The sequence below is a fragment of the Nomascus leucogenys genome, chromosome 9 (genome assembly GCF_006542625.1).
Source record: "Nomascus leucogenys isolate Asia chromosome 9, Asia_NLE_v1, whole genome shotgun sequence".
In the NCBI taxonomy this organism is placed as follows: domain Eukaryota; kingdom Metazoa; phylum Chordata; class Mammalia; order Primates; family Hylobatidae; genus Nomascus; species Nomascus leucogenys.
In genome coordinates, this window is record NC_044389.1 from 90,113,402 (window position 1) to 90,250,018 (window position 136,617).

The 136,617-nt window shown below is 38.4% G+C and overlaps 2 protein-coding genes, 1 long non-coding RNA gene and 1 other non-coding gene across 8 annotated transcripts; 2 read left to right on the forward strand and 2 right to left on the reverse strand.

Moving 5' to 3' along the window:
- Positions 1-30,197: 30,197 nt before the first annotated feature.
- Positions 30,198-83,196, forward strand: SGMS2 (sphingomyelin synthase 2). 2 transcript variants are annotated; one of them, XM_030819194.1, is made up of 6 exons: positions 30,198-30,279; positions 67,703-68,401; positions 71,814-71,931; positions 75,471-75,624; positions 80,815-80,981; positions 82,593-83,196. In XM_030819194.1, the coding sequence occupies exons 2-6, from the start codon at positions 67,947-67,949 to the stop codon at positions 82,794-82,796; spliced, it is 1,098 nt and encodes a 365-aa protein (XP_030675054.1). In that variant the 5' UTR covers positions 30,198-30,279; positions 67,703-67,946; the 3' UTR covers positions 82,797-83,196. The 2 variants fall into 2 exon arrangements, with proteins under 2 accessions (XP_030675054.1, XP_030675055.1); XM_030819195.1 differs by lacking the exon at positions 30,198-30,279 and having other exon boundaries at positions 67,688-68,401.
- LOC115836721 lies at positions 35,201-100,278 on the reverse strand. Its single transcript, XR_004031746.1, has 7 exons — positions 100,130-100,278; positions 65,451-66,023; positions 59,073-59,232; positions 46,455-46,563; positions 45,811-45,923; positions 38,646-39,376; positions 35,201-36,154 (listed from the first exon to the last, which is right to left on the reverse strand). It is a non-coding gene; the product is annotated as an uncharacterized LOC115836721 (long non-coding RNA).
- On the reverse strand, positions 39,532-39,635 carry LOC115836773. The gene has a single exon (XR_004031794.1). It is a non-coding gene; the product is annotated as a U6 spliceosomal RNA (small nuclear RNA).
- Positions 99,533-121,631, forward strand: LOC100592267 (cytochrome P450 2U1). 4 transcript variants are annotated; one of them, XR_004031745.1, is made up of 6 exons: positions 99,533-100,292; positions 112,802-113,440; positions 115,530-115,691; positions 117,503-117,670; positions 118,403-120,043; positions 120,159-121,631. XR_004031745.1 is itself a non-coding variant. In XM_030819191.1 (5 exons), exons 1-5 carry the CDS (start codon positions 99,803-99,805, stop codon positions 118,579-118,581), a joined length of 1,638 nt encoding a protein of 545 aa, XP_030675051.1. In that variant the 5' UTR covers positions 99,533-99,802; the 3' UTR covers positions 118,582-121,627. The 4 variants fall into 4 exon arrangements, 3 of the variants coding, with proteins under 3 accessions (XP_030675051.1, XP_030675052.1, XP_030675053.1); XM_030819191.1 differs by having other exon boundaries at positions 118,403-121,627; XM_030819192.1 differs by lacking the exon at positions 120,159-121,631 and having other exon boundaries at positions 118,094-118,481.
- Positions 121,632-136,617: the final 14,986 nt, after the last annotated feature.

Sequence of the window (136,617 nt, forward strand, 5' to 3'; positions counted from 1 at the left end):
GGGAGGTGGAGGTTGCAGTGAGCTGAGATTGCGTCACTGCACTCCAGCCTGGGTGAGAGAGCTGGACTCTGTCTCAAAACAAAACAAAACAAAAGATTTATTTGCTGTGAACAAAACACTATGGTAGACTTTTAAGAGGATTATCCTTGTATGAGTATTCCAATTTATTAGTTTTCCCATATTATAAGTAATCTGTTACTTATGGAAATTTATAGGTATAGGCAAAACAAATCAGCCATAATCTCACCACCCAGAAAATCATTTAACATTTATATCCGCCCCCTCTTTATATTTTGCCCCTATGCACAGATAACACAAACAGCTAACAAGTATTGATCTTACTATGGGCCAGGCAACGTGACAGTTGCTTTATACATAAAATCTCTTGTAATCCCCACTCCAACCTGGTGAGGTAGGTACTCTTATTACCTTCTTTTACTGAGGATAAAACTGTTTTAGGGAAATTAAGTAACTTTCCTGAAGTCGCACAGCTAAAATTTATCTCTACAAAAATGGGTTCATTCTCTATGTTCCAACTTACGTTTTCTCTGCTCATCCAAACGTGGACAACTGTATGTCACTGACATACTCTTACACAACATCATTTTTAGTTTTCTGTTTTGTGGCTGTCTCAACCAGTCCCCTATTGCTAAACACTTAGTTTGTTTCCAGTGTTCACTATTTGAAGCAGCTCTGCATTAAATCTTTCTAGCTATATCTGTGTACACATTCTTGATTATTTCAGTTATTTTGCATTTTAAAAAGTGAAACATAATGTTTAATTTAGCTGCCCTTTTTTCTAAACTGTATTCAGAATTAGAGAACTTTTCCCTGTCTCTTTAATTTAAAATTTCAGAGTCTTAATTTCTGAGTTCCTTTAGCCTATCTCATAAGATTTCAGCAATAGGATCAACCTTCTCTGTGGAGCTGCACAGTGGAGCAGTAGCTCATTATGCAAGGAATTTATCTGTTGAAAAGGGAACATACAAACTTTCTTCAAGTACTGTTTGTGTTTGTTATTTTATTAGCCATGAAGGTAAATGTCTTTTGTGGGGAAGTATAGCAGAATGGAGAGGTGGTAATTTTGCCGAGGAGCTCTCTGAAGGACATTCTACTTCCACAGTTTGATGAAGCATTAGAACCCAGTGAGACAGATGAATTAAATACTTTCAGGTGTTGCATTTAGCAGACTTATCACTAGCTTTAGAATAAGTTCCATCAATTTTAAATAGGTCACCTGTTTTTTAAAACATTACACATTTGTCGTTTGACATTTTGGGGCTGATTTAATGAAAGTGCAAGAAATTTCCATTAGTTTATTTTTATTATAAATATAAAGCATTTCTTGAAACATTCTCAAGTTTTATAATAATATCACATCTTTGCTACTCTGAGTCAAAATTTTAGTTTTTCATTCACTTTTCTATTTTTATTTCCAGCGTTAGTTAATTTATCTTTAAGGTTTTGATAAAGGATGTTAGAATATGGGTAGTGTTCATTTCAGCCACTTCATGCAGATACCCAGATCAGTTCACTTTATTAATTTCTAACAATGACTTGTAATTCAAAGCAAAGTTTAAAGAAACAGCTAATAGAATTAAAGTCAAATCAGATAATGAGTTATTTTATAATTGGCTTTCCCTCTATTGACAAACCCCTATACAATTTGAAATTCAGCCTTATAATTTTGTGTTTATGTTTATTTCAATTGACATTTCGCTTAAAGCTTTCATACTAAACTTGTGCACATTTTTTAAAGAAGAAACTTTAACTGAATTATTTCTTTTATATGTATAGTCTTTTCTTTCACTATACCCCATTACTATTTATATCATTATTCTTTTATTTTTTTTAATTGAGGCAGAGTCTTGCTATGTTGCCCAGGCTGGTCTTGAACACCTGGACTCAAGCGATCCTCCCACCTCAGCCTTCCAAAGTGCTTGAATAACAGGCATGAGCCACCCTGCTCAGCCATGCAATTCCTTTATTTTTCCTTCCAGCTTTTATTTTGGGTGTGCGGGTTTGTTACATGGGTAAATTATGTGTCACAGGGGTTTGATGTACGTATTATTTTGTCACTCAGATAGCATAGTACCTGATAGGTAGTTTTTCAGTCTTCACCCTCCTCCCACCTGCTACCCTCAAGTAGGCCCCGTTTCTGTTGTTCCCTTCTTAGGGTCCATGTGTACTCAGTGTTTAGCTCCCTCTTATAAGTGAGAACATGCAGTATTTGGTTTTCCGTTCCTGTGTTAATTCATTAGGATAATGGCCTCCAGCTACATCCATGTTGCCGCAAAGGACATGATTTCATTTTTATGACTGCATAGTATTCCATGGTATATATGTACCACATTTTCTTTATCCAGTCCCCTGTTGATGGGCATCTAGGTTGATTCCATGTGTTTGCTATTGTGAATAGTGCTGTGATGAACATACATGTGCATATATCTTTATGGTAGAATGATTTTTATTCTTTTGGTTCTATATCTAGTAATGGGATTCCTGGGTCAAATGGTAGTTCTGTTCTAAATTCTTTGAGAAACCTCTAAACTGCTTTCCACAGTAATTAGCTGAGCCAATTTACATTCCCACCAGCAGTATATAAGTGTTCTCTTTTCTCTGCAACCTTGCCAGCATGTTTTATGACTTTTTAATAATAGCCATTCTGACTAGTGTGAGATGGTATCTATTGTGGTTTTGATTTGCATTTCTCTAGTAATTAATGATGAGCATTTTTTCATATGCTTGTTGGCTGTGTGTATGTTGTCTTTTTGAGAAGTGTCAGTTTTTCGCTTTGCCCATTTTTTAATGGGGTTGTTTGGGTTTTTCTGCTTGTAAATTTGTTTAAGTTCCGCATAGATTCTAGATATTAGACCTTAGATAGCATCCTGTTTCCAAAGAGAAGTGGAGACCGTTCGGGAAGACTTGCAGCATTAGTTGAATGTGAAGTTCAGTCTTTGAAACAGAGAGAGGTCAGTTGTGTGGGTTCTCCAAGCTTCCCCAAACACAGAAGATGGAGTTAGTGTTGATAAATAGTAGTGGTTAAATAATGATACTATAAGTACTAGTGAAGATTAAATGAACTGCTATCTTCATCTTCAGACAGCTCTGCAAAATGGAAATTATATCCACTCTGGAGGTGTGGAAACAATTTGGAAATTGTTTAAAGGTGAAACAAGGCAAAAGTAACCTTTAAGTAGCCAAGGGTACAGAGCTGGTGGGAAGTGGAGCGGGGATTTGAGGCCAGGCCCAGCTGATTCTAATGCCATGCAGTTCCCAGTACCCTGCATGGCTTTCTGTCTTGTCTCCACTAGCTTCAGCGATATGTTGGGTTTTGAGAGACATAGTTTGATATAGGACTGTATGTGTACGCTCTCCTGGAACATTTCTGTGGTCTGTGCTGCCTTAAGATCATGAAATTATGCCAGAGGTGAACCCTGACAGGCTTAGGCCGGCTTGGACCTGAGTCACAGCACTGCTGCTCATCACTAGATGCCCTGGAGCAGCTTCCACAGGTGAACCTCTATTTCCTGGCTGCGTAATGGGAGTAAAATAATATTTACCCCATAAGGTGACTATACGAATTACATGGCTCCCTGTGTATAAAACATTGAGAGTAATGCCTGCCTCATGGTAAATATTCAAGGGCTCAGCAATCATTATTTTCTGCATATAAGCTGCACTTCTAACTTTTAAAACAAAGAGTTCAGTCCTGTTGTGTCGAATGGAACCATTCTTTCTCGTTAAGGTAGCGTGTTTCTTTTGGAATGATATATCCACATTCATGTGTTACTTCTTGGCTGTGCTTATAGGAGCTGGAGCCTGTCCCGTATTTTTCCCTCCTCGTTTCCTTTGGGGTTAAAATAAAATGATTGAAGTTGGTTGTACACTGCCATTGAATTCAAGAACTTTCATAAGAAGTGTATAACATCATCTGTGAATGCTGAAAAGCTTTTGAAGCCACAGTCACAATATGCCTGCCCTCTTAGCAGATGCTGGTAGCGGTAGTCTAGCACAACTGGTACTGTCCCTCACAGAGCTTAGGCTTCTGGGCAGTATTGTACCATGAACACCACTGTCCCAGAAAGTGCCTGGGCCACTAAGAATCACAAACCCTACTGTCCTCGCCAATGCTGTGCGTTTTTCTTTAGGAGGCCCTGAGACAGTTTATTTAACACAGCTGCTACTGTCTTCTGATATTTGCATTTGTTCAGCGAGTTGTTGAACCATCCAGTTATTACTACCCCAGTAGTTGCTATCAAACTTTAATAGCAACAAAGAGTATTGTTTTGATTAGTGTAATATACCAGTTCTTCTGCATGAATGTCATTGAATATATTTACATATATATAAAATATATGCCATATGGTAAATTAGCTAGGGCTGGGAAGTTTGCTCCCTTGAAATATAGTTTGATTGGCAAGTTATAAGCAGCAAGCAGAAGCATTTAAAAGTTTATTTAACAAATACTTATATTCACTATGTGTCAGGGTTTGTTCTAAGTACTTAAAACTGTTACTCATTTACTCCTAAAATTCACTTTAAGGATCCCTACTTGAGACACAGAGAGGTTAAGTCACTTACTTAAGGCCACACAGGTGGTAAATAGTTGAATTATTTTGAAAGCAGGCAGCCTGACTGCAGAGTCTAATCACTGCACTGTTGCTTGTGGAATCTAGCGTGTTTCTCACAGTTTGGGCCCTATTTGTGTCCTTGTGTATGCAATTTTGCCAAAGAAAAAAATTGCACCTGTTCAAACATATGATCAACTCCTTGATTTACCATGTGGAGGATTACAACTAGATTATATATTTCAATATTGCTATTGAAAGACATTGATAGACTGGGTACTGTAGCTCACGCCTGTAGTCCCAGCACTTTGGGAGGCCAAGGCAGGTGGATGGCTTGAGTCCAGGAGTTTGAGAGCAGCCCAGGCAACATGATGCAACCCCTCCTCTACAAAAAACACAAAAATTAGCCAGGCGTGGTGGTGCACACCTGAAGTCCCAGCTATTTGGGAGGCAGAGGTGGGAGGTTTGCTTTATCCTGGGAGGCTGAGGCTGAAGTGAGCCGAGATTGCACCACAGCACTCCAGCCTGGGCGACAGAGCGAGATCCTTTCTCAAAAAAAGAAAAAAGACTTTGATACTAATTTTCACTATGGTGTTAACAAGCATTTCTCTGTAAAAGCTTCTGAGTGCATGGTGGACCCTGGTGATGGTCCGGGAAGGAAGCATGCATTCTCCCATTCCCTACTCAGCACACTCAGCTGAGCAACACTAGCAGCAATCTCAGGCCTCTTGTCCTAACAGCATTCTTTTTATTTTTTTAGCTTTAGGGTTTTCATTTGTTGTAAATTAAAATAGTTAAAAATCTTTATTGGAGGAGAGTAGCTTGTACACTTGAGGTTTCTTTGTTTTCTAATTACTGTTGGAGATGGTAGTAAGCAGAATAATGGCTCCCCAAAGATGTTCACATCCTAATTCCCAGAAGCTATGAATCTGTTATGTTATACAGCTTGAACATTCCTAATCCGAAAATCCAAAATGCTCCAAAATCTGAAACTTTTTGAGTGCCAATATGACACCATAAATGAAAAATTCCACACCTAATGTCATATGATGGGTCGTAGTTAAAACAGTCAAAACTTTGTTTCATGCACAAAATTATTTAAAACATACAAAATTACCTTCAATCTGCATATAAGATGTATATGAAAAGTAATGAAAATATTCCAAAATTAAAAAAAAATTCCAAAACACTTCTGGTCCCAAGCATTTCAGATAAGGGATTCTCACTCATCCTGTACGGAAGGGGGAATTCAGGTTGCAGATGGAGTTAAGGGTGCTGACCAGCTGATGTTGATATTAAGATTATCCTGGGTCATCTGGGTGAGCCCAGTGTAATCACCCACTCAGGGACCTTCTGAGTGGAAAAGGGAAGCAGAAGAGTCACAGCAGGAGAGTTGACATTATCGGAAAAACTCCAACATCCATTGCTGGCTTTGAAAACGGAAGGAGGCCACAAGCCAAGGAAATGCACACAGTCTCCAGAAGCTGGAGGAGGCAAGGGAATGAGCTCTCCCATGGAGCCTCCAGAAAGGAGCACAGTCCTCCTGACACTGTGATGTTTAGCTCAGAGGGATCCATTTTGGACTTCTGACCTCCAGAACTGTAGGAGAAAAAATCTGTGTTCTTTTAAGCCACTAACTTTGTGGTAGAGCAGCAGTAGAAACAAATACAGAGCAATCTGTGTTTTGATTTGTTTCTTATGCCAGTCCTAGCAGAGGGCTGCCTGATCTCATGATGTATTACAGACACATTAAGTATAGCAAGGTTTACATTTTGAGGGCTGTTTTATTTTACATGTAAAATTAACCACTTTGTGGGAGGGAGAATTAACTTTTGATAATTCTATGTATTTCTATACCTACCAATTATTTAAAATGACAGTACCAAGGTTTCCAGGAAAAGTGTCTTAGTGATTCTGGAGCAGATAGAGCCACTTGAGTCTTCTTTTGTCAGAGTTTCCTAACAGGAATGTGGCTCTGCATCCTATGTAGTTGTGTCATACCTTTGCATTTGTTTAGGGTGAAATGATAGTCCCAGCATGGTGATACTGGGATGGTGGAGATTATCACTTAATTTTTACTCCAGGTTCCTTTTAATTTTTAAAGGTCTGGTATTTTCTCATTTGCCTAGCAATGTTATTATGAAATCCCAGAGAACAACAGCTGTAAACAAAAGGTGGCATCATTCATTGAGTCATCTATCGTAAGTACGTAAAGGGCTATAGACTCTTAGATTAGACAGTATCTCAGAATCACAGTGTCAACTTCTGAAAGTAAAAAGAACAAGCAGGTGGGCCCAGTTGCTCATGCCTGTAATCCCAGTGCTTTGGGAGGCCAAGGTGGGAGGATTGCTTAAGGCCAGGAGTTTGAGACCAGTCTGGGCAACATAGCCAGGCCTCCATCCCTATCCCCTGCAAAATTAGCCAGGTGTGGTGGCATGCACCTGTAGTCCCAGCTACTCAGGCAGCTGAGGCAGGTGAATCTCTTGAGCCCAGGATTTAGAGGTTGCAGTGAGCTATGATGATGCCACTGCATTCCAGCCTGGGCAACAGATCCCATCTCTAAAAATAAAATGAATGAGAATTATAACAATAGATGGGGTTATTTTTTTTAAGGAACCCTTCAATGACAATCCTACATTCAGTTAAAGGTCTTCTCTTTGTACAATGTAGCAATAGCACTAGTGTAAGAAATAAAATCTTGGGAATTTTCTTGTGTCTTAAAAAATGGAATCAGAAATAGTGTAGAATTTTGGTAATTTTTATGAAATACAGGTGGAAAATTAGCTGCAGTTTCTAGGGGGAAGAGATTGTCTTGTGTAGAAGTATTAAAAAAATTGGAAACTCAAACCATAGAGATAGAATATTTTCATATTTGTAATTCTTTTCAATGCATTCTTTTTAGATTTGGAGTAACTTTGCGACTTTAAGAGGAAAATATCTATACATATAAGCTGGATTGAATTCCTCTTATAAATGTGCGTGTTTGAATAAAAACTTGATGTGGGAAGTTTTGGTCTGTATTCTAAAATGCTTTTAGAGATTTTTCTAGGCCCTTGCTTCTCTAATTTAGAAACTTCTTGAGCCCTGGCTCTGTGGGTGCAGTGTCCCATCAGACTCTGACTCATTTGCTTACATTTTATCCTTGTCAAGCAATTCTTAGTTAATAGTTTGCTTTGTCCTGCCAGTATCTCCATGACAGAATGGGGATGTCTTGGCTATATAAGTAGCCAAGTAAGAAATCTTCACTAGTACCAGAAGGGTATCTATTCCATCTCCCAGCAATTGTTGATACGTTAAGAGATTGATGTTCTCTGTTGCATCTTTTGTTAATATGAACTAAAACTTATTTCTCTTTGATGAACTAGTTTCTGAGCTTACAAAGAGCAGACTCCGGACCAATGTGCCCAGCATCCCTAAAGAGTTAACCATCTCCCAAGAACCCAGTACTGTCAATGGAAATATAACGTGAGCCATACGTGATAGCCATTTATGTAACTTGAGTTTTCCAACAGCCACATTACAAAAAGTAAAAAGAAACAGATGTAATTATTTTTATAACATTTTATTTAGCCTAGTATACCAAAATATTATCATATGTAATGTTACCAGTTATAATCAATATCAAAATCTTGAAATTTTTACATTCTTTTCCAAGCCTTTGAAATCTGATGTATATTCTACACTTACAGATATCTCAGTTCAGACCGGCCACATGTCAAGCACTCAGTTGCCACATGTGGCTGGCAGCTCCTGTACTGGGCACTGCAGCTCTAACCAGTCTTATCTTTAAGGAAAAATATCCCACATAAATCTGAAGACAATTCATTAGGCGTTGCCATCCGATGACTTTGGCATATTGTATTTTAAAAACTGAATTATATCATGGAGTTACTCAGTGAGTGCCACAGCACACTGGTTCCAGTGTCTTTTGCAAGTATGAGTTAACAAATCTTACAGTGAAACTTCTCTCTGAGGTTGTCTGTACCTTTGATTTGTGAATATCAATGCCAGGAAATGTGCCTGGGCCTGTAAATGAAATGTTTAGATTATTTGATTCATGAGTATGGGAAAGATGGCCACTCATACACTTTTGCATCTGGTCTAGTCTCTTAGCTCCAGTGCATCAATATGTTTAACTCCTCATCTATCTCCTCTTGTTCACCATCATCTTTACCCTATCCTTGCCTTGTTTTTGTGGGCAATGTTGTTTACTAATTTGTGCTCTTCCTCAGTTGCTTATTGTGACAATTTGGGAAGCAAGGCCACTGTAAAACCCAGATCAGAGAAAACATTACTTGATATCAAATATTTGGCGGCCGGAACAGATATGATTAGAATATAAGAAGACCCAGGCATAGTAGAGAGACCGGGAGAGAGGATGGGCAGGGGAGGGAGGGGAGAGGAGAGTGCAGTTCTCTGGGGGAAAAATAACTCAGTGCAGAAGAAAGATTTCATAGCAGAAAACTCACCTGACCACTGGGGAAGCCACTGCATTCATCAAGCTCCCAGGATAAGTTGCCTTGGATTTCAGAAATATATTGACTTAATCAAATACCTACATGACACAGATTGCTGAGACACAGTCCCAAGCCCTCCTCCATTCCTTTGGAAATTGATTAATGTATTTAACACTTTTTTTTTGCACTTGCTAGGCGCTAGACCTCATTTTTGATTCTGGGGATTCAGCAGTAAACAGGAGTCTAGGTTTCTCCTCCAGTGGAAATTTGTTGTATATGTTGAGAGAGGAAAAGGTGTTGAAAAGCAGGATTGATAGGATGATAGGCAAGTAAAACCAATGAATCAGTTGAGATTTGGGCTAGTTCTTGGAAGGAAGTAGAGAGTGACCGGGGCAGCCTACCCTAGGACAGTCAGGAAAGGTTCGTCAGAAGAGGTCAGATTTACACTGAGATGTGAAGGATGAGAAAGACTCAGCAGAGTGAATAGCATGTACAACCTGTGGAGGGAAAGAACGTGATTACACAGGAATGGGAAGAAGGCCAATCTGCTGCAGCCTGTGAGCAGCAGAAGTAGGTGAGAGATGGGTGTGGCAAGGCAGGTGAGACCGAGTTGCGTAGGGCTTGCAGGCTTTGTAAGGAGTATGAGTCTTGTTCCAAATGCCACGAGAAGGCATTGTGATGTGACATAAGAAGGAGAATGAGGTCTGATTTACATCTGTAATAGATCCCTCTGGCTGCTGGGCAGAGAGTGGAGTAGGAGGGGGTTGGAGCAGAAGCAAGGAGATGGTTATGAGGCTATTGGGAGCGTTCTGTATGAGAATTGATGCAGCTTGGAGAAGGGCGGGGGGGTTGGAGATCGAGAATGTTGGATGGGTTTGAAAGTATTGGAGACTTACAGGTACGATATGTGGCATAATGGTAGAAAAAATTAAGCATGACTCCTGGTTTTTTTTTGTGGGTAAAGAGTTGTAGTGAATGGAGTTGTAGTTTAGCCATTGATTAGAGTTGCCCATTAGTCATCCTAATGGTGACAGATGTCAAATAGCCAGTTGTGATGCAGAGACCTGCATTCAGGGGAGAGATCAGGGCCAGAGTTGTGTCAGTGTAGAAGTGATATATAAAGTTATGGGAAGTCTAGAATCACCAGGGAATATTTTGTAGGCAGAGAGGCCTTGAGGAGTAACAGTTAATAGGTCAAGTAGGAGACCATGGGGTAACCAATGATGAGGACCGAAAGAACAGTGTCCCAGATGCTACAGGAACCAAATGTTTAAGACAGGGTGGAGTAATCAGTTCTCTTGTAAGTTCTTAAAGAGTTGAGTAAGATGAGAACACAATGTTCGCTGGGTTTAGCAATGGGGAGGATACTTGATATCTTGTTGAGCATTTTTAGAGAAGTGATTCAAAGCACAAATGAATTACCTCCAGCATCCCCTGCAGGAAACTTCCCTGCTCTCTGTCTTTTCCACTTTACCCTGTGGGCTAGAGGACTACTTCTTCTTCTTCTTTTTTTTTTTTTTTGAAGTTACATATTAAATTTTTTTTGAAATAATTGTGTATTTACAGGAAGTTACAAAGATGATTCAGAGGGTTTTGTTAGCCTTCACTTGTTACTCCTGATGGTTGCATCTTGTGTAATTCTAGTACAATATCAAAACCAGTCTTCTTTTTGTTCCAAAGTTCACAGGCCCTTCTTTGTCACTCCACTACCATATTATAATCTGGTTTTCTGTTTATATTGTATTTCTTCTAGACAGAGCACCTTGAGCAGAGTTTATCCTTTATTTTTTTATTTTATTTTATTTTTTTTAGTATTTCCTAGCATGGTGCCACTTCATACATGTTTGCTGAATTAATGAGTTGAATATTCTTGAATGCTGTTTTTTTGCTTATATCATCTGCTACTGTGTTCTCTTAGGCAGAAGCAAATGAAGAGCCCAGGTTTCCTGTTTTCCAATCAATCTGCTAACCTCTTCCTGCACCATCTGCCTTCTGTAGCCACTGCCTTGCCTGGACTGAGGATATCTTTGCCCAGAATTACATCATTCCCTCTCCTCTCTGACTCTTCCTCCACCACAACCAAGCCAATTGCCAGTGATTGATTCTGAAGGCTTGCTTAGCTCCATTCCTTTCTTCTTGGACGTTTCATTTGTACCCTGTACTTTTTTGGGAGTCATACATGAAAACCTGTGGAAATCCACTTCTTACCTATTTCAGAAACCCCATCTTTCCCCCACCTCTGAGTTCTTTGGGTGAAGACATCTCTGAATTTACTTCATACAATTTACCATTTTTGAAACTTTCATTTGCCCCATTGCACACTTAAGTATCTTAGAGACCTAGAAAGTTTGGGTTCTATTTGCCTGGTAGCAATTGACTATGGCAACTTCAAAAGGGTTCTTTTTAACAACTTCCCCCCACTCCACCCCAACGATAGTTATTTTGCTACCAGGGCTGTGTGGAAGTGGTTTTTTTTTTTTTTCCTTCTCTCCTACTTCTATCGGTTTGTTTTCCACTTCATTATCCTCCTGTTGCAACACCCCAATTATGCTAGTTGCTGTGGAGATATTAAGTGTATTGCTAATGGAGGATTATTCCTTTAGGTGGAGGGGTAGAAGCAAGAGGAGGTTATAAATCTTGTTTTTGTGCAAATGTTTCCTAGTAACAAAAATAATTAATGTTACTAGAGACTGTGGTATGTAAATGGCTATATAGGATTTGCTTGTGTGTTTAGAAGGGATTGAATTTCTTAATTAAAGAAAATATTAAGATTCTGATCTTATTTGAGATTAATACCCTATTTTAATACTTCGCTTTTCATTCTTTAAGTCCCTTGAACATAAATTCCCCATATAGACAGAATATTTTCTTGAAGTGATCTTTTAAAATTTATTTTTAAAAGCTTTTTAAAACTTTACTAGAGGGAGACACATTTTTGAATATTGTTCCATCTGATTTCTATTTCATGAACTCTTGCAGCTTCCCATGGCCTTTATTCTATAATAATTAAAGTGATTGTGTGTCCTAGTTCACGCTAGTCACGGTGTATACCTATTGTCCTAGTGTACTTATTAGTAAGGCTGTCTTTCACTCTCACAACTAGCCAGGTTTGGATGTTAAATTATATGGTCACTCTACTTAAAGACTACATTTAATAGAAAACTGAAGGAATGAAGTATTTCATGTGTCTTCTTTTAATCCACATAACTTTTATACACATATGCACATACATATGTAATTTTTCACTTTTTTCAACTAAACTTACAGAATCTTTTCCCAATGTCTTGAAACTGCAGAAAGATATATATTTTCTTGCTACTGCTGTAAGCGAGTCAAAAGAACTTTTCTTGATAGAACTCTGATTTCCTCATGTTATGTTTTCACTAAGATTCACTGCCCTGTAATAGTGCCTGACTTGGCTCCTCCTAACTGGGCGAGGGCTGTTTTCGGGTGGTCAGTGTTGTACAAATATTAGCTGTTGTGATTTGAAAAGATCGTATCTCAAGTTTGGTTCCCTCCTCCATATACATTTTCACCTCATGTTCACGATAGATTTCTTCTCCTAGACTGTTCATAGCCTCATCTCTCTATTAGCAGCTCAGTTATTGATATACCCAAGGGTAGACTAAGAGCCACTGGAGTGAATAGGAAAGGAAAGATCTTTTAAAACTTGGACACAGTGAGGGGTAAAAAGTTCCATGTTGATATGCAATTGTGCATTTAAAAATCTTCACATTCTTTCCCTAACACCTTCCTCTTAATATCAAGTATATTATTATAAAAACTCTGAAAATCATACTAAAGTTTTTATAATTTAATGAAAGATCCTGCAGAAATTTTTGGGCAGGTTATGCTCTAGGGCCAACGGGATCTTGAAGTGATTGTAAAAGTGAGTAAGAGTTAGTGAATCACTAGTATTAGAGGCCATCTTTCAGGGTTAATCTCTAGAAAAGAGTCCTGTTGCACTTTTCAACATGTCAGCAGAATCAAGGTTGGTGAAGGGAAGAGCTTGGTGACAACCAAGCAAGCACGTATTTTGTGCCAGGCTGAGTGTACTGTTGTAGACAAAACAGATGTGGTCCCTACCATCATGGAGCCTACCACCTAGTGTGGGAGACACCCAATTAAAACAAGGAAATAGGCATATAATTACAAGTTATGGAAGAGGACCAATGGTGCTGGGAAAATAAGAAGAGAGACCCACTTTAGAGAGTGATTAGCAAATGACCCCTTTTAGGAAGGAATATTAAAGTCGAGAAGGTGCTGGCCATGTGTAGTTATTAACCCAAACCAAAACTCTATGAAGTTGGTGGTATATCAAGGTGAGGCTCATTAAGTAATTTGTTCAGGGTAATTGAACCAACTATTAGCAAACATGAGGCTCTTCTGAGTTCCTCTTGCAGAGTTTCCCCATCTTTTTTTCATTATTAACCCCTGAAGGCACCTTTTAAGGCAAGTTTTTTCTAGCCACTCTTTTTCCCCTGTGAAACTTTAATGCCTTTGGAAGACTACAAACCTTTTTTTTTAAATATACCTTTCAAGCACCAATCTTTGCCCTTGTTGAGAATGCATGGTCTAGTAGTAGGGCTCATTTTGAGGCGGTCAGAAATTGTCCTTGGATCTTCAGTTGGACTTTAAGTCCCTTGAGGTTGAGACCAACACTAGTTGGGAAAGCTGTAATAATAGATGCTACTTATCATAGTACTTTTTAAAATTTTTTTATTTTTTATGGGTACATTATAGGTGTATATACTTATGGCCTTTTTTTAAGAGACAGGGTCTCACTATGTTGCCTAGGCTGGAGTACTGTGGTGCAATCACAGCTCACTGCAGCTCAAATGATCCTCCCACCTCAGCCTCCCAAGTAACTGGGACTACCGTGCATGCCGCCATGTCCAGCTAAGCTTTTCAATTTTTTTTTTTGTAGAGACAGGGTCTTGCATTGTTGCCCAGGTTGGTCTCGAACTCCTGGGCTCAAGCAATCCTTCTGCCTTGGCCTCTCAAAATGCTGGAACTTACAGGCATGAGCCACTACGCCTGACCTTTAAAAAAAATTTTTTTAATATCCCATGAGGTTGGGAGAGGCGGAATAAAGGTGTTGGAAGTAGAGCTTTAAAGTTCTTAGATGACTTATAAAGGGTAATCATGTAATACATATTAGGTTGCGAAGAAAGTAGGGAATATATTTGAAATTAGGTAAGAAAGCTGTAGTCTGTATCTTCTCTGTATCTGTGTCTGTGTGTTAAGGTGTGTAGCAGGCTGTTCTTGCATTGCTATAAAGAAATACCTGAGGCTGGCTAAATTATTTCAAAAAGAGGCTTTAATTGGCTCACTGTTCTGCAGACAGTACAAGAAGTGTAATGCCAACATCTGCTTCTGGTGAGGGCCTCAGGAAGCTTACAATCATGGCAGAAGGTGAAGGGGAGCAGGCGTCTCACATGGCTAGAGCGGAAGCAAGAGAGAGAGGGGCGAGGTGCCACACCCTTTTAAACAACCAGATCTCATGTGAACTCAGAGTGAGAACTTATCACCAAGGGGATGGTGCCAAACCAATTCATGAGGGATCCACCAGGTTCTACCTCCAACACGGGATTACATTTCAACATGAGATTTGGAGGGGACGAACATCTAAATTACATCAAGATGTGCTTGAGACATTAGATCAAACTAGTTCTAGTTGTCTGGTAGACAGTCATAGAAACTAGAGTAAGGTGTACACGACTTAATGACCTGTCTCGTAATTCCCATGTGTGCCTCGAGGAATTTTTGAGGTAGGCTCATTCTGTCAGACTTCAACATTTTAAAGGTATTACATCCTTTTGTTTGATCAGCCGCTAGTGCCAGATAGATCTTACTTTTTTTTTCAACTCTTTAAATCCTGTGGTGTAATCTGAGCTGATTTTCCCCCTTTTAATCTTTTTGTTTTGTTTTCCTTCTTAACAAGCAAATTCCCTTTAGTAGGGGCAGGAAAATTATGAAACTACATTCAGAAAGGATGTGATTTATAAAAGTTCCTTCTAAATGGTTTAGTAGGAAAGGCAAAAGAAAGGCAGTATATGGTATTAGTCGCTACATTTCATTTCTGTTCTTTTTTGCCCCATTTGCACAAGCAGTTGAGCCCCTACTTTGAGATGGCCCTACCTTGCCATCATCACTAAAGAAAACAAGGCCTTCAGTTTGTTTTTAAATGGTGTATTTGAACCTTCTACTAAAATGTTATTTGTGAAACAATCTTAGGGTTGGGTATAGACTCACTTTTTTTTTTTTATGAAAACTTCCTCTTTTTTATACAAGTAATTAGCTATTCTGGCATTCTGAGAATCCTTTGATCCCTTCAACTTACATATTGACAAAATGCTTAATTTGAATCGTTTGTCCTCAAAAATGTTTTTACTTATTTATATGAGAATTGATTATATTCTAAAGAGAATGTAGATTGTGACTTTAACTTATCCTGAATTTAACAAATTATTAAATGTTTATAAAGCACAAATGTTCCTAATAGTTTCTTAATATGGAATTTGGAAGCAGAAGTAGTGGAAGATGGGTGGTGTCAGCTGTGAATTGCCATGGATGTGCTTGTCAACAAAGAGAAGCCAAATAAGCTGAGTGTCATGGCAACAGAGATTGGAGGAGGAGCTCTGAGGCCTGGAGTGCTCAGGTCAACCTCCATCCTCTGGGTGCTTTCACCTGAAAAGGCTCAAAGATCTCACATCCCTTGGGTTAGGACTGAAGAGTAAATTTATTGTTCAACAGAGTGCTGTGTTATGAAGGGCATTCAGTGTGACCAACCAGGTTCCAAGAAGGCTTGGATGTCTTCTTTCCTGTCCCCTCAAGTCAGGAGCAAAGCAGAGCCCATTGAATTCTAGATGTAATTCACAGAAAACACCAAAAGTTTGTTTGAAATTGAGATGTTTTCATTTAAAATCACAGTATAAAACTTACATGGAATTTTGAAAATGGCAGAAAATTATTTCTGGGAACCTGACTGTTATTTCTGCAGTCAGTTTTCTGTCTTATGGTAGAATCTTATTTGTAGATATCCTTCACGTTAACTGTATATTCTTAATTGATGAGTAGTTTCAATAGGTGATTAAAATACCTCTTTTTGCCGGGCACGGTGGCTCACGCCTGTAATCCCAGCACTTTGGGAGGCCGAGACAGGTGGATCACGAGGTCAGGAGCTCGAGACTAGCCTGGCCAACATAGTGAAACCCAGTCTCTACTAAAAATACAAAAAAAGTTAGCTGGACATGGAGGCAGGCACCTATAGTCCCAGCTACTTGGGAGGCTGAGACAGGAGAATCACTTGAACCCGGGAGGTGGAGGTTGCAGTGAGCTGAGATTGGGCCACTGCACTCCAGCCTGGGTGACAGAGTGAGACTCTATCTCAAAAAAAAAAAAAAAAAAAAAAAAAAAAAAAAAAAAAAATCCTCTTTTTAAAATCATCTTGCATTTGGCCAGGTTGGGTGGGCATGTAACTAAAGTGGCTAGGAATATTTTTTTAAAAAGTGTCAGATGGACATGGTGGCTCACATCTGTAACCCCAGCACTTTGGGAGGCAGAGGCTGAAGGATCACATGAGCCCAGGAATTCGAGACCAGCCTGGGCAATGTAAGGAAAGATAGTCTGTACAAAAAATAAAAATAAAATTAGTCAGGTGTGGAGGTGCACACCTGTGGTCCCAGCTACTCTACTGGAGAGTCTGAGGTGGGAGGATCACCTGAGCTCAGGAGGTGATTGCACCACCGATCTCCAGCCTGAGCGACAGAACGAGATCCTGTCTCCAAAAAAATTGTGTCTATTCTCATTAAGACTTAATTTTAGATTCTAAAATGAACCAATGAAGTGACAGTCTATCTCTTCAAAGAGCTCAGGTGTAAATGGGATTTAACCAGGTAGTCAAATACAGATTAATTTTCTTTCAGGTGCTAATTGGTGTGGCCTTTGATCTGTCTTAGTTCCTAATGGAGACTGGACCATTTGTTCTCTCTTCAACTGGGGAGAGAGTTAATACAAGCTGTGGCAGATGACTGTAGCTCTCCTAGAAAAGAGGCTTGGAAGTCTTCTTCCCTGTCCCCTCAAGTCAGGGGCAAGCCAGAGCCCATACATGCAAGTGCAGTTTTGCTGAGCCAGGAAGGGAAACTAATCAGGAAAAATGAGACAAGAGGCTAGGCTGAATGCCCCAGGCTAGGGAGCAGCCCGTTATAGAACTCCCTAGAGATGGAGTCTTTTGGGCCACAGGATGTTGTAGCATCCTGCAAGAGGCATCTGAGGCCTGGATTAGCAGATCCTTCCTTCTCCAAGGCTCTGAGAACAGTCTGGATTTGGTACTGGAAGCAGGAAACAAGAAAGAGTGATCATCATATGTTGCAGGAGTAGTAAAGGAGCCCATGATCTGAAAGGGAGGAAGAGGAGCGTGTGGCCATTTAGTGAAAACAGGGTTACTGAGAAGCATTGTGAGGTGTGCTCTGCACCTTCCTCTGTTGTGTGTGGTTTGTACCCCAACTTTCTCAACCTAATCAGCTGGTCCTCAAGGGTGCTTCACTATTGTGAACCTAATGGGACTCACAAGCCAAATAAAGTATAGGATAGCTGTCTTCCCTTGAGAAAAGGTTTTCAACAAGAGAAACCTGGCTTGTAGTATGGTTCCTTGAGACAAGCAGCTACTAAACCCTTTAATTAGGGGCACTATTAAAGTGAATCTTGGGCTGCAAGTATGTTCTTAAGGGATGTCCGAAAGATGTCATTTTGGAAGTAAAGCAAGTCTTCTCTTAGGCATTGTTTCGTCAGGGTACAATTTTGCAGATGCACATTAAGGATTTGTGCTAAGCTTCCCTACATGTGCTTGTGTTGCACACTGAATGAGGGATAAGGCGTGTCCTGCCATTTGTTATATAAAGCTTTCCTTTCATGAATATGTATGTTGAATAGGAAAGCTATAGGAGGCAGCAATGGAGTTACAGATCTAAATGTTATGCCACCAAATGGAATGCTGCCCTGACCACAAATGTTGTTTCATCAACGTTAAGCTGCATTTAGAATGCTCTTTACTTTTAGAAGGCTCAAGTGCTTTCGAATTATAAGGTAAATTTAGATCAGTGATTGTATTTGAGCAAATTGTCATTATTCTTAAAGGATCTAACTAGGGGTGGAGAAAGCTGTTTTTGACTAATGTTTGGGTGTTGCTTTGCATCTTAAACCACGTAATTGGAGTATTGTTTTACTTTTGTTGTCTTAGATATTACTAAGAGTTTATAGCTAATTCTGAGAAAGTCTTTTTTGGTAAATTAATAGGCATTTTTTAAAAAGCAGTTTCAGATTTACAGAAACAATGAGCAGAAAGTACAGAGTTCTCATCAGCTATACCCCTACCCCTCAGTTTCCCACATTAGTGTAGTACACTTTGTACAGTTAATGAGACAATATGATATATTATTAACCAAAGTCCATAGTTTAGAGTTCACTTTTTATATCATACATCCTATGGGTTTTGAAAAATGTGTAATGACATGTAGCTCTCATTGTAGTACTAGACAGAGTAGTTTCACTGCCCTAAAAGTCTGTGTTCTGCGTATTCACTCCTCCCCAGTCCTCAACCTCTGGCAACCACTCATCTCTTTACTGTCTCCATAGTTTTACATTTTCTAGAATTTCATGTAGTTGGAATCATACAGTATATAGCCTTTTCAGATTGGCTTCTTTCATTTAGCAGTTTGCATTTAATGTTTCTTCATGTCTTTGTAGTTTGAAATAGCTCATTTCTTTTTAGCACTGAATAATAATACTGCATTATGTGATGTACCATAGTTTATTTACTCATTCACCTATTGAAGGACCTCTAGGTTGTCTCCAGTTTTAGGCAATTATGAATAAAGTTGCTTAAACATTTGTGTGCAGGTTTTTGTGGGGACAAAAGTTTTCAATTCATTTGAGTAAATACAAAGAGTACTATTGCCTTGTCACATGATAAGACTCTGTTTAGTCTTATAAGAAACTGCCTTACTGTCTACCAAAGTGGGTGGTTTATTTTGCATTCCCACCAGCAATGAATGAGAGTTCCTGTTGCTCCACATCCTCACCAGCATTTGGTGGTGTTAGTATGGATTTTAGCTGTTGTGTATGGTTGTAGCTCATTGTTGTTTTAAATTGCAAATCCCCAATTGCATATGATATTGAGCATCTTTTCCTATAATTTTTTGTCATCTATATGTCTTGTTTGATGAGGCATCTGTTCAGATATTTTGCCCATCTTTTAATTAGGTTATTTTTCTTGTTGAGTTTTAGGAGCTCTATTTATATTTAGAATATGTCTTTTATCAGATGTGTGTCTTGCAAATACTTTCTCCTAGTCTATGACTTGTCTTTTTCTTAACAGTGTTTCTTAGAGTAGAAGTTTTTAATTTTAATAGAGTCCAACTTATCAATTTTTTCTTTCTTTCATGCTTTTGGTGTTACATCTAACAACCTATTACCAAACCTAAGGTCACTTAGATTTTCTCCTATGTTATCTTAGTTAGTGTCTAGATTCATTTTTTTTTACATGTGGAAGTCGAGTTGTTCAGCACAATTTGTTGAGAAGACTATCCTGAGAAGCAGTACTTTCAACATGCAGAGAAACAGACTGGTTCTCTAAGGGAATGCTTAATTTCTGCTTGAGTTCCTTGTGTTCCCTCTGTAAACCTTCCATGAAGTTTCATAGAATAGAGAGCCATGTCTACAGGAGGGTACAATGCGTTGCCTTTCTCCTCAGTTATGTCTGAGAGCACTCCTGTCCAGCAAAACTGACTGCAATGATGAAATGTTCCATAATTTTGTACTGTCCAGTACAGTAGCCACAAGTTACATGTGGCTGTTGAGTACTTGAAATGTAGCTAGCGTGACTGAGGAACTGAATTTTAAATTTTATTTTTTTTATTTATTTTATTTTTTATTTTTTATTTTTTTTTGAGATGGAGTCTTGCTCTGTCGCCCAGGCTGGAGTGCAGTGGCACGATCTCGGCTCACTGCAAGCTCCACCTCCCAGGTTCATGCCATTCTCCTGCCTCAGCCTCTCCAAGTAGCTGGGACTACAGGCGCCCGCCACCACGCCTGGCTAATTTTTTTGTATTTTTTAGCAGAGACGGGGTTTCACCGTGGTCTCGATCTCCTGACCTTGTGATCCACCCGTCTCGGCCTCCCAAAGTGCTGGGATTACAAGCGTGAGCCACCGCGCCTGGCCGTGAATTTTAAATTTTAATGAATTTAAATTAAAACTTAAGTAGCCCCATGTACCTTGTAGCTGTTGTATTGGACAGTCCAGCAATAGAAAGTCAGAACAGATTTGAGAGACTATTAAATCAGTGTCTTTATTTTTCTCCTTCAACAAATACTTGATAATACTTACCATGTACTAGGAGATGTCTGGGTCCTGAGGGCACAGATGAACTGCAAATTGTGGTTGAGTTCACTGTGGTCCACAGAATTAAAGTGACTTTTTAAAGATCACAATTGACTTTTTAAAGATCACAATGTCAGAGTCCAGATTAAAACCAGATCTCCTAATTGTAATAAATAGTTTTTGCCCATGGTCTTTTCCCCAGAAAGCTCCTTGGCTTGTTTTCATCATATTTCCCTCTGCTGTCAATTAGAGGGTAACTCACAAACTACATTATTCCATTATTACATTATTACAATTTAGCCAAAGTACCATGAAAAACAAAGTGAAAAATGAGTGTGTGTATCCCCACTGGAAAGAATACACGTGTGATATAGTTTGGATGTGTGTCCCCACCCAAATATCATGTTGAATTATAATCCCCAGTATTCGATGTGGGGCCTGCAAGGAGGTGATTAGATCATGGTGGTGGATTTCTCATGAATGATTTAGTACCATCTTCTTGGTACTGTTCTCACAATAGTGAGTTCTCAGAAGATCTGGTCATTTAAAAGTGTATGGCATCTCTCCTCTCACTGTCTCTTGCTCCTGCTCTGGCCATATGATGTGCTTGCTCTTCCTTTACCTTCCACCATGATTATAAGTTTCCTGAGGCTTCCTGAGAAGCCAAGCAGATGCCAGCATCATGCTTCCTATAAAGCCTGCAGAACTGCAATTAAACCTCTTTTCTTTATAAATTACCCAGTCTCAGGTATTTCTTTATAGCAGTGCAAGAATGGACTAAGACAATGTGGTTACATTCCCCTTATGCTTTTTTGTTTGTTTAGAAATGTGATGGAAAACTGGTATTGTTTACTATCTCTAAGCCTTTTTGGAAAGATAAGAATTATTCTTTACTTTTTCTTATAGCAAGCTTTAGACTCTTTATGGAGGTAAGGGAAAACCTCAGAGGTTCTCTTTCTGTGTGCTAAACCCCATCCTTCTCTTGAAGGTGCCATATTCCAAGATCAAGGGGCATCCAGGGTACCTAGCCCAAGAAGAGTGGCGTGATCACTGAAAATGACATTAGTAACATTTACTCCTTTCACTTTCCCTTCCTGTAGTACCTGAGGTGTAGCCTCTGACCTTGCATGACTTAGAAGTCTGAGGTAAAAGCATGTGGCTGACCTATTTATGTGGTCAGCATCACCATCCCATTTTGTGAAGCCCATTAGAGCTTGGGTGGTTTCTGAGGTTCCACTGGCAGGTCCTCTGATTTCCATCTTGATGCTCATCTAAATGCATTCATCTTCCCAGCTTCTAGGGGCTTTGCTTTATTTTCCTTTATGTTGCTCAAGATTCAGTTGCAAAACCTTCTACGAGTGTACCCCTGATTTCACTTTCTTCTTCTCTTGCTCCAGTGATTCCTGGTACTTTAATACTCTCTTTTATATGGACACCACCAAATAACTCCTTGGCATCCTGAATATTTAATTTCTTAACTCCCGTTTTGTTCTCTCTACATGTCATCCTGCCTCTAAGAGTTAAGACTTGAAAAAACTTTGCTTTGCAAAATAGGGGTTTATGTAAATATGCTAATATGCAACTTGCTTTCTGATTGCTTGGAAGGAATGTTGGAAGTCTGCAGGGTGTGGAAGTCTACAATGCATGCCATGCTCATGGTACACCTGGTGGAAGTCTTTGTAAGAGTTATGACAAGTACAAATCATTCATCTTTCAAACAAGTTTCTCACAAGAGAAGCAAACTGCTGGTAACTACAGAGAAGGCTAGAGTAAGCAACCTCTTAGAAATCTTAAGAACAAGGACAACAAAAGATTAGGAGAGAGGCAAATAAAAACTAGAGGACCTGGACTGCCAACCAGGTAATCCAAGTAATTACCATCCAGTCAACGAGAGAGTTGGATGGCTAGAAAGCTGAAGGGCACTGCCTAACCTGGATAGTTAACACAAACTTAGCTCTGGCTAAATTACTCAGGTATAGCCATTCTGCTCTTTCTGTTAACCTACTCAGATGTATATTCTACAGGATCCTTACGGTTTTGATAATAACCCTTCTGTATATCCTGATGAGTTTTTCTGCCTCCCAGCAAATATCCTTTCCCTGAGCAGAGGGCAGCTTCTCTATCATAACCCCCTCCCAAATTTGCTTTTATTTTAATTCACATTTATGAATTAAGTTTCTTGTTTTATTTTTACTTTTGGTTTCATTTTTATTTCAACGACAGGATTTTATTTGAGCATGAGTAGTAATTATAGTAAATATGTACATTTTCCTTTATTTTTATCAACTATGTAATTAGGCTATATTTAACTGGAGAGGCTGACCTCTTTGCTACTTGGTGGTACATCACCACAAATGGCATCTTGCTAAAAGGAAAACTTTTAAGATTCCAGACTGAATGTCTTTATTTGCTTGCCCCACACACAGACTGATCAAAATGAAAAATGAAGTGTACCGTTTTTATCCTCAGAGCATAATGATATGAAACAATGCGCTTGTCATAATAAATTTTTTTTTTTTTTTTTTTTTTTTTTTGAGAGAGTCTCACTTTGTCCCCCAGGCTGGAGTGCAGTGGTGCGATCTCGGCTCGCTGCAAGCTCCGCCTCCCGAGTTCACTGCATTCTCCTGCCTCAGCCTCCTGAGTAGCTGGGACTATAGGTGCCTGCCATCACACTCAGCTAATTTTTTTTTTTTGTATTTTTAGTAGAGACGGGGTTTTACCGTGTTAGCCAGGATGGTCTCGATCTCCTGACCTCATAATCCTCCTGCCTCAGCCTCCCAAGTCATAATATTTTTTTAAAAGAGAATGTGACTATGGTAGCTATTTGGCAATGTGTTTCGGGAGTTTTCGTGTCATCTTTTCTCTTTCACTTTCTAATTATAATAGCAACTCATGTTTATTTTAGGAAATGTTATGCCTGGATAAGCAAAAGAAAAATTTAAGTCATCTATAAATCTATTATCCGTTAGCATTTTGCATTGTCTTTCTAGTCACGTTTATATTTACACATGCAACTTGTAGAAACAGGAGAAATAGGATCATACACATATCACTGTTTTGTACCCATGAACATATAATGCACCTCTTGTCATTCCCCACTAACTGTGATAGGAGCATTTCATTATTCCATTGTATCTACCCACCATGTTGTTTTTAACAGTCCCTTATTATTGGACACTTGTTTCTCATTTTTTTTTTTTTTTTTTTTTTTTTTTACTGTTATTGGCAATGTCATGGTTAATAGGCTCGGAGCTAATCTTTGTTCACATTCTTAGGAGGTTTATGGAATATATAAAATATACTTTACAATAGCCCTGGAAAGCAGTGTAATAATTTTATGTTGGTATTTTAAAGAGCCAATTTAATATGTAGAAAAATGGTATCTCACTTCTTTGAGTTTCTTTTCTCACTAGTAAGGTTAAACACTTTCTCACTTTAAATGTTAAAGTATAAAAGTTTATTTTCTTTTATTGCAGAAGGTTTGAAGGCATTTGTTTAAAATTATTTAATTTTCACTGTTATGGTACTATATGACCGTCTTGTCATTGCTTATGACTTTAACCTTAGGAGGTTAATCATTTGGATATATCAACTTTGTGTCATGAAAGAAAGAACAAGATTGCCAATTGTCTGGGCCATGGAAGACCTAACAGAAACTGTAGAAAGCAGAGCTTATGAGACAGAACTTTTTAATAGGTGTGTCAGCCTTTCTGGGCTTAAAAAAAAGTCCTGTTTCTTGGATATTTTAATTCAGTCTGCATTGGGCAGACAGAAGTACAGAGTGGCCTTTCAATATATTTTAAATTTAACAGTCTATAATTAGAAAACACTATTTGAGCTCTTATAATAAACTTTCACTCTGAAAGCACCCATCTAAATTAGTGGGTCATTCCTCCCCACTCCTTTTCTCCCTCCCCCTCAGTCACATCTGCCATAGCCATATCCATGGACTCTGCTTCTGTAAGTTCAAACTTGTGGGTCTCTGTTTCATAATATTAAATGAAATTAGTGGGGCTTACTCCCTCCCCTTATAAGATTACTTCAGTGACTTCCTTATCTTGAGAGGAACTGACATGTGATTCTTTAGGAACACAGCTTATCTTATAAAGTGGGAGTTAGTCAGTGAACAAATATTTATAACCCTCAATTCTGTGCCAGAAAGACAGCAGAGAATCTGACACATGTGATCCCTTCCCTCACAGAGCTTGCAATCTCACTGGAAAGAGACAAGTAAATCTCTACAAATAATTGACCAAAGTTACAGTTAGCAAACTGTTAAGTCAGAGAAAAAGTAGAAAGTAATGTGGAGCAAGGGAAAGGAAACCGAATGCAGTATGGAGGGGTCAAAAAAGGCTTCTCCAAGAATGCACAGGAGTTAGTTATAAATGCCATCTCTTGCTCTCCTTCCTTGCAGAATGCTACATTTAGTGTATGTGAAACGCAAGGGAATTAATCTGTTTTCTACTCTCTTTAGCAATACTCCACAGGTATGCAAATAAAAATACATTGCTATAGTTGATTAATAAGATTATTACCATTTTATCTGAAGAAAACATTATTAAATAATTAGCCTTAAGAACAACATACTTTGCCAGATGGAATGAAAACAGCTGATAAATCACTGGGACATCAGCTTAGTCACAGGACTGTGTAATAGCTGTGGAAATTCAACTTTATCATGTCTTCCATGTACAATATGGGACTATCCGAAGGAACACGGGTCGTTTTCTAGCTAAGGTTTGCACCGTATAACTAGTCTTTTAAAGAAAAGTTATCTACTGTCCAATTTACAATAAAACATGGCTTAAGCATAATAGCTTTTGTAATTCGTAAAAGTTCTGTGTTTAACTGTTAGGTGGAGCCTGAGATGACCATGACTAATATGAATATTCTTCCAAGTTGTTTAATCCCGTGAGATGATTATGGCTGTTCTTTAGCCAGATAATGACTCTGAAGTCCATTAAACTTAAAAACAGATGCTTCTAGGGGGAGTTGCTTTTCAATGCATCAGGTTACTTAGTGTTTTTATGTGCCTATATTTTGGCCATCTCCTAATGTTGGAGAATTTGTTTCAGAGATCTGGAACTGTCTCCTCCTTGGCTCTGGTTATCAGAAGCATGGCAGAGGGAAATGGAAGTAAAAGATGGATTGGAGATTTCTGGTGCAGTTGTGAGGCAATCATCAGAGCTGTGTATTTGTATCACATTGCCTTGTCCTCCTGCTACAGAAATTCTAGAGAGTTATGCCTTGGGATTTATTGAGAAACACAGTGAAAAACTATCAAGTGACATCATATGGCGGTCTTCCCTGGTCTGCAGTATTGCTCATTGCCTCTTGTGTACAGACCATATTAAAGCTAAGTGTCAAATGCTTTCCTTTTCCTCCTGAGGAATAAAATATGGTTCCCACTCGCCTTCCTCCTAACACATATGGAGATACATGCATTTTCTCTCTTTCTCTGAGTTTGGAAAATTTTTTCCCCTCTAGCTACAAAGGAGTTGAGAGCCAAATATACAGCATAGTTTTAGTCATTTTGCAAAACTTAACTAGTAAACTCTATTTTAATCATTTAACAAATACATATAATGCTTACTATATACGAGGTGCTGTTTCTGATGTCTTTATTAGTATTAACTCCTTCGGTTCTTTTTTTTTCTCCATTTATTTCTGCTTTGATCTTTATTATTTCCTTCTACTAATTTTGGATTTGTTCTTTTCTGGTTCCTTGAGGTACACCATTAGGTTATTTATTTGGAGTCTTTCTATGTTTTCGATGTAGGCATATGGTGCTATAAAATTCCCTCAGTACTGCTTTTGCTGTATCTGATAGGTTCTGGTATGTTGTGTTTCCATTTTCATTTATTTCGAGAAATGTTTAAATTTCCTTCTTAATTTCTTTGTTGATTGTTCAGGAGCATGTTGCTTAATTTCCATACATTTGCACAGTTTCTAAAGTTCTTCTTGTTATTTTTAGTTTTATTCCATTGGATTCAGAAAAGACACTTGGATATGATAGTGACTGTTTTGAATTTGTGGAGACTTGTTTTGTGGTCTAAGATATGGTCTATTCTGGAGAATGTTCCATGTGCTGCTGAGAAGAATATGTATTGTATAGCCGTTGGATGAAATGTTGTGCAAATGTCTGTTAGTAGGTCCATTTGGTCTAGAGTATAGTTTAATTCCAATATTTTTTACTGATTTTCTGCGTGGATGATCCGTCCATTGCCAAAAGTGGGATGTTGAAGTCCTCTACTATTATTGTTTTGCAATCTGTCTCTCCCTTTAGATCTATTTTTGTTTTTATATAGCCTTTGGTTCTTTTAAGGACCTTGTTAATTTAGTACTATTTATAGATTAGGGAACTAAGGCTCAGGGAAATTAAGTATCGTGCCTAGAGCCATAATACTTAATCGTGGAGTCATGCTAAGTGTGGAGTCGGCCTTCAGAATCCTTGTTCATAAACATCAAGCTTTGCTGTCTCTGCAGTGATTTGCTACCAGGAGCAGGTGAAACAATATTCAGTCCCAGGAGATAGTGTTCCCTCTTCCACTACACCTTGTGATCAAGAACCCCTCTCTATAGTTACCTGCCTCTGTGATTCTACATTAATTGTCTCACAGTAGTATTTTGCTGTTGTTATTATATAATTTACTTTATTCCTTTGTGAAATTATACATTCTACATATACTTTAAAATAAATCATGAACTTGTAAGATACTATTTAAAATGAATGTAGTCTTAATGTAACACCATGTTAAGATGTATACAGAAAGGGATTTTGGAGTAGTAAGCTTGAATTTGTTTTGCATTCCAGTATCTACCCTTTTGCCCATTCTCCTTTTTGACAAGGGCACACATTTTCAGCTTGACTAGATGAAAAGTGCTAGGTTTGGCTATGTAACTGAATAAAATCTATAAGCTGACCATATTAGAAATATCATTAATACCATGCTCTAAACAATTGTAATTGTCCACAGACTTGAGTTAGAGCGCAAAAGCAACTATCTGCTTTAATTTTATTTGGGTGGAGTGAGTGGGGATGGTAAGTGGAGTCGAGAGAGGGTAATAACCAGAGAAGGGTTCCAAGTGAAACGAGAAAAACATCCTCCAAGGATAAGGTGATCTTTCCAGAGGGGTAAACATGTCCCACGGGGAGTGTACTGTACAGTATCTGAAGTGTAAAACTAAACTGCTTATCCCTTTTAATGGGGTCTAGTAATGCTTACTGGAATATAGCATTTTGGGCCAGTTGAAGTTTATTTCTTCTGTTCACAGCATTTCAGATACTCTTTTGTTCTTTTATTTTTACAACAGTTTCACTGAGATATAATTCACATACCATAAAACTGGCCTTTTTAAAGTGTACAAATCAGTAGTTTTTGGTATATTCAGAGTTGTGCCACCAACCCCACTATTTAATTCTAGAATATTTACAGCACTCCAAAAAGAAACCCTATACCCATTAGCATTCACTTTCCATTCTCTTCTTCCCCTAGCCCTTGGCAACCACACATCTTTCTGTCTTTATGGATTTGCCTATTCTGCACATTTCATATAAATGGGATCATATAACATGTGGTCTTTGTGACTGGCTTCTTTCACTTAGAATAATGTTGTCAGGATTCATTCGTGCTACAGTGTGTATCACTGCTTTATTCCTTTCCATTGCCCAATAATATTATATGGATTTGCCACATTTTGTTTATCCATTTAATAGTTGATGGACATTTGGATTTTTTCCACTTTGGGGCCATTATGAATAATGCTGTTATGAATATTTGTGTACAGTTTTTGCTTGGACTTGTGTTTTCATTTTTTTTGGGTATATACCTAAGAGTGACACATTTGTTCTTGAGTTTCTTCCAAGAGTTGAGTATTTTTGATTAAGATGGGATCTCAACTAAAAATCAATTTCTGGTTGCAAATGAGTGTACATCCTGCAGTTGTTAAACAGATTTTAATGAAATTTGTTAGGTAGTTAAAAGATATATATATATGCTACCAAATCATATACATATATGCACTGTTGGGTAGTCTCAGGTTGTATTCTTTGGATATTCATATTGTGGTTCTATGAACTGCAGACCTCTGGCCAGTAGCCTATATTTTGCTTCCATCCACAAGGCAAATTTCAACTAAAAAATCCATTGAAAAGACTGCAGCAACTCTGTGTATTTCAAAGGAAATCTTCCACTGTTTAGTAGAAGGTGACAGATTATGCACAGCACATCAACCTGTTTCTGTGACACTTAGTTTGCCCTTTATGTGCATAGTCCTTCTACTGTCCTAAAAGCCCTCTGCACTCCTCTTCCCTTCTCTATGCCTAGTTCACAATACTCTCGCCGTGCTTTCCATTTTTTTTTTTTTACATTTTTTTTTCTTTTTTTTTATTATTATTATACTTTAAGTTTTAGGGTACATGTGCACAATGTGCAGGTTTGTTACATACATATCCATGTGCCATGTTGGTGTGCTGCACCCATTAACTCGTCATTTAGCATTAGGTATATCTCCTAATGCTGTCCCTCCCCCCTCCCCCCTCCCCCGACCCCACAACAGTCCCTGGAGTGTGATGTTCCCCTTCCTGTGTCCATGTGTTCTCATTGTTCAATTCCCACCTATGAGTGAGAACATGTGGTGTTTGGTTTTTTGTCCTTGTGATAGTTTACTGAGAATGATGGTTTCCAGTTTCATCCATGTCCCTACAAAGGACATGAACTCATCATTTTTTATGGCTGCATAGTATTCCATGGTGTATATGTGCCACATTTTCTTAATCCAGTCCATCGTTGTTGGGCATTTGGGTTGGTTCCAAGTCTTTGCTATTGTGAATAGTGCCACAATAAACATACATGTGCATGTGTCTTTATAGCAGCATGATTTATAGTCCTTTGGGTATATACCCAGTAATGGGATGGCTGGGTCAAATGGTATTTCTAGTTCTAGATCCCTGAGGAATCGCCACACTGACTTCCATAATGGTTGAACTAGTTTACCGTCCCACCAACAGTGTAAAAGTGTTCCTATTTCTCCACATCCTCTCCAGTACCTATTGTTTCCTGACTTTTTAATGATGGCCATTCTAACTGTTGTGAGATGGTATCTCACTGTGGTTTTGATTTGCATTTCTCTGATGGCCAGTGATGATGAGCATTTTTTCATGTGTTTTTTGGCTGCATAAATGTCTTCTTTTGAGAAGTGTCTGTTCATGTCCTTCGCCCACTTTTTGATGGGGTTGTTTGTTTTTAAACCTTCCTGGCTCATACTTGCCTCAGGGCCTTTGGGCCAGCTGTTCCCTCTGCCTGGCTTACTCTTCTTTTGTAGCTGCCCCACCCCCCACCCCCAACCCTTATTAAGTCTTAAATATCCCCTCAGAAAGGCTTCCCTGACCCCTTGCTCTACATCAACCACATCAGCCTTGCCCTGACTCTGACTGATTTTTTTGAGTGGTATTGACTGGTCTTCTTGTTTATCTGTATGTTCCTGTGTTAGAACGTGAACATCAGGGGACAAGGGAATCTGCCTGCCTGCCCTGCTGCAAATTTAAATAGGGGCTGGCAGGTGTTAAATATTAGTGGAATGAATGGCTGAGTTGCTCTTCTTGTCCTGAAATGTCAGTACCTGTTGGAGCCAGTGTTTTCCTGGCAACTCTCCTAGAGAGCCAGTATCGGAGAGCTCTAGGAGGGTAGCATCAGAGGGCTCTTCATTTCACCTCCACCCCCAGAAAACTAGCAAAACATAACAACAGAGCCTCATTCTTATTTAATCTCTGACTTTTTCTTCCCCTAGAGCTGCATCCTGTGGCCCTATAACACTCTTCTCCGAAAGGACCTGCCAGAGACTGGAAGTGTTGACTGCTGCAAGGACCAAGGTGGGAATTGCTGTGCTACCATCTGGAAACAGTAGGTTTGGTGCTTCCTGCTGCTATAGCATGAGTCTAACTTGCATCAGCTGAAGGTTGGCTGTCTATCAGTTATACTGCAGCATTGCTGCTATCTTCCCTTCTCTGGTAAGACATTCATAAATGTCTTAACTCTGAGAATTCTTATTTCATCCTCAGGAGAGTCTTAAATTTCAAGCTCTTTCAAGTGAATGGATGTTTTCTCAGTCTTGGATTGCCATTTTAAATGACAGTGAGAGAGATAGAGGTAACCCCAAAACTTCCTAACCTGTTTGCATTACTGCCAAAAGACAGCACTCAATTAACTGTCTCAACCATGCCTTAAGAAAACAGAAAATCTTCAAAGAAATATCAGTCAGCCATGCACCTTTTAGCAACAGTACGGAAATTACTAGCAAAGTTATTCTGTTTTTATAGTTATCTACACCAAATTTAAAGAGCTGTGGCAGTTATACCCATTCTATGCCCACTGAGGAAGAAGAGGTTTTGCTTGTGTGGTTGAAGCAGTACAACTCAATTCACTGCCTAGAGTACTTGGAATTTTATTTCAAGTATAATTTTATTCTTGAAAATAAAAACAGTTGCATTTTTTAGTGCAAAAGATTTTCCCTTTTCTTGCTATATCTCTGGGCACCTTAAGACTAGGGTTCATTTGACCCTGATGATAGCCGTTTCGTTTTTTTTTACTTTTTGTCATTACTGTTTATTGTGGTGTTTGCCTAAAAAGATTTCTAACCTAAGATGGACACCAGGACCATGTAATCCCAAATTATTTAAAATAAATATTTGTGGGTAATATTATTCAGCACAGTATTCTGTAACATTATTTGTCTTCTGTGAAATTCATAATAATTCTAGGAATGTTGCTAAGGTTAGAATGCCTACTTTGAGCTGGTACTAAGAATGGCAGCTATTTCTAAATATTTGACACCATTTTGATATCTTTCCCTTTGTCTGGTGGTGTCTGTCTCATTGAAGCTGAGTGAAGAAAAGAATTCATTTACTCAACAAATACTTACTGAACGCTTTCTATGTGCCAGGCATTCTTGTCAGTGTTGCGAATGAGGCAGTGAACAAAACAAAATCCTTTCATGAGCTTTAAAAAAAGCTCTTGAATATTCCTCAGCCAACAAACCAGAGCAGGGAGGCACAGAGGACTCGCCTCACTCTCAGGTATTCTGGGGAAACCACCTTCAGGATGGCAGATGGACACAAGCAGGAAAGGAGAGAGTGGAACCCTGATTTGGAAAATAAAGTAGTCTTATGTTCTAATTTAATCACTGCAGAATTTTAGAAGCGTGTTAAAATAATAAACCAAAAAACGGTGCTAGGTTGATATAACTTGGGCTTGAAAAATAAAGAATTACTGTTTTGTTTTTTCCTTTGCAAGGTCCCACACACTTGATGTAAGGATTACTTTTTAAGTATACCATTTTCATACATTTTGCATTCACAGAGTCTGCCCAAATTCTGCCTCCACCATCCTCTCAGCCTCTGTCAATGTCTAATGCATCCTTCCAGAATTTCTTTATGCATAAATAAGCAAATAGGAATATTCCTATTTGCCCCCTTCATAATGTAAAAGATAGCATACTATATTTCTCTGCAATGTATGTTTTTTTTTCCTTACAATATATGTAGGAGGACTTAATAAGCGAGTACTAAGACACTTTCCTCATTCTTTTTTTAAAGCGGTTACAGAATAACAGAGTCCATTTATGGATGTTCCACAGTTAAAATAGTGATCTATTGATGGACAACCTTTGGGTTGTGGCCAATTGTTTGCTCTTAAACAATACTGCAGTAAATAACTGTATGTAGGTTATTTTGCATGTAGACAATATATCTATATAAACTTGTAAAGTAGAATTGCAGTTCATAAAGTATATGTGTAATTTTAATAGATATCATTAAATTGCCTCTCTGAGAGGAAGGTTTTCTTTTTCTTTTCTTTTTTTTTTTTTTTTTTTTTTTGAGATGGAGCCTCTCTCTGTTGCCCAGGCTGGAGTGCAATGGTGCAATCTCAGCTCACTGCAATGTCCGCCTCCTGGGTTCAAGCAATTCTTCTGCCTCAGCCTCCCAAGTAGCTGGGATTATAGGCACCCACCACTGCGCCCAGCTAATTTTTGTATTTTTAGTAGAGACGGGGTTTCGCCATGTTGGCCAGTCTGGTTTCGAACTCCTGACCTCAGGTGATCCGCCTGCCTCGGCCTCCCAAAGTGGTGGGATTACAGGAATAAGCCACTGCGCCTGGCCAAGGTTTTCTTATTACATGTCTACTAGAAACTTGTGAGAGTGCCTGCTGTCATTAGCGTCTGGATATTTTGCTAATTCTCATAGCTTAAATGTCAGACTGGGTTGCATGCCTTGGCAATGTGTTCTTATAGCATCCTGAACTTTCAATTATCTAAACATTTATCTCCCTGTGTGATAATGATTTGTTTGTTTCTCCAACCAGACTGCAAGCTTTGTGAGGCCAGGAACTAGGTCGGTCTCTTTCACCATAACAGACATTCACATATCTAATGAAGTTTAAATACATTTTCAAAAGATGAGACAATTAGTGGTAATTTCGCTCTCAGGGTATACAAATGCAGTAAACTGACTTGCTGTCATAGATGGGGCTCTACTGCTATTATTAGAAATCTTCAGTTTCAGCATGGGAACAAACATTCTTCTTTTATGTTACTGAAATTTATATTAAGCAGGTAGTCAGCAACACATTCATGAGGTTAAATCCTCAGTTATCTGCTGGCAGTTTGATGTCCCAAGACCTAAATTCGATATTGAGAATCTGAAGAAATAAGCTTTCTACTTCCAGTTATGTGTGTGAGCCAAAACATTTTACAGGGCTTCAGGAGGTCCACCTACTAACCCCAAATTAGAAAACTTGCTTGAGAGATGTGGTTAAGGACTTTGAAATATTTTGGAGAGTGATTCAACCCTCTTATTTCTTGCCACTAGTAATTGCAGCCTACAGTTAGCCAGTTCTAGATAATGAGGGTACTCTTTTCTTAAATCTGTTATGGACTTTGGTGGAATGCAAGAATTTTTTAATATTGAAAGATTTTTGTCCTTAAATATGCCTTTCAAAAAGAAAAATATTTTGGAGGAGATAAAGGATTAACATATGTTTAAGTTGAAAATCTTTGCTAAGTAAACTCATATACCCATTTTATAGTTGTTAAAAAAGTGAAGTAATTCGTATCTATTTGATTTTTAATAGTTCTTACGAATATCAGGCATACCGAAACCCCAAGGTTAGGATGAATGTTATTGGATGAAAGGAAGAAAAAATAATAATTTTCTAAACAATTTTTGTATCCTCCTGTCCATAAACATTTAATAAATCTAGAACTCAGGACTGTCCCACTAAGATTAGGAGTAACATTTATGCACACCCTTACATCTTATTTTATTTTTTCTATAGCAGGCATGTCCTCTGACAAGAAGAGCAAAAACGAAAGAAACAACAACAGAAACCCCGGTATTGGGGCAGTGGTGGGGCGGCTTTTCTAAAACCATTTTTCTTTTTCTGAATATTTAACACGCAGAAATGACTGGGAAAGTAGCGGAGACATAAAATAATAGAGGAAAAGCCATAACTGTTGGAGAATGTATATGGAGTGCAAGCCCAGAGTGTTTTGTTCTAGATTTTTGGCTCCTAGAGTAACCCAGGCACACATGCTAACTTAAATTTGAAGATGAAGGTTAGTAAGGTGACTTTAGGCCAGCTTTGCTATATATTTGTGTTCATGACGGTATTGGAGGGTGAACCTCCTTGATTCCGAAGCTACTTATATTGTGGTAATCAATTCTCATTATCAAGAAAAAGGGACAGATATGCAAATATGTGAGGGAACTAATTCTTTTAGGGATGACAAGTAATTTCCATGATACTGTATAACCTTTCCCTTTTATATGTGAGAACCCTGTAATTAGCTTTGTCTTAAAAGGTTTTTTTCAAAACTCTATAGGAAGAATAGTAGCCTGTATTTCAGCTACAAAGGATCTGTTTATTCTGCGTACAGCATAGTGCCTTTTGAATGCTCCTGACTTAAAGAGAATGACTGAAGGAGCCTCTACCAACAGTGAGAAAGTGGGAAAGAACACTGTCAAGTTTAAGCACTAAATCAGCAGTCTAGTGTTGGGAGGACGTCGTGCTGAATAGACATCTGCCTTGTATCTGACTGTACCTGTGCCTGAGTTGTCTTCATCCTGCCAAACACAAACAAGTTACTAGGCAACAGGAGTGATTCAGATGCTCTGAACACCTCACTGAATGAAATGTCTAACCACAATGTTTCCAGGAAATGCCTCCTCTACAAGTCACTGGGCAGCCTGATAAACATTTGCATGTGCCCTGAGGTCAAGTGACCTAGAGCTTCTAGCTTGTGTGTTATAAGGTGGGGCCTGCTAATGTTTGGAAGAATGCCACCTTACTGGGCAAACATGGATAGTTTGCATGCTCCTACATGGTAACTGTGAGGAGGAAGAGTTGGGGACAGGACTGGGAGAGGTGCAGTCTCTCCCCAGAACTCACCAGGATGGAAATCCATTGCCCTTAGGTCACATCTCTAATTGTAAAAATAGCCCAAGATCCCAGAAAATCACAACATAGCATGGTACCAGGAGCCTGGACTCAGATGCATTCAAATTCTACCTCTGTCACTTGTTAGATTTCTAACTTCATACCTCAGATAGGGGTGGTAATGGTGACCACCCTATACAGTAGTTGTGAGTATTAATGTTAGTATTCGGGGAACACTAGAACTAGCATCTGTCATAAACTCTGGGAAAGCATTAGCTTGCTCGCCATGCTGTAGACAGCTCCTTGAGAGGTGGGGGCTGAATTGTGAAGGAATGAAGAAAAAGAGAAGTGAGGTCTTTTCCAAGGATGTATTTATTCTTTTATGATTTGGAGGACTGCAATCATGGAAATTTTAACCATAAAATCATTTAAGAAAGCTCTTCAAGGTCTTTCAGCACTGCATACTTTGAGAATTATGTATCAAAAAATGACTTTAGGGTTATGCAGCGATCATGGAGCATTGCTTTAGGGCTTCCAGTGGATATGTAATGCTCTGAAGCTAGATATGGGTTTTTGCTTTACTGTTTTTTTCCTTCTGTTGTATCCCCTTTTTATATAAGATATAATAAAAATGCAATCACAAAAAGTAAACCACAGTAAGTCGGATGAAATGTTTGGGCTCTGTGACACATATGGAAACCATAATTATACAGACACATTAGTGACTTATTTAGGAAAAGAAAGGTACCTGAAGCTCTCTGGGAAAGGGTAAGATAATTCTGGTGTCTTTGAGTGTGTGGGCTGCCACATTCATTCAACTGCTATTCTAGGGCTGGGCTGCAGGTTTTTGGCTAGTGGCCAGGAACACCAACACAAACAGGACATGGACTCTGTCCTTGCAGCTCATAACCAGCAGAGGAGATGGCCCTGGGTTAAGCAGTGAGCTTTAAAACCCTGTGCTGGGCTGAAGAGATGTGTAGGAGCATAGCTATGGGGAGAAAGCCAATGGCATTCAATCTCGATCTGATCTTTAAGAGTTCTAATTTCTCTTGAATTTATTTTTGGAAGGGAAATCAGAATGTTAGAGAATTGTGTTGGGAATGTGTCACCACATGCCAGGCTGGTGGCTCTGCAGTTCCTGAGCAGTGTTTTGTAGTAGTGACTAAACCCTGCTCTGAGAAAGTGGCGACATTAAGAGATGCAACGGAGGGTAAAAGTAGTTGGAACCTTTCTTCCTGAACTTGCAGAGTCTCTCTCTCTGGTTCTGTCTTTGCTGACTGAGAGATGGTGGTGTTTCCCAAGGAAGTAGTTGGCCTGAAAGTCAAAAGGATGAAAAGGAATGGGGAGTGACTCTCAGAGTTGCCTCAAAAGCCAGTCATAATAGTTAATTTTGAATTAGGTAAAAACTCTGGTCAGTTGTACAACATAAGTACATGACGTTTTATTCAATAGCTATAAAGATTTCTTTTAAAATGTGTTTTTAATTGACAAAAATTATATATATTAAGGTGTATAACATGATATAATGATTTATTTATTGCCAAAATAATGGCCTAGTGACTTAAGGTTAACTTTTCAATCTCTATAAAAAGTAAAGGAGAAAGCCCGTTGAACTGCAAAATTTTCCAGCTTTCTTTGAAGTCACAATATATAAAGTGCTTCAATGAATTTAATGTTGAAGGTAGAATCCCTGTTTTATATGCAGTCTTATGCCTTGAATAACTTTCTATAAGTGTATGTTGGTGTGGGGAAAATGCATTTAAGTTTGGTTTATTTTATAAAGAGCCCAGAGGTTTTTCTATTTTATTACCATTTACATGAATTTAGATTCTCCATCTTTCATCAGGTATCTTTATGTTACTTGGTGGAAAACTATATTAACATTATTCATAAAATATTACTGAACAAACATAACATTTTCAAAAACAGCCATAAATAATGCCTCAAGTGATTCAAATAAGCTTTGATAGAATTCACGTTGTTTATATTTGTTTGTTCCAAAAAGCATTTGAGATAGGAACTTATAGTTTTAATTAACAAAGTTCTAAGACATAATCAGCTGCTTTCTCAAAGCTATCTGGCTTAGGAGTGTATGTCATGTATGATGTTAAAACTGGAATAGTCTGCAACCCAGAAAAAAATATACAATCTGGGATTGCTAATCTATTACGAGAGAGGTCTCATCTAGCTTAATACTGTAAATTGTCTACCTTTAAACATTAATGCTAATGGAATTTATAGTTTAACTTTAAATCAAAATATGCAATTTCAGATTACTTGGGATATTATTATATTTCAATTTTAGGTATTTTGGAAAAGGCCTTTTAAAGCACCAACTATTTATAAATACTAACCAGTTTATACTAATTGGTATTATATTATTTCCTAATTTTGAATCTGCATCTGTATAATGGTCAGTTAGCATTATAAAGCATAATACTTTTTTATATTCTTTCATGTTGGCCTCTGAGCTCACCCAATAACTTTTCCATTGTTTACCTTCTAATTAACCATCTCTTGTTCTAGGGAATATGACCTTTCAGCTACAACTTTATAAAATTATTTTCATTAGCTTTAATGCCTTATTTCTTCTCTAATAAACCTGAATCAGGGGCTCTTCATTAAGATCTTATTTAATTGGTTTCAGTCCTGATGGAAATCCCCCCCACCCCCATAGTCTCCTCTTGTTCCATTCAGATGCCTTAAGTAGTGACTAGAACCTAATGGGTGATTCTTCCATGAATTTATTTTCCTTTTCATGTGGCTTACTCTGACTGTGTGATTGCCACAAGAAATAAAAGTGTAAGATCAACTATAATATGCCAATGGCCAATCATTTAGCATAGCCCCTTATTTGAGAATGTGATAGGGGTAGGACAGAAGAAACTAAGGACCAAGGAGATTGCATTAATTCTCATCAAGTGGCAGAGTCAGGGTTGGAACCTGGATTTTAGGATTCTAAGATGTTACAATGTACATTTGACCTGTGTTTAATTTGCTTCTGAGATTAGCAAGGGCATGTTGTAGGGGCAATGGTTATTGAATAAACTTTTGTTATTTATTAATAGTATTCACATGGATGTGTTATCCACAAATTATCTACATCAAGCTAAATAAAAATACCAAGTTAAAAAAAAAAACTCTTGGCTGGGCATTGTGGCTCACACCTGTAATCCCAGCACTTTGGGAGGCCGAGGTAGGTGGATCACCTGAAGTCAGGAGTTGGAGACCAGCCTGGCTAACATGGCAAAACCCTGTCTCTACTAAAAACAGAAAAATTAGCCAGGCGTGGTGGTGTGCACCTGTAATCCTAGCTACTCAGGAGGCTGAGGCAGGAGAATCGCCTCTGACTAGGCGAGAGAATCACCTCTGACTGACTCTCCACCTGAGAGGCGGAGGTTGCAGTGAGCTGAGATTGCACCATTGCACTCCAGCCTGGGCGACAAGAGCGAAGCTCTGTCTCAAAAAAAAAAAAAAAAAAAAACCAAAAAAGTGTTTGGGAAATATTGATTTCTCATATGATGGGACCAATCTCATGGTGGTGTTCTGAGCACTAACTCATATGATGGTTAGTACATTCTTTATCAATCTTTATCAATAAATTACCTTACCCTACTTCTTTTCTTTCTGTGAGACATGAGATTTTTATTTACCTTTTTAAACTTTCTTTGGTGAGGTCACTAACATATCTTTTATTTCGTTTTATATAATGATATATTTTTAATATGGCCAAGAGTCTTAGAAATCTGTAAAGTAATGGTGTTACACTGAGAAAACTACAACCCAAGATTGCAAAATTACTGACCCAGGATTAATCATGACTTGTTTGTGGCCAAATTGAGAGAGAGATTCTGGTTTCTTGACTTCTGATCCAGGGCTTTGTCATGGCACTATCAGTTTTTAAACTTCTTTAGCCATAGAACCCAGATTTCAGATGAGATTTTGGGTAACCCCTCTAAAATAGAAGGAAAAGCAGAGCTCCTCAAGTTGAAAGGAGATGGAGGCCTGAAGACACATGCACATGGCCTCCCCAAGACTCTGTACTGTAACATACTGCTCTCCTCGACATAGTTCACAACACAGATGAAGGGTGTGCTCCTTCTCTCCTCCTCCAAATATGGTCTAGTTCTTTTCTGGAGCATTTCTGTCCCCTATATCTGAAATGAACGTAATTGGAAAGGTTGGAGGAGATACCGACCCAGCCTGGGAATTACATTTAATAAATGCAATGCCAGTCTTCCCAGTTGATTCTGGAACATTTTTCCTGTGTGTCAAGAGGAAGCAGCGGGGGAGATGTTGCTATGAGAATCCACTGATGTCTGATGTTGGTTCTTCTGACATAGCAGGGCTGTGCTATCCCATTTCTTTTTCTTTGCTGTAAGAATTCACCCTGAAGCTGTGTGCTCATTTGCGATGCTTTTTCCCAAAGAGGGGTAGAACAGCCTGCCGAGTCAGAACTACCAAAGTACCAAATGCTGGCTTCACTGCTTACTAGTTGGTGACCTTGGGCAATTCACTTAATATCTCTGTGCTTATCTGTAAAACATGGGTAATATTTAACCTCATAGAGTTGTGGGGATGATTAAATAAGATAACGAAGGCATTTAGAACTATGGCATTTGGGCAATAGTAAGTACTATATGAGTGTTAGCTATAGCTCTTATTCTTAAGTCTAGGCTATATAAATTTTTTTTTATATGGAACACTTCGCGAATTTGTGTATTACCCTTGTGCGGGGGCCATGCTAATCTCTGTATCATTCCAATTTTAGTATATGTGTTGCCGAATCGAGCACAGGCTGTATAAATTTAAATCATTAATAGGATACATAGTCAAAATTTTTAAACACTTGGAAAATATTCCAATCTAGTGTTGTTAAACTGAAATAAAAATATATTTTTGGCAGAGGAAATATAGCATAATAGTGATAAAGTCCAATTAGCTCTGCATGATCACAATGTTGATGAAATTGTTTAAAGTGTATATTTGTAAATACTTTTCCAAATAAAAGCTTAAAATAACAACAAAGCCACAATATAATAATCATTTGGGTTTGCAATATAAATTAGATTGTTAAAGGCTTGGAGAAATTTTCACTTTTGCTTAGTTTTGCATGATTTTATCGTAGGTAAGGAAAGCTACACAAAGTGGTCAACCAACATTTCCTAGAAAACTCTTTTTGACAGTTGATCTTCAAATTAAGGTTTCTGATTGCACTTCAGTAAAAACCTCTGCAAAGAAAGTGTGTATTTAGGCCGTTATCTGTTGAAGAGCAATAATGCCCTTGATGAGTGCATTCTTATTCTTAAAGTTGCTGCCCGCCGGGTGCGGTGGCTCTCGCCTGTAATCCCAGCAGTTTGGGAGGCCTAGGCAGGTGGATCACCTGAGGTCAGGAGTTTGAGACCAGCCTGGCCAATATGGTGAAACCTTGTCTCTACCAAAAATACAAAAATTAGCTTGGCGTTGTGGTGGGCGCCTGTAATCCTAGCTACTCGGTAGGCTGAGGCACAAGAATTGCTTGAACCCAGGAGGAGGAGTTTGCAGTGAGCCGAGATTGTGCCGCTGCACTCCAGCCTGGGCGACAGAGTGAGACTTTGTCTCAAAAAAAAAAAAAAAAGTTGCTGCCATTTTCAGAATAAAATGAAGCCTTTTTCTGCTCCTGTAACCATAGGATTCTGGAGCCCTATTTGAGAGTTAGGATTTTCTTTTTCCACTATCTCTTTTGTACCTGCCTTTAGCACATCTGGATGTTTTTCACATTTGAAAGCTTTATGATTATTGAATATTATGTTCAAGTAATTTTGTGCATTTTCTTACTATTGACAGCCTTTGAACAAGTCTGATTTGTACTTACAAAACACCATTTTTAAGAGATTTGTGTAATTGTGCATGAATATGGGTCAAAAGGTAGAAGTAAAGAATAGTAGCCATACCATGAACATGTTGGGCACAAAGCACCCAAGAGAGGAAGGTTGGTTTCTTAAGAAGCAGAAAGTTATACATTAGTGTTTCTTTTTAAAGGGGAATTTAGGGGAGAGGGGACACTGGGTTTTGTAACCCAACTGGGTAGTGAGTGCTGTATTTGAAAGCTCATTTCTAGGTCCAGTAGCACATACCAGGGAGTTGTAGCAGGAAAGGTTTGTTGGAGGATGTGACATCTGCTGAGACCTGAAGCACGAGAGCCAAGTGTGTAAGCAAGTGGATGGGATTGGGAAGTTTAGGCTGCTAAAAAAATTTTACATAAAGCTTGATAAGAGGGGATATTGCATGTGAAATGAACAGAAATTCAGTAAATATGGTGGAAGCACAGGATTTAGGGGATGGAAAAAAAAACTAGTTTCAAAAATTGAGGCTAGAAGTGAAGGTAGGGGCTAGATTATGAAAAGCCTTGTAAGCAATGCTAAGAAACAATAGATGTCAGAAGGACATGCCACCATCTAAAAAGCAGTCTTGAGAATAAGTAATTGGATAAAGGTGACCTGACTAGGTATTTGTTTTTTTAAGTAAATTGTGTTAACTTTGTTAGGTGTAAAAATGGCATTAGGGTCATGTTGGGGAAAAAAGAATCTCTATCTTACGGATGAAATTACATGGTCTTTGAGACTGCTTCCAAAATACAGAGTAGAGGACAGATTTAAAAAAAAAAAAAGATTTCCTGTGGTAATTGTTATAGCTAATGGGGTTCACTGTAGTATTTTCTACTTTCATTATGTTTGAGATTTTCTATTATAAATTTTTTCTTAAGTCAAAATAAGCAATGGACTTTTGGGTCATAGGGAGCCATTTAAAATCTTTAACGAGGTCAGTAAAGCAGGAAATAGATTAGGAACAAAACCAGAGAGGAAGGGAGTGCTGCATTAAATACCATGATTGTGGAGCTGTCAGTTTTTCCTTGTGTAGGAATGTCCATGATTTTTTATCTTCTTGGTGAGCTGCTCTCTATTATCTATTTTCTCTTAATACTTTTACCTTGTACTCTAGTTGTAAAAGTACTAGTGATGCCTGCTATTCCTAATACTATATCAGCCTTTTATTTACAAAATAATCTTGTATGTGTCTTTTTGGTGGATGGATTGGATCCATTTAAAAATTGTTGTGGCTGTTGATTTGTTTGGACTTATGTCTGTCATCTGTAAGTAAGAGATGTCTGTGAAAAGAGAGCAGAGGTAAATAGATGGGAGATTAAAATGGACAGGATTTGTAGTGATTTTCAGGTGAGCAGGGGAGGGAGTTTGAAGTTGGGTAAAGGCTAACATTTATTTACTCCGAGTAGCTGATTGGATGGTGGTACCGTTTACTTATGCAGCCAGAAAACACATGAAGAAATGCTCATCATCACTGGCCATCAGAGAAATGCAAATCAAAACCACAGTGAGATACCATCTCACACCAGTTAGAATGGCCATCATTAAAAAATCAGGAAACAACAGGTGCTGGAGAGGATGTGGAGAAATAGGAACACTTTTACACTGTTGGTGGGACTGTAAACTAGTTCAACCATTGTGGAAGTCAGTGTGGCGATTCCTCAGGGATCTAGAACTAGAAATACCATTTGACCCAGCCATCCCATTACTGGGTATATACCCAAAGGACTATAAATCATGCTGCTATAAAGACACATGCACACGTATGTTTATTGCGGCACTATTCACAATAGCAAAGAGTTGGAACCAACCCAAATGTCCAACAACGATAGACTGGATTAAGAAAATGTGGCACATATACACCATGGAATACTATGCAGCCATAAAAAATGATGAGTTCGTGTCCTTTGTAGGGACATGGATGAAACTGGAAAACATCATTCTCAGTAAACTATCGCAAGGACAAAAAACCAAACACCGCATGTTCTCACTCATAGGTGGGAATTGAACAATGAGAACTCATGGACACAGGAAGGGGAACATCACACTCCGGGGACTGTTGTGGGGTGGGGGGAGGGGGGAGGGACAGCATTAGGAGATACACCTAATGCTAAATGACGAGTTAATGGGTGCAGGAAATCAACATGGCACATGGATACATATGTAACAAACCTGCACATTGTGCACATGTACCCTAAAACCCTAAAGTATAATAAAAAAAAAAAAAAAAAAAAAAAAAAAAGAAATGGAAGAGGAGGTGTGTGAGTGGAAGGAAATGGCAAGTGTGTTTTGGTACATGAGTTGTAAGCATCTGCTTTTTCTTTGTTCTTAGAGCTATGAACTCTCAGCTGGAATTCATTCTTTTCCTTTAAAGATACCCGCCATTAACCCATGATCACTTTTGCCAATTTTAAGATTGCCTCTAAAGTATAAATGCACATTAACCAGAATGTCATTTTTGGTTACGTTTGGTTTGGTATAAGCTTTGGAAATGGGCTCCCAATGTCCTATGCTTATTGATGCAGATTATGCTGTAAGAGATAATTTTAGAAACAATAAAAACAAAAACTCATTTTCTAGGCTGCTTCTTTGTTTCATGGGAAGCAAAGAAGTGTAATTCTTTGATATTTTTAAATATAAATTTTTAATAGCATGTTTATATTTTAAAAAGCAATTTAAAGTGATTATTTATAGGCAAGCACTTTTATTTATATAGTCATCAATGGCAATTAGATTTAATGGAAATAAGATTAAGTATAAAATTACATCTTTTAGCTTCCTAATGCTAATTGAACATTGAGTTTGTAATGTTTCCTGACTACCTCTTGGCATTATGTTCAGGTTTAGAGACAGCGATTTTAATCATCCTGTGTTTTTCTAAGCCCATTTCACCCTTTAGAAAACAGTTTTGATCATAGTTCACTCCCATGGATAGACCAGTGCCAAACCAAATAGGATAACTACTTGGCTGATTTTCTATTCACTGCTGATAGGCGGAGCTTGGCATTTTAAAAGGCCGTTAACAGAGAGAGAGAGACTATTTTACTTATTTCTGATTTTATTTTCAGTTTTTATCTATATACCCTAGATGTTTTAAAAATTCCTGTTATGTATAACCAGTCTTTTTCACATTTTATTTCTGTCATTTGAATTTACTTTTTACTTTTACATCTACCTGGCATATGGTTTCACTAAACTTCAAATGTTATTTCAGGCTGTTTTCTAATTTGTAAAAGTTTTTATCTCTCATTGTTCTTTTTAAGTGACTTCTGCTTGGGAAGAGGGGAAAAAGCAGTTACTGAATCAAAAATGCCTTGAGGACGGGAGCCAGCTTTCTCTTCTGCCACCTTCCTTAGCACTTAAGACCCAATTCTGCACAGAACAGGAGGACATAAATAATTCTGTCTTTGTTGGCTCTCTGTTTACTTTACCTTCTGGGCTATCAGCAATAGTATTAACAATTGCTACATATTTAACCGGCAAGTACTGGTATCTTGAGTTTGGTCACTGTTTTTCATTCTACCCAGGGTACAGTTTTAAAAGTTTTCTATACGTATAGTTTCTATCCCATTTACTCAAGATAAAATTTAAAAATGTCTGCATTGAAGGTCAAATTCTGAATTCTTGTTTGATAGCTTTAACTTTTATGTCTCCACATAATGCTTTTGTTTTTATTCTTCCTCTGCTTATAATATTGCATCTTTAGCCTTTTTTAAAAAGCCTAATATGCGTTAAACACTTATTTTAAAAAACAGCACTGGGATGATCAATTAAATAAAAGTCCATCGTGACCAGTGTAATTAGAGTACTATACACATGCTATTTTGATCTATTATAGATAGAAAAGAACTCAAAGGCAAAAATCCATAATTGAGTAAGTATGGGAGCATCTTCAGAGGAATCTTATTTTTTTTAAAAAAAAAGTTATATTAGTACAGGTTTCTAGAGGGCATTTACTGTAATTGGATCTCAGTAGGTTGGAACATAGATGTTCCTGATGTTCTTTTGACTTGATGGTGCACTGATTTTTCTTTCTGACAATGGTTGTTCATTTAAAATTTTAAATCGAGTGTTATCTCATAAGCCTGGTGAGCCTAATTTGAATAGCCACCCTGTTACTTTAACGTCCCATCCTGCTTTGTCTTCGTAGCACTTTTAATCTTTCATTATTATTGTCTTACATTAGCAGAATTCAAGCTCCATGAGGGAAGTGACTTTTTAAAAAAATTGTTATATCCCTAGAACAGTGACTAGTACATAGTTGGCACTCACTAAATATTATTGAGTGAATAATTATCTTAGCCAAGCATAGTATTGTGCACCTGTAGTACCACCTACTCAGGAGGCTAAGGCAGGAGGATTGCTTGAGCCCAGGAGTTAGAGGCTGCAGTAAGCTATGATTGTGCCACTGCACTCCAGCCTTGGTGACAGAGTGAGACTCCTTCTCTTAAAAAAACAATACGAAGAACAACCTTTGTCTTTTTAGGCAGTAAAATTAAAACATGCTGCTTATTTATTTTTTCAATGCAAAAAAAGATAAAAAGTGAAATAAACGTTCCATGTAGTATCACCCTTCCAGTAACCATGTAATTTATATAACACAATTTTCTTTATATAATATACATTTATTTATAATGTAACTAGTCCCATTTTGATGGACAGTGTGGTTCTGGTTTTTCAGTCTTACAGATCCAGAATCACTTATCCACAATTTCAAAATCTGAACAGTAGTAGAATTACTATGTCAAAAGATAAAACCATTTCTAAAGCTCATCATATATTTACAAAGAGATTCTCAAAAGAATGGTACCAATTTATGATTCTACCAGCAGTTCACTGCAGTTTTTATGCTCCTTTCTGATTACAGCTTAAATTACATTTTAATGGGATTTGTTTCAAAATAACTTTCCAGTGTTCCTTATCCATGAATTAGAATAGGGTAGAAGCTTGTGTGCTAATTTGTCAATGAGACATTCTGTAGGAAGTTCTTATTATTGGTAATTGGGAAATATTTAGTCACGGGAACTCTTTCGCCTACGATTTGTCAGAGAAGGTATAGGGGAAATCAGCTTCAAATAGGAAGTAAAGAAATGAGTTCTGGCTCACCTCAGATTTATCTTCTACTTCTGTTTCTCTACTCACTGCGTAAGTAGATATCAGCAAAAGTTCTTCTCTGTTACCCATGTTTTCTCGGGGTTTAGATTTCTGAAATCACTTGCCTTCATATACGTACGAGGGATATGAAAAGAATGTGAAAATGAAAAACTGACTTAATGTGCAAAGAAAGATGAGCATCAAGGCCCCAAATGAAAGCCTTGATTATATAAATAAAATTATATTTTATATATTATTAATCTAAAATTTATTATATACTTATGCTGTGTTTATTTACATACAATAATGAACTGTTCCTGTTAGAGTATCTGACTTTTTCACGTGGTAAATTAGTTTTAATTGTGGTTCTGTATATGATTTACTATTGCCACAGTAGAAATATTTCAGTTCAGTCTGTAGAATTTTAGTATCATGTTGCTGTGTAAGAGCACCTGCCCACAGTTCCCACCACAATTTGGATTTTCATCCAAATACTCAGGATTTTAATGGCAAGGATTGATCCCCCTGTAAGTTTTACTTTTACAGAACATGTCTTACTTTGGGCTCCTAAGAACTATTCGAGTGCAGCTCCAGTGTCTACCTTCACTTTTCCACATTTTTATTTTCTTTTAAGGCTTTATTGCAGAAACTCTTACTCTTGTTCAGCTATTCCTTTTCCTTTCCAAACTCATTTCTCTCTTCTGATCACCTTCTGAAGGGACAGCTTGGATACGTTGGAACTAAATTTCTTGTTTTATAATATATCTAAAAGAAATACAAAATAAGAGCTGTATACCGTGTTCTAGGTTTTTGCAAAAGAAAAACAGGCAGTTCACTAGGGATCACAGCATAATTAATGGTGTACAAATAGACACTCCACAATCATTATTGTGCCAACAGCCACCAAAGCTTTGTGATGGAATGTTCAAGCTATGTACAGGGGGCATTACTTTAGTAGAGTAGGCAACAAAAGACACATTTGTTTATTAGAAACTTTGCTTTGCAACTTTGTGAACCAGCACAGTTGATCGCAAATGGAAATAAAAGTCTTGAGTGAGCTGTTCTGCCTGTTTTAAGAGAGAAATGCATCATTCCCTGAAGGTTACTGGATTAGTTTACTTGCTCTAGAGCTAGCAACATAGGGATTTAGTTCTAAAGAACCTTATTTTTCCCCAGGAGACTATGTCTGTTCGTAGCCATTCTGAATATCCATATACTAAGCCATTAATATTATCTCAAACAGTACTTAAGTGCTATGATAAATAAACCAAATTTATTTCCAAGTGATTTTTTTAAGTATACAAACTTTCTAGGGAACATTTTGGAAATTTACATTTTATGGCAGTTTCTTCATTTCCTTGATTTATTAGAATAAATGAAAATTCAATAGATATTGTATATTTTAAGTATCAATATCATTGTCACTTACATTCCTTAAAATTGTTTAAATGGTATTCTGTTAGATTCATGATTTTAATCTTTTAGGTAAATTTCATGTCTTAGGTTATTCTCTTTGTGTCTCTACCTCACGTCTTCAGTGAAGGGTTGGGTTTAGATATCTGGGTCCCTCTTCCTAGAGCCAAATTTGAAGAACATAAATCATCATTATTAGGTTATTTGCAGAAACCAATCTCTGAAGCCTATGATTGGCAGCACTGGTCAAATAAGTGCTTTTGAGAGACAATTATTTATTTAAAAGCAACATAACAGTTTAAGTTCTAGGAGAACCGACAGCCTATTACAACAACCTTAATAGCTTTAGAGAAGGTATACCTTTTTATAGTTTCATACCACTTGAAAGCAGTGGCTTATTTAGTCACTCACGCAAAAGCAACTCTGGAAAAACAGTCCTGCATAAATCGTTCTGTTGTAAAGACACATGCACATGTCTGTTCATTGCAGCCCTATTCACAATAGCAAAGACACAGGATAACCTAAATGGCCATTGATGATAGACTGGATAAAGAAAATGTGGTACATATATACCATGGAATACTATGCAGCCATAAAAAAGAATGAGATAATATTCTGTGCAGGGACATGGATGGAGTTGGAGGCCATTATCCTTAGCAAACTAATGCAGGAACAGAAAAACAAATACCATGTGTTCTTACTTATAAGTGGAAGCTAAATATTGAGAACACATGGACACATAGAGGGAAACAAAATACACTGCTGCCCACCTACCGAAGGGTGGAGGGTGGGAGGAGGGAGAGCATCAGGAAGAATAGCTGATGGATGCTGGGCTTAATACCTGGGTAATGAAATAATCTGTACAACAAAACCCCATGACACATATTTACCTGTGTAACAAGCCTGCATCTGTACCCCTGAACTTAAAAGTTAACAAAGAAAAGAAAAACAGCCTTGTATTTTTAAATGGAAGCGGAAAATAGTATAGACTGTATATGAATGGTCTACATTGTTTATTACTTTATTTGTGGAACATTTTTGTGGTTGGCATAAGAAAATGAAAAATGGAGGATTTACAGTCCTTTCTGGGTCTTCTGTGTTGTCTCCCTTTCTCTATTTTTTCCTTTCCTTTTAATGAAGACCCTGCTCTACCTTGAAGAACCCAGGTGGTCTGAAGCATAGGACTTCAGGACACTAGGAGCTTTCTAGCCCTCATGCTCCCCACTCCACAATGCCCTATACTAAGGCCTGGTAAATTGCAGCAAGTGATGGAACTAAACTGTTCAAAGTACAGATTCTAGAACCAACCTTCTCCTTAATAATTTTTCAGTGCCCAATTCCTGCTTCTAGGAAACGTGCCCCTAAACCTCTCAGGCTGTATTAAGCTATTTCTTGAACTCATTTTGTTAGCACAGAGCACAAAGCACAAATGTAATAACCAGTAACCCATTATATTTTAAATAAATATCAATGTCTAATTCTAGACGTTAGACTCCTACAAGGAAATGATACTGAAGTGTATCTAGGTGCCATTTCTGCAGCAGCACAGGGAGTGAGTAAACTTCCTGGTCTTAGGCATGTGCCATCCGCTATACCCACCAAATATTCTAGCCACAGCACCTGGTTAATGTTTCTCCTCAAGTCTCTGCCTTTACCTCCATGCAGAGCAAGATTATCTAACTCATTTCTATAGGTTTTTGCTTGAAGGTAACTTTGCTTAAATCTCAAAACAGAGTGGTAGTCTCTCTTCCATTGCACTAGTAAAGACCAAGCAATGTTTCAAGAAGTCATTTTTAAATACCCGTTTCAGTGGCCTATTTTTATTATGCTTTGCAACATTTTTTTGAAACAGTATGAAATATATACACTGGTCTCCATGTTGTAGAGGGAGCAATCAATATGTGGGTTTCTAAAATAATCTGAAGGTCACAGAATACAAGAGCTGTATTAAAATAGAGGGTTATAAAGTTATTTTAAGAGAACTATTCTTTTTTTTCATTTCACTTTTTATCCTGATTTTTCTGCAACAAGATTATGTTTCCAAATCTAGGAAATTTTTCGTGGTTGACAAGGAAATATACTGTTGACTTTGATTATGATCTATTTACTTAGAAGGAGATCTCTAGTTTCATTTAGAGAGTGTTATGTGGTTTGGGGAATATAATGTTAAACTACTAGACTCAGGTTTTGCTTTTCTTTCTTCCCTGGACTAGCCATTATTCTTAGGAGAAAATATTAACTCCAATATAAGTCATAAATATCTTATTTTAAAACTATTAAATGGGACTGGGTGTGGTGGCTCACAGCCGTAATCCCAGCATTTTAGGAGGCTGAGGTGGAAGAATCACTTGAGGCTAGGAGTATGAGACCAGCCTGGGGAAGATAGCAAGACCCATATTTCTACAAAAAAAATTATTTAAAAAATTAGCTGGCATGGTGGTGTGCACCTGCAGTCCTAGCTACTCAGGATGCTGTGGCAGGAAGATTCCTTGAGCCTAGGAGTTTACTGCAGCCTGGATGTCAGAAAGATATCCTGTCTAAACAAAACAAAACAAAAATGACTAAATGGGATGGTTTTTAAGGTTTTCAACACCTCTCACTTCAATAGGTAATCTATGCAGCCTCCTATTACAGAGTAAATTAAACCCTGAGGTATTAAAACCTAAGAGAATCAGTTTCTAGGTATATAAATCTTCGGGATATATAAGGAAAGCTAGGAATGTAGAAGCAGATAATTATCACTGTTGTTCAGTTAGGCAGTTATATTTAACCTTACTGATAAAGCCCCCAGGGTGTTTGGCCTAAACAAGTGCTGGCTGCTTTTGTTTGACCATTAAACATGGAACAGGTAATGCAAGTTGTATGAAATGTTTCTAGTGACCACGTGTCTATCTTGTACGAGATGATTCTAGTGACCACATATCTATCCTGTAAAGTTTTTTTGTGAATTAGTAAAATGATAGTTTAGGTTATTGAAAGTGCGAATGTCTGTTTATATTATACGGACTTCCTTTGTTCATCTGCTAAAGTAGATAAGCATTTTAACACAAAGCTAAGCCTTCAACCCAACTTATTCTCTGAGGCCATGGGTATGTCATACTTCACTAGCAATAAGTCCAAAAACGGATGGAAAGTAGAAAATTTCCACCTCACTCTTTCTTTCTTTCTTTTTCTTCTTTTCTTTTTTTTTTTTTTTTTTTTGAGATGGAGTCTCACTCTGTCACCCAGGCTGGAGTGCAGTGTTGCAATCCCGGCTCACTGCAACCTCCACCTCCCAGGTTTAAGTGATTCTCCCGCCTCAGCCTCCCGAGTAGCTGGGACTACAGGTGCGCACCACCATGCCTGGCTAACTTTTGTATTTTTAATAGAGATGGGGTTTCACCATGTTGGCCAGGATGATCTCGATATCCTGACCTCATGATCCACCCACCTTGGCTTCCCAAAGTGCTGGGATTACAGGCGTGAGCCACTGTGCCCGGCCTCAGCCTTGCTCTTTCTACTAAACACCGAAAACATCTAGGTCAAGAAGGAAGACACTATTTGGGGAGTTCCGTCTTCCTTACCCTACAGAAACTCTAGATGTGTCAGAAATGGAGCTGGGGAAAGGGGGTTGGGAGCAAGCATAAACCATCATTTGGGAAAAGCTCAAATGCATGATATGCTCCCCACTCTCACACCTTAACTTTGAGAACCTCTCATCTAGGGTATATTTGAATGGAAATGTGAAGAATTATTTTAAATATCCCCTAGTCTTTGACCTTGTTTTACAGTCTTCTTCTATCTTCAGGGTTTGGGTAGCCCTATCTATCTTTCCATTAACATACCTACCTATCTAGTTAATCTACCTACCTACCTATTTATCTATTCTCTCCTTTATTTTTTCATTTGTCCATTCATTCACCTTACTGCATTTTCCATATTGTACCATGGATTATTAAAGCGACTTCCCATGTGACTCCATCTTCTTTTAAGATTCTCCTTCTGGAGAGCTTTAGCTTCACAATCTCAGGGCTGCAATTTCTCTTTCCAAAATATGCTCAGAATCAGATTTAATCATCAAAATTTCCAGTCACCAACAGAAAGCCTCACAACTAGGAAATGTCTTAAAAAAGAAGCCAAACTTTAAAATATCCTGTGGAACTTCCAATTGTATTGAAGGTACTTTATTATATCAACGTCATTAAGGCAGAAACAGTTGATACAGGTGAGCAGTCTTCCACTATCTTTGTGTGCTACCCTGTGGACTGCAGATCATCCCTGCTTGTGAGATGCTCTCAGTTCTACAGTTTATTGTTTTCAAATTTGTACAGCTAATATTTGCTGTGAGTAAGTACTGTATTCATTTCAACAAGTATTAAATGGTCTACCTGGCCATTTTTTTTAATGAGAAATAGACCGATTTTCCCCCTTTTAATCTAACAGTAAATTTTGATGAATTTTGATAGAAAATCCATCTTCTTTGTCATTTCATGTTGTTTAGTTACAAGTTTATTTTTGGAGCACAGTTTACACAAATTTCGTTAAACAGTTTGCTTTTCATTAGATAGTTCTTAATCTTGTCTGTAGAAAATTTAGAAATGTGTGTTATTTCAGAGTCACTGCAAAAGTAGTGCTCAGCTGGTAAGTACAACACCTTAAAGGGATAAGTGAGTCCAGAAGTTAATAAGAGAGTGTGGGATGTTCCTTGGTTTTCTAGTACTTTAGAAATAATTTATCTTGATGGGCTATTTTTTTTTTTTCGAGACCGAGTCTCACTCTGTTGCCCAGGCTGGAGTGCAGTGGCACCATCTCATCTCACTGCAACCTCTGCCTCCCAGGTTCAAGTGATTCTCGTGCCTCAGCCTCCTGAGTACCTGGGATTACAGGCACACCCCACCATGCCTGACTAATTTTTATATTTTTAGGAGAGACAGGGTTTTGTCATGTTGCCCAGGCTGGTCTCGAACTCCTGGGCTCAAGTGATCCACCTGCCTCAGCTTCCCAAAGTGCTGGGATTATAGGCATGACCCACTGCACCTGGGGGGCTACACCTTTTTTAACAGCTTAATTGAGCAATAACTCAATATATAAAATTAAATTGTTTTAAGGGTAAAATGAAATGATTTTTAATAAACTTACAGAATGATGCAACCATCATTACTAATTTTAGAACATTTCTGTAACCCAAAAAGAAACTTCCAGCCCACTTGCAGTCACTGCCATTCACACCTGCATTCTCAGATAACCACTAATTACTTTCTATCTCTGTTTGTTAGACCTTTCTCTTCTTATAAAAACTGGATATAGAACCAAAGTAGTCCAATCTGCCTTAATGTGGGATGGAAAATAAGTACCAGAAATCAAAATATCTGCCCTCTACCCAAGCATATCTCCCCTGAAGTTCAGAAGTACAGCTACTAGTAGCTAATTTTTCAATTATATCTTTTACCTGAATTTTTTTTTTTTTTACCAAGCCATTCTCAGAAGAAAGTGTCATCAAGATACCATCAAGCTTTCCCATTTCCCAAATTAAAAATCCTATTGTACTAAAAAAGATGTAGGACTTAGTGGCAATATAAAAACTTGTAATGATCTGACAAGGACTCTTTTCAATGTTACTTTTGTTGGGAAAGTATTTCAGAAATACATGATAACTTTTTGGTAAGCAGTGGATCTTCTGTCAGTTTTCAAGAACTTGTTAGTAAAAATACTTAACAAATTTTGTGGGTGCTTCTGAAATAGAATCCCATCACTCACAAAGCACCCTCACATCCATAAGCATATTGGTACCTCCCCATTTTGGTTGGAAAGAATTTTACAAACAAGTTAGTCTCGAACACTGTTAATAAAAAAAAAGCTGGCCGGGTGCAATGGCTCACACCTGTAATCGCAGCACTTTAGGAGGCTGAGATGGGTGGATTACTTGAGGCCAGAGGTTCGAGACCAACCTGGCCAAGAAGGCAAAACCCCATCTCTACTAAAAATACAAAAATTAGCTGGGCATGATGGCATGCCTGTAATCCCAGCTACACGAGAGGCTGAGGCATGAAGATCGCTTGAACCTGGGAGGCTGAGATTACAGTGAGCCAAGATCGTGCCACTGCACTCCAGCCCAGGTGACACAGCGAGACTGTCTCAAAAAAAAAAAAAAAAAAAAAAAAAGGAAAAAAGAAAAAGGTAAGATGTCTTGGTATTTAGGAAAAACTTTATGGGCATGAGATTTCTTAGCTAAACTGGATGCTGTTAACATAAAATTATATACCCACCTGTATTACAGATTTAATATGGTAGCTTATTAGTAACGTTAATTAAATGGCAGATATGGGTGATAGGGAAATTTTTAACAGGCTCCTTTTCTTTCTTCCCCACAATAGCAGTGAATTATAAGTTAAATTTTTTTCTAAGTTTATATTGATTTTTACAAAATTATAAAGACTGAAGAATTGCCCGTATTGCAATCTAGAAAACCTCAGCACCATGCAATATACCAGATAACAAACCTGTACCCCCAATCTAAAATAAATGTTGAAATTTAAGAAATGAAAAGTTCATAATTGATTGTCTCTTAATCTTTTTCACTGATGCTATTGTTGACCTATTCATATGGAATGGTACTAGAGGCAGTGGTATATCATTTAGGAACAGAGGCTCCTGAGGTCAGATTCCTGGTTAAATCTAGGCTCTGCTACTTCCTCTCTGACCTTGGGCAATGTACATCACCTCAATTTCTTTTTTTTTTATTTTTATGGGTACAAAGTAGGTATACATATTTATGGGGTACATGAGAAATTCTGATACAGGCATACAGTGTGTAATAATCAAATCAGGGTAAATGGGGTATCCATCACCTCAAGCATTCATCACTTATTTCTGTTATAAACATTTCAGTTATAATTTTAATTATTTTTAAATGTACAATAAATTATTGTTGACTGTAGTCACCCTGTTCTATCAAATACCAGAACTTACTCATTCTATCTAACTATATTTTTTTACCCATTAACCATCTCCACTTCACCTGCTGTGCCACCCACCACTACTCTTCCCAGCATCTGGTAACCATCTTTCTACCTCTATCACCATAAGTTCAATTGTTTTAATTTTTAGCTCGCACAAATGAGTGGGAACACATGAAGTTTGTCTTTCTGTGCCTGGCTTATTTCAATTAACGTAATGTCTTCCAGTTCCATCCATGTTGTTGCAAATGATGAGATCTTATTCTTTTTTATGGCTGAATAGTTCTCCATTGTGTATATGTACTATATTTTCTTCATCCATCAGTAGACACTTATGTCACTTCCAAATCTTGCCTATTGTGAATAATGTTGCAATAAACATGGGAGTGCAGATATCTCTTTGATATGCTCATTTTCTTTCTTTTGGATATATTCCCAGCAGTGGGATAGCTGGATCATATGGTAGTTCTATCTTTAGTTTTCTGAGGAACCTCCATACTGTTCTCCATAGTGGCTTTACTAACTAACATTCCCACCAACAGTGTACAAGGATTCCCCTATCCACATCCTCACCAGCATTCATTATTGCCTATCTTTTGGATAGAAGCCATTTCAACTGGGGTGAGATGATGTAGTTTTGATTTGTATTTCTGTGATGATCATTGATGTTAAGCACTTTTCATATAGCTGTTTGCCATTTGTCTTTTGAGAAATGTCTATTTGGAACTTTTGCTTATTTTTTTACTCAGACTGTTAGATTTTTTCCTGTGGTTTGAACTCCTTATATATTCTGGTTATTAATCACTTGTCAGGTGGATAGTTTGTAAATATTTTCTCCCATTCTGTGGGTTGTCCCTTCACTTTGATTGTTTCAATTTAAAAAAAAATCTGGCTAACAATATTTCCTAGGGTTGTTATAGTGATTAATTAGATAATACAGAAGCATAGTACCTGCCATGTAAGATTTGCTGAGAACTATTATGTTGTGAATATTTTATTCTACAAGTTGATTTTTTTAATGGCTTTATAGTGACAACAGTTTTCTTTTTTAAGGTCTAAGAAAGCTTGTGTCAAGAAATTCAGCAGATTGTTTCAACTGATACTCAATTCAATAAAATTCTGTTTCAAGACCTAGTTTTTCTTAAACCTTTAAGTTCAATGTATAAACATCTGTTATTCATTATTGCAGTTTATAAATGCAGGAACATGCTTTTTTTGATCAATGTTTTGCATCTATCTTGAACAGATTAAATTCTTTTAAATATTAAAACTATAATAAACTAGATAAAAATCTCTTAATTTTTAAATTATATTTACACATTTAATATATCTTAAACACTTCATATGCACCACAAGGCACACTTACAAATCTGGAACACGAAGCATTTCTACGCCCTTCTACTGGAACCCATGTCTATGCTCATAGCCTCTGCAGCTGCCGTCAATGAGCTTCAGATCTGAACTGCTATCCCTGCACCTTTTTCTGTAGCCATGAGTAGTGATCACATGGCCTTTTCCCATTTTTTTAAACTATAACCTTTGATATGAATTATTGAGATTCTACAGTTTCTATTAAGTTTGAAGTTTCTTCTTAATTTGATACTTCTTTTTTTATTTTTGAAATAGAGTCTTGCTCTGTAACCCAGGCTGGAGTGCAGTGGTGCAATCTCAGCTCACTGCAACCTCTGCCTCCCAGGTTGGAGGGATTCTTGTGCCTCAGCCTCCCAAGTAGCTGGGACTACAGGCGTGTGCCACCATGCCCAGCTAATTTTTTGTATTTTTAGTAGAGATAGGGTTTTGCCATGTTGGCCAGGCTGGTCTCAAACTACTGACCTCAGGTGATCTGCCTACCTCAGCACTGTTTTCTTCTTATATAGTATTTATATATCTGTCTTGCAGTTTTATAGTTCTATGGTATCACACATTATGTGTAATACTAAGGTAACCATAATTCATTTAGCTAACCCCATGTTCTTGGATATTAGATTATTTCCAATTTTCCCTTATATGTAACTATTGAAAATATGCTTGTAAAAATATGTTTTGTACATCTAATTCCCTTAAGATAAAGTCATAAAATAGGATAACTGAATAAAAATGCCATTCAAAGCCAATTTAAAAGCCTGTGTAAAAAATCATTATTCTTGCTGCACTGTCTACATATAATTAGGCCAAGTATATTAAAGCAAACCAGTCCTACCATGATTTGTCTTTAGTAAAAACTGGAAACTGGGAGAGAAGAATTATGTTTCAAAAACTATAGTACACTTGTTAGATTCTAGTCTTGCCTAATGTTTTTCAATTTTTAATATTTTCTACAGTTTGGACTGAATTCTGATTTTTCTTAGCTAGAAGTCTTCAAAATAATGTTTTCCATTTTTTTCTTTTTTCCCCATTTTTCCTAATTTGAAGTCACTGAAAACTAAGCTGTGCTTTCATGAAACCCTGTGAACTGAAGCTAGACAACTTAAACTTCAGAAGAAAATAACAACCTATTTACATTCATAAGCCACTTTCATACCTGTCTACTAATATATGGACTTCAGAGTAATGTGATCTATATTGATTTTCCAGGATTATTTTGTTTGTTGTTGTTTTTCTCCCTTCCTTCCCCTATATTCTCTTCATAGGACATGAGACTTCACAACCTTCTAAAAATGAGCTTTCCTAATAACTCAGGGCCTACCTATCTAGGAACAAACCATCCTAGCCATGAGAGATAAGATGAAACCTGAGTCCAGAGACTTTTTCTTCTAAAATGCTTTCTCCAAAAGATTTAAACAAAGGGGGGGAAATGTGAAAGGAAAATATCTCTGGGCCCCAAAATCACTAAGCTAAAGGGAAAAGTCAAGCTGGGAACTGCTTAGGGCAAACCTGCCTCCCATTCTCACACATCTGCTCATGGAGATAAATGCATAACTCATTGCCTCCTTTGGAGAGGCTAATCAGAAACCCAAAAGAATGCAACCATTTATCTCTTATCTACCTATGACCTGGAAGCCCCCTCCCCGCTTTGAGTTGTCCCACCTTTCCAGACCGAACCAATGTTCATCTTACATATGTTGATTGATGTCTCATGTCCCCCTAAAATGTATGAAACCAAACTGTGCTATGACCACCTTGAGCTCATGTCATCAAGACCTCCTGAGGCTGTGTCATGGGTGTGCATCCTCAACCTTGGCAAAATAAATTTTCTAAATCAACTAAGACCTATCTCAGGTTTTCAGGGTTCACACTATAGTTATCCTTTCCTACCAGTGTCTGGGAAAGCGAAAAAAGCCACAATAGTTCCTCTGTCAGTGGATGGCAATTTCATTAGTTCATTTGTTTAGGGTACTATGCCAGAGTGCAAAGCAGATGCCAAGCCTTCTGAGTCCTCTTACATTGCAAAATACTGGAAGTTAACCTAGATAATACTGAAAAAATTAAAGATCTCTATAGATTCATCTCCCTTTAGAAGGCAAATGGCAAACTCTGAACCTTCCAGTACGCTGCTAGGGTTTTGTTACATTTTTTTTGAACTAAGCATGATTTATTCCAGAAATGTAAGGAAGATTTAAAATTAGAATATGATTGTAATAAAATACATCACAAACATGTTTAAAAGGAAAAGACATTATTATCTGGAGTGAAGCCAAAATGGCATTTGGTAAAACTCAGTATCCAATTGATGTTGCAAGGGAAAAATATTCAGTATTTTATTTTAATAGAAGTATGTATAGTTAGGCTCTTTTAATGTCAATATCACACAATTTTAGCTGTGTAATATATATTCTAATACATAGTGGGAAAAGTCTTCTGCTGCTTTCATTTTCACTCCTAAATGAGATTTAGAATCTTTTTGTCAAATTACAAGAAAACACATCCATAGACACCATTGTGCTTCTGTGTTTTACTTCTACATCTCTACTTTTTAACATTGTTCTAGCCAATTAAGCCAAGAAAATAAAAATAAAACAGGCAGGTAATGACTAAAAGGCAGAAAAGAATATATATGTGAAAATAACTAAAACATACAATATTCAACCGGAAGGTTAGATTTTGTTTACAAATTAAAAACACAGTATCCTTATAGAATCAGTAATAACCAGTTAGAAAACCTAATAAAAATATGATCACTTACTTGACTATTGGTTACTGATGTAGCCACTACAACAAAGACAAAAATGGCCTCAAATTTTAATAATTAAAATGTTCAGAACTTATTTGAAGAAAGCTATAAAAATTTGCTGATGTGGATAAAAGCAAGGATAAAGCTATACTATATTCATACGTGGGAAGCTGAGGTTATTATACCAGTAAAGATTTGATGTTGCCATACCACATAATGTGAATCATTTCCTTTTAATAATGCCAATAGAATTTTTCCTGTAGTCCGATAAAATGATTCTAAATTTCATCAGAGAGTAAAAATGGTAGCAGCAGCAGGTTTACACCCTAGGTTATATTACATAACTAATACAGCACCTTTTTTTTATTTTTTTTTCTTGGAGTCAAGGTCTCACTCCATCACCCAGGCTGGAATGCAGTGGTGTGATCACTGCTCACTGCAGCCTCAACCTCTTGGGCTCAAGTAATCCTCTAACCTTAGCCTCCCAAGTAGCTGGGACTACAGGTGCACCACCACACCCAGCTAATTTTTTTTTTTTTTTTTTTTGTAAATGCAGGGTTTTGCCATGTTGCCCAGACGGGTCTTGAACTCCTGGGCTCAAATGACCTCCTGCCTTGGCCTCCCAAAGTACTGAAATTACAGGTATGAGCCACCACATCAATAGAAGGAATCTCAGATAAGACTTTTTTAAAACCAAGCCCAGCCATGGATTTGTATCATCAAAAACCTGTGAATTGGGTGATTCTCTCCTCTTGAGATTCTGAGATAAAACTTGGAGCTCCTAGGCCTATCAGAAAGTGACATTCTTTACTTACCACAGGTCAGGAACCCTGTACAGGGACTGTGTAGACAAGTATGAGGCCAGTTTTCCCAAGAGGCTTTTATTGGCTCCATAAGTCAAGTTTGATTCTTTAAAGGAAAGTACACCATTCCAGCCTAAGCCTTGGTAAAATAACCAGTTTCTCCAGTTGTGTCCTGTTATAAACGAAAACAGATTCTTATTGCACTTATGCAAATAACTGTATTGCCGTAAGTTAAGAATACAAATAGTTGCCAATAGTTTCCAAATTCTTGAGAAATCAGGTAGGGAGAAAAAAAAATATGCTCCACATTTTGTTCATAGGAGTATACTTTACTCAGTTGTTAAAAGCTGTAAATAGCTTAAAAGTTTTCCTGCTCTGAAAAACAAAGGATGAGCAGGTTTTAAACAAAAAAAGTTAAAAAGATTACTTTAGACTTCTGTTAGTTTAGTCCATGCAGTTAATTCCTGTTCTGCTTAATATTCATGAACATTTCAGCCCTCCATGAGTCCTGAAAGTTTTTCCTCTATTCTGATGTCACAGTCTCCAAAGTTATCAGAAACCTGCATTCAGGAGCACCTGTGAGGGTTTTATAGCTAATTATAAAACCACCTTCTAAAGAGGACCAAAATAAGACAATTTTCTGTGGAGGACAAAACATTTTAGGGCAGCCATAGTCAAAGACACAATTGGCAAGGAAATTTGTTACCTCTGTGGCACACAATAATTTAACATAACAATTATAATTATTACTGATAATGTACATTAAGTCATATAAGAATTATGGAAGTTTCCCATAATTTTACAACACATACCAATAGCATATTTATACAAATACAGCCCAAAGAAAACCAAACATCATTTTATATTTGACTGTGCTTTCTGCATAATTTTTATACCAAAGCCAAATATGTCATTTTTGGACTTTAGGGAACCTAATATCTTAAAGGATTAATTAGGTAAGAAAAAGACATACTGTATAATTTGATTTGGAAAGTTTGTCAAATATCAAAAGTTTAAAACACTTGATATCACAAAATAGGATCACAGGTCATTGTAAAACAAGTCATTTCATTTAACCAAAGTGATAACACAAATATAAAAAGGCAAAACTTTCATTTTTTGGGAAAGGAGACTTAATTTTCCAAACAATAAGCTTCAATAAAAACAGCATGAAGCCAATTGAATTTGTTTTTCAAAATTTTATAAACCATAAAATTTTAATTTTTACCATAAGATAAAACTTCCATAAGCCTTTTATAACCTTTATAATCTTTATTAAGGAGTCAGTTAATGCTTCAAGAAAAACTTGTTAATCAGACACAGGGACCCATATGCTTGTCTTGCATCAGTGTGTCTTTGACATTGATGATGAATTTGTAGAGAAACTGAACTTATCTCTCAAAATCAGTTCCTACAGTCTCATATGCACCTCTTCCACGATATTTCCTGGGCCTTGAGGAGTTGAATAGCTTTAATTTCTCACCCAGTGTCTTAGGAATGCAGTTTATTTTGATTGGCATCTTCTACCTGGCCTGAAGATGGGGTTTAAGTGCTGTCAGTGTTTAAAATTTAACAGGACTTGGTGTCCTTTTCAGACACAAGAGTCAAAGGCCTGTAACTCAATGTCACAAGTACTTTAAAAGTGCATGCAAAGAGATACATGGATGCAATAACCTTAATTCAAAAAAAAACTTTTAATCTCAGTTTTTTCCTAAGCAAACCAAAACTTAATAATATGACAACTTGATAATATAAAAGTTTATTTCTAAATCCTCTCATTGTGACTTACACAGACCGTTCCTGACATGCTTGGACTTTCTGGTTTGTCCTTAACATCCCTCTTTCTTAAACAACCATTCTACACTAGGACTAAATTCTTTCTCATATGAAGAATCTCATACACAATTATTTTTCATTTGAAATTATTTATCTTTAAGCTTTCTTACCAAAAAAAAACTTTATTTTTATAACTTTCTCTACATCTCTCATATTTCCTGGTTCATTTTACCTTGTTTTATACATAACCTTTAAATAAGCTTTGAATTAGACAAAAATTGTTCACCCTTTTTTAAAAGGACACACTTTTTTTAAGAAAATGTTTTCCTACAAACATATTTTTATTGGAAAATACCCAAATAATGAAATATCTATTATTTAATTTAATATAACTTTAGATTCCAAATTATGACCTGTTTGTCTACAATTATTTATCCCATTACATTTGCCTAATTATTTTAATTGTTTATGTAGATTATTTATGAAAACTGTGATAGTCATCATTTAAAGTTTTGGAACCACCATTGCAAAATTGTAACTGAAACAGTGAAAAAGATTTAAACTAACTGACTCCATCTTGCTTTTAACCTCCAAGCTGTCCTTGTACATTCCTGGGTGTAGGCCAAACTAATTGGGACCTTAGCTTATAGTTTAGCTTTGAAACAAAGACAGTAACAGTCCTTTCTCAAAACAAACCTCAGTTCCTGTGGACTAAACTGCCCAAAGCACAAGATCAGAAGTTATGGTAATCTTACTAAATTCAAAATGTGGCTATTTTTTATTAAACCAATATCAATGTCTTGTTTATTAAAGATTACACAAGGAAAGTTCATTCAGCTTTGGGCTAGGTTCATAGTTTTATAACCCCCATGTCAAATTTTGACACCTTATAGTATTTGGCAGGGATAAGTATGAAATTGCTTGATTAATAAATGCAAAAAAGAATGTATGCTGGCAATTCTTAAGACATTTCTAATATTACTGTACCAATAATTTTAAAGCTAGCTTATTTATTAAAGATTTCACTTAAGTTCTGTAAACTTGAAAAAGCATTTGATTAGTCTCTTATTTTTTCCTGATAAACTATTTGATTCAAGTGCTTTTTTCATTAAGCCAATTAATTAGAGCTTTTTAATATATTTTTAGTAGTGAAACATTGTGTACACAACATATAAATGCATAGACATATCAGGCACGCCAATAGAAACACATCTTAGATTCATAAAAAACGTTTTTTTCCTATCCTAGATTTTCAGGATTTTGATAACCTGTTTCACAACCTTAGGTAGTTGTCAGCTAAATAGCCTTAAATTTGCATATTAAAGGAAACAACTCAGGTGAAAATCAAATAGCAAAATTTGCCTCATAAGATACAGAGAGAAAAAGTCTAGAGGGAGATTAAAGATGGATGCCAAATTGAACATAAAATTATAAAAATCTATCATAGGATTTCATAAGGAGACCAATTTTATTTAGAGACTACCTATCTTTTAACCAGATCTCTGAGCCCTGGGCAGAGTCCACACTCAATCCTGGGTTTACAAAAAGGGAGAATTTTTATGAGGCTAGACCATGTGATGTTTTTATGGTTCACTTAAAAAAAATTCTTTTTTAAACAAAGACATTTCTAAGTGTCTAAACTACACTTTTCTTTAAAAACCTAAGAGTAGCCTCTGTTGCAATAACTATTTTAGTCAAAAATCAGGTAACAATACAAAAGCAAGCAGTTTAAAAGCTGAGATGAACTTCAAGTTCCATAGGAGAAACAGGTTTCTCCCCGAAAGGGAGTCTGGTGTCTTCTCCATTTTCTTTAAGAAACCCCAGGCTGTTATAAACTATTTTAGGTCCCTCATGCAGCAGTGGGTGAAAGAGAAAGGAGAGACAGCAGAAGTAAATGAAGAAAACAGAATCCAGTCAACTGAGAAGAAAAAATTTAAAAAGGCGCTAGGCATGGTGGTTCACACCTATAATCCCAGCACTTTGGGATGCCAAGGCAGGCGGATCAGCTGAGGTCAGGAGTTCAAGACCAGCCTGGCCAACATGGTGAAACGTCATCTGTACTAAAAATACAAAAATTAGCTGGGTGTGGTGGTGCGTGCTTGTAATCCCGGCTACTTGGGAGACTGGGGCAGGAGAATCCCTTGAATCCAGGAGGTGGAGGTTGCAGTGAGCCAAGATCACACGACTGCACTCCAGCCTGGACAACAGAGCAAGACTCCACCTCAAAAAAAAAAAAAAAGACAAGGTCCTAGGGGAGAAAAAAGGAATAAAAACATGAAGACCTTTTAAATACAAACACGTAAACGTACAGGCACACATCTTTGATGGTAGTTTTCAATTAAGCTGACTTTAACCATTGAGTCCCTTTAAAAAACCAACTCTTTAAATCTCATTTCCATATTTCATGAACTAGGACAAATTGCTGCTATTTCAGAAGTACCAAGTATCAAACCAGAAAGGGCTTGATTTAGGAAACAAAACTCAGGCTGTCATGGTGGGAAAAAAAAGGCAGAACCTTAGCTATTGAAATGCAGCGTGGGGTGACTGCCTTTGCTTTCAGTTTGACCTGGCTAGCAAAAAGGTGGCTTTGTTATGTAAATAAAGCCCCTTAAGTAGTCAAAATAAAAAATCTTTCCTTTTTTTCTTTTTTTTTCCTTTTTCTGGCTGTTTTTCTCCCCCCATTATACCACCTTACCATATGACCTTTTTTGTGTGTGTCTATGAGAATTTAGCCACTTCAGTGGCCTTGTTCCCCATAATTTGGAACTTTCTTTCGGATTTGATCAAGTTGGATGAAGTTGGTCAAACCCAATGGGAAAAAGACTGAAACAACATCAAAAAGAGAAACAAACAATAAAAAAAAACAAGCAAAACAAATGATTGCACAACTTGTATGATTACTGAGCACTCTAATGGTAAAGACATTAAGACCAGCTGGTTGTTAAAATTTTAACTTTAGCCAAGACAAACCCCAATTTAGTTAGCTCTCTAGGGGTTGTTGGGTCTCAGGCTGAAGACTGCTCTCTATCCTAGTGAAGCAGCCTTGTCTGGGGTAATACCTGAGGTTCATTGTCTCATGCAGAGGAAATCAAGGACATGGACACACAAGGAGTGAGGTTAAAAGCAGAGGATTAATAGGCAAAAGGAAAAGAAGAACTTTCTCCTGCAGAGAGAGGGGTCCCAAATGGGTTTCTGCTTCCTCAGTGAAATGCAGGTTTTACAGATGAGCTTGAGGAGGTGGTGTTTGATTTACACAGGGCATGAAACATTGGTTGGACCAGGTGTGCCATTTGCATAAGGGTGCAAAAAGCTGGCCACCCCCGCCCTAATCTTTTATTTTGCAAATAGATTATCTTCCTGTCTCACACCATGTTGCCTGTTTCTTTACACATGGTGACAAAAGGGAAGATGGAGCCTCCACGTTGAACATACCTGGCCCCCAGGTAGCCATTTTGTATTGGCACAGCTGCCAACAGTAACCTGTGCAAGCTTCCAGCTTGCATATCTATGTTTGCAGCTCAATTTTTCAGGCTGCTCTTCATTAGACAAAAAAATGTTTCTTGGGCTGCTTTCTGTTAGAAGGGAAGCCTTGCTGAGAACCCTTTTACCTTCACTATCTGCCAAAAAAACTTCTATCTCCTGTGTCACTAGGAGCAGGAAAAAAAAAAAATACCTCATCTTCCCTGTTGGAAGGGAAACTCCGTAAAGGAGTTACCTGCCTTCCATCATCATGGAAGCAGGAAAAACTTGCCTTCCTTGTGTTGGAAGCAACTAAAACTCCAAAAAAAAAAAAAAAAAAAAAAAAAGTTGTACAGCAAAATAAACTTTAGATCTCAACCAGAATTGGGGAGATCAGGGATTCTCTGGAATGGGTGCTTCCAGGCCTCAGCAAATTGTCCTATTGTTTTAAGCCACAAAGATAGCCCAAGGTTGAACCAAGCACTGATAGGAGATTTGTTAAAGGTCTGGGGCACCTCCACTCAGAATCCCTCTGTGGTTACCAAAATGCGAACCCTGAAAATCTGAGATAGGTCTCAGTTAATTTAGAAAGTTTATTTTGCCAAGGTTGAGGTTGCACGCCCATGACACAGCCTCGGGAGGTCTTGAAGACATGTGCCCAAGGTGGTCAGAGCACAGTTTGGTTTCATACATTTTAGGGGGATATGAGACATCAATCAACATATGTAAGATGAACATTGGTTCGGTCTGGAAAGGTGGGACAACTCAAAGTGGGGAGGGGCCTTCCAGGTCATAGGTAGATAAGAGATAAATGGTTGCATTCTTTTGGGTTTCTGATTAGCCTCTCCAAAGAAGGCAATCAGATATGCATTTATCTCCATGAGCAAATGTGTGACTTTGAATAGAATGGGAGGCAGGTTTGCCCTAAGCAGTTCCCAGCTTGACTTTTCCCTTTAGCTGAGTGATTTTGGGACCCCCAGTTATTTTCCTTCCAAAATAGGAATGAATATGTTGTGATCATTATCTTGATGACAAACGTTTCGTCTCAAGATTTGTTGACACATGATGAACGTGCTGTGTATATTTAATCTTAATGAAATCCCAAGGAAAATATTAATTTTAACACTAATGATGATAAATGGGCATTGTACTCACATAGTGTTCTTATTCCCAGGGGCACAAAGCTCTTCACAATTAATTATTTCAGTCATTCTTATAGCAGTCCCATGAGGTGGGTGGCTGAGTGTTTCCTCTTGGGAAAAAAAAAAAAAAAAAAGGTTACTAATTGGATTTTCTTCTGTTCCACATTCTGTGTTCTGGAACCAAGTAGCTACCTTATAAAGACCATCTGTACATCCACTGTGAAATGGAGTCTCAAAATCACAAGCTTCTTTCACACATGAACATAAGACTAGGAGCACATATGGAAGAGTAGAGTTGAAGGGAATTTGGATGATGATTTGGCAAGATGCTGTAAGTGGATTAGGCAAGGCTGCTAAAGAGAGACAGGAAATGGCTGTGTTAGTGCTTCGGACCTCCGTTAGAAGTAGTAGTTCATAGTGTTGAAGGTTTGTTGTTGAAAATACCTTCCTGAGGCACCTCTTCTTTGTACTTATTCTTCCCACAACATTGCGCCAAGACACTGTCAAGCCTGGGCCTGTCAAAGCCTGGGATGTCAAAGGCCTGGGCCTTTCTCATCCTGCTGTAATGTATTGATAGCTGGGGGCTCTACAGAAGGACAAGAGAAAGGCTCTGCAGAAGGACAAGAGATGTTTATAATTCTCAGAAGTATCTTTTAGCTAGTCTCATGCTGCCTTATCCCCCATTTCTCTACCAGGCCAGCTTTCCACATGCTTTTGCTTTCTCAGAAACAGAGCCTGTGTGTGGACACATCTTGTCCCTGGAGCAGGGAAACAGTACAGCTAAACCTCTCACTTTAGTAATCAGCTCATCCCTCTCCTTCCTTTCACAATATGCCATTCAGTCTTCTCCAGTAGTCTTTCATCATTTTAGTCCTGTCTCTTTGGTTAGACTGCAAGCACTTTGGCTGAATGTTCAGGTCAGGTGTTTTTCACTCCTTTTAATTTCCCCTACATAGCCTTCAGCACTGGGGCATTTAGGCACACAGTAAACACTTGTGGTTTATCTATTTGCCACCCATAATTGTAAACAGACATTGCCTGTACATATTGACTGCCATTTTCGCTGTTTTTTTTTCTTTCATTAAATAAAGGCTTAGCTGTCATCACTTTGAGTTTGTCCTCCTCAGTTTTCCCTGAAGTTACCCTGAAACGGGGGAGGTGGGGGAGGGGGGAGGTCCTTTAAAATGCAGTGGATTGTGCTTAAGTTGAGCAGTGTATCCAGGGAGAGGACTAATTATGAGGTTTGAAAACCTCATCAGGTGGCTGGTTTCTGTAGCAGGACTAAAAGACTGCTCTCCTAAATTGAGAACAGCTGGGGCTGTGTGCTAGCAAGTATAAAAGAGGTGGCAGTGGTGCCCTGTGTCCTAAAGAAATGTGTGCTCTCTGGATCCTGTGGAGCTGAAGCCAAAGGTAGTTATCCTCAGCGGTGTCGTGGTGGGTGAGTCCCCTGAGCTGGTCCTCTGGAGGCCTGTTTCTATTGCTTGGTAGAAATTGTGGTAGCTGAATCAAAATATTGTTAGTTACTAATTTATCATGCCAATTGTAGTGAGGTATTTTTATCCTTCAAATAAATTCTACTTGTTGCCTGCGCGAGAGACATAGCTAAGGCTTGGTGTATCTTTTCAGAGTTATTTTGAAGGCTGCCAGCTTTTCTTGTATATGGTGTGCATCTCTGAATATAAAAGGATAAACTGAGGCTGTGCCATTTTAAAAATCTTGAATGTGTTCTTGAATCTGTTCTTAAAAGCAGTCACTTAAAAAGACTTCTGTTTTTTAATTAGAAAATAGAAAATCGACTATTTTGACAAATGAAGAGAGTAACAATTATTCAATGCATATAAGCCACTTACCAGTTTATTCTTTCTTTATGGCTCATAGAAAATACAGTCTTAGGAAGGATTGGTGTGATCTCTGGGTAGTTTCTAGCTTATTATGACTTCATGGTTAGCAACAAGTGATAGTGTCTGATGAAGTGTTTACGATGTTGGGTCCTGATTTTTCTTTAAGGAAATTTAAAGGGAACTGATTGTTAAAATATTCCTATTTCTACCAATACTAGCTCAAAAAGAGACAAGAATTCCAAGATAAAACTGTTCAGTATTTTGTAAATAAACTTGATCTTAGCAGCTTTAACTAGGTTCTGACGTTATATTTATAAAGCAAATGGCTTTGGTATTTGTTTCCTTATTTTAAGAAAGTTTTTGTTTTGGATGGTTGACAGTTGGACAAGCATAGTTTCTGAACATAATTTTGTTTTGCTTTTAGGTGGGATAGTAACATCTTTTTGAGGGAAGAATTGGCTTCCTTTCTTGAAAGTGGTGAAGGTACAGCATATAGCTGCATGGAAGGAACAGTAATTGGATGGCTACCTTCTACATTTTGTATTAGGAAACAAAGTCCATTGTAAGAGTCCATGTTGATCTTGGAAATACAAGGATTGAGAAAAGCTAAATTTCCACAAAGAACAAGAACTTGACCATCTCCTTTTTGATCTGAAGACTAGGGGACAATGGATATCATAGAGACAGCGAAACTTGAAGAACATTTGGAAAATCAACCCAGTGATCCTACGAACACTTACGCAAGACCCGCTGAACCTGTTGAAGAAGAAAACAAAAATGGCAATGGCAAACCCAAGAGCTTATCCAGTGGGCTGCGAAAAGGCACCAAAAAGTACCCGGACTATATCCAAATTGCTATGCCCACTGAATCAAGGAACAAATTTCCACTAGAGTGGTGGAAAACGGGCATTGCCTTCATATATGCAGTTTTCAACCTCGTCTTGACAACTGTCATGATCACAGTTGTACATGAGAGGGTCCCTCCCAAGGAGCTTAGCCCTCCACTCCCAGACAAGTTTTTTGATTACATTGATAGGGTGAAATGGGCATTTTCTGTATCAGAAATAAATGGGATTATATTAGTTGGATTATGGATCACCCAGTGGCTGTTTCTGAGATACAAGTAAGTAAATCTAATGTTTTGAGGATTTGCCATGGGTTTGTTTTTGAGTAAATAGATGGGTTATTGAGATTATTTTTCCTTTTTTCTGAATAAATTCAGTCTTACCCAAACATTTGATGAAAGAAAACAGTAGAAAGCTCTACCACATTGAATAAATTCAGTCATTATTCAGCAAGTGTTTGATGAGCAACTGTGTATGAAAATGGCAGTGTACAGCAGTACTGTGGTGGGTGACTCAGAGTTGATGAATTTAAGGTGCAGTTCCTGACTTCCAGCAACTTGGTGCTATGGTATTTCTATGATAAATCAAGAGGCTTGGAAAGGAATAACATTCACTTCCATCTCATGTTTGTTATGTCAGGCTCTTGACAAGTGGGAAAAGGAACAGGTTGAGAAACTTTTTTCTCCATTACTCATAATGTGATGTCTGTATTGGTCTAGAGTCAATAGCCTGCTTTAAGGTTTGCCTAGATTCAGTTCTCAAATTTTACATTTCTGTGGGGCTGGGTGTGTGGGTGTGGTTTCAGTTTTTTGTTTGCTTGCTATCTAGTTATGAGAGTTTAAGAGACTGAGTTTAGAACCGGATCCATGCGGTTTTGATTTTTAGATTTCTAAAGTAAACTTGCCCTCTGATTTTCCTGGGACACCACAAAGGAGCTCATGCTTCACTGGGTTCAGCCTCCTCATTTCTGGAATAGTAGGAAATCAAGAAGAAATAAGTCAGGTACTTTTGCTTTGAAGACACTTAAGAATTGGACATAGCCCTGAAGTGGTTATTTCTGCTTCTCTATGTGAATTCTGACTCCTAGTCCATAAAAACGAAGACTCCTTAATTCCGCCTTTCCTCTCATTCATCATTTAGACATTTGTTTTCTACTGGGATGGTAGTGATTAAATCACTAAAATATGATTTTGATCAAAACACTGACCATAATACGGAGTTTAAAAATGTAATGTATGCGAACTTGGATACAATCTGAAGATTCCAAGTCAAATAGGATTTCAGTATTAATGCCACAAGATCATTCTTAGAGAAATTTGGCTGTATTGTTTTTCAGTTGGTAACACTTTTCATTACTTGATCAATTATAGAACTCTCAATGTGTTATATCCACTCAGACCCTAACACTGTTTCTGTTTTGTGATTAGAGGAATTCAGTCTATCTTTGTTAAAGAGTTCCCCGAATGCAACTTTGCAGTCTTAAAACCTTATTCCACAAACTGCAGTCATTCCTAAGCATTTTCCTTAATATAACTCTTCATGTGTTTCCTTAATATGCTTAAGTAATAGACTTAGCTATGAGTTGTCTTTTACTTAAAAAAGTAACCTGCTCCTGAAATTGTTAAAGGATGCTTTATGCTAAAAGCAAAAAATGTATTTATGAACTTCAGTGTTTTTCTCTTTAGTGTCTGGAAATTAACACAATGTAATAGCCTGCTAAGGCCGCAGATAATTTGCTTTCTCCTTTATTTAGAGCAAGGTTTTATTGATATATGTGTGAAAAGAGAAATTGTCCAGAATCTGGTATGTGGACTTCACCCTGAAGTACAGTCTTTCCCTCAGTTTAGCTATATTTTCATCTAGATCCTTTTTGAATTTTCATTAGATAGTTATTGTTAACTGCCTCTACCTACCACCTTAGATTTTCAACATGTCCAAACTCATGGTCACATAGCCGGACCATACATTTTAATGATATCCTCTGTTTCAGTCGCAATTCACACAAGTTTGCCTTTTTGCATTTGAAGTAGAATTGGATCTTACATTTTAGTAACTAGTAGAATAATTTTTATAACCTGTTTTGAACATCCCAGCTGAATGAGGAATGTTGCTTGCTCTCTTTTAAAAGCACCTTTCAAAGCTGTGGGAAAAAGTCATTAGCACTAGTTCTTTTTCTAAATAAGGCTGTAGAGTACATCTTTCACCTTCTAAGTTGGTTTTCTGTTCTGAGTACAGCTGAACTCAGAATGCTGGAATGAATGTAATTGACTCATAATAATTTCTGCTTATTACTTCCCCTTGTCTAACAGCATGGAGCACAATTCAAAACGGCACTCTGTTGGAGCACAATTCAAAACAGCACTGAGGTTGGATCAAAGGCTAAATTGGTTTTCCCTTAACCAAGGGAAGAAATTCAGCACTGTTTATTACCTGCTCCTTTTTAGTACCAGGAAAGGCAGACTAGAATAGCAAGCCTTTAAAGAAATTCCTTGGGGATAAATAAATACTCTCATCTACCAGTCTAGGTGGTGTTCCCTTCTATTTTTTTTTTTTGACCCCAGAAACCTTGGAATATTCTTCAAATAGCTGTTGGAAACAGACAGCTGAAATATATATTTATACGTAATTCTTGAAATTAGAAGTTCCAAATGTTATCTGAATTAGACCTTGATTCATGTCAGAACCACAGTCTTAGGGAAAACTTAAAATATGTCACATTACCTGAAACTGCCTGTTTTTTCAGAAGTCTTTGATCACTACCAGTCTTGAAAGCTTGAGACCTCTGAAAATGAGAGACCTAGAGTGATATGTTTTATGTACTAATGAAGTTACACCTAGCAAGTCTAGGTCTTTGAAGACAGGATCCTCCGTCATCCACTGGGAAGCCTGCCTTAGGCTAAGGACTCAGGTCATGAAGCACAGGGGCTAATGTTAAGACAACCTTCTTCCCACAAAAATATAAAGTGAAAAATGACTTCTGGGATTTTTTTAATCCTTTTTTTGATCAAGATTGAATAAAATAATCAGCTTACACATTCACTATTAAATGTAATTAACTGTATGAGAACACTTTGGACATTTTCAAGTTAGAGTTTTTTGAAAATCTATTTAGTCATAGAGAAAATAGTTCATGCCTGTATTGTCAAAATACCTTCAGATGGTCCTCAAATAAACCCTGCTTATATACCGTGGGTTAAATGTGCTGTCACATTTCCCTATGTGTCTAATTATGTAATGTCACCTTGGCTCATTAGTTAATTTGTCTGTTACTGTGGCTTGCTTATTCCTTTCATATGTTCTCAAGAGAGGGTTTTAATGCAGTGAGTTGACTGAAAATACGGACAGGTTCTTTTTCTGGCAAAGAGTGCCTTTGAGGAGAAGTGATTAATGTAGACTCTTCGTCTGCTTTAGTTCCCCCACTCCACACACACACATCCTTTGGAAGCCAAACCACCTAGATTTATTGCAATATGTGAATCTTCGTTTCTGAAAACTGTGGTGCAAATCTCTCCATGGAACTGTAGGGATGGGCAACTCACAAGTAAGCCTTTAAACTCTGTGAAACTGGTTTGTTTGTTAATGCCATTCTGTACCGATTATTCTTTATCCTGTTAAACATTGTTTTATTTTTCGTTAGGAATAAAAACAACCAGTAAACTTGTTTTTCCCCATCCCTATTTTTTCCTTTAGGTCAATAGTGGGACGCAGATTCTGTTTTATTATTGGAACTTTATACCTGTATCGCTGCATTACAATGTATGTTACTACTCTACCTGTGCCTGGAATGCATTTCCAGTGTGCTCCAAAGGTCAGTACCTCCAAACTACCACTTAGAAGAAATCAGGCAAACAGTTATTGATCACTTACCCTTTATTATACATTCTTCTAGACACTTCCCTATGTGTTAACTGAAATCTAGCATCTTTTCTATTTTCTATTTAGATTTGAGGGGAAGAAATTAAAATGTATTTATAAAATATATATCTTTTGTGCTAAAAAATGTATTTTCTGCTAAATGAAAATTACCATTGGAGATTTGACTCTGCTTTTTTACCTTCTCATTTACTTATTCATTAATGCATTCATTCTACAGGCATTAAGCTTATGTACCAGGGATGGTAGTAACCCAAACAATGTCCCTCTTCTGGAGCTTATAGTCTATTGAGGGATGACAAAGTATAAACAAATTCATAATTTGTCACATGCTGATAAGTCAGGTGATTGTCAGGTGATTGTCACAAGCAGAACAGCAAAAGTGAGTAAGGTGAAAGGGTGCTTGAGGGTTCTATTTTATATAGAAGTCAGGAAAGGCTTCTTTAATAACGGAGCGTTTGGGCAGGAACCAAGACAAGGAAGAGAGCCATGTGGACGGCATGAGAGCTGCAGGCTAAAACATTGCTTATTCACAGTGGGTTAAAGGAAGAGTAGGGAGGCCGGTGTCTCAGAGTAGAGTTGTGAAGGGTCGGGGTGTGCAGACCACAGATCACATAGGGTCTCACAGCCCAGTATAGGAACTTCAGCCTTAGTGGTAGCAGTGGAAATAATGAGAAGTTGTTCAGTTCGGGATATAGGATATGCTAATAAGTTGGATATGGGTTTGACAGAAAGAAGTCAAGGATGACCCCAAGGTTCTTAGCAGCTGGAAAGAGAGAGTGGCCTTTGACTGAGATAGTGTGTGAGGATGTCTTCTGAAACCGTCCTAAGAAGGAATTACAGTTTATCCAGGAAGAGCGAGTTCTTGAGAGAGCTGTTAATCATCTCGGACTTCAGTGCACCCTGGTTTACAAAATGGAAAATTACAAATCATGTGCTTTCTGGACAAAGGAATGAAGTCTAACATCATATTTTACTGAACACTAAGCAGATGTCTGAGGTGAAAGAAAAATCAAGCTTCTCTGAAGACGTCCACAGTCTCCCTCACCAAATATAGGTGTGGTTTGGAGAAGCTATACTTTTCCAAAGCCATCAAAGCAGAAAATATCTGTAATTAAAACAGTGTACATATTGAATTTAAACACTGGCTGATTTTAGTGAAGCTAATTTAAGGCGTGGGAGAAGTTCAGAAGTGTAATAAACACTTCTAAGGGGCTATTGCAATGTGTTAAATGGAGAAATGGCCACAGAAAAGAAGGCAAACCCATCTTAGTAATGGATGAGGTTTGCAGGATGAATTGCTATGATTACAGAAAGAAAGTAAATTAAAGATTGTCCTCCGTGGAAGAGTTGCAATCTTCGGAAGCCACATCAGTGCCGTTGGATAGCCAAGCTACAAATAGTCATAGTGGAACCTCTAGTAACATCCTTACTAATCATCTCCTAGGTTCACTTGTCGGGACCCCTTCCTGAAGCATAAGCAAGCCATACATGCCTGAATCATGGTTCAGTAAAACAAACACAAATCACTTAGTTTGACTAGAGGTGAGGTGATGTTACAGAACAGGCATCAGAGTTGTGTTCTAAATTTGGTTCATCTGCTGGCTTTAGGTGCTGCTTAGATTTTTATGGTTACAAAGCTATTAGATAATCTTGTCTCCTGTGTTGCTGACTCTATAGAATGTCCTTCATGACTATAAGCAATGGCAGAACTTTGTATATGGAAGCCACTCACTATGGAAAAGTGTCATATCTGTTATAGTAATTGATGCCTGTACAACTAACTTGTAACTCACCAGACATGCTTACAAGAGCCATCACAGTGAAAGCTTTGCTTTCCTAGTTTTCCAGTTGCCTTCTCCCTTATGTATCCTATGGTTCACTTTTAATTTTTTGCTTAGAATTTGCTTCAACCTCCAACCCAAGTTTTGATTTACAGTCAGACAATCTGTGTTCTTCAAAGTGTGTTTACATAAGTGTTGGCCCCGTTATTATAAAAGGATTACGTAAAATGATTTAGCTTTGCAAACCTATTTTTCCACATACAAGAATGTTTGGCTGGGAGAGCAACATTCTCCTTCCCTGAGAAAGCTTTCTAGGGCGAGCTATCCCTCATCTTGGCCATAGGTGGCCAAACACTTATCTTCTTCTTTTTTTTTTTTTTTTTTCCTGAGGTGAGTTTTGCTCTTATTGCCCAGGCTGGAGTGCAATGGCGCAATCTTGGCTCACCGCAACCTCCACCTCCCAGGTTCAAGTGATTCTCCTGCCTCAGCCTCCCAAGTAGCTGGGATTACAGGCATGTACCACCACACCTGGCTAATTTTGTTTTTTGTTTTTTTTTTTAGTAGAGACAGGGTTTCTCCATGTTGGTCAGATTGATCTCGAACTCCCGACCTCAGATACTTACCTTCTTAATGGAAGAAACAGTGTAGATGATAAGCTTTCCTGTTTGGCAGCAGCCGAGTTGGTCTCTCCTGTACCTAATGTGCCACCCATTGCACTCCAGCCTGGGTGAAAGAGCAAGACCCTGTCTCAAAAAAAAAAAAGAAAAGAAAAAGGTCTTTCTGTATTTCTCTTCCATGTATTCTATTACATGATTTTTTTTCTGAGCATTGTTCTTTGATTTTCTCAGTTTGCTTTATACTTATCTGATCTGAATCCCCCACCCTATCTAGCCCCTCAATAATTCAGTATTCCAATTTTCTATGCCTACAGTTTGGACCAACTCCTTCCTGTATGATTAAATTGTAATGGGGTACAAACCTCTCTGGCCCCTGGCCTAGCCCATGTCATCACAATGGCTTTGCGGGGCTGCTGCATCTTGTCCAAAGGAGCTCTCCCAGCCTCCTGCCGTAGCACACAGACTATTTCTTTAGGGGATGCTTTTCCTAATCAAAGCTACTCATTTTTAAAGCTGCCAGTACATCCCTAATCCATCATTTTCAAACCTATTTAAATTATTTAATGAGTTGCAACTCCTCTTCTTAATTGTAAATGTTTTGATCAGACATTAATGCAGCTATATATCTGTCCACTTTAGGCTGCCCACCTAATACAAGATACCAATACACTGTAGAGAATATTGGTAATGTGGTATGCAGCTGAATCAAATATTAACCATTCAAACCCTCACTTCCCCCTGCAAAAAGAAAGTCGCTTTGATCTGCTTTTTAGCACATAGCTGTGGTGAAGTCATTGGTTATTAATATATTTAAAAGCTTTGCCCAAGGACACACCACCACCAAGACATATTATTAGTAACATATTGAATAATGTAAAACATGTCAGGAAAACTTGCCAATAAATGAATAAAACCCAGTTTGAGGAGCTTTTCCTTGGATTCTGTTTGACTTTCTAGGTTAAAAAGAGAAAAAAAATCACAACCTGGTGGCCTTTCTAAGAGTCACACAATTAGACTGAAACATGATTTTAGCCACTTGTAAATTCCCTTCTTAATCTTCTTGTGTCATTCAGCTCAATGGAGACTCTCAGGCAAAAGTTCAACGGATTCTACGATTGATTTCTGGTGGTGGATTGTCCATCACTGGATCACATATCTTATGTGGAGACTTCCTCTTCAGTGGTCACACGGTTACGCTGACACTGACTTATTTGTTCATCAAAGAATGTAAGTAATAGCCCATTCCCACTGAACTGATAGCTATAGTGAGAGGGATCCCTGGGTCCTGAAATTGATAGGAGCCCTTATTCTCTTGGGATTGATAAGCTGTGAAAGAGACAGATGTGTGTGTATATATGTATGTCAGTGTGTGTGTGTGTGTGTGTGTGTATATATACATATATATATATATATAAATAATATATAAAATTTCAACTACTCATATGTGATTTGAACCCTGAAGGCTTAAAACCTGGCCCTGGCTTCTCTCTAGCATTTAACATGCCTCTAAAACATCTCCCTTCTTGGTTAGTACTTCTTAAGGTATGAAAAGCTATCTTAATATTGGAATTAATTGTTAATTTTATTGCAAAAAAAGGATTGGTACATTCTAAAGACAGATGTAATGACCTTTGAATTATTTGTAGGACACTTCCATTCTAGCATTCCAAATAATTCGGTTAATGTGTTCCCCTTTTTAAAACATTTCCAAGTCCTACTTTATTCTAATTTCATCATCTTCTAGCACTTTCTATGCTTTCATAGGAGTCTTCATGGACCATTTTGCCAATACGGATTATTGTCTTCTCAAGAAGAAATGTGGTGGCAAGAAATAAAAATATCTTTCTATATTTATATGCTTAGTTCACATTATACAAAATCCTTGGGTTTTCTAGTAGGTTTTATGGCCAAAATCATATCTTGTTCTTTGTAGGGTTGTACTGTTTTAGCTGCCCAGTAGGTCCCATTTTTATATATTTCAGAGGATTTGTATATTTAGGCCTATTACCTCAAAATCTTTTTGAAGTAATAATGCTTCTTCCTTCATGTTTGCAAAGCTGGTCAGTATTACCCTTCATATTTAGTTCCAAGTTACCTCATGCCAATATTTTTCAGAGGTTTATCTTAATCCTTTTCACTGGGCATATTTAAAAGGGGGTCTTTCAGCAGAGAGCAGCAGAAGGCAGCTTCCCCTCCCCTGTCCTCCTTGTTCTTCACTCCTCTCTTGGCCCTTTGTTCATCCAAATAGGTTTATCTTAATTGAATGGTGGTGTGGAAGTCAAGAGTTATCTTCAGTGGTGCAGAAGTGAATTATTGCCCCTTTGATTATCTGGGGTATTTAAGTTCTGCTTTGAGGGTAAGATGACAAAAGAGTTGAGGTTCTCTGTAGTAGATGAAGTCAAGTCTTTTTTGTGAGAATTGTAGCATCTTTTTGTTGCTTCCTTTGTAAATTCTACATACAGACCTGCAGTAGGGAGAATAGTGGGATACATGTGGGGTCTTCATACTTGACTTAAAAGCTTTTCCCTTATTTCTGTTCTCACACTCTTGGGGTGGTGGGGTAGGTCCTGGATCTGTCTCTGCACCATCATCAGAGGATGGTCTATTCCTTAAATTTAGTCACTCCATTTTTAATATTGAGTTATTGGTTCTGGGGGCTTGGATGGAAAGATATATGTTGCTATGGTTCTAACTCTAATTTTCCCAAGGAAAGTTCCATGAGTATGCTATGTAAGATCAGTCATTTTCTAGTGTAGATGTACATTTGAGTTTAGGATCTTATCTCTAATCTGAGGATCATAAAAAACTTACAGAAGAAGATGGGGATGAGGGTGGAAGTGGGGGAAGAGGTGCATTTCAGAGTGAAGGCACTGTAGGTTTAAAGTAATAAAAACACCCCCAGGAAACTTAGATTCAGTTTTCTAAAATAACTGAAAACCAACTGATATTAACTGTATTAGTGTTTTCACACTGCTGATAAAGACATAACCAAGACTGGGTAATTTATAAAGAAAAAGTGGTTTAATGGACCCACAGTTCCATGTGGCTGAGGAGGCCTCACAATCATGGTGGAAGGCAAAAGGCACGTCTTACATGGCAGCAGACAAGAGAGCATGAGAACCAAGCAAAAGGGGTTTCCCCTTATAAAACCATCAGATCTTGTGAGACTTATTTTACTACCACAAGAACAGTATGGGGGAAACCACCCCCATGATTCGGTATTTCCCACCAGGTCCCTCCCACAACACATGAGAATTATGGGAGCTACAATTCAAGATGAGATTTGGGTGGGGACACAGCCAAACCATATCATTAACAATAATAGCAAATAGACATAATACTCTGTCCCAGGCACTATTCTAGGGCCTTGATGTAAATTAACTCATTTGATCCTTACAACCACCCTCTGAGGGATGCACTATTTTTTCCCATATGAGTAAACTTAAGCATAGAGAAAGTGACTTGGCCACGGTGCACAGCCATCATTCTGAGAAGCAGGTATTCATGTTGAAGCAGGCTGAATCCAGAGGTTTTGCTTTTAATTTCTTGCCTCTGTTTAGAACTTTGGAAATTCAAGCTGGCTAACTCTATTGTATTGCCAAGGAATAGTGTACTTATCTATAAGCAGGGACATTGCTCATTATTATACATTCTTTCACCTCAGAGCAACAGCAAGGCAACTTGTGATTGATTTTATACTTTAATGAAGGCCACTCAGTATGTAGAGACATTTTTTCCCAAGACATGATTTTGACTAGAGGTTTCTAAAATTGTGTAAATTTATATATAGCATGCAAGGAATACCATTCTGCTTTCTCCAATTTTTGATGAGAAATAGAGGGACAAATCTGTACTACTTAACACAAACTCAGTTTATAGTCAGTTCTGTATGTAAGCAGAGCATTCCATGTTTGTCTTTTTTCTATGCAATTAGGAAAAACATTTATCTTCTAAATTATACCATATGTTCTTGTTCTGAGTAAGCAGTGGTTCCAGTGGTTTCTTTGAAAAGTCTGCTTCTAGAATTAGATGCATCATTTATATATATATTTTTTTACTTTCCCGCCTTTTGATCAGTTTGGACTCTTTCTTTGTTTGCTCTGTTGTCATGAGTAGATTTAAATTTAGTTGTGAGAGCACATGAAAATGTGGCACCAGGACCATTTCGGGGTTAGCAAGGGAGGGCTTCATACAGTTGTGCAAATATTATAATTGGGGGGTAGGTTCATGATAAAATTAGCCTGGAGAAATCAGACTAGCTGTTAGTGCCAATCATCTGGCTAGTAGAGAACAGTTTTTTGGTTTTTTGTTTTTTTACCTGGCCACCCTACCAAGTCCATTGTCTCTATTATTTTATGCGCCCTAGGGCTAGAATTCTACACAGACAGTGATGTTAACTATTATTTGTGTCATCATCTAGCTCATTGTTATCCCTATGGGATGAATGAGAAAGTAAGAGGATTACCATTTTGCCGTTTCTATTTCAAAACAGCTTCTATTCAATCTTTTCTTTGGGTCAGCCAGTGTTCTCAGTTAATGAGTGGTGGGCCCAATGTGGTAGCATAATAGGAAATACATTTTTATGAGAAAGCACTGCTGGGGTTTCCAGCCATTCCTAAAACCTCGCTTGCAATTCCATGAGTAGTAAAAAGAAGATTCAGGCCGCCTCTGGACCTACTTCAGCGTTGCTTCTTGTGAATAAACAAATGCAAAATAGTTCTAGTTTGCCCAAACATTTTGAACTTCTAAGGTAAATCCCAGACCTATAAGTTGGGAAGCAAGGTTGCTAAGAGACCTTGGGGGTGGGAAGCGGGTAGGGTCTGAGGCGCTGGGGAATGCATATTTAGTGAGACCTCCAGATTTCTCAATGTTGGTTCAATTTTTAATGTCCTGAGTCTAACACAACAGTTATGGGGACTGGATCTGGCCTCTAAGACTGCAAGAGTAAGGCCTTTCCCATTAAATTTCTGAGATTCCATGAGTTGTCTTCCAGAACTTAGTGGCAGAATGAAGTAACTGATAAGTAATAAGGAATATATCCAAAATTAGAAAATCAGACTTTCAAATGCAATACAGGTTTATTTTCTTACTGTGTGCCATTTGGGACCAACAGAGCAACGGCTAGTTTTACCAAGAGATTATATTTGAATGATACCTGATTTGGTATTTCATTTAAAGTTCTGGAAATGGGCTGGGCGCAGTGGCCCATGCCTATAATCCCAGCACTTTGGGAGGCTGAGGCAGGCAGGTCACCTGGGGTCAGGAGTTCAAGACCAGCCTGGCCAACATGGTGAAACCCCATCTCTACTACTAATACAAAATTAGCCAGACATAATGGCGCACCCCTGTAATCCCAGGTACTTGGGAGGCTAAAGCAGGAGAATCGCTTGAACCCAGAGGACAGAGGTTGCAGTGAGCCAAGAGCGCGCCATTGCACTCCAGCATGGGCGACAAGAGCAAAACTCTCTCTCAAAAAATAAATAAATAAATATAAAGTTCTGGAAATGGATCCTTTTGCTATTCAATCATCTTTCTACATGTGAATGTAAATATCACTATAAATGTAAACATAGTTAAATATGAAATCAATTTCAGTTTATTGGATTAACTTTTATTGTGAGCTAATACCACTTTAAAATAGATCACCAGGCTGCTAGAGATGAACTCTGGTTTCAGTTATATTTGTCATTAACACTTGTGTGAGAAGGGGAGGACCATCATGTTTAAACCAGTGAGTGCCACAGTTGTCTCACAGCTAGTAAGTAGAATGAACTTTTAAGTGGCCATACCAGGAAGGCTGAGTCCATAAGTGAATGGTTAGGAATCCTAACCTTTACAGAGGGAATGTTTTATAGTTTCTATTGGCAATAACAGTGTAAAATTGCTGAGAATCAAAATATTGCTAGCCATAATGCCATTCCTTCTGACCCCCTTACTCTACACATACCCCTGGAGAAATAATATAAATTTAAAACCTGAAATTACTCCTGCTTTCCCATTTCCCCCCTTATTTTCATACACAACCACCTTTTCTTTTGACCTCTACTATCTTTCTTCCCAGTGGGAAAGTGGCTCCTTTATGTGAGCCAGTATGCAGCAATTCCAGCCAACCTAGTAAGAAACAATTCTGTTCTTTCTTATTAAACAGCTTATTCACGTGGGCAAGGCCTAGAATGTCTAGCGTTACCAGCTTCCCCAGTGAATGACTATTACGCCTACTGCCAGGGAGCCCCTCTGCCTCCCTCCTACCTGAGCAGATCCTGGGCAGTTCATAGTGACTCAGTTTAGGTTATCAGTTTTATCCCTCTGGTGACTTCCTGATCCTGGGTTATTCTACTTAAGGTCGTTAGGACAGACTGTAATCATTACATTCATCTCTGGGAATCTTATTAACTCTGTAATTTTTCTACTGTCCAGATTCGCCTCGTCACTTCTGGTGGTATCATTTAATCTGCTGGCTGCTGAGTGCTGCCGGGATCATCTGCATTCTTGTAGCACATGAACACTACACTATCGATGTGATCATTGCTTATTATATCACAACACGACTGTTTTGGTGGTACCATTCAATGGCCAATGAAAAGGTGAGAGCAGTGAAGATGCTTGGATAATTTCTTTTCTTTGAATGAAGTGGACCCTTCTCATGTTGTGGGGTTTTAGATAGCCTAATGGGGATAACCGATGTTACCACATTCACTTAAACATATATCCATTACTGCTTTTTAAAATACAGCAAAGGACTTCACAAATATAAATGCCATTTATGGATAAAAATGCCATAAGGTTATGGAGCACAGTGTGTTGCTAATTCAGGTAACTTAAACTAGAATGAAGAAATATATGTACTAAATTAAAATTTAGGAACCTTCTCTGTAAAAGCATTGTAGTGCAGCTGGGTAAGACATAATCCCTGCCTTCAACTTAAATTAATTTTAAGGAGAAGGTAACAGCTATTTTTTTTAATTTTTTTTTTTTGAGACAGAGTCTTGTTCTGTTGCCCAAGTGGAGTACAGTGGTGCAATCTTGGCTTACTGCAACCTCCACCTTCCAAGTTCAAGTGATTCTTGTGCCTCAGCCTCCCAAATAGCTGGGATTACAGGTGCACAACACCATGCCTAGCTAATTTTTATTTTGTATTTTTAGTAGAGACAGGGTTTCACCATGTTGGCCAGGCTGGCCTTGAACTCCTGACCTCAGGTGATCCTCCCGCCTCGGCCTCCCAAAGTGCCAGGATTACAGGCGTGAACCACCGTGCCTGGCCGATAGCAGCTATTGTTTAAAATCACACAAAATAAATAGCTTATGAATGACTGGATTTGGTATATCTTCCAGTGATAATGGTGCTCTCCGGCTTCCCTTCTGATTCTTCCTCATTTGCTACTGCTGCTTCCTTGTTTCCAGATGCCTTTTCTTTCTTCTCCCATTCAAACTTAAAGAGCTAGCTCAAATGCCACCTCTTTGAGGAAGACTTCTCTTGCTCTCTTCCTCTGGTCCCAAGGCAGAATTATTCCTCCCAGTCTCTGTTTTCTCCTAGTCTTGGTATGTGTCCTTGGTGTAATAGAGTTGGTCTGTGTACCATGACTTACTTATCTTTGAATAGACTTGCCATATTGTCGATTTGGAGAATTTGTGAGCAATTGAAATATGACATTTCCAAAGGATCTACGTCCAGCTCTTGGTGTCCACTAATAAATGCTCTTTCTTTGGATTACTTTATTTCTTTTTGTAGCTCTGTTTCATATTTTGTAGTCTCCTATTTCCATCTTCCTTCGTACACTTCCATCTAGGTGACTACTGACACCACTGAACCAAAATTTTCATCTTTCCTCTTAAATGTGTTCAACCTTCTGAGCTCTTCTTTCACTCTTTGACTTGCTTGGCCCCTAGATTTGATCACTCACACATCCTGAAAATTATTCCTCCTGAGTAATTCTGACATCCATTCCAAGAGTCTCCATTCTTACTGGAATTGCAGGCAGAAGAAATTACACGAGCCACAAAGGAAGGAAAGACACCTAGGTGTGTTAGGGTACCGGAATCATGGTAGAGTTAGGGAAAGGACATGAAAATCATTACTGCCATGTGATTCTGAATTCTGTTTTCCCTAGCTTACAGTGAATGACATTTTAAGAAAATAATTAGGATGCAAATTGAGAAAGATATGTCTCATTTAAATTTTTTTCTACCATTTACAGAACTTGAAAGTCTCTTCACAGACTAATTTCTTATCTCGAGCATGGTGGTTCCCCATCTTTTATTTTTTTGAGAAAAATGTACAAGGCTCAATTCCTTGCTGCTTCTCCTGGCCGCTGTCTTGGCCTCCTGGCTGCTTCAAATCATCATGCAAAAAGTATTCACGGGTTCAGAAGATTGGTGAAGACAATGAGAAATCGACCTGAGGAGCAAAACGAAGGCATCAGCTTTTACACCAAAAGAGTTAACGCTGTAACCAAAGGTATAGTTTTGTTTTTTATTTTAGGAGAACTGACTGGTAAATGAAGAAATGGACCAAATTTTGTGTAAATGATTAGAAAGGTGAACAAAGTATTACCCTTTGACTGGTTTTCTTCTTCATCCTGAGAAAGATACATTCTCCTGCAGCTCTTCATTCATTGGTGACAAGCCCCCACCCCGGGACTTTACTAATGAGCTTGTTAAAGAGGTGCCAAAGAACATATTCCTCCTTTCTCTATTCTTTCTCCACCAAAACCCTCCATTTCAGAATTTTTTCAGGATATTTTTCATCCCAAGGTCAGAAGAATGTGTTAATATTTTAAATAAAATATCTGGACATCTACAGTCACTGTGTAAATAGAACAGCCTAATGTTGAGAGTGGTTTTTAGCATTAGGTTTAGCAAGGAGGAGATCCATGGGTTGTGCGTCAGCTTTGGGTGAATTTTGTTTCTACCCTGTCACGGGGAAAGTTCGGGTTGAGTCCAGGAGTGCACACTGCTGCTGCCACCCAATGCACTACGTATCACTTTTTTTTGTTTTGTTTTGTTTTTAAAAGATCATTTTATCTTAAAAAGGAAAGCTGATCCAAGTAAACATGAAAGTATTTGACACACCCCACAGATTTTACATATGTGTAAATGTTTCACTTTAAAATCTCTATGACAGATACACAGGAAACATGAGATGGTTTCTGCTAATGAGTGACCCTTGAGTACACACTTAGATGCTGTCTGCCCTGTAAATTTGGATCTAGTGCCCCAGGGCAGTCAACTCTTCTAGCACAGGCTGAAAACACGTGTGTGTCAACTGAGGTTCACGCCACTTGGGCAATGAGCCTGTTTTCTTTCCAGGTCAGGCCCTGGTGTGAGATCAATTTTAGGGCTCCTAATTGGAGCACAGAAATATATTTGGTCAAATTTCATTGAAGGTGATTTCTTCCTTTTTATGTTGTACTTTATGGAAAAACCAAGATGGAACCTGAAAGTTAACGTATCCTTGCTTTTGGCAAGAGACTAAGCTTCTTATAACTAGTCCTAAGGACATATGCCACAATTGAGTAATTTTACTTTTACCCTGTGAAAATAACATGGTGCTGCACTATAATATACTCTCGGAATCAGTGTGTTAGTTACAGCTACACAGTGAAGGGGGATAACTGTTTCTAAATTTCTTTAAGGTGATGCCCAAAAATGGATTAAAAAATCTGATCAGATTTAATGTTACCAGATTTAGTGCATTATTTAATGCTATTGGATCTTTTGGATAATTCTTGGCTTAATTTCTTAACTACTTGAAGGTTAATTTGCAAGACTTTTAAAACCTTAGAAAAGTTTTAAGGTTGCAAAACTATCAACACTAGGGCAGAGGGTGGAGAGGCCAATGCAGGTAGAAGGAGGCAGTTATGTTTATACTGAAGGTGAAATTTTTCTTTCATTTAGAATGGAAAACATCCCCAAATTTATCATTATAAACTAGTCAGCCTTGACTACACAAAATTGACCCTTAAGTTGCTTGAGAAAAGCACAATGCAAATCGTTCAGAAGGGTCAACATCCTTTGGTGCTAAAATCTTGTGTATGTTTTCAGAATGGCTTTTTCTGTATGTCATAGAATAATCACTAAAGGAAAGGTAGTTGAATCTAAAGTCATGAAGCAAGACTCTTTAATTCAGTTATTTTAAACAAGAATTAAAACCCCAAACATCCTTGGCAGGCTTTGAAGCACACGGAATTTTCTAGTATTTCTTATTAAATACACCAATAATAAACATATACCTAGTTTATCTCATGAGTTTAGACATAATTCTATATAATGTTCGCTTATATTCATTTATTAACTAGCAACACTTGTGCAAGAACAAGGTGTTCTGCTTGAAAACACTGATTTTTAAGTTCCTGCTTACCCGATTATGAAGAAAATCATCTGACACAGAAGCCTGGATTTTGCTCTCCTAACACTGGTATTTTCCTTGAGCCTCTAATTCAAATAAAACAAACTGATACACCTTACAGCCTTATTCAGCTGTGTCTGGATAACTCACTTTTCGTCTATTGAATAAGTGTTTAAACTTAATAAAATAAAAAATTGTGCACCAATTACTACAGACCCTTGAAACAGCCTTGGATTTTAGTCAAGTAATCCAGTTCTTTTTTTATTTTAAAAAAACCATCACCTTTTAAAGAACTTTAAAAACACCTGTGATGCCAATGTGGACACTGCCGCTGCCATGTCTTTACACGCATGTGTCGTATAGCTCTGTCATGGAGTTGAGGAAGTCCATGGTTTGCAAATAAGGGTGGGGGAATCAAAATTTCAAGATGGAAAAATAAAACGAATAGTAAAACCCATTTACATGTAGGAAAGAACTTGAGCTTCAACCCAACGTGCCACTTTGGGATATAAAACAAGTATGATCTTGCCTTTGAAATCATAAATGTTTGGAGTACCTGTTCTTTGCCAGTTAAGATACATATCTTATTATCCTTGTTTTTTTTAAGTCTATGCTCCTGTTTGAAGCTTTTCCTGTAATTTAGGTTGTCTGTGAAATACCTATAACATATAATTCCTATGGAGTATGCCACATTTTTTTTCTAAATCATTTCAAATGAAGTTCTCTCAGATTCTAGTTTTTGAGCTCGTCCACTAGATCTGAAAATAAAGCATCCTTTCCTGAGTCCACTTGAACTAATTGTGAATTTGTTACTTTACTGGCATCTTGGGAAACAAGTTTTGCTGTGGCAGGAAGGCTGTTTTGAGAGTGAGCATTGAGTCTACTCTGGTTTGTGGATGACATTGCATTAGGGTTATTTCCTGTATTACCATTGCCCCCTTGTGGCAATATACTTTATGACTGGGAATGCAAACACCACTTTTAAAAGCCTGTTTTCAAGTTTTTGAAAGGCATTTGTTTTCTGTTGTTTGCCAATAATCTGAAAGTATCATGTGAAAGGAATTATTTTAAAAGCATTTTAAATCTTTCCCAAAGGTAAAATGTGCTCAGATTACAGGCACTTGTAATTCTCATCTTGTATCCATTTGATCAAAGAAAATTTGTAGAACATTTTTACCTCTCATGATCACAATCATTAGTGTCTCCCTTTATAATGACCTATGTTTTGTTTAATTTGAAACACCAAATTTGTTGTCTTGGTTTTTTTTTACATGACAGAACTCATGCAGTTTCTTTTTTAATTGAAAGTTCACATCTTGCCCCTTGAATAGTTTGAACATTTCTTTCTTAATTCTTTTTTGTTTTTGTTTTGCACTGTAAAACTGATGAAAACTTTAAGCCAATCTTAATGCACTAGCCTCTGTAGTGTAAGGAAGTGTGAGAAGGAATTTCTTAATAAATGAGTTTACATGTTTAAATCAAGCATATTGTAAGTTATATGCCATGTGTTGAAGGCTTTTCTATTTATATATATATAAAGATTTTTAGTATTTGTTTTTAATGTCCTTGTGTTGCAATAATTTAACTCCTTTGACTCAGTTGCTGAAAATATTTCTTCTATTAAGAAGTGCTCTTGACTTCAACACCCAAACACTGAAAATCATGTCAATGGTACCCAAAGATAAGTTTTTATACAGATACACACCTTATAAGTTCTGATTTATTTTCTTACTCATTATGCTGTGTTCTAAATAAATCATGAATGAGAAGAGTGCTTTATTGTGGAATTATTTAAAACTGTCCTTTAAAAGAAAAAGAGGAAACGATGAACAAAAACTAATCTAATTGCCAAGTCGGAATTCATTATTTAATTTACCTCCTATGCAATGATTAATGCTGCAAAATGTATGGTTATGTTACTGTATATTCACAAAAGAAATATTATTACAAGGTTTCAGAGGTATCCAATTGCATTCTTTTGGAAATTTACTGTACTGTTTCAATGTGTTAAGTGCCTTGTTGTAAAGTAAAATTTTAAGTCTAGATTCATTATTTTCCTGACATATATTTTTCATTATGATATCTACTGTATGCTATTGTGATAGTTTTATGAAATGCCTACATTTTAATCAAATATGTAAATTTCAGAAGCTCTTTTCTCCTACCCACCAGTACCTTAATCATTGGTTTATCACATTGGATTCAAATTCAGGTTCCTTTTTTGATAAAGAGGAAATTTGTTTTCCATGCTTGTGATTTTGTGTTTGTAAACATTTCAGGAGGAATTTAGGAGTGTAACTATAGTTTATACTTCTATAATGTTGTCTTATATTTACATTTTTAAGTGCCTAATTGTTAAAACTGATTTATGTTTCTCTTCTAAAGAGGATATGTGTACTTGGTTTCTAATCTCTTTGGTTTTGCTTTTTAAAAAATGCAAGAGCCTATACTTTGTATTTACCTAATAAACCACAGTGACATCAACAGTCTTTTCAAAATTAATATTACCATTTCTTTCCATTTACAAAATGTGTCATTTTTAAAAGAGTTCTAGTTTTAGAGTACTTGTTAAAACCACAAGAGGGTTATTTTCTTCAAGCACTATTTTTAAAATAAAGTAATAACTTTCAATTAGTGGATTTAAGGTGAAAATTCCGAACAATACAAGGTCATTCACGGAGAAGAAAATAATCACACATTCCATGATTCTGATTTTCATTGTTCACAAGAGAACAAAGTCACTCATGAAAAGCAGACCCCTTTCTGTCACTAGGTCTCCTAATGCCTTCACAAGACAGAAGCCTAGGGTAATGTCCTCAACTGGAGTTTGCTAGACATTGCAACAGCAAGGTGTGGTAAGTAGGTTTTGAATCTGCTGATGACAAATGTCCCTCCTCCAAGATAAATTTTGTAAAAGCAATTCAGTGGGGTAAAGTGAATAGGATAAGATAATAAAGTTCAAAGAGTAAGTTACAGGAGATAGTCCAGGCTTTATCCTTGGATTATCTAGAAATGATGTAGCATAGATCAGAATAGTTTTTCTGCCACCTCTACTCAGACCTTGGATGAAAAGCTCATCACAGTGACATTCCCATCATCCTGTGGAAACACTGGCATGCTGATTTTGCTGGCCACATAGCTTCAAAGGCTGCCCTTATCTAGAATGCATCGTGCAAGAAACTAACATGAACTCTTGTTCTTCGTGCAAGGGACTAACAGGAACTTTTACTAAGGGGCTAATTCATTCTGGGTTCCATTTGTTTTCTTCATACGAAGGCTCCTGAGTGTGCCTCCTACAAGAGGACAAAACTCTTTGGGCATTTTTTAAAGTGCTAAGGATAGTGAAGTTTTTTAACGTAGTACTCTGTCTCTTACTCCAATAAGGAATCAATAGGAACTTTACAACTGCAGTTAAAGTGGCATTTTCAATCACATTAATCATGGGCAAGTTTCCTAAGTAATAAAAATCACTTTAAAACAAAAAAGAATGGTGATCATTCATGCTTGGTTTGAGATCTCTACCTCACAGCTGTTGATTTTAGAATTAGAATGTAGTGGTGTGTCCAAACAAGTTTTGCCACCAGGATTAGATGCTAGTCTCACTAGAAAGTGAAATTAAATTCGCTTACTTCAACCCCCATCTCATCCCCACCACATTTAAAGATAGAAAAGTATCTATATGATCTATATGCCTACTTAACGACGGACTCAGCTTCAAGTCTGTAAGGTTTTTTGATTGCAGGTCATTACAGTCTTGACCCTGCGTAATGCCTTCAGTCTCTCCAGATGATCATGCTATTAAGAGGTCACCACAACTTTTGATAATATTCATCTTCCTTGATATTTTGAATCTCCTGCTGAGACATAGGAAGACAGGAAACTAGACTATGTTCACCAACCATTTGTGTGATTCTGTGTGCCATGCACTAGAGCTGCTGATACATAAAATTCCTGACATTTAAGTGGGAATGTCTGCACTGTAAGACTCGCCCATAACTCCTAAGTCACATCATAAGAAATTCAATTGCATAAAATATATGCAAGTCTTAGGAAATGTTTGTAAGTTTTAGGAAATGTTGGTCAGGGCCTTCATAGCCAGCTAGATGTTCCAGAAGTGGAAGTGAATTGCTTTTCTGGATGCATTGTCACTGAATTTTACCATTCTTTTCTATTTAATATTTTAGCAAAATTGCAAAACAGACATCAAATTTTATCTCATCCAAAGGTTCGGAGAGGTCATGTTTTATCTCATCCAAAGGTTGGGAGAGGTAATGTGCCATGGGCTCTGAGCATCCATCCAGCACATTTTTTGCTGGGCATGCTGAGTGCAAGGCCCTAACTCCTGTTACCTAGGCCATTTCTCAGGATTGTATTTGCAGTAAGCAATGTTAAGTAATGAGGTAGCATATCACCCTAAATAAAGAGAAGTCTTTTTTTCTGTTTACTGTAAAGCAGTAAAAATGCCAAGCTCAGTGGTCCTCAGTTGAGGTGCAAACCCACTGCATATGTAACATCTGTCTTGACCTCTCCAAGTCATCCCCATGGGATTTGAGAGACAAGGGAGCCAAAGGGACCATGCTGACACTTTGGCTACTGCTGTGCTATGTGTAGTGAAGTCCTTTGTCTCTGACTCAGGAGTCTTGTGTCTTCTCCTAGCATCCAGTGAAACAGGAATAGGCTAACTTGTGGGCTTGTAAGTAAAGTCATAGATGCTTCATGAATTGACATGTAAATTTTATTTTCTTCTAATACATAAGAATATCAGAAGCATAATCCTGTATTAAGTTAGGATAGTAATGGATTATGTATTACTATGTGCGTATATATATATATATTTATATATATATATAATGCACATTTAATCCATATGTGGCACCTGTAATCAAACATAGCATTTTACAGTTAACGCTTGGCATACATTCTTTAATCTTCACAAAACCCTGTGAAGTAAGCAAGGCAAGAGAAGGTGACCCCATTTTATGACATGAAAGGGTTCATAAATGTTAGAGCCAGAACTTGAGTTTTGTTTTTGTGGGCTATAGCTTGCTGCCTCCCTGTCATAATTACTGTGGTCACCATCACAGTTTGTTAGGGTTTTGTTAGGAAATTAGTTTCAGAAGCAAACTCTCATCATTCACAGTTCTGTGAAAATTGGAAATCTACATACAAAAGAATGAAGTTAGACTGTTACCTTATATCCCATACAAAAATTAACGCAAAAAATGGATCAAAGACCTAAATTTAAGAGCCAAAACTATGAAACTCTTAGAAGAAACAGATGAAGCTCTTTATGACCTTGGACTGGGTAATGACTTATTAAGTCATTACTATGAGAATCTAATGCCACCACTCATCTGAAAGGAGGTGGAGCTCAGGTGGTCATGCATGCTCACAGGCCTCCTACTCACCTCTTACTATGCAGCCCAGCTCCTAACAGGCCATGGACTGGTACCAGTCTGCAGCCTGGGGGTTGGGGACCCCTATGATAAAGGATTCGTATTCAGAATATCTAAAATGATCCTACAACTCAGCAACAACCAAACAACCTAATTCAAAAATGGGCAAAAGATTTGAATAGACATTTCTCCAAAGAATATATATAAATGTCCAGAAAGCATATGAGAAGATGCTCAGCATCATTAGTCATTAGAAAAATACAAGTCCAAAACCACAATGAGATACACTTTACTACCATTAGGATGGCTGTTAACGAAAAGACAAACACAAAATGACACGTGTTGGTGAGGATATAAACAAATTGCATTCTCCATTTACAGAACCCATTAAAAAATAATAAAAGAAATTGCAACCCTTATCATTGCTGGTGGGAATGTAAAATAGTGCAGCTTCTGTAGAGAACAGCATGTTGGGTCCCCAAAAGAATTACCATATGATCCAGCAATTTTACTCCTCTGTATGTAGCCAAATAAATTGAAATCAAGGACTCAAAGAGATATTTGCACACCACTGTTCATAGTATTATTCACAGTAGCCCAAAGGTGGAAACAATCTATGTGTCTATCAACAGATGAAAGGAGAAACAATGTGATATATACAACAATGGAGTATTATTCAGCTATTAAAAGGAATGGAATTCTGACACATGCTACAAACACGAGTAAACCTTGAAAATGTTATTCTAAGTTTAGTAAGCCAGATACAAAAGGACAAATATCATATGATTCACCTTAAATGAGGTACCTAGAATAGGCAAGTTCATAAAGACAAACGGAATAGAGCTTATGACTAAAGGAAAGGGAGAATGACAAGTTGTTGCTTATTAGGTACAGAGTTTCTATTTGGAATAATGAAACACTTCTGGAAATAGCAGTGATAGTTACACAACACTGTGAATGTACTTAATGCCACTGAACTGTACACTTAAAAATGGCTAACATGGTAAATGTTATACATATTTTTACCACAATAAAAAACCCCAAAAACTCCCGATATTTCAGCATATTTTTAATTGAAAGAAACCGAAAATAACTTAGATATTTACTAATAGAGGATTTGAGTAATACATTGTGACATACTTAAATTGATTTCTTAAGGGGCTCCTTGGTTTGACCTTTGGCCCTTTAGAGGCAGCAAAAGTGATTCTGTTAAAATACAAGCCAAATGATGGCATTCCTTCTCAAAAACTCTTCAGTGATGCACCATCTTACTGAGAGTAAAGATCAACATCTCTAAAATGCCCTACATTGCTACCTCTCTGATTCCATCTCTTACCACCTTGCCCTTCCTCTTTCCACTCTAGCCAGGTGGCCTCCTTGTTCCTGGAAAACTCCCAGCACACCTCAGCCTCAGGGCCTTTACGCTTACCATTTCCTCTGTCTGGAATGCTCTTTCTCCAGGTATCTAAAAGCCGTCCATCAGGTGATCAGCTGTCTATTTAAAAGAGGCCTTCCCTGAACAACCAAAATGAAATAAAACACTCCCCCCCCCCCCACACACACACAGCAATTCCTACCATCCTCTTCATGTGCCTTATTTCCTCCATAGTACTTATCACCAATTGACATCATACATTTGTCCATCTCTTTCTATCTTTTGTAGAGATGGAGTTTTACCATGTTGTGCAGGCTGATCTCAAACTCCTGGGCTTGAGCAATCCACCCTTCTCAACTTCCAAAAGTGCTGGGATTACAGGCTTGAGCCACCATAACTGGCCTGTCCGTCTTTTGTCTTGCCCCACTAAAAAGCTCTTCGAAGGGCAAGCACTTTGTTTTGCTTAGATAGTATCCCCAGTGCTGAGAATAGTTCATGACAATTGGTGTGCTCCAGTAAAAATCTATTGATGAAGAGTCTATTCAGTGAAATTACCAGACAGCTATTAAAAAGGATGAGGCTGATGGATACTCATTGGCATGGTGAGATTCTCAAAATACATTGATAGGTTAAAAGAGCAGGTTAATTAACCAAAAGTAGAGTATGATGCCATTTATGGGGGTGCAGGAGGGAAATTATGTAAACATAAGAAATCCAAAAGGATATATCACACTTCTAATACAAGTAACTCCGAGAGGTAGAAAAGAAAAAGTGTGTGTGTGTGTGTGTGTGTGCGTGTGTGTGCATGTGTACACTTTATGTATCCATAGCCTTAGAAATGTACCAGTTCTTTTTGGTATATTTATCCTACTGAAATAATCAAAGATGTATATATCCCACTATGGTTTATAATAGCAAAAAACCCGTAAGGAGGGTCAACAACTGGCTATTGGTTAAACTTCGAAATATTTTTAAACAATGGACTAGATTTTTTTAAATTCAAGTGTCAGGAAATAAAAGCCTGCAGGCTAAGCACAGCTGCTGCCTTTTTTCACAAAGCAAATTTTATTGGAAATAGCCATTCCCATTTATTTACTTATTGTCAGTGGCTGCTTTCCTGTTCCCACGGCAAGCAGAGTTACACAGTTGTGACAGAGACCATATGGCACACAAAATCTGAAATATTTACTATTTGGTCCTTTTCAGGCAAAGACTGCTGATCCCTGGGCTAGAATATAGTAATTAAAAATGATTTGTGGGAGGCAAGAGGATCACTTGAGGCCAGGAGTTCAAGACCAGCCTGGCTAACATGGCAAAACCTGTCTCTACTAAAAATACAACAACAACAACAAAAATTACCGAGGTGTGGTGGCACACGCCTATAATCCCAGCTACTTGGGAGGCTGAGGCATGAGAATCAGTTGAACCTGGGAGGTGGAGGTTGCAGTGAGCCAAGATTGTGCCACTGCACTCCAGCCTGGGTGACACAGCAAGACTCTATCTCATAAAATAATAATAATAATAATAATAATAATAAATAATAATAATAATAAATTTTTTTAAAAATGAGCCAGGCGCAGTGGCTTATGCCTGTAATCCCAGCACTTTGGGAGGCCAAGGCAGGTGGATCATGAGGTCAGGAGTTTGAGACCTGCCTGGCTAACATGGTGAAATCCCATCTCTACTAAAAATACAAAAATTAGCTGAGTGAGGTGGCAGGTGCCTGTAATCCCAGCTACTCGGGAGGCTGAGGCAGGAGAATCACTTGAACATGGGAGGCAGAGGTGGCAGTGAGCCAAGATCGCACCACTGCACTCCAGCCTGGGTGACAGAGTGAGACTCTGTCTCAAAAAAAAAAAAAAATACCATTCAGGACATAGGCATGGGCAAAGACTTCATGACTAAAACACCAAAAGCAATGGCAACAAAAGCCAAAATTGACAAATGGGATCTAATTAAACTAAAGAGCTTCTGGACAGCAAAAGGAACTATCATCAGAGTGAACAAGCAACCTACAGAATGGGAGAAAATTTTTGGAATCTACTCATCTGACAAAGGGCTAAAATCCATAATATACAAAGAACTTAAACAAATTTACAAGAAAAAAACAACCCCATCAAAAAGTGGGCAAAGGATATGAACAGACACTTCTCAAAAGAAGACATGTATGCAGCCAACAGACACATGAAAACATGCTCATCACCACTGGCCATCAGAGAAATGCAAATCAAAACCACAATGAGATACCATCTGACACCAGTTAGAATGGCGTCATTAAAAAGTCAGGAAACAACAGATGCTGGAGAGGATGTGGAGAAATAGGAACACTTTTACACTGTTGGTGGGACTGTAAATTAGTTCAACCATTGTGGAAGACAGTGTGGCGATTCCTCAAGGATCTAGAACTAGAAATACCATTTGACCCAGCGATCCCGTTACTGGGTATATACCCAAAGGATTATAAATCATGCTACTATAAAGACACACGCACACAGTATGTTTATTTGCGGCACTATTCACAATAGCAAAGACTTGGAACCAACACAAATGTCCATCAATGATAGACTGGATTAAGAAAATGTGGCATGTATACACCATGGAATACTATGCAGCCATAAAAAAGGATGAGTTCATGTCCTTTGCAGGGACATGGATGAAGTTGGGAATCATCATTCTAAGCAAACTGTCACAAAGACAGAAAACCAAACACCACATGTTCTTACTCATAGGTGGGAGTTGAACAATGAGAACACATGGACACAGGGCAGGGAACATCACACACTGGGGCTTGTCGGGGGGTGGGGGCTGGGGGAGGGATAGCATTATGAGAAATACCTAATGTAAATGATGAGTTGATGGGTGCAGCAAACCAACATGACACATGTATACCTATGTAACAAACCTTCACGTCGTGCACACGTACCCTAGAACTTAAAGTATTAAAAAAAAAGATCTGTGGGAGAACAACATGGAAAATGTTAATGATATCTTTTCATTCATATATGTATAAATATGTGAATATTATAAATAGGAATATTTATAAAGTTAAGAAATACATAAGACTAGAAGAATATATACATAAATGTTATAAATGATTACCTCTGGTAAGGATAAAAAGGTGATAGTTGGCTCCTTTATAGTTTCCTGCATTTTCAAATTTTCTGTGGAAACTGTATTACTCTTTTAAAAAGCAGAATAAAATATTGGCTTTGAAATATCTGGTTTGCAATGAGTATGTTCTTGCCTAAAAGAAGAAGTAAGTAACCTTTCAATTTCCTTCCATTCTAAAACTTCATTCTCAGTGAGGTTTAGAAATAAGACTTCATTATTAGGCAGAGGGCCAAGCACAGTTACCTAAACCAGGAGGTAACAATCTTGTGTTAGTTTTTTTTTTTTTTTTTTCTTTTTTGAGACAGAGTCTTGTTTCTTGCCCAGGGTGGGATGCAGTGGCGTGATCTCAGTTCACTGAAACCTCCGCCTCCAGGTTTCAAGCGATTCTCCTGCCTCAGCCTCCCAAGAAGCTGGGATTACAGGCATGTGCCACCACGCCCAGCTAATTTTTTTTTTTTTATATTTTTAGTAGAGACGGAGTTTCACCATGTTTGCCAGGCTGGTCTCAAACTCCTGACCTCCAGTGATCTGCCTGCCTCGGCCTCCCAAAGTACCGGGATTACAGGCACGGGCCACCCCGCCCAACCCCCTTGTGTTAGTTTTATTGAAGTAACTGGCTTATACTTTGCCATGTAAATATAATTTATTCTTTCAGATTTTATTGACTAAGCATGTTGTTAATCAGAAGCCAAAGTCAAAGTCCTAAGAATCCACTTAAGAAGAAGAATGTTAGAGACCAGAGGAATCTAAGAGTCCTTGCGTTACAACTCTCTCTTTTGGCCAGATGAAGAAAACAAATCAGAAATGTTAACAATGTACCCTGGCCAACCCAGTTAGATTTGGACAGAGGTCTCCATGTGGTTTCCACGATGACTTCTGCATAGTAAATGGAAGTAAATGAGGAAGAAATAAGGAACAGAGAATTCAGCAACGCTTTGGCCTACACAAAAATAAAATGTCAGGAATCGGTAACAATTGTGGCCAGGCTAACTAAAGTGACTAACTGTTCCTATGGGTACCCACCTCACAATAGGTGCATCTCATAAATTAAGTCTGCTAAGTCTTCTTACTTCACCATGTCTTTTTCGCTAAGATACTGGCTTTTTTAAAAAAATTGTTTTACTGAGGTATAATTTACCTATAGTGAAATGCACAGTTAAGTTTTGACAAGAGCATACATCCAAGTAACCAACACTTCAGTCAAGATATAGAACATTTCTACCACCCTAGAAAAATTTTTCAATTTCCCTTTCCAAACAATCCACCCTGTTCTAATGTCTATCACCATAGGTTCATTTTGTTTGTTCCAGACGTCATATAAATGCAGCTATTGAGTACGTACTCTTGTACCTGGCTTTTTTCACTCGGCATGTTGTTTGATATTTATCCACGCTGTAGAGTGTGTCATAACTGATTGATTTTTATTGTGGTGTAGTGATCTATCAAATAGGTATACCATAGTTTCCCCTTCCCCTGCCCCCCTCTTTTGTTGAAGGACATCTGGATTGTGTTCATTTTGGTGTTAAATAAAAAATGTGTCCTAATCCTGAGTGGCACCACTTTGACCAAATAAAGGGATGTTTTCGGAATTGGATTTTGTGACTTTTGAGATTCTGCCTTACACTGATATTTAGATTTTTTTCAGGGGCCTTTCTCCCGTCATCTCTTCTCCAAGTAAATCATGCATAATACATGCAAGTGGAGAGGAATGAAATGAGTAATACTGAAGATATGCACGTTTATTTATTCATTATACAAGACATAAAGGCTAAATATAGGAAACAATATCCTGGCAAGTCTCACATTCTAATCTTGGAAAAAGCTGGTAAATCTGCAAGGTGCGAATAAGAGGCAGCAATAGTAACAACCTATTAAGTTTAAACTATTACCAAGCACCCAGTGATAACTATTATAATTACAGCTTTTATGTATTGAGTACTAGTTGCTAGTTATTTTATTTAATCCCTATGCTTGATATAGGTATATTTATCATCCCAATTTTAGTTCAGGAACATGGAGGCTCAGAGAGTACATAAACACATATATAGAAGACACTCAAAGGAGTATATACGAAGCAAATCATAAGAACTTAAAGGGAACAAAGGTGTTAATTTTTAAATGGCCAGTGGAGTTGTGCAACTAAATACTGCCAATAACATTTCTACTTTCTCTTTTCATTAGCATTTTTCAAACCCTTCTTAAGCCTTGCACTCTCTCTGTTCATGCTCATTGACTCTGGATAGGTGTGGTGTGTGGCATTTACCTCCCAGAGAATTACAAACCAACTGAACAATTGTAGTTTTACAAATAGAGTACTTTAATACCACTCTTTATAACAAAATAAGTACTCAGGTATTTTGTAACCAACAATTCTGGCCAAAATCCATGTAGAACAAGAAGGATATAGGTAGGAAAGTGGGTGGTTTAAAATTATCTTTAGGGTCTCAATAAAAATGATTTTTCCCCATAATCCTCTATCTTTCTTACCATTTCTTCCCACCCAAAAGATCTCTTAGTATTCTCTTCCTTTACTGCTTCTGCTATTATTTTTTTACCTATATAAAATAAGAGAGATGAGGCAGAAAGTCTTCCTTTATGTGGCAAAATCGCCCTGAATGTAATTTGGGGAAATTCATCCTTAAGGAGCACTGAATGAGCAGTGTAGTTTCATGTTTAAAATAGTGTATCCAGCCGGGCATGGTGGCTCTCGTCTGTAATCCCAGCACTTCGGGAGACTGAAGCGGGCAGATTACCTGAGGTCAGAAGTCCGAGACCAGCCTGGCCAACATGGTGAAACCCTGTCTCTACTACAAATACAAAATTTGCCAGGCGCGGTGATGCGGGCCTGTAATCCCAGCTACTGGGAGGCTGAGACAGGAGAATTGCTTGAACCTGGGAGGCGGAGGTTGCAGTGAGCAGAGATCACACCACTGCATTCCAGCCTGGGCAAAAAAGTGAGATTCCATCACAAAAAATAATAATAATAAAAAAAAGTGTATCCATAATATGAACAATATCACTTCCTGTATTCGTTTGCTAGGGCAGCCATAACAAAGTACTACAGACTGGATGTTTTAAACAACAGAAATTTATACTTACATCCTCACTGTCCTGGAGACTAGAAGTCAAAACTCAAGGTGTCAGCAGGGTTGATTTCTTCTGAGATCTCTCTCCTGACTTGTAGATGGCTGCCTTCTGACTGTGTCCTCACATCCTCTTTCCTCTCTGTGTCCTTATCTCCTCTTCTTTAGACACCAGTCATATTGGTAACAGCCCATCCACAGGACTCCATTTTAGCTTAATTACCTCTTTAAAGGCCCTTTCTCCAAATACAGTCTTATTCTGAGGCACTGGGGGGTTAGGGCTTCAACATACAGTGGTGAGAAGAGGCCGAATTCAGCCCAGATTTCCTATCTGCCCCACAGAGCTGTTAACCTAGTGAAAATGAGAGATTTAGGAAAACACTACACGTGCAGTTACATCCTGTACAATATAAAAGGGTGGCCGTTAGAGTTGTTAAATTAGTCACAGCTTCAACTATTTTAAAATCATTTATGAATTTAAATTGCTTGTATGGGATGATGTATATAGTGCCTACTGTTTCAGAGAGCAAAGCCCTAGAATCAGATGACATCCAGAATGTCATGTTGAAGATCATATCTGCAAACACATAGTTTAAAATTTTAAAAACTTATCTTAACAATTCAAAAATTCAAAAAAAATGAGAAAAGTAATCTCACAAGTAGTGGTTAATTATAGAAGATGAGAGGTGTGGAGGTTTTTTTTTGTTTGGGGTGCATAAGCTTAAAATAACATGAAAAGCATGTCAAAAAGAATATGAGAACAGAGTGGACTTGAAATTTAACATATCCTACTGGCATCATTTGTTTATAGAAAAATAAAATGGATAATGTATTTATTTAAATAAAATAGAGGACTCACTATGCTTTCTTTGGTCACATTTTTATAGGTACAGTGTGGTGTTCAAACTTTTAATGTATGGAGAAAAATGAAAAGGCTAGAAAAATGGCCCAGTACAGACAATTCTATGCTCAACCCAACTTGAACAGAAACTACAGGATTTGGCCTAAACAAGAGAGAAAGGGAAGCCCTTATCAGGAAAGCCATTATCTGGGAAGATTAAATAAAGTAAGACTTTGTTTTTAAAGTATTATACAATTCATATCTAATATTTCAACCTCAGCCTTTTAAGTGTTGTCTAACACTGATAATAATATTGCCACCCCTCCCTCAACCGGTTATTTTCTTTTCATATTTCTAGCTACTTAAATCCACCAAGCAAATTCTGGTTTCGCTATTTCTGTATTTAAGTACATTTTCTAATGCACCCAGGCCACACGCAGGAATGGACACAGCTTTCGCTCTCCGCGTAAGTTTTCTAGCCCAGGGCAAGCTCTCAGAACGTGACTCCTCGTGCCTCGCTGCTCGCCCCTCGCTCCCCCTACTCCCGCCATCATCCCTTCCGCAGAGTTGGCTGCCAAACCGACACCCACAGATTCTGCATTCCACAGCTTCCCAGCATCCTGCTGTCTCTGCGTGGAGGAAACGGTGCTGCGAATCCCGGTTTGGATAAAGAACCCCGTCTTCACTACTACACCGAAGCATGCAGGAATAGGGCGTTGACCCCATTCTCCCAGCTCAGGGTACAGGTGCGAAGGCCGAGCCATCTCACGGGCCTGTTCACCAGTTTCCCGCACTCAGTACAGATCCTAGCACGGTTTATGCACTTCATAACCATGCGTTTGTCAGCTGACAAACGAGTGATAATGACAAACGAATGGCACAAGGGAAACCAACAGCCAATCAGAGCGCAAGGTTGTGTTGCCAGCATCCCAGTTTCAGGGACAGTCACCGCTAAGCCCCACCCTGCAAAGGGACGTAACGGGACTTCGGGGCAAACTTCAGGTCCCGCGCCCCCTAGCCCGCCAACCCCCTCCGCTAGGCTGCCGGCGCGTCTCCAGGTTCCGCCCAGGCGTCGCTGAGTGGTGGCGGCGGGGAGAATGCGCGCGGCGCAGCCAATCCGGGCGCGCTCTTACGCCCCCTGCCCGCCCCCCGACCTTCCAGCGCAGAGCAGGACACTGGCGCCGCGGGGCAGGCAGCTGCGTGCGCCTCTCCTCCCGGCAACAAGGGGAACCCGAGGCCGCCGGCGCCCCGACCATGTCCTCTCCGGGGCCGCCGCAGCCCCCGGCGGAGGACCCGCCCTGGCCCGCGCGCCTCCTGCGTGCGCCTCTGGGGCTGCTGCGGCTGGACCCAAGCGGGGGCGCGCTGCTGCTGTGCGGCCTCGTAGCGCTTCTGGGCTGGAGCTGGCTGCGGAGGCGCCGGGCGCGGGGCATCCCACCCGGGCCCAGGCCCTGGCCCCTGGTGGGCAATTTCGGTCACGTGCTGCTGCCTCCCTTCCTCCGGCGGCGGAGTTGGCTGAGCAGCAGGACCAGGGCCGCAGGGATTGATCCCTCGGTCGTGGGCCCGCAGGTGCTCCTGGCTCACCTAGCCCGCGTGTACGGCAGCATCTTCAGCTTCTTTATCGGCCATTACCTGGTGGTGGTCCTCAGCGACTTCCACAGCGTGCGCGAGGCGCTGGTGCAGCAGGCCGAGATCTTCAGCGACCGCCCGCGGGTGCCGCTCATCTCCATCGTGACCAAGGAGAAGGGTGAGCGGGGGGTCGTGGGCTGTGGGTACGCGGATGCCGCGGATGAGTCTCCAGGTGCGCGGGGGCTGCAGTTCCTGTGCCCCTTCCGGCCGCCCGCGCCGTCAGCCTGCCTCACACCTGCATCCTGAACTAACAGGTGATGGTGGTTGTGGCGCTTCTCCTTAATGATGCCTTTAAGATGCCATCAAGTAGTGACGGCTGCGTGACTTGCTCATACTCCAAGATGAGAAGTAGAAAGTCATCCGGAGATTGAGGGAGAGTAATAGGGATGGCGGGAGGACAAGGTGGCAAGCCAGGTTCCATCTTTCCAAAAGTAGCCTTCCCTTCCACCAGCTGTGACCTCGGAGAGAAACTTTGGCCCCCATGTTAGAAAGAGGGAAGGATATTCTTTTTACCTTGTGGGTTTCGAATGTAAGAATTTAAGAAGATATTTTCCAATAAGATAAAAAGTCCAGAAAACACAGAAGAAGCCTATTACCAAATCTCAGGCTTTGGTTCATAGCCTCTGATTCCTGCGTATGAGAGTCTAAATTGGACATTTTTGCGGGTTGGAAAACGTGTTATCTGCTGCAATAAAATGTCCAATCTAACCTGTCTCTACCGTCACCCTTTGTCTTACTGGCTGGCTTAGGTCTCTAACTTCTTTTCTGAGTCACTCCTACCCATCAGTCAGGTGTTAAATGCCTTTTCCTCGGGGAAGCCTTTTCTCACAGCCTCTGCAAGTAGGGTAGGCTCCCTTGTTAGAACCAGGTCCCTTGCCCAAGCACTTTTCCTTCACTACACTTTTCAAAACTGAAGCTACATAACTTTATGACTTTGGGCCTGGATGTCAGTCTTCACCACTGTTCGGACATCTAGGAGGACAGAGTCGTTACTGCCTGAAACATAGTAGGAGCTCAAGTATCTATTAAATAAATGAATGCTATTTCCTGCCCCTATAACATGGCAAAGAAAGATCTAGGCTTTTCAGAATCTGATGAAGCCAGAGTTTTGCATCAGGATTTTAAACGGAAAAGACAAATATTGTATGATCCACTTATATGAGGTGCTCCTAGCATAGTGAAATTCATAGGGACAGAAAGTCTCAGTTTTGCAAGATGAAAAAAATTCTGTGGATGGATGGTAGCAGTGGTTGCACAACAGTGTGAAAGTACCTAATGCCATTAAAGTGTGCACTTAAAAATGGTTAAGATGGTAAATTTTATATGTATTTCACCACAATTTTTAAAAAAGAAAAGAAAAGCAGGTAGGTTTTCTCCAGGCAGCCATGAGCTCAGAAGAGAATTTTAGGTAGAAGCAGTATTACGAAGGCATGCAGTGGATGAGGTGTGAACTGTGACATTTGTTTTTCAGTGGGGCATTTAAAGTATTATGATCTTTATCCCTACTCATTTAAAATCCTTAGATAATATCTTAGTGTTCATCCATGTTGTGGCATATGTGAAAATTTTCTTTTGAAGACTGACTAATATTCCATCATATGTAGAATCATCCCTCCTTATCTGTAGGGGATTCCTTCCAGGACCTCCTGCAAATAACAAAACCCTAGGATGTTCAAGTCCCTGATATAAAATGGTGTAGTATTTGCATATAGCCTATGCATATCCTCTTGGATACTTTAAATCATCTCTAGATTATTTATAATACCTACTACAATGTAAATGCTTTGTAAATAGTTGTTATACTGTATTGTTTAAGGAATGACAAGAAAAAAAATTCTACACGTTCAGTACAGATGCGGTTTTTTGATCTGCGGTTGGTGGAACCCACAGATGTGGAACCCATGAATGTGGAGGGTCGACTGTATATACCACATTTTGTTTACCCATTCATCCATTGATAGACACTTGTGCCTCCACCTTTGGGCTATTGTGAATAATGCTGCTATAAATAGAAGGGTGCAAATATCTGAGTCCCTAGGAGTTACTTGATCATGTGGTAATTCTAGGTTTAATTTTTTGAAGAACCATCATACCATTTTCCAGTGACTGCACCAGTTTACATTCCCACAGGGGTCCCAATTTCTCCACGTCCTCACCAACACTTTTTTTTTTTCACACTTGCTTTTAAGATTGGGCTTAAATGTTACCTCTTTGAGAATGTGTACCCTGAGATGCTTCCCTACCCTGCAGAAGGAGATGAACTTCTATGATAACATTGTTTCATTTTAAGACCTTCCCAGTCCCTTCTAATCAATCCATAAGTCTTATTGACTCCTACAGCAGATATGTGTGCTACATCCATCTACTTTTCTCCATCTCTACTGCCAGCATCCTCATCCAAGCTACCATCATTTATTTATTTATTTTTTCTAAAGCTACCATCATTTCTAATCTGATACTTTAGAAGCCTCTTAACTGACCTGCTTGCTTCTGCTCCAGATTTTCATCCACAGAGCAGCCAGAAGTATCTCTTACATAAACCATGAATCAAATCTTGTAGCTCTCTGGCTGAAACCAATTGCCTCCCCACTCCTTACTTGACCTACTATGGCCTGAAGGATCTGGCTGCTGCCTTTCTCTTTTTCAACTCTCCCTTCACTTGTACATTTCAACCTGACCTTCCTACTCTAGACACACTAAGCTGATTTCTGCCATGCCTGGGCCTGCCTCAAGGTACGATGTTTGTCTTCTTTGGGCCTGGAATAACTTCTTACTTGACTGATTGCTTGTCATCCCTCAGGTCTCTCAGGCCAGTTGTCACCTTTCAGTGCTATTTTGGTCAATGCCCAGTACCACCTCTTATTTTATCTCATTCATATTTTTCTCATTAAACACTGGCAAGTATTTAGCCTATGACCACTCCCACCTCTCAATGGAATGTGAGTTTCTTTAGGGCAGATATTTTGTTCCTTTTGTTAACCACTGTATCCCTACTTCTTGGCACAGAATAGAGAACCAAAAGATGAATGAATTCGTGCATACAAGCATCTATTGATGTATGTATCACATTTTATTGTAATTTGTTTTGTGTGTCTGTCTCTTGCTCTGGATTTCTTAAGGTAGGAATTAGATTTTCTTCTTTGCGATCTCAACAGTGTAGTTTCCAATTCTTAACAAAACAGTTTATCAGAGTGCTTCTTGGTGGCTATTGTTTGGTTGAGAATCTATAACAAGGTCATTTCTAAGCATTAGTTGGACAACTGCTTACTATTAAATCTCTATTTAGAAAAAGGCTGGGAGCCTGGGGGCAATTTGGTGCTTCAGTAGTATCTCAGCTAAAGTATTTATTCCCCCAAGAGACAGGATTTTCTTAGGCAGTGCTGCTCTGGTATCTGTTGGGTGAATGTGCTGTAAAAGAATTAATGAGAGAAATTTCAGTGGCTGGAGAAGGTGTTGACAAGATAATACAAGGGAAGAACCACATGGCACGAAGTAAATGCTTGTGGAGTTAACTTGGAATAAAGAACAGATCATCTGAATAAGAAAGTGTGGCTAGCAGAGGATTTTTTTAATAGAACTTTTTCAAGAGTGAAGAATAAAAAGGGAGGATGTGAATTTATTTCAAGATGACCATCAAAGGATGAAGGAGCAGATGAGTTGTGAGTGGACTTCCCAGATCAAGAAATGGACAGCATTATCAGCCTGAAGAAGAGAGGCCACTGTGACTACAGTCAAGATGCTCAGCTCAGCAAGACTTCAGGACAGCTCAAATCGTCTTTGGCTACTGTGCCCAGTAGCAAAGGAGTAAATGTGATACTGTCCAGAAACAAGATGTGTAGGCCATAAGAGAAAAGAAATTATGTTAGGAATTAAAGGCCAATAACATTATTCAATATTTATTATTTTTTGAAAGAACTTTGCTGCTGAAGTTGGTGAGAATAGCAGAGAAGGGTATGTTTCATAATGCAATGCAAAGAGAGGCTAGAAATAGTTGACTTAATACATTTGCTGAAAAGTTCCAGAATTTTATTTTTTATGTAGGAATTTTATTTGTTATGTTTAAATTTTTCAAAATTTCATGATTAGACAAGTTGGTCTTCTTCTTAAGCCCATAAAAACTACAGTAAACTAGATAGGCCATAAAGATGCTGTGTCCATCATTCTGATTGATTCTTTTCCTAAGCACAAAAAGAAAAGAAAATTACAAAATCAGAGCTAAGGCTATCAAAGGAGTGTTTCACTCTAAGTGTGCTGATATGGTTTGAAGGTGTCCCCAAATGTTTATGTATTAGAAACTTAATCCCTAATGCAACAATGTCGAGAGATGGGAACTTAAAAGATGACTAGGTCATGACGGCTCTGCCCTCATCAATGGATTAGTGCTGTTATCACCAGAGTGGGTTAGTTATTGTGGAAGTGGGTTTCTGATAAGAAGGATGAGTTTGGCCCCCTTTCTCTCTCTCTCTCTTTCATCCTCTCTTACTCTTCTGCCTTCCACCATGGGATGATGCAGCATGAAGGCCCTTGCCAGATGCCAGTGCTATCCTCTTGGACTTCCCAGCCTTCAGAACTGTAAGAAATAAATCTCTGTTCTTTATAAATTACCCAGCCTGTGGTATTCTGTTATAGCAACACAAAACAGGGTAAGACATGTGATCTGTTTCTTCTAAAAGGTTTGTATACATCACATTTTTATTTTAAAATATTCAAATATAAAGCTTAAAGAACAGTATAAACTTGATTATCTGCAGCTCAGATTTGCTTCAGATTTATAAATAACACATAGCTTTATTTGGTATGTTCTTCTAAAACTTGCAAATGTTGGATACTTAAAGTATCTTTCTCTAACTAGCTTTTGTTATTTAAAAGTGTTATGTTTTAACCATATTATGCAGTATTCCACTAAACAGAATGAACAAAATGGTATCATATTCTCTATTTCACTGTTGATAAAAATTAGGTAAATTTTGCATTTTTTTGCTCTTACAAACTATGCTACCACAAATGCTTGTAGGACACTAGTCATGAAAGTAGAAAAAGAAACACTGATTTGACTCTTAAAACCTGATATGGCTCGGATAATATCACTGGAGACTTGGAGCAAGAGTCAAAGCAAGTTGCAAAGCCATAAAAATAGAAGGCAAAAAGAAATTTTGAAGAATTTTAAAAGTATGGGATAGATCAGTCTGATATATACCTCAAAGGGGAACAAGATGCAAAATGAAATTAGGAAATGAAGATAAACAGGAAATGAAAGTTCATCTGGGGAATTTGAAAATGAATGAGGGAAACAAGTTAACTGAGTATGCAGTAAAATAGGTATTTGAAATGATTTTGAAATAGTTATGCACTCACATTGAGACGGCCTGAATTCTCCCTAATAGGAACACTTCTATGATCCCATGGAAGGAAAGGGTAAATGTAATCAGTGTACAACATCCTCTCTGTTCAGTAGGTGAAGATTGAGATCGTATTAACATTTTCATTATCACCTTCCAGTCTTTTTTCTACATGTACATGTATTTTTTTTTTTTTTTTTTTGAGATGGAGTCTTGCTCTGTAGCCCAGGCTGGAGTACAGTTGCACAATCTGAGCTCACTGCAAGCTCCGCCTCCCAGGTTCACACCATTCTCCTGCCTCAGACTCCTGAGTAGCTGGGACTATAGGCACCTGCACCATGCCTGGCTAATTTTTTGTATTTTTATTAGAGAGGGGGTTTCACCCTGTTAGCCAGGATGGTCTCGATTTCCTAACCTCGTGATCCGCCCACCTCAGCCTCCCAAACTGCTGGGATTACAGGCGTGAGCCACCACGCCTGGCCCATGTACATGTATTTTTAGAAATATATTTGCCTCCTTAAAATGGAATAATTTTCATAATTTTAAAAATTGCTTTTTATCACTTAAAGTATTATGGACATATTTTCATATAATAAAATATCCTCCTGTAGGCCAGGCGCGGTGGCTCAAGCGTGTAATCCCAGCACTTTGGGAGGCCGAGGCGGGCGGATCACGAGGTCAGGAGATCGAGACCACGATGAAACCCCGTCTCTACTAAAAATACAAAAAATTAGCCGGGCGTGGTGGCGGGCGCCTGTAGTCCCAGCTACTCGGAGAGGCTGAGACAGGAGAATGGCGTGAACCCGGGAGGCGGAGCTTGCAGTGAGCCGAGATTACGCCACTGCACTCCAGCCTGGGCGACAGAGCGAGACTCTGTCTCAAAAAAAAAAAAAAAAAAAAAAAATCCTCCTGTAAAGTTCTTAGGAGCTGTATAGTATCTGTTTGTGAGAATGTATCAATGTCAAATTAGTCTATACTTTATTTGGTTTGAGTTGGATTTTTATGTTTCCACTGCCTAGCACCTGTTCCTTGGACAAGAATACCCGCTTCTTCTGAGGAATTCTTTTTTTCTGACCTCAGTCCCTTTTACCCTTAACTGTGGTTGAACAGGAGGTGCCATATCTTTACATAAACTCACCTTCTTGGCCACAGTGGTAAGTTGAGGGACATACTGACCAAAAGTGGACTGATCAGAATTTCTAACCTTTTTGTAACTGGTTAATCTGTAGGCCAGGCAAAGAACTCAACAATTCACAACTATACATCAATCCTCACATAGTTTTGGGATAAGAATAGCATGGCATAGTTAGAAACCTCAAGCCAGAAAATAAATTTAAGTTATCTCAAGTTGGTATCACCGCAGTACACCTTACTGAAGCATTTGAATCCTTCCCCAGAATTTCTCAGGTTGAATCTAGAAAATAGAGGGCTTTTCCTTTTGGTGGTGAAACTGGGAAAACAGGCATCTCAGGATAGCTCATGTTTCATTGAAAAGCTGGTTTGCAGTTGGAAAGAATGAAGTCAGAGAGAGAGAGGAGGGAAAAATAGGTACAGGGAGAAAGAGTTCTGTGACAGTATTCCCTGAGGTGGCAATACCCTTTCCTTCCTGTTTTTTCATTCCATAGCCTAACTGGCCTGTTCGATGAACTAGCTTGAGGGTATATTTTTGTTATTCTGAAGCAAAAGAGTCCTGATTTTTGCTTCGGAGCCATTTTGCTAGACCAAATATTTCTAAAATACAAATATGTAGTTTAAAAATGGTTAGATGATAAGATCAAGGACCTAACAAAGGAAAAATAATGTTTTTTGATAAATAGGACAAAGCAGAGATGTTATATGTGATATATTAAATAAGGAGAGGGCCAGGCACAGTGGCTCATGCCTGTTAACCCAGCACTTTGGGAGGCCGAGGCGGGTGGATCACCTGAGGTCAGAAGTTCAAGACCGGCCTGGCCAACATGGTGAAGCCCCATCTCTGCTAAAAATACAAAAATTAGCCGGGCGTGGTGGCATGCGCCTGTAGTCCCAGCTACTCGAGGCTGAGGCAAGAGAATCGCTTGAACCCAGGAGGCGGAGGTTGCAGTGAGCCGAGATGGCGCCACTGCACTCCAGCCTGGGTGACAGAGTGCGGCTCCGTCTCAAAAAAATAAATAAAAATAAGGAGAGAGGGTAGGTGGGATTGGTATCAAATCCTGAAGCTGGTTTGGAAGACCATATCTATCCAAGAGAAGAGGAGGCCCACCAACACTTGGCCTCTGAATACTCTGCAGCAGAAGACTTGGTCATGGTTAAAGACAGGAGGAATGATTAAACTTTGGTACCCTAGGAAATAGTTTATGGGCCTTTATTACACAAAAGAAGAGTTCTGGTTTCAGGAGTGGGTAAGACATTTCCATTCCTTCTTTGTCTCAACAATCACATACCATACCAGAGGAATGTTGAACAGAAGCACATACTCTATCCACATTGAAATGAAATGACACATCTACATTTCTGCACCACGACATCTGAAGACAAAGTGGCTATACGATTGGCAAATGACTTAATAGAGTGGAGGACGACTACACCTAAGCATCTACAGAGGGGAATGCCAGTGGAGTATGAGAGGACAGAATGAGAACTACTCCCCTAGTTTACCATGCAGAATCTCAAAACGGGTTAGAAATTGGAGGTACCAGTGACAGAAATGAGCCAGTAGACTGAGAACAAGGATAGTTTGAAATGCACATAAAATAAGATCAGGTCCTTATCACTGCCCCCACCCCTGCAGAAAATATAGGTAGATGCTCTGGAGAGCCTTGGCTGGGGGATGGGGGGTAGGGAAGAGATATGGCCTGGCAAAATTAAAAGTTGCTTCTAGACAAAAACAGAACTCTTGAGATGCTTCAGCTGGGTGAAAGTTTGACAAAGAACACTCAACAACCCTGACCAACAACAAAAGAAAACAAGGTTGAATTTTTTCAACCATTTATAAATGTAAAAGCTAGTCTTGGCTCTCCGGCTGTACAAAGGCGGCAGGCTGGATTTGGCCTTTGGGCTGTAGTTTGCCAACCACTCAACTAGACTTTAAGTAAGCATGTTAAAAATGTAAGAGTGAACATTTACCCTGTTTGTCTCAACCTAAAGGAAGATGAGAAGGAAGGGGGAAAAGAATGAACAAAGCAGATAAACAAATCTCAAAATAGTATGTTAGAAATTAGTATTAGAATAAATGTAAGAGGACTAAACTTACTGGCTAAAGGACAGCTTGCCAGAATGGATTTTTTTAATATCCAATTATATGTTGTTTTAAGAGACATAATCTATCTTCCCCAAAAAAGAGACATTCCCCCAACATAAGGGTACAGAAAAGTTCAAAATGAAAAGGTTTTACAATACTAAGAAAATACTTTAAAAAGAAAAGCTGGTTCTTTTTTGACAAAAGGTACTCTAAGTGATACTTTATTGTTAAGAAAAAGGAGGGCATTCATGATAAATGGATCCACTTTTTAAAAATTTAAAAAACAGGAAGATAGAATTCTAAGCTTGAATGTACCTAACAATGTCATCTAATATATATCTGTATTTAACAGCATATATATATATATATAAATATAAATCTGTATAGCTACATTGATATTTATCTACCTTTAGCAAAAACTTACAGAACTGTAAAGAGAAACTGATATAGCTATAACAAAATAGCTTAATATAAGTATTTGGTTGAGAGATCAAGCAGTTAAAAATTTGTTAAGGATACAGAAAATTTGGCTTTGACCGTTATCAGGCTTTCTCTATTGGACATATAGAGAGGACATTCCTCAAAATTACTTGGACAGACATTCTTCTCAACTTTATTTAGAAATTTCATTGGCCACATAGTAGGGTAAAAAAGCAAGCAAGTGTCAAATGTCAAATATCAGCATAAGATAAACCAGGTAAGGTAGCAAAGAAGACTCAAAATAGAAACTTTTTTTTTTTTTTTACTTAAAACCAAATAATGAAAATACACGGAAACAAAACTTGTGAACTGCAGCTAGAGTAGTACCCAGACAGAGGCAAATGTAGAGCTTTAAATTATTTATTAAGATAGAGGTCTGAAAATTAATGAGTCAGATGGCCAACATTATGTATTATAAAAAGAAGTGAATAAACCTAAAGGAAAAGAGAAACATGTTCCAATTTTAGACAAATTCTTTCAGAGACAAAGACTACACCCTGACTTGTTTTAGGAGGCCAGTATATTCAAGACAAATACAGCATGAGAAAGGAAACTTATAAGCCATTGTCATTCGTGAATATACTATTTTTAAAAAACTTAGGAAACAAAATCCAGCAATTTTTTAAAGAAATTTAAAAACAAGCAAGTTTAGATTCATTCTTAGATTACAAGTTCAATCATCATAAAGAAGGCAGTTTTCAAATTAACCTAGAAATTAAGTGTATCTGCGTGAGAATGGAGACATAGATGCTACAAAGTGGGCGTCTAAGCCAAGTTCTGCCAGCAGAAATTCTGCCTCTCCTGGGGTCTTGGTGGCCACATCCAGAGACAAACAGGCTCAGACTGGGGATGGGGCCTGGGGGTGAACCCAGGCCCTCCCAGGAGACAACTTAGCTGCCAGTCACCACCTATTAGGCTCCTCCACCCACTGCCTGCACCTCAGCAAATGCCTCCTATAATCTGTGGATCCCCCAGACCTCTGTGTTAAAAAAAAAAAAAAAAAGAAATTAAATGCAGTTCCAACCAAAATCCCTAAATAAGTTTGAGAAACTGATTTTGAAGTTTTTGAAACAGTTTTTAAAAAGAACGAGGTTTTGTAGGGAAGGGGGGACTTCCCTATTAGATATAAAAAATTACTATAAAGTCTATTTATATCTTACTATAAAGTAACAGTAATTAAGACAATGTGCTTTGAGCACAGTGATAAACACATAGACCAATATAACCAACTAGAAAGCCTGTAAACTGGCCCACCCCTATATAGGAAATGTGTATCAGAGACAGCATTACAGATTGGTGGTGAAGGGTGAGGTGGAGTGGGGACCCTTTGACAAATCATGCTTGAACAATAGGTTGTCTGCATAGGGAAAAAATGTTTGGATTACTACCTCACAATAGGTAGGAATACCTAATACAAATATAAATTCCAGGTAGATTATAGAAACAAATGTGAAAACAAAATTTAAAATTTTTACAAGAAAATAGAGAATGTGTTTATGAACCCATTGTAGGAGGAGATTTCTAAAATAAGATATGCAGCACAAATCAAAGGATTGATAAATCCAACTATATTTAAAACTTGTGCTTATCAAATAATATCATTTAGAAACTTTAAAAATCACATGATAAAAGATCTGCTATGTATTTCAAATATATAAGAAAAAGAAAATTGCACAGTAGATAAATGAAAATTACAGAATAGGAAATCTGGCCAATAACCATATAAAAAGCTGCTCTGACCCACTGGTAACAATCAGAGAAATGCAAATAAAACCAGATGAGATATGTTCCAGCCCTCTGATTGACAAAACTAAAACACTGACAAGTATCAAGTGATGGCAACTATTCTGAACAAATGAGAACATTTAAACACTTCTGTGAACACACTTTCAGGGTACTCTCCACTTCAGAAAGTAATCTACAATGTCTAGTCATACTGAATATGTACATATCTTATGACTCATCAGTCAGTCCAGTCTTAGCAATGTCTTTAAAATTCTGAGGAAGTCCAATGGTAGAATAAATATCACACATAATCTTTAGAAATTCACCTCCCATGCATCCTTTCTCAGAAGCTACTAGAGGATGTGCTTCAGCAAAATGAGGGAGTAAAACAAAGAGGAAGAAATATAATTCAGGAAATGGGTTCTGACACAGAAGAAAATTCCCAAATGATAACTAATACAAGTCATAGCACCTGAACCAAAGGCCTACAGAGCAACCACTGCAGATTTGAGCAGACATTTGGAAGATTCCAGTGAGGAAAGTGAAACTGATAAATTGTCTGATACGTTTGACTGCATGGATGTTTACATTGAAAGACATTTTATAGGGATATTAAAGAATATGAGAAAATTTAACCACAGAGCAGGGTCTTTATTTCATTTGCAGCTGTATCTACTGCACCCCATGCCTGGCACATAGTAAGAATTCAGAAATAATGTGGGAAGGAAGGAAGCTAGCCAAAATGATAGAGTACACCATGGAAAATAGGATGAAAAAGGTGACAGAAAACAAGGAATACTTGAGAACAATTTGATACAACATCTGGGAGCAATTTTGCGGGGTTTGATGGTGGGATGTATAAGTGAAAATCAAATAGGATGTAGTTGTGGATGACCTTAACAAGTTCATATGTTTTAAAATCAGGGCTGCTGCCAACAACAGACATTTTAGATTACCTGCCAGTTATCAGATTCCAAATTTTGATGTCCAATAGTTCTAATCTAGTTGGGCTATTCAGTCAGCTAATATTTAACAACCTCTCCTATGTACCAAGCACTATGCCGGAAGCTGGATTTTAATGGTGAGCACAATGAGATATGGTCTCTGCCCTCATGTCAATCTGTTGCTATAATTATCCTTCAGTTCAGAATGTTCAGAATATAGGTGTTTAGAGTATGGGGATATATATAGCCTGAAATATTTTTCTGTCTTTTTTTTTCTTTTTTTAGAGGCAGGGTCTTGCTCTGTCACCCAGGCTGGAATGCAGTGGCATGATCATAGTGGACTGCAGCATCCAATTCCTGGGCTCAAGTGATTCTCCAACCTTAGCCTCTTGAGTACCTGGGGCTTACAGATGCATGCCACCACACCCGGCTAATTTTTTTTTTTTTTAATAGAGATGGGGTCTTGTTCTGTTGCCCAAGCTGGTCGGGAACTCCTGGCTTCAAGCAGTCCTCCCACCTCAGCTTCCCAAAGCTCTGGGATTATAGGCATGAGTCACTGTACCTGGCCACCTGAGAAATTTTCTAAGCCTGGATTCACTCTTATGAAATATAATACTTTGAAATGCACAATAACTTTGAAAATGAAACTCATTGCTTTTCATTTCACCAGGAGTTACTATCTATAATAATAAGCTTTAGAGCAAATTCTCCTTAGATATGATTTTTGTTATTATTAGAAACACATACTGTCTTGATAACTAAATTTTACCAATCATTCTTCTTGACTAGTGGTCTTTGTATATATATGAGGAGTTTTCCATAAGTGACTTGAAAAATACAGAATGCACTCCATGGTAGGTCTGTTCAGTGTTACCAGGAATGCTGTTTCTCATCTTCCTTTCTTGGTGTTGCTTTGCAGGGGTTGTGTTTGCACATTATGGTCCCATCTGGAGACAACAAAGAAAGTTCTCTCATTCAACTCTTCGTCATTTTGGGTTGGGAAAACTTAGCTTGGAGCCCAAGATTATTGAGGAGTTCAAATATGTGAAAGCAGAAATGCAAAAGCACGGAGAAGAAGACCCCTTCTGCCCTTTCTCCATCATCAGCAATGCCGTCTCTAACATCATTTGCTCCTTGTGCTTTGGCCAGCGCTTTGATTACACCAATAGTGAGTTCAAGAAAATGCTTGGTTTTATGTCACGAGGGCTAGAAATCTGTCTGAACAGTCAAGTCCTCCTGGTCAACATATGCCCTTGGCTTTATTACCTTCCCTTTGGACCATTTAAGGAATTAAGACAAATTGAAAAGGATATAACCAGTTTCCTTAAAAAAATCATCAAAGACCATCGAGAGTCTCTGGATAGAGAGAACCCTCAGGACTTCATAGACATGTACCTTCTCCACATGGAAGAGGAGAGGAAAAATAATAGTAACAGCAGTTTTGATGAAGAGTACTTATTTTATATCATTGGGGATCTCTTTATTGCTGGGACTGATACCACAACTAACTCTTTGCTTTGGTGCCTGCTGTATATGTCGCTGAACCCCGATGTACAAGGTAATTAATAGGTGTTTCCTTTGTTCATGGCAAAACCAGGTAATTTAAATCAGGATTAGCAACCTCAGTGATCTGGTGGCTTCTAACACTGAGCAATGTCTTCAGGCTGGCAAACAAATTCTTGCAACTCATAGGGAGTTGGTAAGATGTTAACAGTGAAACCCAAGTTTCTAGACAGTAGGACTGAGGTCATAACTTACTTACCCCTGCTTAAATCTCTACGTGTCTGATTCTGTGTGAAATCTATGATCATGAACGACCTTTAGAAAAGAACATTCTAGAGCTGAAGGGAATCATAATGCTGATCTGAACACCTTTTTTTTTTTGAAATTGGAGAACAGAGACTCAGAGAAGGTGTGTGCTTTTTTTTTTTTTTTTTTTTTTTTTTTTTGAGACAGAGTCTCGCCATCGCCCAGGCTGGAGTGCAGTGGTGCGATCTCCGCTCGCTGCAGGCTCCGCCCCCCGGGGTTCACGCCATTCTCCTGCCTCAGCCTCCTGAGTAGCTGGGACTACAGGCACCCGCCACCTCGCCTGGCTAATTTTTTTTTTTGTATTTTTAGTAGAGACGGGGTTTCACCGTGTTAGCCAGGATGGTCTCGATCTCCTGACCTTGTGATCTGCCTGCCTTGGCCTCCCAAAGTGCTGGGATTACAGGCGTGAGCCACCACGCCCGGCATAGTTGTGTGACTTTCACAAGGTCACACAGCTAGTTCTACCACCTAGTCCCAATAGATACTGAAAGTCCGTGGCAGTTCAGAGTAGAAGAATACAGGGAGGATGGTGTATTATTAGTTTCTGTTGCTGTTATAACAAATTACCACAAACCCAGTGGCTTAAAACAACACAAGTTTCTTAGAGTTCTATACATTGTAAGTCTGATATATGTCTCATTGGACTGAAAATCAGGATATTGACAGGGCTGCATTCCTTTCTGGAGGGTCTAAAGAAGAATAAGTTTCCTTGCTGTTTCTGGCTTCTACAGCTCATGGCTTCCTTCTTCTGTCTTTGAAGGCAGCAGTGTTGCATCTCTGTAACCATTTGTTCATAGTCACATCTTCCTCTGACTCTGAACTCAACCGGGAAAGGTTATCTGACTTAAAAACGATGTTCTTAGATTGGGCACACCCAGGTGACCCAGGATAATCTTCCCATTTCTGTGTCCTTAGGTTAATTACATCAGTTTAGTCCCTTTTGCCATGTAAGGTATTATGTTTACAGACTCCAGAGGATTAGGGTGTGTACATCTTGTATGGGCCCATATTCTGCCTACTATAGATGTGATTATACCTACCTGTATTAGTTAATTATTGCTGGGTAGCAAACTACCCCCAAATTTACTAGCTTTACAAAAACCACCACCATGTATTATCTCCCAGTTTCTGAGGGTCAGGAATCCAGGAATGACTTCCAGTTTAGGGTTTCTCATGAAGTTAGAGTTAAGATGTTGGCTGGGGCTGCAGACTTGAATGAGACCAAAGAATCCAGGTCCAGGGTGGCTATCCATACTCATTAGCCAAGTTCCTTACCACTGTGACCCTTCCATAAGGCCACTTCACTTGGTGGCTTCCTTCCCCAAAAGCGAGCAACCTGAGAGAGAGAGAGAGTGGCAAAGATGAGGAGCCACTCTGATCTCAGAAGTGACATGCCGTCACTTCACCCTTATTCTCTTGGTCACACGGACCAACTTGGTAGAGTAGGAGGGGACTGCACAAGGATATAAACCACAAGAATGGGGAATATTGGGGGCCACTTTAGGCTATCACATGTTGTCACAGTCTACTTAGAGTGTCAATCCCATGTTCATATGAGAGTATGACTTAGGATGCCCCTGAATCCAGAGTGTTTTCTCTTTGGCACCTCTATCTGTTACACTATCCCACTTCTAAATCACAGAGTGGCACAGGCACCCTGGGGCTAGCTGTCTCTACCTGAAATGTCCGACCAATGCTTCAACTTCACTGAGGCAGAGTCAGGCCTGAACTGCCAACTGACCAGTCATATATTAGTGGTGATGGAAAGTATGCAGAGGAGGGCACATTCAACTCTCTCCCATGCTTATCTTCTGGTTTATTCTTCCCTTTTCACATAGAAAAGGTTCATGAAGAAATTGAAAGAGTCATTGGTACCAACCGAGCTCCTTCCCTCACAGACAAGGCCCAGATGCCCTACACAGAAGCCACCATCATGGAAGTGCAGAGGCTAACTGTGGTGGTGCCGCTTGCCATTCCTCATATGACCTCAGAGAACACAGGCAAGTCCAGGGTCTTCCTCTTTGAATGCCCTTGACAGAAGCAGGGCCCTCTAATCCAGGGTAGTTGAGATGAGGGGTGTGGTGACTGTTGTCTAGCTTGATCCTTCTGAAGATTTAGCATTGTGTCATAGGTAATAAAATGTCTAGGAAATGTTCAGCCCTCCACTGTGCATCACTGGTTGTACTAGAATTCTACCACTGCTTAGTTTTACTAGTAGCTCTGTAGCCTTCAGAGCATACACACTTATACTGACAAAACAAATAATGTCGAAATTTAAATTGGCTATGTTGGCAGAAAAAGCTCCAGAATTGACACCTCTCCCTCCTTTTCATGGAGGTCAGAAGAGCTCGTCTAAATGTGGATTAAGGATTTTGCCTGAAAATTATCTTACTTCAACTTTTAAAATTCTGCAGCTGAAGCAAAAATATTAAATAATTAGAAGGCCGGGTGTGTTGGCCCACACCTGTAATCCCAGAATTTTGGGAGGCCGAGGCAGGTGGATCACTTGAGGTCATGAGTTCGAGACCAGCCTGGACAAGATGGTGAAACCCCATCCCTACTAAAAATACAGAAATTAGCCAGGCATGGTGGTGCACAACTGTAGTCCCAGCTACTCAGGAGGCTGAGGCAGGAGAATCGCTTGGAACTGGGAGGTTGCAGTGAGCTGAGATTGCGCCACTGCACTCTAGCCTGGGTGACGGAGCAAGACTCTGTCTCAAAAAAAAAAAAAAAAAAAAAAAAGGGCCGGGTGCGGTGGCTCACACCTGTAGTCCCAGCACTTTGGGAGGCCCAGGAGTGTGCATCACTTGAGACCAGGAGTTCGAGACCAGCCTAGCCAACATGGCAAAAACCCATCTCTACTAAAAATACAAAAATTAGCCAGGCATGGTGGCACACTCCTGTAGTCCCAGCTACTCAGGAGGCTGAGGCAGGAGAAGAATCACTTGAACCCGGGAGGCAGAGGTTGCAGTGAGCCAAGATTGCGCCACTGCACTTCTGCACTTCAGCCTGGGTGACAGAGTGAGACAGCCTGTCTCAAAATAATAATAATAATAATAATAATAATAATTAGAAGAGCCCATCTTATTCTAAAGTCACCTGTTTCAGCCTGTCACCTACAGTGAACTCTATTTGGTCATGTCCAGACTCTCTTTAAACATCCCTATTAACAAGGAATTTACCTCTGGAGTCAGCCCATAGTATAATGGGCTTGATCTAGTTTTAAGACAGTTATAGCATGCCGTTGCTTATACATGACATCAGATCACTTAACAGTTTTTTTTTTTTTTTTTTGGTACAAGTTAGATAGACTGTTTATAGTATCTTTTGGGCATTGTTTAAAGCGCATATTGACTTGTCAGCTGGTAAGAGCCAGGGTTGGCTTCCCTGTATATGTCTTTATCTTAGTTTACCTCCTTAGTTTACCATACCTTGTATGGACATAAATGACCCTGTAAACTAAGTTTTATACATATTGGGAATTTTAATTTTTAGGGAAAGTTTACTTGAAATGCCCTATTGTTTCTGTTTTAGTGTTTTCTCTTCATTGTAATGTTTTTATGGTTTTATTTATTAATTCAGCATTCATTGGAGCACTGCCTGCTCCGTGTCTCAGGTGGGTCCTGGGATGGTGCGGGGAGAGGGGTGCCAGTTGATAAGATCTTATCCCTGCCCTCAAGTACCTCACAGTTTGGTCTCAGCCAATTAAAGTGCTAGGTATATAACTATATTTTTTTTTTTTCAGATAATGATGTTCAGGGAGAACTACTAGTAAAAGCATACTGAATAACACCCATATGTTTTGTTTTAGTGCTCCAAGGGTATACCATTCCTAAAGGCACATTGATCTTACCCAACCTGTGGTCAGTACATAGAGACCCAGCCATTTGGGAGAAACCGGAGGATTTCTACCCTAATCGATTTCTGGATGACCAAGGACAACTAATTAAAAAAGAAACCTTTATTCCTTTTGGGATAGGTCAGTTACACTTTTTTAAACTGCATAATTTTTAAAAGAAGTAGAACTAAAATAATATTTTATTATTTCATGTTGTTTTAAAAATGTTTCTTTCTTGGCAAGCTAATATAAGAGAAGGGATCAATAATTTAGATAAGGCATCTCCACTATGTTCGTTCCAGATTTTAATACAGCAGTTGGTTTTAAATCTCTAAATATGACTAGAAATTTTACTTTCATAGCTGATCAGGTAATTTTGGGGGGTCCCAGGGAGCTACTGAAGTTAAGAGCAATTTCTGATCTGGTCTGGTGGGTGAGAGGATGGGTTCTCTAATCTCAACAGTTCCTCTTTTAGGTTCCTAGATTAGAAACATAGGATTCTTTCTATGGAAAAAGGGAGGCTCTAGGGATTCTTATCTGAATTTTTTTGCCTTAATCTTCCAGGTAAAAGTGAAGGAAAGAGGTAAGTAGGCACAGAAGAGACAGGATAACTGCCACATTGGATCTGTCTCTAGTTCCTGTCTGGAATGAGGATAGGTTTTTATGAGTAAGAGTTAAAATGTGGATTTGATATGTAAAAATTCTGATCAGCATATGCTGTGGGAGGCTACGTTGTATATATGGCAATTTGACTTAAAAACTCCATCTGCATTTAGAATACTCAATTTAGATATTTCATATAAATTTGTACTTTTTGAAATAGGAGAAGGGATGGTATTATAATCCTTCATTTTTTTCTGATCTCATTTTTAGGGAAGCGGGTGTGTATGGGAGAACAACTGGCAAAGATGGAATTATTCCTAATGTTTGTGAGCCTAATGCAGAGTTTCACATTTGCTTTACCTAAGGATTCTAAGAAGCCCCTCCTGACTGGAAGATTTGGTCTAACTTTAGCCCCACATCCATTTAATATAACTATTTCAAGGAGATGAAGAGCATCTCCAGGAAGAGATGGTAAAAAGATACATAAATACATATCCTTCTAAGCAGATTCTTCCTACTGCAAGGGACAGTGAATCCAGCAACTCAGTGGATCCAAGTTGGGCTCAGAGAGGTCAGAAGGAGGGTAGAGCACACTGGGAGGTTTCATCTTGGAGGATTCCTCAGCAGGATACTTCAGCCATTTTAGTAATGCAGGTCTGTGATTTGGGGGATAGAAACCAAAGTACCTAGGAAACGGGATATCTAGATTTTACTTGCAGTGGCTTCCACCAATGGGCCGATCTTCTCATTTCTTAGTGCCTCAGACATCCCATATGTAAAATGAGAGTAATAAAACTTGGCTTCTCTCTACCTCTCAGCACTAATGATGGTCAAATGCCTTACATCTTTTCTGATATCTCTAAAATGCTGTTAAGTTCTGGAGAAGAACTTCAGGAGAAGAAGATCTATCAGCTGGCTTTTAAAGACCTGTGACAACATGAAAGTGGTGTTCAGCCTGGAATGCTTTGTCAGAGAAGGGTGTGGATTTAGGTTATACTGGGGGAGAACTTTTCTCAGCACAGATTCTATGCCAGCTTCTTTGGGCTTGTTCTGTTACTATCTTTTTGTTTTTGATATTAGTTTTTACTTTTTGTAGATGTGGGATGAAGTGGACTCTGTCGTGTATATTGAAGAAAAAAGAAATTATAATTTTAAAAAATCCCTTGTAGGATTATTATCTAAATTTATATGTCTACCTTCTACTACAACTAAAGGAACAGTGAGCCTTGCTACCTCTTTAGTAGCTTCATGGCAGAATTCCTTTCTACTGAGTTATTCGCAAAGATGCAGCTCTACCTTCTTACTTAAGGCCTGAATGGTGAGCATGGGGATTTTGATACTGGGACTCATCAGGAAAGGATTCTGCTTTCAAACTATACTGAACATTCCTGTCCTAGCCTCCCTGCCACCAGGCCCAATGTATCTGATCCTTGAATATACTCTCAAAGAATTCACTTTATTAAGAGAACTAAATTGTTTCTAAATGTAGATGGTCCCTCTGGAAGAGCAGTTTTCAGCAGGGTTGGTAACCCCTACAGAGGGAGTTTGGAAATGTGTGGGTATGTTTCTTGGTTATCATAATGATGGGGGTGCTACTGGCCTTCTGCTGCCATGGGACCAGGATGCTAAATGTCAAGGTAATCCTATACAGTGAAGAATTGTCCTGCTCAAGATGCCAGGATATCCCCCAGTGAGAACATGCTCCAAAGAATGACCACCCCTTTCTTTTATTCTCCCACAGTGCTCCATGTACAGAAGTAAGCATAGCAGTCATATGAGCAACCATACTCCTGAACCTTTCCTCATGCTGGCTCTATACTTAATCCTTTACTTGTATGTTTCTGTAATTCTTACAGAAATTCTATTAAGAGGGTGGCATACTGTAGTGGATGAAGCTGAGGCTTATAGAAGGTAAGGCACAAAGTTAAAAAGTAACATCACTGGGTTTCAAGCCTACTGGTCTCTGTGACTAAAGAACACTTTCAGAACCACTTCTCGATTCTGCCACCACTTGATCCCATAACAGGCTCCCCTTGGCCTCATGCTGGAGTTGCGTGTGTCCGTCCTCATCCCAGGCTGAGCTCCTTGAGGTGAGGATGTTGTGCTGATTGCCTCCCTCACAGTGCCTTGGTCTTAGTGGATGCCCAGTCGTCTTGTGAATGACTTTTAAGAAGTGTACTTAAGAGAAAAATCCTACCTTATTTGAATATTTACAAGTCATATTTTTGTTGCTTAAAGGTGATAAATCAGTGTGTTATTTGTTAATGTCCATTAAAGCCAGTTTTTAAAAAAATCACTGGACTTTTGTGTTTATCATTTAAAACAACCATTTTAAACAAACTTAGAACGATGCCTTAGCTGTTTATATGTAACAGAATGTAAGCTTCCACCACCTGGAGACTAGGCCATATCCAGGGACCTCTCATTCACTTTCCTAAAGGAGAGAAGCAGCTACTGCTGTTCCTACTGATAGAGAAGAGGGCAAGAAAAGATCCAGAGTGGCTGTTACTTTGAGAATTAAACAAAAGATGAAATTCTGAACTTAAAACACTTCTGTTTGACTGGCCTCCTATAACTGGTCACCCTTCTTTGCTCTGTTTTCCAGATAAATAGAGACACCAGATCTCCCTAACCTCTGACTTCTGCCATTAGCCATACTCTGTGTAGTTAGATCTCAGTCTGGGAATGGCATTCCAGGGCAATTGTGAACATGAGGCTAGATTTTTCCTTTGATTTAGCACATTCCTAGGCAGACTTTTGCAAGCTCAAAAAATGAAAATAATATCTGCTTAATCAAAACATAATCAGAGGAAGAAGAAAAAATATTTTAAAATAATTGATTGATTTTTGACTCTACATTCTTTATCTACCATACTGCTCTTTTCCTTTTTAGAAATACTACTAAGCACTTTCAGTATAGATAAATGACATACAGGCTAATATTTAGGTGTCTTAGGAATTTTTGCTTCTTGAAAAAGAAAAGCTAATAGCCTAACTGCAGAGGAACTGAGTGGATGGAGTAGCTGCTGTATAGCTTTTTAGACGAGATGATACAGTGTGGATTACACTGTACCTTGGGCGGGACAGTTTGTTCTTGATATGGAATTCATATGCTTTTGAATTGCACTAATAACTCAGCATTAACAAGTGTATTACTCCTTAAATCATACATGCATTTTCAATATTCCTAACCAAATAGTTAATAGCTTATTGAGAAGAAGTCTGTTCTTGGAGAGATGTTGAAATTAGATGTTTATTAAACTTTAAAATATAATGCCTTAAGCTGTGGCACTTTAAAAACATCTTTATATATAAATTGCTAAAAGGACTATTAATGCTTTTCTCAGACATATTGGCATTTTACAATTTTGCACATCATGGTTTATTTGAAATCAAAAAATAACTGTACTTTGTTTTATAAGTCTACCTAATATCTCATTTTTGATTCTCATCTTTAGCACAGTTTTGTTGCTTTTATTAAACTATTTTAACTGAGAAAGTGTCATGTCTGGTTTTTTTGGTTTTTATTTAATTGCTACACAAAATTTTGTTTTACCAGATACCAAGTTAATGTAAAAAGAAAATAGGCCTCCAAAGACAGATGTCCACAATAGAATGTAAGCATGGTCCTTAGAAACAAGGGTAATTCTTTTAAAATTTCCCCATGGAGTGAAGTTCCTTAGAGGACTGCATCACCACCCAGGTGTCTGATATTCCCTGTGGAAACTCAGCATGAGTTGAGAGGAGATGGGCCACATGGGCCTGCTGTGGCCAAATATTGAGTGTGGTCTCACACTTCCCAGCTCAGGAAAAAGAGCTTTTTCATACTTGAACCATACTTTGCCTGTGGAGGGACCCCCGGCCAGCTTTTTCCACAGCCTGCTCTTCTTCCTGAAGTCACAGCTCAGGCAGCATCTCCTCAGAGAGGTCACCCACCATGACATCCAAAGTGGCCTTTCCTGAGAACTCCCTGTTCTCATCACCCAGTTTATTTCCTCCAGACCCCTCATCACTAACTGCAACTACCTTGTTTATTTAAACCTTCTGTTTCTATCCTTTCTCTCATCTCCACTCCATGAGGATGTCAGGGACTGACTGTATCTGATAACTTACCAAGAGTGGATGCCTTACACAGAGCAGGCATCAGTAAATATGTTGGGCAAATGAAGAATTAAGTGAGTTTGATGGAAGGTGATTATTTGATCCTAGGCTACAGAGGTGATGATACAGGCAAACCTGTCATTGTTTTCTGTCTGCTGCCTCAGTGACTGTGGCTGTGCCACCAGAGTATGAGTTTTAGTGAAATAACAGTAGTGAAACAAGGGGAACACTGAATAATGTGGCACCCTCAAATCTACTTCAGTTTTGCTGCATTGTTTTTAGAAACCAAATTCATTTAAGTAGGGTATTTGTTCATTAGTAAATAATTTGGTATTATCATCATTGAAATGATATACTTTTATATTATTTTATTTATTTTTTTGAGACAAGGTCTCACTCTGTTGCCCAGGCTAGGGTGCAGTGGCATGATCACGGCTCACTGCAGGCTCAAGTGATCCTCCCACCTCAGCCTCCTAAGTACCTAGGACTGCAGGTGTGTGCCACATGCCTGGCTAAGATATATTCTTAACAGTTCTTCCCTTTGTATGAGGGTCAAATAATCAGTTTTCATTAAGGGAAAAGGCTAATTATCCATAAGACTCTTCAGTGGATTGCTCAGCAAAATCCCTGCAGCCAGGGATAGAGTAGGATGATGTATTCAAAATTCTAAAAGAAAAAACTGCCAAACAAGAATATTGCATTTGGCAAAAATAGCCTTTAAAAATAAAGGATAAAGTCATTCCCAGACAAATGAAACTGAGGGAATCTGTTTGTTACCACTAGACCTGCCTTATAAGAAATGCTTAAGGAAATTCTTCAAATTAAAATGAAAACATGTTAAATAGCAACATGAAAGCATAAATCTCACTGGTAAAAGTAAATATACAGGCAAATATAGAATAATGTAACACTATAATAGTACATAAATTACTTTTTACCCTAATATAAAAGCTAAAAGATGGCTGGGCCCAGTGGCTCACACCTGTAATACCAGCATTTTGGGAGGCCGAGGCAGGCAGATCATGAGGTCAGGAAATCAAGACCATCCTGGCCAACATGGTGAAACCCCATCTCTACTAAAAATACAAAAATTAGCTGGGCATGGTGGCACATGCCTGTAATCCCAGCTACTTGGGAGGCTGAGGCAGGAGAATCACTTGAACCAAGGGAGTTGGAGGTTACAGTGAGCTGAGATCATGCCACTGCACTCCAGCCTGGTGACAGAGAAGACATTGTCTAAAAAACACACACACACACCCACACAAAATTGTTAATGGATACACACTATAAAGAGAATTAAACACTGAATTCAAGGACACAAAGTTTGGGGAGAATGGCGTTTTTGTATGAGATTGAAGTTAGTATCAGCTTGAAATAGACAGTTGTAACTATAAGATGCTTTATGCAAGCCCAAAACATAATCAAATCACAAGGGAAGACAGAAAGAGAGGGAGAAATGAATACAGAGCAACAAAATAGACCAGAAACAGTTATCAAACTGTCAATAGTAAGCCTTTACCTATTGATAATTACTTTAAATGTAAATAGACTTAACCTCCCCAGTCAAAAGACATAGAGTAACTTAATGGATTTAAAAACAAGATTCAACTGTATGTTGTCTACAAGAGACTCACTTCAGATTTAAGGACACACATAGGCTGAAAGTGAAGCAATGGAAAAAGATATTCTATGTATATGTTAATTAAAAGAGAGCATGGATAGCTATACTGATGCCAGACGAAATAGACTTTAAGTAAAAAACTGTAACTAGAGACAAAAAAGACCATTATATAATGATAAAAGGGCCAACTGAACAAGAAGATACAATTATAAATATATACACATCCAATGTCAGGGTACATAGATACATAAAAGCAAATTTTGATCTATCTAAAGAGAGAAATGGACAGTAATACAATAACAGTATGAGACTTCAACACCCTGCTTTCAATAATGGATACAACATCTGGACAGAAAATCAATTAAAAAAAAAGATAACAGGTGACTTGACCAACACTATGGACCAGATGGGCCTAACAGACAAATATAGAACTTTCCATCCAACAGAAGAATATACATTCTTCTCATGTGCACACAAAACATTTTCCAGGATAGATCATATATTGAGTAACAAAACAAGTCTTAACAAATATAAAAAAAATGGAAATCATACCAAATTTCTTTTCTAACCACAATGGAATGAAACTACAAATCAAAAACAGTAAGAAAATGAAAAAATTCACAAATATGGGAAAACAAAACAATACACTCTAATAAAGATTGGGTCAAAGAAGAAATCAAAGGGAAATTCAAGAAATATCTTGGGACAAATAAAAACCTAAACACGACATACTAAAATGTAGGGGATGCAGTAAAAGCTGTGTTATGAGAGAAGTTTGTAGTGATAAATGCATACGTTAAAGGAGAAAGATCTCAAATAAACAACCTGACTTTATACCTCAAGAGACTAGGCAGAACAAACCAAACTAAGCTCAAAGTTAGTGGAGGAAAGGAAATAATAAAGATTACAGCAGAAATAAATAGCAAATAGAAAAGCAATAGAAAAATCAACAAAACCAAGAGTTGATTTTTTGGAAAGACAAAATCAACAAACCGTCAGCTAAACTAAGAAAAAAAAGAAGACAAGAAGTTCCAAGATGGCCGAATAGGAAAAGCTCCAGTCTACAGCTCCCAGCATGAGCAACACAGAAGACGGGTGATTTCTGCATTTCCAACTGAGGTACTGGGTTCATTTCACTGGGGCTTGTCGGACAGTGGGTGCAGCCCACAGAGCAGGGCAGGGCATCACCTCACCTGGGAAGCGAAAGAGGTCAGGGAATTCCCTTTCCTAGCCAAGGGAAGCTGTGACAGACAGTACCTGGAAAATCGGGACACTCCCACCCTAATATTGTGCTTTTCCAATCGTCTTAGCAAACCGCACACCAGGAGATTATATCCCGTGCCTAGTTCAGAGGGTCCCACACCCACAGAGCCTCACTCACTGCTAGCACAGCAGTTTGAGATTGAACTGCAAGGCTGGGGGAGGGGCGTCTGCCAGTGCTGAGGCTTGAGTAGGTAAACAAAGTGGCCTGGAAGCTCGAACTGGGTGGATCCCACCACAGCTCAAGGAGGCCTGCCTGCCTCTGTAGACTCCACCTCTGGGGATAGGGCATAGCTGAACAAAAAGCAGCAAAAACTTCTGTCGACTTAAACGTCCCTGTCTGACAGCTTTGAAGAGAGTAGTGGTTCTCTCAGCACAGAGTTTGAGATCTGAGAATGGACAGACTGCCTCCTCAAGTGGGTCCCTGACCCTCGAGTAGCCTAACTGGGAGATACCTCCCAGTAAGGGCTTACTGACACCTCATACAGCCGGGTACCCCTCTGAGATGAAGCTTCCACAGGAAGGTTCAAGCAGCAACATTTGCCATTCTGCAATATTTGCTGTTCTGCAGCCTCTGGTGGTGCCACCTAGGCAAACAGGGTCTGGAGTGGACCTTCAGCAAACTCCAACAGACATGCAGCTGAGGGTTCTGACTGTTAGAAGGAAAACTAACAAACACAAAGGACATCCACACCAAAATCCTGTCTGTGTTCACCATCATCACAGACCAAAGGTAGATAAAACCAAAAAGATGGGGAGAAACCAGAGCAGAAAAGCTGAAAATTCTAAAAATCAGAGCACCTCTTCTCCTCCAATGGAACACAGCTCCACATCAGCAACGGAACAAAGCTGGACAGAGAATAACTTTGATGAATTAAGAGAAGGCTTCAGACGATTGGTAATAACAAACTTCTCCAAGCTAAAGGAGGATGTTCGAACCCATTGGAAAGAAGCTAAAAACCTTGAAAAAAGATTAGATGAATGGCTAACTAGAATAAACAGTGTAGGGAAGACCTTAAATGACCTGATGGAGCTAAAAACCGTGGCACAAGAACTACGTGACGCATGCACAAGCTTCAGTAGCCAATTCGATCAACTGGAAGAAAGAGTATCAGTGATTGAAGACCAAATGAATGAAATGAAGCGAGAAGAGAAGTTTAGAGAAAAAAGAGTAAAAAGAAACAAAGCCTCCAAGAAATATGGAACGAGGTAAAAAGACCAAATCTACATCTGATTGGTGTACCTGAAAGTGATGGGGAGAATGGAACCAAGTTGGAAAACACTCTTCAGGATATTATCCAGGAGAACTTCCCCAACCTAGCAAGGCAGGCCAACATTCAAATTCAGGAAATACAGACAATGCTACAAAGATACTCCTCGAGAAGAGCAACTCCAAGACACACAGTTGTCAGATTCACCAAAGCTGAAATGAAGGAAAAAATGTAAAGAGCAGCCAGAGAGAAAGGTCAGGTTATCCTCAAAGGGAAGCCCATCAGACTAACAGCTGATCTCTTGGCAGAAACTCTACAAGCCAGAAGACAGTGGGGGCCAATATTCAACATTCTTAAAGAAAAGAATTTTCAACCCATAATTCCATATCCAGCCAAACTAAGCTTCATAAGTGAAGGAGAAATAAAATCCTTTACAGACAAGCAAATGCTAAGAGATTCTGTCACCACCAGGCCTGCCTTACAAGAGCTCCTAAAACAAGCACTAAACATGGAAAGGAACAACTGGTACCAGCCACTGCAAAAATATGCCAAATTGTAAAGACCATCAACGGTAGGAAGAAACTGCATCAACTAACGAGCAAACTAACTAACTAACATCATAATGACAGGATCAAATTCACACATAACAATATTAACCTTTAATGTAAATGGGCTAAATGCTCCAATTAAAAGACACAGACTGGCAAATTGGATAAAGAGTCAAGACCCATCAGTATGCTATACTCAGGAGACCCATCTCACGTGCAGAGACACACATAGGCTCAAAATAAAGGGATGGAGGAAGATCTAACAAGCAAATGGGAAAAAAAAAAAAAAAAGCAGGAGTTCCAATCCTAGTCTCTGATAAAACAGACTTTAAACCAAGAAAGATCAAAAGAGACAAAGAAGGCCATTACATAATGGTAAAGGGATCAATTCAACAAGAAGAGCTAACTATCCTAAATATATATGCACCCAATACAGGAGCATCCATTTTCATAAAGCAAGTCCTTAGAGACCTACAAAGAGACTTAGACTCCCACACAATAATAATGGGAGACTTTAACACCTCACTGTCAACATTAGACAGATCCACAAGACAGAAAGTTAATAAGGATATCCAGGAATTGAACTCAGCTCTGCACCAAGTGGACCTAATAGACATCTACAGAACTCTCCAACCCAAATCAACAGAATATATATTCTTCTCAGCACCAACATCACACTTATTACAAAATTGACCACATAGTTGGAAGTAAAGCACTCCTCAGCAAATGTAAAAGAACAGAAATTATAACAAACTGTCTCTCAGACCACAGTGCAAACTAACTAGAACTCAGGATTAAGAAACTCACTCAAAACCACTCAACTACATGGAAACTGAACAACCTGCTCCTGAATGACTACTGGGTACATAACGAAATGAAGGCAGAAATAAAGATGTTCTTTGAAACCAATGAGAACAAAGACACAACATACCAGAATCTCTGGGACACATTCAAAGCAGTGTGTAGAGGGAAATTTATACCACTAAATGCCTACAAAAGAAAGCAGGAAAGATCTAAAATTGACACCCTAACATCACAATTAAAAGAATTAGAGAAGCAAGAGCAAACACATTCAAAAGCTAGCAGAAGGCAAGAAATAACTAAGATCAGAGCAGAACTGAAGGAGATACAAGCACAAAAAACCCTTCAAAAAATTGATGAATCCAGGAGCTGATTTTTTGAAAAGATCAACAAAATAGATAGACTGCTAGCAAGACTAATAAAGAAGAAAAGAGAGAAGAATCAAATAGATGCAATAAAAAATGATAAAGGGGATATCACCACCAATCCCAAAGAAATACAAACTACCATCAGAGAATGCTATAAACACCTCTACACAAATAAACTAGAAAATCTAGAAGAAATGGTTAATTTCCTGGACACATACACCCTCCCGAGACTAAACCAGGAAGAAGTTGAATCCCTGAATAGACCAATAACAGGCTCTGAAATTGAGGCAATAATTAATAGCCTACAAACCAAAAGTCCAGGACCAGGCAGATTCACAGCCAAATTCTACCAGAGGTACAAAGAGGGGCTGGGACCATTCCTGCTGAACCTATTCCAATCAATAAAAAAAGAGGGAATCCTCCCTAACTCATTTTATGAGGCCAGCATCATACTGATACCAAAGCCTGGCAGAGACACAACAAAAAAAGAGAATTTTAGACCAATATCCCTGATGAACATCAAGGCAAAAATCCTCAATAAAATACTGACAAACCGAATCTAGCAGCACATCAAAAAGCTTATCCACCATGATCAAGTGGACTTCATCCCTGGGATGCAAGGCTGCTTCAACATACACAAGTCAAGAAACGTAATCCATCATATAAACAGAACCAAAGACAAAAACCACATGATTATCTCAATAGATGCAGAAAGGGCCTTTGACAAAATTCAACAGCCCTTCATGCTAAAAACTCTCAATAAACTACATATTGATGGGACACATCTCAAAATAATGAGTTATTTATGACAAACCCACAGCCAACATCATACTGAATGGGCAAAAACTGGAAGCATTCCCTTTGAAAACTGGCACAAGACAGGGATGCCCTCTCTCACCACTTCTATTCAACATAGTGTTGGAAGTTCTGGCCAGGGCAATCAGGCAGAAGAATGAAATAAAGGGTACTCAATTAGGAAAAGAGGAAGTCAAATTGTCCCTGTTTGCAGATGACATGATTGCATATTTAGAAAACCCCATTGTCTCAGCCCAAAATCTCCTTAAGCTGATAAGCACCTTAAGCAAAGTCTCTGGATACAAAATCAATGTGCAAAAATCACAAGCATTCTTATACACCAATAACAGACAAACAGAGAGCCAAATCATGAGTGAAGTCCCATTCACAATTGCCTCAAAGAGAATAAAATACCTAGGAATCCAACTTACAAGGGATGTGAAGGACCTCTTCGAGGAGAATTACAAACCACTGCTCAACGAAATAAAAGAGGACACAAACAAATGGAAGAATGTTCCATGCTCATGGATAGGAAGAATCAATATAGTGAAAATGGCCATACTGCCCAAGGTAATTTATAGATTCAGTGCCATCCCCATCAAGCTACCAACGACTTTCTTCACAGAATTGGAAAAAACTACTTTAAAGTTCATGGGGAACCAAAAAAGAGCACGCATCGCCAAGACAATCCTAAGCCAAAAGAACAAAGCTGGAAGCATCATGCTACCTGACTTCAAACTATACTACAAGGCTACAGTAACCAAAACAGCATGGTACTGGTACCAAAACAGAGATATAGACCAATGGAACAGAACAGAGCCCTCAGAAATAATACCACACATCTACAACCATCTGATCTTTCACAAACCTGACAAAAACAAGAAATGGGGAAGGATTCCTTATTTAATAAATGATGCTGTGAAAACTAGCTAGCCATATGTAGAAAACTTAAACTGGATCCCTTCCTTACACCTTATACAAAAATTAATTCAAGATGGATTAAAGACTTAAATATTAGACCTAAAACCATCAAAACCCTAGAAGACAACCTAGGCAATACCATTCAGGACATAGACATGGGCAAGGTCTTCATGACTCAAACACCAAAAGCAATGGCAACAAAAGCCAAAATTGACAAAGGGATTTAATTAAACTAAAGAGCTTCTGCACAGCAAAAGAAACTACCATCAGAGTGAACAGGCAACCTACAGAATGGGAGAAAAGTTTTACAATCTACCCATCTGACAAAGGGCTAATATCCAGAATCTACAAAGAACTTAAACAAATTTACAAGAAAAAAGATCAAACAACCCCATCAAAAAGTGGGCAAAGGATATGAACAGACACTTCTCAAAAGAAGACATTTATGCAGCCAACAGACACATGAAAAAATGCTCATCATCACTGGCCATCAGAGAAATGCAAATCAAAACCAAATGCAAATCAATGAGATACCATCTCACAGCAGTTAAAATGGCGATTATTAAAAAGTGAGGAAACAACAGGTGTTGGAGAGGATGTGGAGAAATAGGAACACTTTTACACTGTTGGTGGGACTGTAAACTAGTTCAACCATTGTGGAAGACAGTGTGGCGATTCCTCAAGGATCTAGAACTAGAAATACCATTTGACCTAGCCATCCCATTACTGGGTATATACCCAAAGGACTATAAATCATGCTGCTATAAAGACACATGCACATGTATGTTTATTGCGGCACTATTCACAATAGCAAAGAGTTGGAACCAACCCAAATGTCCAACAATGATAGACTGGATTAAGAGAATGTGGCACATATACACCATGGAATACTATGTAGCCATAAAAAAGGATGCATTCGTGTCCTTTGCAGGGACATGGATGAAGCTGGAAACCACCTTTCTGAGCAAACTATCGCAAGGACAGAAAACCAAACACAGCATGTTCTCACTCATAGGTGGGAATTGAACAATGAGAACACTTGGACACAGGGTGGGGAACATCACACACTGGGGCTTGTCATGGGATGGGGGGAGGGGGGAGGGATAGCATTAGGAGATATACCTAATGTAAATGACGAGTTAATGGGTGTAGCACACCAACATGGCACATGTATATATATGTAACAAACCTGTATGTTGTGCACATGTACCCTAGTACTTAAAGTATAATTAAAAAATAAATAAATAAATTGAACTATAAAAAAGAAGACAAATCAGAAATAAGAAAGAAGACATCACAATGGATGACTCAGAAATTAAAAGGTTATAAGAGACAATTTGTGAACAACTATACACCAACAAATTGGATAACCTAGAAGAAACAGAAAATCCCTAGTAACATACAACCTGCCAAAACTAAATCAAGAAGAAATTAAAATCTGAAAATAAATAAGAACATTGAATCCGTAATCAAATACCTCCTAACAAAGAAAAGTCTAGGACCATGGCTTTTTCTAACATTCAAAGAAGAACTAATACCAATCCCTCTTAAACTCCTTAAAAAATAGAATAGGGAACACTTTCATACTCACTTTAGAGGCCAGCATCACCCCAATACGAAAGCCAAAGATATCACAAGAAAAGAAAACCATAGGCCAACATCACTGATGAACATAGCCATAAAAATCCTCAATGTAATACCAGCAAACCAAATTCAACAGCATATTAAAAAGATCATACACCATGAACAAGTGGGATTTATCTCTGGAATGCAAGAATGGTTCAGCATATGCAAATCAATCAATACCATATACTACATTAACAGAATGACAGGTAAAAGCCATATGATCATCTTAACAGATAACAGAAAAAGCGTTTGACAAAATTTGACATCATTTCATGATAAAAAACTTTCAACAATATAGGTATAGAAGGAACGTACCTCAACACAGTAAAAGCCGTATATGTAAAGGTCACAGCTAACATCATAATCAATGGAGAAAAACTGAAAGCTTTTCCTCTAAGATCTGATACAAGGAAGGGATACCCACTCTTACCACTATTATCAATATAATATTGGAAAACCTAACCAAAACAACTAGACAGAAAAAAGAAATAAAAAGGCATCCAAGTTGAAGAGGAAGAAATAAAATTATCTCTGCAGATGACAAGATTATTTACGCATGGCTAGGCATGGTGGCTCATGCCTGTAATTCCAGCACTTTGGGAGGCCAAGGAAGGCAGATCACTTGAGGTCAGGAGTTCGAGACCAATGTGGCCAACATGGTGAAACCCTGCCTCTACTAAAAATACAAAAATTAACCAGGTGTGGTGGCAGGCGCCTGTAATCCCAGGTACTAGGGAGGCTGAAGCAGGAGAATTGCTTGAACCCGGGAGGCAGAGGTTGCAGGGAGCCAAGATCATGCCACTGCACTCCAGCCTGGGTGACAGAGTGAGACCCTGTCTCCAAAAAAAAAACAAAGAAAATATTATTTACACATGTAGAAAATCCTAAAGGCTCAACAAAAAATCTCTTAGAACTAATTAGCAAATTCAATAAAGTTGCAGGATACAAAATCAACATACAAAATTCAGCAGTGTTTCTACACACTAACAATAAATTATCCAAAAAGGAAATAGGCAAACATTCCCATATATAATAGCAACAAAAAGAATAAAATACATAGGAATAAACTTAACCAAAGAGGGGAAAGACTTGTACACTCAAAATTACAAAACAATTATGAAGGAAATTAAAGAAGATTAGATAAATGGAAGGACATCCCATGTTTGTGAATTACAGGGATATAATGAAATTGTCTATACTACCCAAAATGATCTACAGATTCAATGCAATCCCTAACAAATTTCAAATAGCACTCCCTACACACGTATAGAGAAAAACAATCCTAAAATTCATATGGAACTTCAAAAGACCCCAAATAGCCAAAGCAATCTTGCTTGTTGCTTTTTTTGTTTTTGTTTTAAGACAGGGTCTTGCTCTGTCACCCAGGTTGGAGTGTGGTGGCGCAATCATGGCTCACTCCAGCCTTGACCCTTGGGGCTCAGGTGATCCTTCTGCCCCACCCCCCTGAATAGCTGGAACTGCAGATGCACATTACCACATCCAGCCAATTTTTGTATTTTGTGTGTGTGTGGAGATGGAATTTTGACATGTTGCCCAGGTTGAAAGCAGTCTTGAGAAAGAATAATAAAGTTGGCGACATCACACTTCCTGATTTCAAAAGATATTTCAAAGCTACAGTAACCTAAGTGAGATGGTACTGACATAAAAACAGACATATAGATTAATGGAACAGAATAGAGAGCCCATAAATAAATCCATGCATTTACGGTCAATCTTCACTAGAGTGCCAAGAGCACACAATGGTGAAAGGATAGTCTCTTCAATAACTAATGTTGGGAAAACTGGATATTCACAGGCAAAAGAATGAAATTAGACCCTCATCTGACACCATAAACAAAAATAAACTCAAAATGGATTAAAAACTTAAACATAAGACTCAGAACCGTAAAACTACTAGAAGAAAGCATAGGGAAAAAGCTTTTTGACATTTGTCTTGGCAATAATATGTTTGAATAAGATATCAAGAGTACAGGCAACAAAAGCAAAAATAGACAAGTAGAATCACATCAAATTAAAAAACTGCTGCACAGCAAAGAAAAAAGAATCACAGAGTTAAATAGCAACCTATGGAATGGGAGAAAATATATGCAAACCATATATCTTACAAGGAGTTAATATCCCAAATATATAAGGAACTCACACAAGTCAATAGCAGAAACAAATAATCCAATTATAAAATGGACAAAGGACCTAAATAGGCATTTCTAGAAAGAAGACATACAAATGGCCAACAGGTATATGTAATGGTGCTCATCATCACTAATCATCAGGGAAATGCAGATGAAAACCCAATGAAACATCACCTCATACCTATTAGGATGGCTATTATCAAAAAGACAAGAGATTAAAAGTGTTGACAAAGATGCAGGAAAAAGGGAACTCTTGTACAGTGTTCATGAGAATTTATGTTGGGACAGCCTTTATCAAAAACAGTATACAGTGTCCTCAAAAAATAAAAAATAGAACTACCATATGATCTAGCAATCCCTCTTTTGGGATATACCCACAGAAACGGAAATCAAGATTAAGATCTTGAAGATTTATCTGCACTCCCATGTTCATTGCAGCATTATTCACAACAGCTAAGATATGAAAAGAATGTAAGTATCCACTGATGGATGAAAGAATAAAAGAAAATATGGTGTACACACACACACACACACACACACACACACACAATGGAATATTATTCAGCCTCAGGAAAGAATGAAATTTTGCCATTTGCAACAACGTGGATGAACCTGGAGGATATTATGCTAAATGAAATAAGGCAGACACAGAAAGACAAATACTGCTTGATCTCATTGATGTGTGAAATCTAAAATAGTCACACTCATAGAATTATAAAGCAGAATGGTGGTTGCCAGAGGCAGTGGGGAGGGGGGAATGGTAATGTTGGTCAAAGGATAAAAAGTTTCAATATGCAGGATGAATACGTTCTACAGATCTAATGTACAGCCTGGTGGCTATGATTAACAATATTCCTTACTTGAAATTTTCTAAGAAGTAGATCTTAAATGTTTTTGCCACTAAAAAAAGATAATAATAAAAGAAGAAAAAGAAAATGGTAACTTCGTGAGGTGATAGATATGTTAATTGGTTTGATTGTGAAGACCATTTCACAATGTATACATATATCAAACCACCAAGTTGTATACCTTAAATATGTACAATTTTTATCCATCAATGTTCTTCAATAAGGCTGTTTAAAGAAAAAAAGAAAAAATCCAACTCTTAAAAAAAGTAATAGAATCAATCAGAAAACTAAAACAGAATACACTTAATGACATAAAAATAGAAAACTCTTGTATTCCAAAAAACAGCTGGCAAATCATGAAAAAATGTTTGTATCAGCCTTGCCAAAAATTCAATATCCTTAATATATAAAGTGCTTATAAGTCAGTGCTTATAAATCCATATATACTATAATATATAGTATCTTTAGTATTTTCATATTCTATAGCATAGTATTTCTTCTAGTGAACTGTAAGTGCTATAATTCAGTAGTAGAATACCCTAATTTTAAAAATAGGCAAAAGATACAAATTATTGTGTTAAACTTTTAAGTTCAGGGGTACATGTGCAGGTTTGTTACATAGGATAACTTGTGTCATGGTGATACAGGAGTTAAGAAGAAATCACTTAGGCAGATAGTGAGGGTACGGAAGTCCTCGGTAAGGCTTTCCTCTTTAATGAAAAGCAGCCCCAAATCATTGTCTAACAAAGAGCAGCCTGTAAAGTCGAGCTGCAGACATAGATGAGCAAGCTGGGAGCTTGCACGGGTGAATGCTGGCAGGAACTAGGGGCTAGACATGTTTAAGATGGCAGCTTCATCTTCCCTTCTCTGCCAGCCATATGTACAGTAAGAAGCAGATAAGATGGCTCAGATCAACTGGAAAGCCCATTTGCATAGTAAGATTAGGGTGAGACAACCAGCCTTTCCCCATCTGCTATGTAAATGTCACACCTGATTGAACCAATCTGTGAACCCTTTGTAAATCAGACACTGCCTCCTCAAAACTGACTGTAAAATTCAGTGCCACCTGCAGGTCTTTTCCACTCAGGGACCCCACTCTCTCTGTAGAGAAAGCTGTTTCTCTTTCTCTTCTCTTCTGCCTATTAAACCTCCACTCCTAAACTCCTCTCGTGTATCCATGTCTTACATTTTCCTGCTGCACGATGACGAACCCCAGGGTATATACCCCAGACAACGTAGCCACTTCTATGGGGGTTTGTTGTACAGATTATTTCATCACCCAGGTATTAAACCTAGTACCCACTAGTGATTTTTCCTGATCCTCTCCCTCCTCCCACCCTCCACCCTGAGATAGGCCCCAGTGTGTGTTGTTCTCCTCTATGTGTCCATGTGTTCTTATCATTTAGCTCCCACTTATAAGTGACAGCATGAGGTATTTGGTTTTCTGTTCCTGCATTAGTTTGCTAAGGATAATGGCCTCCAGCTCCATCCACATCCCTGCGAAGGATATGATCTCGTTCTTTTTTATGGCTGCATAGTGTTCCATGTTGTATATATACCACATTTTCTTTACCCAGTCTATCACTGATGGGCATTTAGATTGACTCCATGTTTTTGCTATTGTGAATAGTGCTGCAATGAACATGTGTGTATGTGTTTTTATAATATAATGATTTATATTCCTTTGGGTATATATCCAGTAATAGATTGCTGGCTCAAAAAGTATTTCTGTCTTTAGGTCTCTGAGGAATCACCACACTGTCTTCCACAATGGTTGAACTAATTTACACTCCCATCAACAGTGTATAAGCATTCCTTTTTCTCCACAACTTCACCAGCATCTGTTATTTTTTTATTTTCTTAACAGCCAATCTTACTGGTGTGAAATGGTTTCTCACTGTAGTTTTGATTTGCATTTCTCTAATGATCAGTGATATTGAGCTTTTTTATATAATTTTTTTATATAATTATATATTTTTTACATAATTTTATATAATTGTATGTCTTCTTTTGAGAAGTGTCTGTTCATATCCTTTGCCCACTTTTTAATGAGGTTGTTTGTTTTTTCTTGTAAATTTGTTTAAGTTCCTTATAGACTTTTGATATCAGACCTTTGCTGGATGTATAGTTTGCAAAATTTTTCTCCCATCCTGTGGGTTGTCTGTTTACTCCGTTGATAGTCTCTTTTGCTGTGCAGAAGCTCTTTAGTTTAATTAGATCCCATTTGTCAATTTT

Excerpts from the sequence above, each read along its gene's own strand:
- SGMS2 (XM_030819194.1), top strand. The coding sequence starts at position 67,947 with ATGGATATCATAGAGACAGCGAAACTTGAAGAACATTTGGAAAATCAA. Across the intron at positions 75,625-80,814 it reads TTATTTGTTCATCAAAGAAT|ATTCGCCTCGTCACTTCTGG; the intron begins GTAAGTAATAGC and ends TCTACTGTCCAG. Across the intron at positions 80,982-82,592 it reads ATTCAATGGCCAATGAAAAG|AACTTGAAAGTCTCTTCACA; the intron begins GTGAGAGCAGTG and ends TACCATTTACAG.
- LOC100592267 (XM_030819191.1), top strand. The coding sequence starts at position 99,803 with ATGTCCTCTCCGGGGCCGCCGCAGCCCCCGGCGGAGGACCCGCCCTGG. Across the intron at positions 100,293-112,801 it reads CATCGTGACCAAGGAGAAGG|GGGTTGTGTTTGCACATTAT; the intron begins GTGAGCGGGGGG and ends GTTGCTTTGCAG. Across the intron at positions 113,441-115,529 it reads GCTGAACCCCGATGTACAAG|AAAAGGTTCATGAAGAAATT; the intron begins GTAATTAATAGG and ends CTTTTCACATAG.